At 40.2% G+C, this 144,179-nt stretch overlaps 9 protein-coding genes across 15 annotated transcripts in view; 3 read left to right on the top strand and 6 right to left on the bottom strand.

Moving 5' to 3' along the window:
- Positions 1-41,392: 41,392 nt before the first annotated feature.
- On the bottom strand, positions 41,393-47,050 carry LOC133953524 (zinc finger protein 28 homolog). The gene is made up of 4 exons (XM_062387455.1): positions 46,122-47,050; positions 45,896-46,038; positions 44,628-44,736; positions 41,393-42,865 (listed from the first exon to the last, which is right to left on the bottom strand). Exons 1-4 carry the CDS (start codon positions 46,396-46,398, stop codon positions 41,685-41,687), a joined length of 1,710 nt encoding a protein of 569 aa, XP_062243439.1. The 5' UTR covers positions 46,399-47,050; the 3' UTR covers positions 41,393-41,684.
- A 2,013-nt stretch (positions 47,051-49,063) lies between these two features.
- Positions 49,064-54,020, bottom strand: si:ch73-109d9.2 (uncharacterized protein LOC565042 homolog). 2 transcript variants are annotated; one of them, XM_062387457.1, is made up of 4 exons: positions 53,343-54,020; positions 51,578-51,708; positions 51,261-51,369; positions 49,064-50,557 (listed from the first exon to the last, which is right to left on the bottom strand). In XM_062387457.1, exons 1-4 carry the CDS (start codon positions 53,593-53,595, stop codon positions 49,419-49,421), a joined length of 1,632 nt encoding a protein of 543 aa, XP_062243441.1. In that variant the 5' UTR covers positions 53,596-54,020; the 3' UTR covers positions 49,064-49,418. The 2 variants fall into 2 exon arrangements, with proteins under 2 accessions (XP_062243441.1, XP_062243440.1); XM_062387456.1 differs by having other exon boundaries at positions 49,064-50,563; positions 53,343-54,017.
- Positions 54,021-54,350: 330 nt separating this feature from the next.
- LOC133953522 (uncharacterized) lies at positions 54,351-63,306 on the top strand. Its single transcript, XM_062387452.1, has 5 exons — positions 54,351-54,758; positions 56,321-56,490; positions 56,571-56,658; positions 56,813-58,857; positions 59,229-63,306. Exons 1-5 carry the CDS (start codon positions 54,485-54,487, stop codon positions 61,299-61,301), a joined length of 4,650 nt encoding a protein of 1,549 aa, XP_062243436.1. The 5' UTR covers positions 54,351-54,484; the 3' UTR covers positions 61,302-63,306.
- A 130-nt stretch (positions 63,307-63,436) lies between these two features.
- Positions 63,437-83,047, bottom strand: vwa11 (von Willebrand factor A domain containing 11). Of its 2 annotated transcripts, XM_062387454.1 has the most exons (18): positions 82,862-83,047; positions 72,102-72,294; positions 71,201-71,337; positions 70,961-71,105; positions 70,682-70,775; positions 69,821-69,949; positions 69,051-69,237; positions 68,787-68,956; positions 68,486-68,598; positions 68,238-68,354; positions 67,960-68,133; positions 67,615-67,744; positions 67,331-67,483; positions 66,591-66,683; positions 65,786-66,057; positions 65,455-65,588; positions 64,600-64,759; positions 63,437-64,460 (listed from the first exon to the last, which is right to left on the bottom strand). In XM_062387454.1, the coding sequence occupies exons 2-18, from the start codon at positions 72,285-72,287 to the stop codon at positions 64,080-64,082; spliced, it is 2,775 nt and encodes a 924-aa protein (XP_062243438.1). In that variant the 5' UTR covers positions 72,288-72,294; positions 82,862-83,047; the 3' UTR covers positions 63,437-64,079. The 2 variants fall into 2 exon arrangements, with proteins under 2 accessions (XP_062243438.1, XP_062243437.1); XM_062387453.1 differs by lacking the exon at positions 82,862-83,047 and having other exon boundaries at positions 72,102-72,603.
- On the top strand, positions 79,184-82,496 carry LOC133953349 (prostaglandin D2 receptor 2). Its single transcript, XM_062387233.1, has one exon. It carries the CDS (start codon positions 79,187-79,189, stop codon positions 80,606-80,608), a length of 1,422 nt encoding a protein of 473 aa, XP_062243217.1. The 5' UTR covers positions 79,184-79,186; the 3' UTR covers positions 80,609-82,496.
- A 1,503-nt stretch (positions 83,048-84,550) lies between the features above and the next one.
- On the top strand, positions 84,551-106,842 carry cabp2a (calcium binding protein 2a). 3 transcript variants are annotated; one of them, XM_062388620.1, is made up of 8 exons: positions 97,858-98,226; positions 98,521-98,742; positions 102,051-102,081; positions 103,168-103,302; positions 105,092-105,201; positions 105,291-105,438; positions 105,700-105,768; positions 105,802-106,842. In XM_062388620.1, exons 1-7 carry the CDS (start codon positions 98,179-98,181, stop codon positions 105,723-105,725), a joined length of 720 nt encoding a protein of 239 aa, XP_062244604.1. In that variant the 5' UTR covers positions 97,858-98,178; the 3' UTR covers positions 105,726-105,768; positions 105,802-106,842. The 3 variants fall into 3 exon arrangements, with proteins under 3 accessions (XP_062244605.1, XP_062244604.1, XP_062244603.1); XM_062388621.1 differs by lacking the exons at positions 97,858-98,226; positions 98,521-98,742 and adding exons at positions 84,551-84,724; positions 85,335-85,517 and having other exon boundaries at positions 105,700-106,842; XM_062388619.1 differs by having other exon boundaries at positions 97,859-98,226; positions 105,700-106,842.
- A 7,889-nt stretch (positions 106,843-114,731) lies between these two features.
- LOC133953367 (asialoglycoprotein receptor 1-like) lies at positions 114,732-120,055 on the bottom strand. The gene is made up of 7 exons (XM_062387268.1): positions 119,866-120,055; positions 119,554-119,673; positions 118,496-118,594; positions 117,802-118,401; positions 117,548-117,690; positions 116,300-116,409; positions 114,732-116,179 (listed from the first exon to the last, which is right to left on the bottom strand). The coding sequence occupies exons 2-7, from the start codon at positions 119,657-119,659 to the stop codon at positions 116,041-116,043; spliced, it is 1,197 nt and encodes a 398-aa protein (XP_062243252.1). The 5' UTR covers positions 119,660-119,673; positions 119,866-120,055; the 3' UTR covers positions 114,732-116,040.
- A 7,588-nt stretch (positions 120,056-127,643) lies between these two features.
- LOC133953366 (C-type lectin domain family 4 member M-like) lies at positions 127,644-132,422 on the bottom strand. Of its 3 annotated transcripts, none has more exons than XM_062387265.1 (7): positions 132,344-132,422; positions 132,041-132,181; positions 131,128-131,226; positions 130,241-131,035; positions 129,987-130,129; positions 128,783-128,892; positions 127,644-128,662 (listed from the first exon to the last, which is right to left on the bottom strand). In XM_062387265.1, the coding sequence occupies exons 2-7, from the start codon at positions 132,144-132,146 to the stop codon at positions 128,524-128,526; spliced, it is 1,392 nt and encodes a 463-aa protein (XP_062243249.1). In that variant the 5' UTR covers positions 132,147-132,181; positions 132,344-132,422; the 3' UTR covers positions 127,644-128,523. The 3 variants fall into 3 exon arrangements, with proteins under 3 accessions (XP_062243249.1, XP_062243250.1, XP_062243251.1); XM_062387266.1 differs by having other exon boundaries at positions 132,041-132,161; positions 132,253-132,380; XM_062387267.1 differs by lacking the exon at positions 132,344-132,422 and adding an exon at positions 132,253-132,339.
- An 11,135-nt stretch (positions 132,423-143,557) lies between these two features.
- The window catches only part of LOC133953382 (C-type lectin domain family 10 member A-like), a 4,795-nt gene continuing 4,173 nt past the window's right edge, over positions 143,558-144,179 (bottom strand). Inside the window, exons 5-6 of the mRNA XM_062387287.1 lie at positions 144,037-144,143; positions 143,558-143,916 (exon numbers count right to left, since the gene is read on the bottom strand). Coding sequence (XP_062243271.1) covers positions 143,778-143,916; positions 144,037-144,143 — 246 coding nt within the window. The 3' untranslated portion in view covers positions 143,558-143,777. The remainder of the gene's footprint in view (positions 143,917-144,036; positions 144,144-144,179) is intronic.

Genomic DNA, 144,179 nt, shown 5'->3' with positions numbered 1-144,179 from the left:
AGCTGCCATAAACCCGCTCCGCCTCTGACAGCTGACTGATTGGTGTTATAACAAGGAAGGTATGTGTGTTAAGGTGGTGGCTTGTGTGTGAGTGTATGCACTGAGGTGGACAAAGGACTCATACTGCCAGTGGTGGATATAAAGAGATAGAAGAGTATCTATAAGAAAGTTTCATTGTGCAATTATCTTGGACAAACTGGTGCCCGTGAGCAGTATTTACTTCGTAATTCTTCATCTTAGTTGAACCGTTTCATAGAACCATATATTGTATGATGCCAGGTGTTGGCAATGTCTTTAAGATTTTCCTGCTGGCTTTGGCTGTCACTCATAAATATTTTCCAAAGACCTAGAAATGTCAAAACTTAAGCCTATATCCAGACAATAAGCTTGCAGACAAAGTGTTGCTTACTTCACTTTCCTCCATGATAAATATGCACTTCATCAGTCTTCTATACGAAGACATAGGAAACCATAAAACAACATTTACTAAGATTATGGAACCTGCTTCAGATTTTTGCTCCCATTCAGCCATTAGAGAATTTACTGAGGTTGGACAGTGATGTCAGAAAATATGGCCTGGCTTTGATATGGCATTCCATGTCACAGCATTCATCCCATCTATGATGGATGAATCCTTCCATCCACCCATTCAATTTTCTTCTGCTCATCTGGATTTGAGTCACGGTGGAAGCAGGATTAACAGGATACTCCAGACAGTTAAACCTGGTTTAATTGTATTTCCTCTAATAAAATTATGGCAATACATGCTACTAAATACCAGGACACCACGGTATAGAGCTGTTCATTTTGCAGTCCTACAATAACAATAAAAACAAATGAAAGGATCCAGTCAACAGAAAAGTGAGCATGGTTTATTGGAAATATTAATGCTGTGACACATTCGACATGACGCCATTGGAACTGGGGCGAAAGATAATCTTGTTGATTCCACTTTGAACCGTCTGCAGACAAAATAAGCAAGACCTCGACGCCTTTAAAGAGCAACACGGCTCACAAAGGTGGTGTGGACACGCTAACCTGACCACATGGGCACCGAAGGGAACAGCCATTTGTGAAGGGATCTCACGTAGCTGCTCTGTATGCAAAGACCAAATGCATTGTTTGTTTTTAGCCAGTCTAACTATGACGGAAGGGAAGTTGTTAATGTGTGTGAGTTGGCGATGGAGTGAGCGGAGGGCAAGGAGGGGCTGAGTGAATGAATGCCCTTCGCACAGCTCTACATTTTACTCATTGGAAATAGGGGAAAATCAATATGGGGTGGTAGGTGTTGATATTGTTGTGAGCTACCAGAAATAAATCAAAGCAAGGGAAACTATGAGGAGTGTAGAAATATTTTCGGTTATAAATCTGTCACAGGCCAGGGGACGTCAGTTCTTTCAGAGTGGCCTAGGAGGGATCACTGCTAAAATAAAATGTGGCCCAGACCAAGACCAAATGTGGTCTGAGTCATTGATTTCTCAAATCCGTCTTGCGTCGGATGTGTTGATGATTGTTTCCCCGTCCACTGGTAATCAGATTACCTGAGAGGAATGTTAATACCTGGTCTGACCAGAGCCTGAGGATGCTGCTGTGGCCCTTAATCTCCCAGATCAAAACACAAGCTCCAGCACAAACTTCTGCCAGATAATCTTCACCTAATTAAGCTTTGACATATGGAAAGCTACAACTTTAAATAACTTTAAAATGATTTTATTTTTAATTTTTTTTATTTTCTGGTGATTATTACAATGATAAAAACAATTATTTATAAAAATGTATACTTCTGGAAATGTTGCATATGGGCGGCTCACCTTTTGTTTCTATTAATGATTTCCATGTACAAGCACACACACACTTACAAAGACACACTTTTACATTCATTAAATAACCAAGTGGAACAGTACTTCCTCCAGTATATATATTCTCTTTCCTTTGCTCACATTATAAACTGGTAAAATCATTCTTTCTACCTCCCTCCCACTCTCTCGCTGCCTCACACACACACACACACGCACACACACACACACACATACCCAGTGGCAAGCACTTCCAACGGCCCACAGCACTTGCAGCGTGGACAGCTCCATCCATTGTGTGTGAATAATGTTCAAGGTCACTGTGTACTCAGAGGGTGATCATAAAAACCATACTGCTGCTAACCACAGGCCCAACCACTGAATTAGACAGATGCTGGGTGAGGCAGGGAGAGAGGAAGAGAGAGGAGGAGGAGAGTGCAGTGTGTGTGTGTGTGTGTGTGTGTGTGTGTGTGTGTGTGTGCTAGAAACAGGAGACAAGAGAGAGGGCAGAGGAGCCTGGAGGATGGGGAGGAAAAGCATAGACAGACGAGAATAGGTGAGCAGGGGTGAAGACGCAAGCTGGGGAGCAAAAGGGTTGAGTGAGGGACGTGTGTGAGGTAAAGAAATCTGCAGCTGTTGCTTTCTGTCCCTCTGATCACTCCAGTGACGTAGGTGTTTTTCTGTCATAGGCCACAAGATCTGGTCTTCACATCAGTCAAATGGGGTTCATGAATATAGAGACGTAACCTGATCTGTGTGTGTCCTGCATATGTTTTCACTACACTTTCACTCAGTACAATGTAAGAAAGTTTGTCTTAATTGGGGTTATGGTTTTAGTGTCAGGTTTAGGTTTAATCCTGGCAGTCAGGACAGTATTTGCTGAAGTGTGTGTGCTGGTTTCTAATCCTGTTACCTCCTGCATCCTAAATGCATGCATCACCCCTCACCTGAATGCTGCACGAATTTCTGTGTTGTTGGGAACACATCTGACTGGAGAATCTCCTGCTGCGTTGTTTATGTGATAGAGGCAAATTATGGAGAAAGCCTTGACCCAATTGTGCGGCCCATTTTCTGAAGATCATGCCTAAAAACAGCTTTATACTGAAGAAATGCTAAATATTACCATTTCAAGGCAAGAGTTCTGAGAAGCATTTTTATGGGCAGTTATATAGAAAAATACATATAATCAGATATACTTATGTATTCCTTATACATCAACGCATACAATACTACAACAAGTGAATACTGTCATGTTGAGAACACCTGAAAGCACCTATCTCCACCTCTTTGCTAAACTAAACTGAGCAAAGCAGCTACTGGCTCTAATCTCATATTCACTGGAAAAATTTGAATGGAATCAATTTTATTACCCAATTTTTAGCACGAAACTGAACAAGCAATTTTGAAATAAATTGAATTATTCCTTCAACAAAGCCAGAGTCCCCAATTTACATTATTTTTTTCATCTCCATTGTTGGGACCCATTGTTTGAAATAATAGGCCTAGTTTTGCTGAAAGGTTACAAAAGCACGAGAACTGTATTAAACCAAATGGTGTTGGTTTAAAATGATAAATGGATGTATAAAAAGAAGAAACACCTTGCTCAACGAAAAAACTTTCCTGCTCAACACTGGATCCAGTCATGTAGTTGTGATAAGCAAAACAGGAAATTACTACTACTTTATGATGTGTTTTTTTTGTGAGTTTTTGATATATATATCAGATATATATCAGTAACCTAAATATGCCTTATTTTTTCATCAAGATCCTTTTATTATTACTTGCAAAATCAATGAAAACGTCAAAAGAAATGCTCTCAATGTTGAAGAAAGTCATAAATAACCTCCTGGCTCCTTCCCTTCGTCCGGATCTGACCCATGTGCTATCTTCCCACAAAGTTTCGTGGAAATCTGCTAAGTAGTTTTTGCGCAATCCTGCTGACAACAAAACAAACTAACACATGGAAAAAGAAAAACACAGGCAGGGGTGAAAACAGATCCTCAGTGTCGGTGGTAATTAAGTTTGTGATCAAATTATTTAAGTGATGAGGTGTGACTTTGTGAAAAAGGGTGCTTTTGTGAACATCTGGCAGTCTCTCTGAAGTTCGTTGCCACAAAGCCTGAACTACTATAGTGCACAGTGATTGGTCGATGCCTTTATTCCCGGTGCAAGCTCAGAGGAAAAGCCCACCTTCCAAAGATAATTACAATTTCAAAATATGTGTGAAAGTAGCCATGACAACAACAGTAGTTTACACTGGCGTGCAAATTAATTGCACAGAAAAAGTTTGCCCTCTCGTGTGTAGCTGCTGAAACACCACAGTGTGTGTGCCATCAAACTCAATCAGAGTCCTGGAGTCCGTCTGTCAGAAGTTTGGTATCGATGAATATCTTTACACTGAGCCTACACAGTGGAAACATGACGCTAAACTGCATGCGTTCTAGGAGATAGGTGTGTGTAAAGCGAAGCGAGCTGAGTGAAGACAACCTCATATCTTTAAAACATAAGTGGACTCATAAGTGTTTGTCACTGCATTCGTGTTGTGACGTTGTTGTGTAGATGTCATTGTTTGTGTCCCAGAATTTGTACTTACTCACCTTAAAATAGGTATGTAAAAAGGGTGAGTACATGGTAAGCCTCTTTTTTTATGTGTGTGTGTGTTTGTGTGTGGGTGTGTGTGTTTGTGTGTGTGTGTATGTGTGTGTGTGGCCTGCTTCCCCTCAGTCCCCCATGCACCTACATAATTTGTGTGTTCTTGGTAATGTAGTCTAATGGCTTCACAGGAACACTCTGAAATGCTGATGAACATCTGTTTGGCTGAAAACTCAGCACACACACAAACACACACACACACACAAACACACTGTCTCTCTCTGCTGCTCACGCCCCAACAGAAACACGCAGTTAACGCAGCTGGGCGTCCAATCAACAGTTTCCGTGCGTGAATCTTTGGGAAGAACGTAAAGTGAACCTGAAGAAACAAATCCAGCTCCAAAAATTCTTAAAAATGGTAATTACAGAAATATCTCTGCATCACATTTTTCCTCTCTTAGAGTAGCTTTAATAAGCATTGTAGACATTTCTGTTGCCTTTACACACACACATACACACACTCACACACACTCACACACACAGACTACAGAAAAGAGGAACAGTTCAAAGGATGGAGTTCTGTTTCCGTTTTTCAAACACACACTCACAGACAAATCAACTGGCTGAATTCTTAGGAGGTCAATGACAACATGGAGTACCATTTAGATGAGAGCAGGTGGCTTGTGTGTGTGTGTGTGTGTGTGCTGCTTGTCTGCTTGTTAGGGCTGTACAGTATGTTGCCCCTACCAAGGTCACAGGATGTCTCAGTGCACCCTGGGAGAAAGAGCCTGTGTGTGCTTGTGTGTGTGTGTGTGTGTGTGTGTGTACCCTTGCCAGCTGGCAGGGGCCCAACCTGCTATCAGTGTCACCCCTTCTCCTGGAGACAGATCCACTGACTAGTTAAGAAGGTAAGCAGAGCATCTGACTCCCTCCCTCACTCTCGCCTCGTGTCCTCATCCTCTCGTCTCTCTGTCTCAGGCCCGGCCCGAGGCATAAGCGATACAAGCGGGCGCTTAGGGCCTCCTGACCGCCAGGGGGCCCCCTATCGGGAAAAAAAATTATAATTAAAAATAATTTAAAATAATAATAATATTAAATAACTTAAACAAGTGACCTGATTGAATGAAATAAAGAATACATCTATACAAGAAAATTCTGATTTTACGATCAATATATCTGCCAGCGTACAAGTCATGCATATCAACTGCGTGCTCAATCTGCTGACAGATAATTCGCGGTCATAGACAGACACTGCATAATACTCAAGGTTAAGTTGGAAGGGACATATATAAGCATGTCATCTAAAAGGACGTATCTCTCTGGTGCCCAAAAACGGAAAAAGAAAAGGACAGAAGATGAGAAAAAAGAGCAAGATAAAGGTATGATTGCATGATTATTTAAAATATGTGTTGAACTCATTTGAGGGAGGAGCAGCTCAAGCTATCATAGGAGTTAGCTAGCTAGCTAGCGAGTTAATGTCATCTTATATTTGACATCACATGAGCTATATTCATCAACAGTGTATGTATCTCATTAATATACATTTATCTAGGTGTATATGTCAACGATATTGGCAGTGTTTAGGATGTTCAATCAAACATGTACTGCTAGCTCTTGCCAGGCTTAATCTAACGTTAGCTCGCTGACTGAGGTGGACATTAGCACTAGTAGCTAGCTACATGAAAACAGTACTGTTTTATAAATGTGACATAGTGGTGAGTCTGACAGCGACTAAGTGCAGAGTCTTAGTCCGTGAGATATCGGTTTATATTGGAGGAAACAGCCAAAGGTGAACTTAACCTTCTAGGTGTAAGGGATGCAAGCTAGCATTGCTGTGCTTGTGCACGTTAGTAAAAGTGACATCTCAGCCAAAGATGGAGCACAATGTGCGCTCTGCTCTAAGATCTTTGTTGAGAGATGGCCTATTGGTCTTTATGAGAAAACACCATGTTGAAGTGAGGAGACGTCTGTGATAAAAATATACTTATATTGTATTAATATTATATTTAGGATGTTAAGTGTTCACCACACTGCAATTAGGCTGTGCCTTATTTTGCCTCACTAGAATAGGAATGGTTAGGTGTGGAATTGTTTGTTGATGAGTGTAAGTAATGATGGCAAAATAAACTCATTTTTCATAAACTCACTATCAACTATGCACTTTTGCAATGTTATTTTTTCAGGAACACTGTTGAAGTATTTTGGAGCACAACCAACTGTACCTGCCCCCGATGTGTCATCAAGTGTCAGTGCCTCCACAGCTGATGATACAGCAGGTGAGGTTTTTCTTGATGGCAAATGGCTACATAGTCTTTTAATATGACATGACACATTTAAAAAAAAATAATTACATTTTTTTTATTTGTTGATTTATTTATTTTATCTTTGCAGGTTCACCCCCAGCAGACTTACAGTCACCTGAAAGTGAGGAAGAACTTTTACCCATTGAGGAACAGTTACCAGCATTGACAGTCACTGATACACCGACTTCAACCTCTGCCGGCATAACAGGTCAGTTAATCTAACAGTTTTTGTTTTATGTTGCCTTACTTAACTGTGAAATATCTTGTGTTATGTTATGATTCTATTTTTGTATCTAATGTCCCTACAGGTCCTTCTACAGCATCCACTGCTATGGATGTCCCATCCACTCCCTCAACAAGCACCAGCTATCAAGGTGGATCAACAGCTCCTCCAATTGACCCAGCTGAATGGTCAGCATTCCTGTCTGACTCAGAAAGGACTGATCTGGTAAGAAGAGGGCCAGTGCAAATTAGTGACACCTTCACCTTCCCCAAAAAATCTAATGGTCGAAGCTTTCATTACCATTATACGTGTAGACAATTAGTTAATGGGGTTTAAAAGGTTAATTGAATACTGAGTCACTTTCATTATTTAATCTATGTATCTATGTAACGTTCTATTTTTTATTATATTCATGCTTGTCTATTTTGGTTTTATTTTGTAATTGGAAATTGCTAACTTAATACGCATTTGCACAGTTGCAAATTATTTATTTAATATGTTTGTGATCGTTTGTTTGGAATACAGAGGCACTATCATTATTTATTTTTTATTTTTTAATGTTATTTTTGATAATACTAATGTTTGTGTATTTTGATTTCAGTTTAAGATTGCACATTTACAAATCTGTTGAAAGATCTGTTTTATTAAACTGATACTTTAAAAAAAAATACAAATGCTGTTGTATTTAATTATTTTACAATTTAACTTCAGTAAACCACACTTGATGCTTTACTTTGAATATGAAAGTTTAAAATAAATCTGTGATCTAAGTGCCCTCTAAGGTTAAAAGGTGACTGTTTTGGTGTAAATAATGACTATAATATCAAGGGACAAAAGTCTAGAATATTTTTGGCATGAGAGCAACTGAATGAGCCTTCCAGGCCCAAGAGGTCAAGGGGCACTGAAGCCCAAGCCTAAGTCACCATCTCAATAAGTCAAAAAGCAAAATGCTATGAATATGCTTAAATTTAGGTATTTCCCTTCTCCAGCTGGCCATATACAAAATACAGGAAATCACATCTACGTAATTCAGTATTAATACAATTGATAATGTCAATTAATTCATTGTCAAATCATTGTAGTGTGACATTTTTGTCAATAATCGTCGAGCGCAAATGACTCCGCTAGTGGGAGGGGGGGCCCCAATATCAAATTCTGCTTAGGGCCCCCGAAAGGCTTGGGCCGGCCCTGCTCTGTCTCATAACCATCACTCATTCTCTTCTTGTCCTCCTGTCATTCTCTCAAATGTCAGAGCAAAGTGAAACCAGACTAAACCGTATTCATTTGTAGCCAGTTGTTGGCTCTGCATTCGCTTGTTTACCGTCTTACACCTTAAATCTGACAGTATCCACGACTGTACGCTGAGGGCGCCTCATCAGCTGGACCGAAACGCACGTTAAATGTGAGGCCGCGAGACTGACGTTCATTTATTTCACTTCCTTGCCCTCAGACTGCAGGGTGGACAGATGAAGGGACGCTGGGATGTAGGGATGAAGGAGAAGAGAGCTGCCAGGAGAGCCAACCATGTGACGACAGCCGTTCAAACAAGCTGCCTAATTGGGCACAAGAGGCCTCGCAAGTTTGGTGGCGGAACACTTCAAAAATACTTTTCTAATATAAACACATGCCGGAGAGGCAGATAAAAAGGCCACATATAAATACACATGATTTCAAACAAACACACACACACACACACACACACACAAACACACTTATAAATAAAGAAAAGAGATGATGGAGTCATGGATTTGGACGAAATGAATACTTCAATGACACATGCACATGCGTGTGAGAGACACACACAAAAGCTTAATATAATAGGAGTCCCTCAGATCTCAAAGCAGTTGCATTATTTAACAGCAGGACTAGGATAGCCTCCAGTGTATGTGTGTGTGTGTGTGTGTGTGAGAGTAAGTGTGTGTGTGTGTGTCTGTTTGAGTGTATGTGTTTGAGTGAGAAATAGAGACTCTTTTTCAGCTATAAATACACCTGCATCTGAGAATCCCCCTGTTCTCTCACTGTTTTCCTCTGTCTCTCTCGTCCTTCCATCGCCATCTGCACTGGAACTATTGCACCACATTGATTCATCTAGCATTTGAAATATTTCCTGACTTACATCTAAATGGCACCTGGCATGAAAGCAAAATTCCGCATTACATGATATCACAGGGAGGGAAAAGCCTTGTGTCACCGCCTGCTGCTTTGAGTCAGAAACCTGCCATCATAGTGAAATGTCTGGTTTTCTCACGCATGGAGAGGTGTGATTTCAGCTCCGTTTTTCCTCTGGAGCTGATTGTTATCTCAAAATGAAAAAAGATTGGGCTTTAAGAGGCAATGCTTGAATGTCAGTGTCACGGTTGACTGTAAAATGAACCGTCAGAACTGAAATGTGATCACTGCCGCAGTCATGCTTGAACCATTAGTTTCTGGACAAACCTACCGGAAGTGAATCGGTAATTTCCTTGCTATTTACAGAATACATCTAAAAGCACTTTTGATTTTTCTTCCCTTTCCCCTGTAGGTAAGGATGTAAAGTACAAATTCAGCTCTGATCAAACAGTTTTTACCTCTCCCAGCTGCAAATTAGGTTTCTCATGCGACATGTTTCCACATTGTGTTTAAGTCATGGGAGCTTGTAAAATGATACCACCATGAATACAGAAACTGCATACTATAATAATCAGATGTTTCAACTTAATTTTGAGATAGGTGCAATCAGCTGCTAAATGCTAATACCAGCTAGATTTAACTTTATTCCTTGTGTGACACTTTTGAGGATATTTTGTAGAACAAACTTTTTAATCGATCACATGCAAAGTGTTTTAAAACTTTAAAATTGAGATTTGAACAAAAGCCTTCCAAAGTGCAATTTTTTTTTAAAACGTTGGTATCTGCGTATCTGTGCATACCTGTAAAATGGAGGGTTTGGGAAACAATCATGTCACAGTTTACTTCACACTATCCTGTTGCTTTGTGTAATGACAATGTACCAGCAACAGCAACAACAATGGTGTCAACTGGCAATATACTGGTTTGTCTATATTTGGTTATCACTGTTACTGAGCAAGTTTGCTGCTAAATGTAGTATCACCTCACCACAATACCAGCAATACCATGGTTCTGCCTCACCCTATATTAATTGGACTGGTATTTGACGGGTCATTGATGTAGACATTATTGCCCCCTACTGGTTTGTTTGAGCATATGTAGTCGTTTTTGTGTTCTTGTCTGGACAGATATCTTGCGGAAAGATTAAGATGCATACGATTAAGGTGCATTTATTAGTCCCAAACACACTAATAAGATTGTGTTGACAGAGAAAGTATCAGATCAAAAGTATCAGATCAAAATCATGTGGACAGTAGTGTAGACAAGGCATCATAGTAACCAACCATCACTCTCATAGCGACACATTCAAGTCAGTTGGGGAGCGCTAGAGCTAAAGTGGAAAAAGTTGTATGGAACCTGTAGAGGGCGCTGTGTGAAGTCTGATAAATACTGACTCTTCACTTGAGTATGTTTGTGAGGACTACATTATAAAAGCCTCGTCCTCTGTGGAACACAAATATCTACAACATTTTATAATATTCCATCCAAATTTTGGGGGGATATTTTGACCTAGTCCAGAATGTTGGGCCAACCAACAGACCAATACTATCATCCCTTAATACAAGTGTGGCCTAAAAAGTAATTAGTCTTATTCTGAAAGGGTTTGTGAGCTTGGAACTTCTTTCCAGTTTCCATAGAGTTAATGATCATCCCTCTTGGCCAGTGAAACAAAGACAATCCAGTGCAGTTTGATTAAATTATCCATACCCTTTTGAGAACCAGGAAATAAAAGTGTGAAGTTAACGTTTTCTAAATCCAGGTTCAGTATGTCAAAATTTACTACATTTTTTGTGGGAAGCCTGCATCAGCTTTGGGGGCCATATTGCAATTACAGAACAAGGTCTCAAATGGGACAATGGGAATCTTCCTTACTTACCAAGGCTCTTTTGAGTTTCCCAATCCTCAATTAAAAAAAAAAAATGCTTTCACCGTCCCTCAGAAATGGATTGCATTTTCAGTTCACTTCATCTTTTTTCAGTTTAGTTCAGTGAAACTTCATCACATGGGAGGCAATTAAAATAATGGCAAGCAGCAGACTTTAGACAGACGGACATGCATGAGGCAGACAGGGACCGTACACACAATCAACTTATCACTGAATTGTGGCTCCTTCTCTATGAAGTGTGTAACCAAGGAACTCAGCTCAGCTAATGGACAGAGACACTGGTCATCAATAGACAAGCACACTTTTCTGCACAGCAACTTTTTTCACAGCAAGAATAGAAAGAAATGAATTTGGAGAAGCTCTTCCACCTCAGCCTGAAAATAGAAGGCAAGGTGATTACAGCTGTGAAAGGTCTTGCAGTTCTGGCTCACATTGTTCTGAAGGTTATGAGGCGATAAGAGTGGGAAAAAAGATACACCCAACACCATGGCACAAATCTAAAATCGCAAAAAAGAAATGTCATCCTGTGCTAAGAATGAAATCTTGCCAGGTTAATTCCTTGAATAATTTTGTTGACGACATGTTATGAAAAAGTCTATAAAACAAATATTAAAGATAAACTACACATTCCACTTAAACAGGTCTAATTCCTGGGCTTCATCTGGAATACAGCCCAAACCATTTTGAATGAAAAAATCTTGCGAGCAATGTTAGTAAGCATCATAAAGTAGAAAGCCCATCATCTCATCTTTCCCTGACTCGATATCCATCCATCCCAGCGATTCATTCCTATCCTTTGCTTTCTTGTCTGTTTGCAATTCAATCCTTACCAATTTGGGCCCTTTGGACTTTGGTGTCAGATCTGGCTGCTTGCCTGCTGCTGAACTTTGGTGTTATTACATGATCCAATGCAACTGGTAGTGGTGCTTTTGAGTTTTTGCTTTGTTTTGCTGAAACAGACGTGGTTGCAGTCAACAGAGTTGGGATTGGTCAAATATACAGTGAATACAAAGTAATATTGTATCTGCTCTGCTCAGTTCCTTTGTTTAGGAATGAAAGGAAATTAACAGTGTACATAGCTTACCTAATGAAACCTGTTGGTTGCTCTTATGATGCAGAAAACCCTGGAGACCTGTTGTCATATCTGTTCCCTTTATAGCGCTGTATTTCATTCTTGCTTTTAGTCAGGGCCTCCTCCAGACTCCTTTGCTGATGAAGAGGCAGTTTTGATGAATTATTTTCTCAGTCTCAATGGGGCTCATGCAAGAACAAATCTGATTCTGTAAAATGGTTCTTATTTTTTACTTTGACTGGTGTTCAAATCTTCAAATTCTCAATTCACCAAACTCTCTTAACAGTGTAAACTTTATTGCAGTCTAAAAGGGGATTCACATTTGGGATATTTCTTAATTACTATAATCAACGCCCCAATAAATGCAATATGGGACTGCTTGTTCCACTTTATATCTGAATGGATGGTGGTCACACAAAACACAGGTTTTTGCTAGTGAGATCCTAAATCCTTAGGCTGACATGTCGTTACTTTTGGAAAGAAGTGGACTGGAGGTTCGACATCAGCATGGGAGGACATCATGAACGCCACCAATCTGTACACTCTGTACAAATGGACAGCACTTTGAGACACTCTTCATGACAGTCACAAACAGAATCCCTGAGATAGCACATGACTGTTTGATTGACTAGAGCATTAGCAGATCATTGTGGGTTCGCTGACTGTCAAGTTAATATAGGAAAATTAAGCTAATTGGGCACATCTTGGCTACAGTCGAAATGTCCTGCTGGATAATAAGTCCTGAAGCACATTTAATCACCAAATGGTTCCAGGAAAATGAGAGTCCCATCATCTTACTGTGGCTGTGTGTGACTGTACCCAAATGTGTGTTATTTTGGGAATCGGGAAGATGGGAAGCATGTTTAAAAATCATCAAAATGAGGAACTGTGTGAGTAGCGTTGTCTGCATCTTTTCTTTGAGGATGTCAGGCTGTTCTGGAGGGGAAAAGAAGTTCTGTTAGACGCCGTTAAGCTCTACCTACTGAAGAGGACATTAATGCACATGAATCGATGTGAAAAGTACTGTTCCAGTTGAAACGTCATTAAATCATCTCCTTCAAACCTCATCCAAGAGCGGCTAGACTTTCTAAGACTCACACAGGCCATTAGAACAAAAAAGCATTTAAGGCACTGTCTGGTATTGATTTTTGTTTACTAGTAAAAATGGAATACCTCCCATGTGTGGACCTATTGGCAAACCATTATGTCTACTTTTATAGAACGGTAAAGAAACTACACACTCAAACTAAGAATCTCCTTGTAGATGAAGGTTGTAAATTTCCAGGTATCAATCAAATAATAAAAACAGAAGACAAAAGCAAGTTAGGGGGAGGAGAAAGAGAACGAACTAAAAGGACACAGTGGAGAAAAGGCAGTTTCATCTGGGAGCACAACTGCACTTGCAGGGGGACAAGAAAAAACAGAAGATGACTAAAGGGAGCAGAGCGAAGGGGTGTCTTAGTTTCTTTCATTTTCACATGGACAACAGGAGAGAGCCGAGACATGGTGGGATGTTTTCACATAAATTTTATATATTTTGCTGTCTCCTGACACTAATTTGCCGAGGGAAGGAGTCTTGTCAAAAGGTTGAGACGTGGAGCTCCGGCTCTGACACGGGCAATTGATGGTATTCACTTTTGAGTCCAGCTATAAAAATAAGTGGGCCCAGTGCCCAAGTCTGAGCAAATTGAGAGGGTTAGGTGAGGTGAAAATAACTTTGTATGTTTGTGTCTATGCAGCCATGTGAGAGTTGCTTACCTGTAGGATAAGGTTGATCCTCCTTTAATTGTCACCTGCAGTTGCTCTTGTTGCTGTTCATCGACAGAGCAGTTTCATTTGTCTTGTGTTAAAAAGTTCATCCACTACCGCAGCTGTCCTGCCTGAGCAGACAGATAACTGTGGAGGAGAAAAACAAAAGAGCAGGATCAAATAAAAAGAGTCAGAAAAGCTTTGCCCTTCTTGTATCATTTCTCATATCTGTCTCATTCTTTCACTCTCTTTCACATCCAAGTTTGACTCACTAAAAACGTAGCAGTTGGACACTTTTGCAGTGTCACTATCAAAGAACCGCAAAAAGTTTTTCTTTTTTTTTTTTTTTTTTATCTTTGTCTGTTTTTTTTTCTTACAAAAATATTTACGCAAATTAAACGCTGAGCAAAAAAAACATTATTCAAAACTCTATATTAAAGATGTATGGAATGCAGCACATGCTGCTTGGTGAATTTCAACCCTCCACTGTGCATTTCTCCATCACATGCACAGATAATTGCCAGCATCCTGCACACTACAGCAGGGCTATTGAGGCATGCTGTAGTGTGCAGGACTAGTCAGGTAAGTTTCAATGATATTACTGGGTAAAATTCATCTGTCCATCTAGCCTCTTACTATTCATATATCCATCAATTGTAAAATATTTTGTAAGACGATTCCAATTGTTGGGCCAACTATTTATATCTCTAGCATTGCATTAGTGCTTTTTTACAAGCTTTTTTCACATCTTATTCTACAGAACAATGCCACGTGCACTATCTCATGTGTGGAGACATTTCACCCCAGCGAATGTAGAAGGAAAGGCTGTGTACATTTGCAAATACTGTGCAAAGACCTATGTTAAGAACGACACAGATCCAGAAGCATATAGTCAAGTGCCCAAAGTTTCCTCAGGACTCAAATCAGCCTATGACAAAACAAATGTTTATATTTATGTCTGTATAAGACAAGGTAAATACAGTTAGTATAAATTACCCACACAATTTCCCGTTAAGGGTTAGGGTTGTTAATTCCCATATATTCCCGTATATTCCCGTTAATTCCCATGGAAAGTTTCCAACTTTGAATATTCCCAGAATTTTGCAACCCTAGTGACACCTCTTTTTCACCCTGAGATGTTGGTACTTTTTTCTTTTGTTTTGGGTCTGTCCCATGTTCTAAATGCCATCGATGCACCCACGCACTTGAGGTGAATCTTCTGGACTGGAGGGACTCCTTCCGTATCCTCACGTGGGCTCTTTCGAACATTGTCCAGAGTTCTTAATTGGGTGTTGGCAGGAGAAACTCTGTAGAAAGTCGGCAGCGACTGATTTTGAATATTTGCTTTTTCATATTCAGCCCTGCTGGATGTCTTAGTACATGTGTTACAGCTGCTACATAGTCCATGGTCCAAGCAGGAGAGAGACGTTCAGCACAGGAAAGACAGGCAGCACAAAATCAGACAGAAGAGGCCCTGACTTGGAGGGAGATCGGCTCCTACTGCTCTTAATAATAAGGTATGATGTAGTCCAGTCCTGTTTTCCCACCGTTGTAATAAACAGTTGAATCACACACTCAGAAGATGGTGGGTTTTGTTTGAAGACCTCCATCAGAGCCTGGGTCACAGTATTCTATCAGTAAGAATGACGCCACACAAACACCTTGATAATTGGATGAGACTAACAGTAGCTCAGCACCCTGCTGTCATTGCAGGCACAGTATGGCTTCGTGCTGTGTATGTATGTTTAGAGCGTTCGGGATAATGGATGATAGCAGACATTTTTTCCAGTAGCTTGATGATGTTGAGAAATAAACATGTTGTGCATCACAGGGGAGTGAAAGTGAGCGTGAGGGATATTTGTTGTTTTTATGGGCAGTTTTTACATTACATTACATGCGGAGGCGTGTGCGTCTCTGTACACATTGTTGATGTGCTGCAGCCACTGATCAATGATTCCCTGTCCTTCTGCACCCGACTACATCAGACTCTGTCCGCCAGCTCCGTCGTGTCCCAATAACACCCTTGCCTCCCGCAGATAATTATCTGCATGGCTGCTCCCCCTGACTCCGCTCAGACGCTGCGTCTGATTTCGGAGAGACAAAGAGCAAGTTTGTAAAAGAGCCTGAAAACTTAGTTAGGGAGTAAGAAGGGGGGAAAGAGAGCGCGACGGTCGGGTGGGATGGGGAGCGGGTTCAGGGGAGGGGCAGGCGGCGGAGCAGACAGACGAAAGGAGAGGAAGGAGAAATGATGATGATGATTGTGGATGGGCAGGGAGGATTGAATCTTTTAATCTCCCAAAGTGGGAAGAAAGCCACCTGAGGCATTTGTGATTGGATTTCCTTTAAGTCCACAAGTAGGTCAATAGAGCTAGCATTGCTCATTAGCAAATAGGGAGGAGAGGGAGGAGGCAGAGGCAAAACAAGTTTTTGTGTCGATACAGTGAGCATCATTCATTCGCCCGTCCTTCAGATGAGGGAGGAGGGATGTGATGGAGCTGGGAGAGTGTTATGGGAGGTTTTTTGCTGTGTGGCTTTGTTGACTGTCTGCAAAGGATGGAGGAGAGGCTGGAGCAGGCGGCCAAATAATGAACTAGAGATCACAGAAGGGCATTCAAAGTATGCACTACAAGGCTTGTGGAGAAAATGTCTCACTGTTAAAACTGAGAGGCCTTGTTAAGCTGACTGACAACCATCTGACGGCACCTCCAGCCAAAAAGAGAATAAGGAAATCGAAACCCCAGCACATGCAGCGGCTCATCAGACCTTAAAATGACTTTGAGGTGTGAACGGAGCAATGAATTAGCCACTTGTTCTGGCATTATGTTAAATAATAAACAAGCACTAGAGGGCTCGGGATAATTCCTCCATCCCAGATTTCTCTCTGCACAATTACATGTTGCTCCTAAAGCACAATGTGGTGCCATAGAACAATGGGAGAGAAGAAGGAGAGACGTGGTGGAGCGGGGGTGAGATAAAAAGAAGCCGAAAGGTTACGTACAGTGGAGCACAGTGTGTATGGAAATGTCAGGATGTTTTTAAAACATTTATTGGCCCTGGGTGGGATTCGCTTTCCAGACTGCAAGAGCTTTGTTGTTCTGTCATTCTAATACTTTCTTTAAAATGCATTGTTTACTGCAGCTTAATTATGAAGATGATGGTCACAACAATACTCCTTACTTTACTCAACCAAAATTGCAGCACGCTTTTAATTAAAGAAAGCTTTACAATGCAGGTTTGGTGTCAATCTCATGTTTTCCAATATGTGTGTTTAAGGCAGTGGAATTGGATGCTACAATATATGCATTCCGGGTATTTCAGTGAATTATATATACTTGTTAAGGCTTATCTCAGAGAACCCATTCTATGATTAAATAGAGTTGGGGTTAGCCACCATTAAATAAATGCTAAATACACAGTCACTCACATCCACCTGGTCAACACTTTGTCCTCTCGTTATGGTGGTTGAGTCGTGTTCTCAGACCCATAATGTGCCTATTGGATGCAGTCATCAAAAGCTGATACATTGGGGCACTTTCTACAAGTAGCAGAGCCACTGAGATCGTATTCACCTCTGGCTGCTTCTGTATTTATGTGCTCCATTTTGATATAAGAGCTAATTCAGTATCAGCAGTGACAGTGATCTGAGCAGAAGTGAAGAGGCCACAGACGTTCACAGTCAGATAATCCTTGCACCTGACTAGGTTTCATATAAGCTGATTTAGATTTTTAAATTACCTGACCTCTAGGACTCAAGGCTGGATGTTAAAACATTTCCAGCGAACTACTTTCTTGCTGCTTTAGGTCACATCAACGTCACATTTTCTCATGGTATAACTATAACCATTAACCAGATGAAGGCTTTAAGTCATCAGAGAACCAAGCTGTGAAAACAGTCGACAGAGCAAGTGAAAAAGCTGCAAAGTTTCAAGTTAGCAACATGTAAATGGGTTCCAGGTTGTCCCCATGTGTAATGTAAAAAAAAAGGAGACAGAAAAGTGTGATGATGGACGACTGTAGCTCACATTGCTGAGCAGCAGCAGCAGCAGCTTCTTCTCATTTTGTGAAGCAGCTGGCTACTATTTTCACCCAGCTGGACACTGCATGCACTTGTGGAGATCCCTGTGCATTCTGGGATAAGCTGCGGTTCTCACTGTATGTGTGTGTTTGTGTGCGTGTGTGAGGGTGTGTGTCCCTTTAACACTGAAACTCTTCTCTTTTGCTTGATATAAAATCTTCCTGAAAAAGGGTCCAACATTGACAATAGTTCCTGGTTAAAGACTCTTCTTCTCTTCTATTAAAATTAAGTAATGCCAGAAGGCCTTTATGAACGTGAACTTGGGTTTAGTTTGTGTATACGTATGCAGACTATAGGGCTTTTTGTAATTTCACAAATTCAGTGTAGAGTTTGTTGAGAGGAATATGGACTGCAGACTTGCCCTACTCATACCATTTGCACTGAACTGAAATTGAAGTGCATATGAAATGTGTATGTGCACAATCAATCTTGCACACACCTTTTTTTTACAAACAAATATTCATAAAAGACCCTGGGCATGTGCACGCACACACACACACACACACACACACACACACACACACTCACGCACGTAATGTGCAGGGAGGTAATGCTGATGAAGCAGTGGCAGCCTTTGGGCTGAGACAGATGATGGATGGAAGGGAGTTGATGACTGTGTTGGGTGGCTGCTCACTCCCTTTCTTTTCCCTTCACACACCTCCCCACACAATGTCTCTCCCCCTTTATCTCTCCTCCTATCTCTCTCTCTGTGTCTCGTTCTCCTCACACATACATGTCCGAGTCGCCCCCCCCCCCCCCCCCCCCCCCTTCTCCTCCCTGCTGATGAGTGATGGAGGGAGGATCAGCTCTTCCTCCCTGCCACTCAGGGTGTCAGCATCTCCCGTATCTGTCGTGGACCCCGGATAATTTATCGATGCACTTTGATATGGCCCAGGGTGTGGGAGGAGGGGGAGCCGGGGACGCAAACAGACTTGTGGGGAAGGAGAGCGAGAGACAAATTAAGAGGTACGAAAGTTTTAATTTGAAGAGGAAGCAAGAGACGGCTTAACCGATCAGACCAAACAGCGCTCCACTTAGTCTGTATCAGTGATCAGCAGCTTATGCCATGGTCCTCCATGTTAATGATCTCTAAAGTCACAACCGGAACCTACAAACTTTCATCACGAGCGTGAATCCAACGCTGACCACACGGGAGACTGGATGTCACACAACAGACGTCATGACAACCGATTAAATCGTGAGAGATGGTTATTAGGATTAGCACAGAGCAATTAAATGTTAATGATGTAATGAATAATGAGCCCCCACTCATTCTCATTAGCAAACAGTTGTTAATTGTATACGAGGCTGCTACCCACTGAAGCAGGGAGGGGATTAGGAGGATAGAAGAGAGGATGGAGAATTAGAAGGAAAAAAAAGGAGAGAGAGATCAAGCAAAGCAGCACAGAAAAACACAAAGGGTGCAACATTCCGACTTAATTGCGATTTTTGGATTAGCGCACATGATAGACACCTCAATCCGAGTCCACGGTGAAACGCGCCTGGCTCAGCATACTCCCTGACATTTGGTGGAGACCCAGGCGCAGGTTGAGGAGCTGTGCAGCCGCTCTGGGTGCTAGGGACCCCTCACATTTCCTGAAAACGCCCAGAAATCAGGAGACAGTGCTGATAACAAAAGTAGTGTTCTCAAAAGCAGGATTTTAATAGAGGGTTAGGGCCTGTTTCTTAGAAGCATGTACAATTTTTGGGGTGAATAACCAAGTTATTTTGTTTTTTTCTCTACATTTGTTTGTCCTGAGGTAGTTGGGGTTTCTTCCATATAACAAGAGCGCCCCCATGAGGCGGGAAGCTCGATCCTCCGACTGTCCAGAGGGATGAGCATCACTTCTGGGACCTGGCGGCAGTGCACTGGAGTAGATTAAGAGGGGAAATTATTTATAAATTCCCCTTCAATTATTTATTGAGCAATTCCTCGCAGTGTTTACTCAGGGGATATAAAATATTATGCTGCTAAGCTACTCAAAAGACAGAATCGTCAGAGGACATCCCGGGATACTTTTAATTCCAGCGCTCACAGAAATCACAGAGCTTCCAGAAAAAAGCGTGCTCAATGCAATTAACGGAACGGCTGCTTGACCAGTTTTCTCACCATTTGACTTTTGTCCTCCTCTCCCTCTCCTTTTCATTATGTTTTTCAGAAAGGAAAATCTACTGTCTCTGGCCAAACACTGTTACGTGTGTCTGTGCGTGCCCACATGGACACCCGTGTATGCCTCGCTGAGAGGTAATGGAATAACTGTGGCTCATAGAGCTAATCCGTCTCTCCTTCTCCATCTCCAGACCCTGTCTTGCTTCTCTCTATCTCACTCCCTCAGTACATTGAGAGACAGACCTCTGTCTGCTGGCTCAGAGACCGTCAATAGTTTGCCCAGATAGTGGCAGCAGGCTTAGCCAGGGAGAGGAAATGTAGCCCTGGATTTTTTCCCCGTCTTGGCCTCCACAACAAGCCATCTAATAGGTTTTCGGTCAGAGGCGGAGAGAGAAACTTTAACCCTGATGAATATTTTACAGCTGTAACAGTCTGAATCTGCCTGGAAGACTCTGATCAGGGAAATCATTTATTGTACTGTTGCCTTTTACAAATTGCCATTTGTATATATACACACACAAACACACTCATTCTGCAAAACCGTGAAGAATTCACATCAAATATGAAACGTAGAGAAAAGCTCCCAGGGACGTGTGACATTTTTTCAGCCTCTCTTGCTGCTTGTTGCCCCTTGTAGGGACTCATTCCATCTGCTCGGGTCCCTCATGAGCAAGAAAGGAAAAAGACTGAGGCGTGTGTGTGTGTGTGTGTGTGTTAGTTTGTGTTTTGCACAGGGTGGCTCACTTTACCGAGACAAAAAAAGGGGGAAAATACACACCATAGCTATCATCCTTCTACACTGTCACCCACTCTCAGTCTGTCCCCCCCCAGTCTCCCTTGCTTTGCTCTCCTATCCTGTCTATGTTTCTTACAGTGTGTGTGTGTGTCTGTGGGTGTGTTTGTGAAGCGCACATGTGTGCGGCCAGAGAACACTTCAAAAAGCAGACAAAACAGGATAATACCAATAAATCGGAAAGTAGCAAAGCGAGAGGAAGCAGTGACTGTAAAGAATAATGTGTCATCTGCTTGATGTAGAAAAGAGAGCAAGAGACGAAACCAATGGTAACTTTTTAGAATATGTGTGTGAGTCTGTCCGTGTGTGAGTTTGTCCGTGTGTGATTAAGTAAGTTGTGCTCCGAATGACACCGTGCACTCATACACATCCCCCAAAAATGTGTTCACCTTAAAATGTACAATTTACATGACTTGATGTAAGTCCCCACGATGTCCCTATATAAAGAGATTTAGTTCCTCAAAACAAGAGTACTTCATAGACACACACTCACACACACACACACACACACAGCTCAATCAGTACACGCTGGTGGTTTCCAGCATATCCACGGTGCAACACTGACCCCTACTGAACGCAGCCCTTTTCTAAATGTACTTGAAATATACTGTACATACTGTGTATCTGCAGGATTCTCCTAATCACAGCATTTCATACCAATCCTGTGAAAGCAGAGGCTCAAGGAATAATAGGTTTTGAAGAACAAAGCTTTGAGTGCTGCTAGAAACACAGACTAACAGCGAGGTCTGGCTCTGAAAAGCAGATGTGTGATGTAGAGTGTTTTCATGCGCAAAAAATCTCCACTTTCTCCCCTTCTATCAGAACGAGCCAGTATAATTACACTGGCAGCTGATGCTGTAATCTTACAAATGCACCACAATGACTCCACAATAAAGGAGCGGGTTTTAATGAACAACCACAGGGAATGTGAGTGATTGTGTTTGCAGATTGAACTCTCCTGTCTCCCTCTCTTTTGTTCTCTGCTCTGTTCAGTTTCACCAACACTGAGAGAAGGCCACGTTTATCATGTTTGGTTTCAGCAGCATAAACTTTTAATGACCTCCGCTCCTACTCTCTTCAAAAGTAATGATTGTTCACGAGCGTGAGCTGGTGTATTTCTCACGTCGCGTTTAAAGAGCATTGACGACATTTTCAAATGGCAGTTTGAGGACTCAGCAGCAATCTCTCGGCTGATTGAACCTCTAATGCTTCTTTTTGTGTGTGTGTGTGTGTGTGTGTGTGTGTGTGTGTGTGTGTGTGTGTGTGTGTGTGTGTGTGTGTGTGTCTGTCCACTTATGCATGAGAGAGACTTGTTTTCTGATAAACCAGTACAAATGAAAAGTGGACAAGCCACAACTGCTTAAATTCTCAGTCTTTTAATGCAGCTATAATAATGGTTATAAAATATGGATATCTTTCATCTTTTCCACAAAGACCACTGTACTTTGCTGACTCTATTGATGCTAATCTCTTGCGTAAATCACACCTAATATTAAATTCTTTGCGTTTGATATGATTAGTTTGGGTTTTATATTGCGTTTTTAGGAAGTACACTAACTTGAGCGTGTGTTTTGATGATGCCACGTTGTGAATTTGGTGAGCAGTAGTAGACTGAATGAAGAAAATACATGATCGATTCATTTCATTTATTTCATTGCCACTATAATATCATTATGGTATTACTAGTTTAAATGCGCCAATTGATCGTCTTCATCGATCGAATACATGATATTATTAGAGGGGAAAACAGCAAGCAGTCCTTCAAGCCGCTTCTGCTTCTTTTTCTTTTTCAATTTTTTGATGTTGTCACAACTTCCTGCATTAGGGCCGAAAGTCCAAACTCTGAACTCAAAATGTTGTTCCAAAGCGTGGTCCAAAACACCTTTCACACCTGTTAATGTTGTTTGGACAAAACAGACAGGTCAGAAGGTTCAGACCAAACTAGGTCGGTGCTTATGTGCCTCAACCCCAGGATGGAAATGTCTACAGTCACTCATCTACTAAGTAAAAGTGACTCAGATTAATATTTTCATCAGCTCTTCTCCTCCCTCATCTGGACTTTGGCAGGTCAAAATTTAGAAAGACAATATTTAGAATTTGGTTCAAAAAGCAGCAAGAGATGTGAGTGGAACAAAGGTGGGATTTTGAAAAGCAGGGTGACACCCTTGTGACATCTCTTTAATAATTAAATTCTGAATTCAAGCTGACATCTTCACTTGGCTGAAGTATGTTGCGACATAAACAGAATCCTGTAAATGAATTAGAATTCCCAAATATCTCATGTCTTTTTTAATAATTTACTGGTGGGTCCTTTAAGGGATGGCAAAATTGAACTCCACTCCACTAAACTCTGGTCCATACTGAAATAATTCAACGACTACAACATTTTATACCTTAGTGGTACCCAGATGAAGAATGCTAGTGATTTTTGTTGATTCTGGGATTTGCTATCTAAAGCCACAAACTAAATCTATTTGATTGATCGCTATAAAAGTTTGTACAGACATTTGTGATGTACAGCAGATAAACCTAAAAGAATTTAATGAGCGCCTGACTTTCCCTCTCCACCAGCAGTTGAGTCAAATCACAAATAACATGTTTGCCTTAAAGGGCTTAAATTTTGGAGTATTTACCTGTTATATAAAATACTGTGGCTACAACATCCCCTTCACCTTTTGTCTTTGTTTTTTGTTGTTTTGTATATTATATTTGTACAAAACGGATATAAGGATTACACTTTTGACCATTAATCATCACAAGGAAGACATAATGACAAAATGGTAAAGGTTTTTAAAAATCTAAAACTGAAATCCCTCATTTATAAATGTATTTAGAACCTTAATTCATAATTTTGTTACAGCCCCTTTGGAAGAGTCAGTCTCTTTAAGATTGGTGACCAGATTTGAACAGTTTATCTCACTCTTCACTGGCAAATCCTCTCAAGCTGCATCAGACAGGAGGGGAGACATCTTCTAGTCTCTCTACAGATGGTCTCTAGGGTTCAAGTCTGGGCTTCAGCTACTTGTAAACCATCAGAGACTCGTCCCAAAGCCACTCCAGTGTCGCTCAAGATGTGAGCTTCAGCTCATTGTCACGAAATGGCCTTTGATATGCAAAAGTTTCCTCAAGCCTGGTCGAACCATCACCTGATTTGATTAGTCTGCAAAACTAATCAGCCTCTCTTATACTTAGGTGTATGATGTAACTAAGTAAACATTAAGTAAGAAAGCAGATTATGGAAAGTGTACATTTATCATAAATTGACATCTCACTATGTGGTCATTTTTAAAAAGTATTGTTGTCAGTTCTGAAGGGACTAAAAGAAATACAAAGAGAAACTTTTCTATTTAAATGGTTAAATTACAAAAAAACTTTGAGAGATGCATAAATATAGTGTAGTTATACACAAACTTAAAGCATGTAAAGAGCAAGACTTAAATGAGCTCCTTACAAAGTGCAAATATATTAAAAATCACAAAGTGATCTGTTAATACAGAAACACAGAAGTGGCATTTCAGCTTCCTGACAGGGAGACAGAGCCGCTAGTTAAACAGACTAATAAAAGTGCAGCCTGATGACGACGGTGACAGGAGCCAGTGTGTGTTGGGAGTGTGGGTGGGTATGTGCCTACAGCTATACGAGGGGAAAAGACTAGCGGAATTGGCACTTTTCAATGTTCTACCAGGGCAACATGAGTAACAGTATATGCTACGCTGCTGAAATTGCACCACAGCAAACGGCCACTATTGCAACCCAGGGACAATACATGCAGTGATCTACATGCTCAGCTCTTTAACACCCACACTAAGAAAGGAGAGGTCAGGGAGGTGAAGCTCAGAAAACAGGAAGTACAAAGGAGGTGGACAGGAGAGGAGGCGTGGGGGGGAGAGAACTGTACAGATGAACACAGAGAGAAAGACCGAGAGATGAAATGGGCGAACAACAAAACACAACGTGAAACATAGACTCACATTTACTAAGGCACTGACACAGTCAAATTATAAGAGGTTGAACAGTGATGAGCATTAGTTCACCATAACATTCTCAACAGCAATATCAGAAAATGAATAGAGTAATGTTCAATGTTCACTTGTTACCATTGATGTTTAGTGAAGAAGAACTGTTCGGACTTTTTAAAATTCACAAATACTGTGTAAATGATAACATAAAGTTTCACATTTAAAAAAAAAAAGACACTCACAAACCCTTCCTGATTGAGTCTTTTCGGTTGAAACGCAGCCTTTTGCTGATTCTTCAGGCTCCCGTCACATGACCACCTTTGAGAGGATAACAACCAGCATCAGCCTCAGTTATCAATCTATGATACAATCGCTTACATCTATAGGAGACAAGCTACTCTTTGAGCAATCAGTGACAATCGTCATGACCAGCGGAACTCGCGTGTCCGTGTACAGTTGGTGTTTTAAAACCAAAACATAGTTGTATGGATGTAGCACAAGCCAAATTGAATATTTTCTTGCATGTTACTCATGCATGACATTATCTACTCACCAGAACGCCGATGGAGGGTGGGTGAAGTGTTTGAGTCCTCAAAACACTTTAGGAGTCTCAGTGCTGCAGCCAAATTTACCCCTTCTTCAGACGTAAAAAAATAACAGAATATAAAACATGCCTCCATACTGCTTGTGTGGTGTCATCCAAGTGTCCACAAGCCCCGAAATTCATATTCTACTCGAAACTGCATCATATACCCCAAGTCTCAAGCCTTAAAGTCTGCAACCGGAAGTGCAGATACTAGCAGATGCAGCGATTCGCACGGACACCCTGTGCGTGCCCTTGGGCGAGAGTGTGTGCGGTTTTCCGGTGTGTCCGTGCATGGGTTAACGCCCCTCCGGGGAAGACATCAGAGGAACTTTAGAGTAAAAACATGGTGTAAATTACCTTATCTGGGATTTTGCTGCTGCACTGTTTGCTCCTGAGACTCCTAAAGTGCTTTGTGGACTCAAACATTTCACCCACCCCTCCATCGGCATAGTGATGAGGGAATTTTAGTTTTTTCAGTGAACTAACCCTTTAAATATAAATGTGACCACTTTGACTAAATCCTTTAGTTTTTATCGGCTTTCTTTCATGACATATGTGCATAGCGATGTTGGGATCTTCAAACACTAAATGTGAATTTCCATTTAAGTGTTGACCTGAAACTATTCTGTTTCCTCACTTGGAGAAAACATTGGCAGAGTGTTGTTGTGGCGTGCACCAGCAGCACTACGGTCCTGCATGATTTATTATCAAATCCTCTGGCCCTCTCTTGCCATGTGTCAAAATCTAGTTTTACCACATGGAGACTGTCACAAATAATCAGCTCGTAATATTTGTGAGTGTGTTAGTGAACAATCTGAACATCCAATAATCATAGTGCAACATTATCATACATTTGGAGTCATGTCTCTGGCCACCTGACACAAGCATCCATCCTTTTAGATCTGTTTTGGTCTTCATACCTATACACATTGTGTTCCTCAGCTAGTCGAAAGTTTGTGGGCCTGCTCTTCGGTGCTGAGCAGGTTGTGTACAATCATCAGAGCTTTGGCTGGAAACAAGAGTTGATGAGGAGAGTGAGACTGAACCATAAAAACAGTAACAGTGTGGGCAAGAGAGACAAAACACAGAGCTGAAAGATGATGGAACACTGGAGTAGTGAAGGGCACTGCAGAGTCTGTTCTCTGTGGGGTCATCGCTGTAAGTAACATAAACATATTGATTAGTGCAGCTTCATAAAATAAGAAAATATTGTCAACAAATGCTATGAAAATACCAAAACCAACAATATGTTAATGTTTCTAAGTACTTCGCTGACCCGACCAACTGAAAATATTAATCCTCAAAACATGTCACAAATTCAGTTTCATTAAAAATGTTACTCTTGCTCTCAAACATAAGCAAATAGCACATTTGTTATCTGTGGATTTATACAGACTTGGTGCACTATTAAGCATTAGTGACAGCAGGACTGTGTATGTGGGAATGTCTCAAACTAAAGTGATGATATTCATCATAATGAAGGAATATGTCTCTCAGTGAATCTGTGTGGTTCGTTTATGTGTTTTTCAATAGGTCATGTCCAACGGAAGAGCTCTAGAGGAATAAGCCATATCAGGGTATAGGATTTGTTGACAGTAATATCAAATATAAAGTACCAACCTTCTCTGTAGCCTCTGTTTTTTGTTGCGTTTAATTAAAATATCTCAGACTAGTCCACAGAGGAAAACATAGGGAGAGTTGATATTCCAGCAGTCTGCTTGTGAGTTCCTGGTTGTATGTTTCTGGGCAAATATTTTAATCTGCCGTGCGCTGGACACAGTGTGACGACACCAGGTTATACACATAATGCAGAGAGATGATCGAACAGTAAGCGAGTCATTTGCCCCAGGGCCCTCATAACACATCAAAGTGGCCATGTACCCAATGATATATTAACATTCATACAATTGACTAAATAGAAATTTTAACTGGACTAATATATCCAAGGACAAAATTGAATCAGTTAGAGAAAACACTCCAGACTCTCAGATTCATTTCAAAGGCCTTGTTAACAAGGATCTGGCCTGACCCTGTGCTGCTCTGCTCCACGCCAGGAGGCTCTCTGTGGACGAGTGTATTATAAATCAGACATGTAATTAATACTGCTAGAATAAACTCTTAGTGTGTGAGCAGACTAGGAATATTCCGGGTTTTAGTCAGCCATGGTCTTTTAAATTTTAAGAAATAAATCTGCATCTGCTTTCAGGGAGAACACTGATAGTGATGTTGACAATTTTCCATGTGATATTAAAATGGATGAGGCTCGCCGGGTGGTTATAACTTAACTTAACATACTCACATACGTACGTCCTTCTACCAAGTTTTGTGGAAAACCATTCAGTCATTATTGCGTCATCCTTCTTATAAACAAACAAACAAACAAATAAACAAACAAAAGGGGGTGAAAACAAACCTTTCTCACAGAGGTTACAACACTGGACCTTTGTCCTCTACATCAGCACCATACAGGCCAAAATAGTTATCAAAAGAAAACTGTAGATCTGCAGTTATTTATTATTTATTACCTATATCAAGATCACATGTAATCTTTAAACATCCACATCTCTCTAACAGATCAAACTTTGTTGTTTTTTCAACTGTCCAATCAGAACATCTAAGTCAGCAGCCAACTTATGGAATCAGAATCAACTCCAGCCCCTCTGTGATCCACGCCCACAAGTTTCATGAAGCAGAAAGTCTGAGTGAGGAGCTCTCTGAGAGCTTCTCTGAATGTTTGTGAAGACCACCCTTGCTCATAATATCTGAGGAGAAACAAAGGAAGTAGTGTGAACTTCATAGCTTTGCTTATTCTTTGATACACAATAAGAAGAAGGTGAAGCTCCAGGACTTAAGTCCCCATCTTAATGGATTTAGTGGACTTATACAAAAAATGGGAATAGGAGTTAGAATGGAGAACACATCAAAGTTCAATTTCTACTGCCTGAGCTGCTTTTATGAAATATGAAGGTGTTATGAATAAGGCACACTACCCTTGCAACACTTGGCATAAATCATCCACGATGCACTCCGTAGCCTGTTAAGCACTGAATTTAATAATGGAATTATTTGACATAGAGGAGAATACAAGAAGTTTCTTTTAAAGAACAGCAATCAATTCAAGCAGGTGGAGCCATTCATTTCCAAGTCTAGCCCGGCTCTGCCAATAACACAGATTGCCTCGTAAATTTGAAAAAAAAAAAACAGGAAGAAAAGAGTGACAATAACGTGACAACATCAGGGGTTCAAGATAAAACTGAGGTGTACCTCTGTCTTCTTGGTCAAAGCAGCGGTATCTTCTTCTTCTTCTACTTCTTCTTCTTCTTCTTAGTTTAATTTCCTCTCGTCAACATGTTTTCTTCTTTGCTTCTATCTCTCCCTGCTCAGGGAGACGTTAACGCTCACTGTAATGAAAGGCAGCAAAAAAAAGTTCTTAGCTAAACATGTTGCAATGTTGAAGATATTAAAAAACATTAAAAACAATGAAGGCAAAGCAAAAACAAGCATTTATGGATGAAGGAATACGCAAGAGGTTTATGTGTGAGGCATAGAATGTATAAAAATGGACATTAACCCCTGGTCTGGAAAGTAAAGCCAATGCGGAAACCCGGATTCTCTCAAATGAATAAAGAGGTCCTCTTCAGTTCGGGAGGCCATATTTTATACTCTATTTTTAAGAGTATCCTTAAAAATGTCCTCTTTGATAAGGCTTATAGTAAGAGCTGGCTCAGGTTGGACCAGCTCTTAGTTAAGTTGCTCTAAGCCTAGATTGTTGGGGGATCATGAAGCTTCTCTTTCTCATCACATTTAGGTCTCATCAATCCATGTCACTAACTTGACTTTGTCCCTGCAGAGTGCATGATCGTTTGCAGACCCAGGATCGCTGCAGCGGCCAAATCGTGTTGATGTGCTCTGTTGCACACAGCGTCTGTTGCACTTCTGTCCGTCCTGGGAGAGGATCCCTCACTTACAACCCTCTCTGAGGTTTCTACAGTTGTTTCCCTGTTAATAAGTTTTTTTCTGGTTAGTTTTTTGAGTTGAGTTTCCTAGTTGAGGTCAGAGAATGTTGCACCTATTCAAATAAATTCAAATAGATTAATTGATTGACGCTATATGAATCTATAGAAAATGATCCATCTTCTCGTAAATTCATAATACTAAAACCAGTAAACATTTTCATACAGAGTTTCTGGTCTCCCTTGCTAGATTCAAGCCTTTTCCAATTGTCTCCTGTCCTGTTGTCGGTACAGGCTTCTCTTTAATATTTTTTTTCCTGCACCTTAAGCTTGGCGTCTAACTGCAAACTGAGGCGCCCTCTAACCTCGCTGTAAGGCCAAAGTAATGCGTTCGCCAGGGGTCAAGTTTCCATCACTTCTGACCGGAGCCGATTAAAACCTGTGTCTACTGCTGAGTCATTTGACCCGGGAGAGAAAGCTGATTGTATCCATTCCCTTTGCAGACAAAAGGCTTGTGGCTGTTCTTGTTTTTTGGACGAGTTGAAAAGGAGCCTAATTCAGGCTCCCCCTCCCTGCTCCTCAAAATACATCTCTGGTTTCCAAAAACAAACGTGCTGAGCAAAATGCCAGATTCCAGTCCTTAAAAACAGCAGTCAACAAACCAATGAGTGACATCTCAGTGGGTTTCAATTTGATGGTTAACATATTTTTCTCATTTAGAGACCATACAATAATAAAATTAGATCAAATAGTTCCATCTAAAATATATACGCAGAGTACACTGGGGTAAAACTACTGCAGAACACAAGGCCTTCAGTACAGAGCTGTTGCCTCCACTCACTGACGGTCGTTTATTTAGCAGCTGGAGAAGAATTTCCCTCAACTCCTTCCAATTAAATGACAAATAAAAGAGTGCTGCATGGTTGGCATTGTTTTGTAGACCAACGTGCAAGTTAGCGTCCCAGTTCCCTGGACAAAACGCAATGGGATTTTTGTATTTGCTTATAGATGTCTGCTGAAACCACCTTGAAGTCAATTGGATTTGATGAGCATACTTTCTTTAAAAGGTCTTTCCTGTGAACAGAGACTGTTAGTGTAAAAACAATGAGGCAGTAAAAGCCGACTTTATACTCTCATGTCTGGCACGATGACGTTTAAGCCCCCGACATCTCCGAAGTCTCATTTACACACTTGTTAGCTGCTTCCTTTTTTTAAATGACTCAAAATCTTCACCCGCTGCTTCATTGTATTTCTGTCATCAGACAAGTGCAAGTGCAGATGTACAAATGTGCAGTTTAGAAAAAAAGAGGACAAAAATTAAGGTAGATAACTTAAGTCACTTATATAAAACTCATACTCATACTCATACTCATTGGAGTATCATTGAGGAGAATGCTAATGGCCCCTAGAGAGAGAAATCATTGCACATTCAAAAACAAGACCTTTATCAGAAAAAAGATGAAAGACTCGACCCCCGATTCAGGCTGGATGTTAAGGGTTTATAAGAAGGCTGGCAGTTCACAGACGTGTCAGATATCATATTTTTTTTAATCCTCATCCCTCCGGAGGCTTCTTCAAAACATAGGTGACCTAATGTCTCCTGAAGGGAAACCCGGGCAAAGCCTGAACAACACTCACACGTCGAGCAGCCGAGTGAATATTTAACAGCGCTCCTCACACCAGCTCAAAGATAAGATAAGATCTAACTTTAATGAGCATTGTGGTGAAATTGGGCCAGTGCAGCAAAGTCATAATAATAAATACAGATAATATGTTTTAAGATGTTGACAGGAGGAGTTCAGATTAATGTACAGCTCAAACGACTGACGTTGCAGCTAAATTTGTTTGTGATTCAGCTTTCCTTGTTTTTTTCAGGCTGTAACTGAAAATGTTTGGACAATAAACTGAAAATCGGTGTTCTTGGACAAGCCCTTATTTGTTGATTCAAAAAGTATACAAGAAAGTCAATACATTTTATATCATAGAGTATTGAGTTCATAATGATTGATTTTTTTATTTTTTTAAATGGGGATATCAAGATTATATTTATATTATTAGAACAAAAAAATCGTAATTTAATGCAAAAACAGTTCCACTCCTTCTCGATCCAAATTCTTAGTGATCAATCTCATCATTTTTTGAGAAACTATTAGACACATTTTAATATCACATTGATTTGACCAACAATAACCTTCAGTCGACCACAACCAAACATTTCCTCCTCCACTAAATCATCTTCCAAGTCAGAGTGGGTCTAAGTTAACAAGATGTTCTATATTCTTCATTTTAACAATGGCGACAGGCTGCTCTTCTGATGGCCATCCATAAATTAGCTTAAATTATCACTTTCTCGTAATATTATGACTTTATCCTCAAAACTTCTCAAATCAAAATATATTTTCCCCCTTTAGAAAGTGACCCCAATATTGTGACACTGAATTTAACAACATCACCAAACATATCTGATCTTGAGTTAAAAACAAAGACGAGACTTAAAACGCGACTAAGGCATAAAAGGCATATATAAGTAATGATCCGGAAGTGAATATTAGCAGGTCGTCCTCGTCTTTGAGGACCATGTGACTGTATGCTGGCATATACAGTACGACTGTCTGACTCAGAGAGAGTGGGAGGGTGAGACATGGGGAGGGGGAGTGACGCTGGCAGCTGTGGGGGTGAGGATCAAGTAGCAAAGGAGGAGCAGAGTGGAGCCCAGCTGGCCAACAGTTGGAAAAATTCTTCCTTGTCTGATTATGTATCTGCAGATTGCGCGGGATCTGCAGAGTCAGTCAAGTTCAATGAGAGGTGCAGAACACGAGAGGACTGAATAGGAGGGAGAGAGCTGTGGTCACTTGTCCAAGAAACAAATACACAGAGGGAGAAAAGGAAACCTGCCACCCTGAGTAGAAGATATTTAATTTTTTAATGATACAATTTTTAAATGTATAATTTTTTGAAAAACAAAAGAGCCCTGGCGAAATTGTGACACCATTTCACATAATCATACCAATTTGACAAGACCTTGAAGGACTCATTAAAGTTTTGTTCACTCTAAAAAAGAAACGCAAATTAATCTATAATTTATTATAAAATTAATTGTAATTAAATAATTGTTAAAATATTTAAGTTAAACAATAACAGAGCGAGAACTCCACACAAAAATCTAATACAAATTAAAACAACCTTTGAAACAACGCAGGAAACTAAGACTTTTAAATGTGTTCTTTTAAACATTAGATCACTGTCAACTAAGACTATTTTAGTTAATGAACTAGTCTCGATTACAACATAGATTAATTATCCCTCACTGAGACGTGGCTGCATCCTGATGAATATGTCAGTCTAAATGAAACTACTTCCCCCAGTCATATAAATTCACAGGTTCCCAGAGAATTTGGGCGAGGAGGTGGAGTTGCTGCAATTTTTAACTCCAGTCTATCAATTAATCCTAAACCTAAACTCAGCTACAAATCATTTGAATGTCTTGTTCTTAATCTTCCACACCAATAAGTATTATCTGTCGATATAAAGAACAAATTCTTTAAAAACCTGAGCTCCATTGAGATCGACCACCTCGTTGATAGCTCTGCAGACTCATTACGATTAACATTAGACTCAATAGCGCCTCTAAAAAAGAAAAATGTCAAACATAGTGAATTAGCTCCGTGGTATAAAACTATACATAAAACTAAATATATAAAACAAGTATCTAGAAAACTAGAAAGCAAGTGGCACTCCAGCAACAGTGTTGAAAATCTCCTAGATTGGAGGAGTAGTGTTAAAGTTTAAGAGCTGCCTACTATTCAAAACTAATAGAAGAGAATAAAAACAACCCCAGGTTTCTCTTCAGCACTGTAGCCAGGCTGACAGAGGGTCACACCTCCACTGAACCCAGTATTCCTGGATCCCTTAATAGCAATATTGTTATGGCCTTTTTTTGTGATCAAATTCTAACTATTAGAAATAAAATCAACCATCTCCTGCCCTCAATTGGCACTAATACCCTCCCAACAACAGAGATCTCAGAAACGGCTGAGAATCCTACCCATTACTTAGACAGCTTCTCTCTGATCACCCGTGATCAGTTTACCACAATAATCTCAGGTTCTAAACCAACAACCTGGATCTTAGATCCCATTCCTACAAAATTACGTAAAAAAATGCTGCCCCTAATAGATAGTTCGTTACTTAATACAATCGATCTGTCATTATCATCAGGTTATGTACCACAGTCTTTTAAAATAGCTGTAACCAACCCCCTACTCATAAAACCCACCCTAGACCCAGAGGTTTTAGCCAATTACAGACCAATATCTAATTTCCCCTAAAATCTTAGAAACAGTTGTTGCCAATCAGCTGTGTGAGTTTCTCCAGGAAAATAATATATATGAAGACTTTCAGTTGGGGTTTAGAGCCAATCACAGCACAGAGACAGCCTTGGCAAAAGTCACTAATGACCTTCTAATAGCTTCAGATCAGGGATGTGAGTCTGTCCTCGTTCTGTTAGATCTCAGTCGAGTAATCAACACAATTGACCATCAAATTTTATTAAAGAGACTAAAACAGTTAATTAACATTTAAGGAACCGCCCCAACTGGTTTGAATCTTATTTTTCTGATTGCTCCAAATTCGTGCAAATTAATGATGAGTCATTTGTGCGCACCAAAGTTAACCATGGTGTTCCACAGGGCTCTGTGCTCGGCCCAATTTTATTCTCATTATAGATGCTTCCAGTAGGAAACATTATCAGGACACACTCTGTAAATTTCCACTGTTATGCGGATGACACCCAGCTATACTTAATCTAAACTTCTAGCATATCTCAAGGACATAAAAACCTGGATGACCCACAATTTTCCCTCATTAAACTCAGATAAAACAGAGGTTATAATACTTGGCCCTAAACACCTTAGAGATACATTATCTCATGATATAGCTGCGCTAGACGACATTGTTCTTGCTTTCAATGAAACAGTCAGGAACTTGTGATCTTTGATCCTGATTTATCCTTTAATAGTCACTTAAAACAAATTTCTAGGACCGCCTTCTTCAACTTGCGTAATATCAAAAAAATCAGACATGGCCTTTCGCATAAAGATGCAGAAAAACTAGTCCACGCCTTCGTTACATCGAGACTGGACCATTGTAATTCATTATTATCAGGCTCCAGCAGTAAGTCCGCTTCCAGAATTCAGGCTTACTTGTCGTCCCTAAAGTCTCTAAAGGTAGAGTAGGAGCCAGAGCTTCAAGCTCCTCTCCTGTGGAATAATCTACCACTTTCAGATCGGGAAGCAGACACCATCTGTTCGTTTAAGAGTAGGCTCAAAACCTTCCTTTTTGATAAAGCTTATAGTTAGAGCTAATTAGTGCAGCAGAACGTTACTTTTCCTATGTTCTAAAATAGGAAGCTTTTTCTTTTAAAAAGGCATAAAGGTATGGCTGATCTACTGAGTGCGCCACATGGTTTTCATCGTACTACCATACAAACCAGTAGCCAGTCAGATTTACCTTGAGCCTCAGTGTAGCCCCAAGTTCGGCCTGTATAATTGTATCATTGATTACAAGGCAAAAACCCCTGATGACGCTAAGACGCAAAGGGAATTTATGACACACGGAGCTTCTCTTTTCAGCTTCTCCTTCCTCTTCTCCATCCCAACACATTGAAGTAAGTCATATCTCATTAGTACATGTTACTGACTTGAGCGCTTCCCTGAGTCCCTTTGCTTTATCGCCCGCAGATCCGGGCCCGCTGTGGCCGCACCATGGATTACGATTTGTGGATCGCGCATCAGAGGTCGCAATGGTGGATCCAGTATGGCGGATTCTATATCGTGCGGGCTGATCGTAGTGGGAATGGCGGATCCTGTGTCGCGTTGGCATCAGATAATGGTGGTTGACCACGACCGAGGCGGCGGCTGATGATGGATCCTAATAAACGGCTGTGGACAATGACTGTGGACTATAATGGATCCGATCTGGATGGTGGATCATGATCTTGCTGGCTGCTGACCATAGACTATGATTGCAGCTGGACTGCTTGATATATAGTATTGAAGTTATCCTTCAAGATGTTTACCTCGTCAATGCTGCAAAAACTTTAATCTTGATGATGTTTTCCTACACCTGACATCTATTGAACTTCTGTCCGTCCTGGGAGAGGGATCCCTCACATGTGGCTCTCTCTGAGGTTTCTATGTATTTTTACCCTGTAAAAGGGTTTTTAGTAGTTTTTCCTTACTCTTGCTGAGGGTTAAGGACAGTCTGAACCCTATCTTCAGACTTGGCTTTTACTGTAGTCAGCCTGTTCACCGTCTTCTTCAGAGCAGCGTTTTCCTCGTGGAGAACCTCCAGCCCCTTTCTTCAGGCCTCTTTCACATGACTCATCTCCCGGTGGTGACCTGCCTGTAATGCATCACACTGGGCGTACAGCTCTTCAGCTCTTTCTCCTTCACAGTGAGGGTGCCCAGGCATGCTATGTAGGCGTTGAATCGAGCTCGCGTTTTCTCTGTCTCCCTCTGTATGAGTTTGTCCCTATTTTGGACCTCATCTTCAGACTTGGCTTTTAGAGTAGTAAGCCTGTTCACTGTCTCGTTCAAAGCAGCGTTTTCCTCGTGGAGAACCTCCAGCTTCTTTCTGCAGGTCTCTTTCATATAACTCAGCTCCAGTTGGTGACATGCCTGCAGTGCACCACATTTGGCTTCACAGATGTTCAGCTCATTCTCCTTCAAAGTGAAGGCGCGAAGGCAGTCGACGTAAGCCTTGGATTTATCTTGCTTTTTCTTCAACACCCTCTGTATGAGTTTGTCCTTCTGTTGGACCTCATCTTCAGACTTGGCTTTTAGAGTAGTCAGCCTGTTCACCGTCTCATTCAGAGCAGCGTTTTCCTCATGGAGAACCTCCAGCTTCTTTCTGCAGGTCTCTTCCACCTGGCTCAGCTCATGGTGGTGACCTGCCTGCAGGGCATCACACTGGGCCTTACAGCTCTTCAGCTCCTTCTCCTTCACGATGAGGTTGCCCCGGCATGCTATGTAGGCGTAGGTCCGAACTTGGGTTTTGTCTTTCTCCATCTGTATGACTTTGTCCTTCTGTTGGACCTCATGTTCAAGCCTGTTTTTTTCGGTGGTCAGCCCATTCCACATCTCCTTCAAAGCAGCATTTCCCTCTTTGAGAACATCCACCTTCTCTTTGCAGATATTCATCTCCTTCTCCGTCTCTGTAATGGCCCTCAGGCAGTCAAGGTAAGCGTTGGTTCGAGCATGGTTTTTCTCTCTCTCCATCTCTATGAGCCATTCCTTTTTCCTGAGCTCTTCTTTAAGAGTCTTGATCTCTGCTTCAGCGCTCAGGAGTTCATTCTTAAGGCTTTTGACAATGTCCTCGTGCTTCATTTCCATTTCAAGGAAGTTGTCGTTGCGTTCGATTGATGATCCTGGAAGCAACTGAAGAATCTCCTGCAGATTGTTGAGATTAACTAGACCGAAGGAGGAGAACACAGCACAACCTTCTAGAACTCAAAGGGCCACAACAAAGGAATCGCTCTGATGTGTTTCTTTAAACTTTCACATGTTTAATATACAAAGAATTTAACAAACATTAAAGAAATAGGTCTTTCCTTTACTGGTATAAAACAGAGTAGAGATGACACAGTGTCTCTTTGGGAATTTGTAAATAATATGCATAAATACAATACATAAGATAATATCTTGTTGAGTTGTTAATATTTGTTGAGATTGTTCATGTGTGCAAAACGTAGTAGGAAAAAGAAAAAATAAGAAACGGGAAACTTAAACTACAAAATGAACTTAAGAATTTAAATTTCATCTTTTGTTGTGTCTCCGTGGAGTCGAACCAGAGACGAATCAGAGACCTTCTCTGCCCATAGTCCAAGTTCCTACCACTAGACCACCGCCTTCCATCCATTTGTCATGAATGGAGCGTCGGGCTGAACAGTTGAACTTGAAGTGAGAAGAGGGAATAAGAATTTCACAGAAGAAATCAAAACATTTGTGTCAGAGGTGGAAGACACAAAAGGAACACTTCTCTGTATGATAGACGTTATGATGTTTTGGACCTTGCATGAGGAAATTCTCTCTAACTGGACCACAACGTATTGTATTTCTTCCGTTTTGAGCAGGTTTGACTTGTGTAGTGTCGAATGTGAGGTCGACCCCGAACTGTCAGAAATGATCTACAGCTGATTCAGAGCTCTGCAGCCTGATTGTTACCAGAACCAGGGAAAGAGTTCACACCAGCCCTGAACTCTGCAGGGTCTCTGCACTGGTCCCTGCTGGTTTTAAGTTTCTTTTAATTGTTTTTGAAGCTCTTCATGGACCATGCAGACATGTTTCATACGCTCATAGAACCAATACGGCTCCTCGTCTCCTTTGGTACTGGTCAGTGAACTGTTCCAAAACACAAAAACTTTTGTTTTGGTGAGGCAGCTTTTGACTCTGATCCACTGGAACACTCCGCCCGAGGACCTGAGAGCTGCTGGAGGTGTGGAAATCATACATATGACTTTAAAACACATCTCTTTAATCTGGCTTTTGATAATAGACATTATTCTATTGCATCCAAGTTGTAAATTTGACTCAACGTAGTCCTAGTTTATTATATAGCTACAGAATTGCTTGAAATATTTTAATATATAAATATACATTGAAATCACTGGGCGAGCCCTAGCACATGCATTTGTGGCGTTGCATTCGTTTTGAGGCAACTAAAATACAAAAAGTCAGGCTTCCTGTAGTGTTTTTCCAACTTTTTTGTTTGTCTGGTCATGACACACCTATGTATCGATTTTTGTGACGATCGGTCAATACGAACATGTTCCGGGGCTCTCGGAAAGCAACGTTGAGCCATTATCGAAGCCCATTGAAAATTCCTCAAAAATACGTCAATTTTCACCACTTTCTAACTTTCTGCAGATTTGGGTACGAATTTGAGCATGTTTAAGCCCTCAAAAAGCCAATTAATTTGCCTGAATAATAATAATTACAATTACAATAGGACCTTGCGTCTGTCAGTGCCTGTCAGTGCTCGGCCCTAACCAGGCCCCTGAGTATTGGGCTCTATAGGCTGCCTGCGGGCCCTGATTACAGTTACCCCACCCCCCCGGACTAGCCTACATGTGGTCCAGAGGTGGTGCAACAAATAGTGTGAACATAGCACATGACAGGTAACAAAAATTTTCCTAGAGGGAATAAATTAGAACTGTATGCCCCTTGTTTGTGTGTGTCAAGTGTTTGCAAGCTTACATATTACAGGGCATGAGGTAACCCCATGACATCCCTCTTGAGAGATCCGATCACAAGTAAATGGTCTGCATTTATATAGCATGTTTCTAGTCTTGATGACCACTCAAAGCTTTTACAGGACAGCTTTACTTCATATAGTACATCTACAGTACGTGCAGCACTTTCTCTATCACACATCATTCATTCAGGGTTCAGTCTTGCCTAAGGACACTTCGGCACGCAAAATGGGGGAGATGGGGATCAAACCGCCAACTTCCTGGTTAGAGGACAACCCGTTCTACCGCCACAGCTCAGTGGTCCCCATGTGGGCTGCTCCAAGTTCGTCTATTCACAGCTGGTGTTAACATGTGTCCCGAATGTGTCTCCTGTGGCCACCTGTCATCGGATCTCACTTACCTCATTTCCTATGCAGATAAACATCAGATATACATCATTTACATTTGCAAAACCCAAATTATGTGATTAAGCCAGTTTGAGTTTATGGATGTGTCTGTGGATGTGGTAGTCAGGTTTCATTTTGTGCTGGTGGCCACAAGTAACTCATTGAATCCACATATTATTCTTATTCTTATTCTTATTATTGTTATTGTTATTGTAAGTATTATTATTATTATTGCCATCCTCATCATGTAGTAATAATGATAATAATAATAATCATAAAAAAAAATACACTTCAACATTAAACATGTGCTGCTTTGTTGTTGTTTGGGGAACTTGGTGAAAAAACTATTTCTGTCCTACATTTTCTCATGTTTACCTTACAGAAATATATATCCAACTTTATATATGGGGGAGGTTATTGAAGCTTTTAAATAATTGATAAATTTAGCGAAAACAATTATATTCTGCACCCTTACCTATGCCAATCATTTTCTTACAGCCCCTTAGTTGATGTAATGTGCAGCATGACACAGAGGAAGCAGGCTGGGGTTCACTTTCTTGCTCAGGGATACTTCAATAGGAGTTGCCAATTTGTACAAGTGTGTGGCCTATTTTATTTTTTCTAACCAAATCCAATTTAACAGCAGCTCAGCGCACAGCTTTCAGATATGGCCAAAAGGAGAGCCAAACAGACCAACCCTTCACATAGAAACACAAACTCATGTTCATCACCATTCTGCCGCCTCAGGGCAAACTGGCTGCCCTCTGAAGAGAGTGTATGTACAGAGAACAGAAAACGTGTCGGAATGTGAAGGCTAAGGACACAGAGAGGAAACAGGAAATAAAAGCGCTTGTGGGTAGTTTCTTTAAAGTAATTAAACATCATCAAAAGAAATGCTTACATCACAGTGGTCCAATTAAAGGATACGCTGAGGAGTCAAATGAGCTTAATGTATTATAGATTACAGCTCATGTTGTAGCTCACAGGTTAGAAACACTCGGCCAACATACAGGGATGTGTTCACGTGTATATACAGCATATCTGTGCACTGCATCCCTTCGGACTGAGAACCAAGAGGCTGCTTCTTTTACAATTCAGCTCACACGGCAGCCTCCACTATCTGTAATGCTCCCTGCAGATTCGGCTAAGTAGGTATGACTCCATCGCTCTTCAACTTCTTGTTATTGGGTTCAAACATCAAGAAGAAAAGATATGATCTAGAACCGGAGCACTGCTTTAATCCACATTCTGTTTGTGTGTGTGTGTGTGTGTGTGATAGAGACAGAGAGGACATTCTTTTTCTCACCTTGAAAATAAGATTAAAATGTTATCAGTTGTTCCCCCTGCGCCGTCCTGCTCTGACTCAAACTAGATACAACACATGGCGCTAAGCTGAAGATGAGATATATAACATACACAGGCTCAGACACACATGTACGCCCTTAAACAGTGTCTACTGAATTACTGTTACTCTAACAGACTGGTTTTCTTCATGATTACTCTTCTGTTCATTGATAGTCACTGCTTAGAAATCATCTAGCGAAGGCCCTTGTAATTGCAGTGTGGTGAAAGGGTGACACCAAGTGGTCATTCTAGATACTATAACATAATGTTGAACTTGACAGGTGTTGTTTTTTTCTTTGCTAAAAATTAAGTATTTAAATAATTATCAGTGATATATAAATCCGTGTTGTCTAAGATTTAGTATTTTCAGTTGATCAGAATGTGAAGACAAACAAATCATACTCATGGACCCTCGATTGCGATGACTCTTTTAAGTGTAAGAGTTCTCAAGATTAATTGTACATGCTCAGGGCAGGAATAATCTGTAGTTTGTAGTGGTTTGTTATTTTGCTTCATCCATCGTTCATGCTTAAAAATTAAATCTAAATATTTTAGTTTAATATTTGTTTTTATCCTGAAGGTCTAGAATAGCTTTTATTGTATAAAATGTTTTGTATGTATAAATTATAAATATACAAATAAGTATAACATAGAAATTGTCAGCTTGCACAATTAAAAACAAATGTACAGAATAAGAATATTATCAAAATAAAATGCAATTAGACTCAATTTACACTATTCTGAACTAGAAGGAAGCTCATCCGAGGGCATACCTCTGACAAGGTCAAACAGTCCCATTATAAAAGCACATATTTATTAATAAGATCTGGATTTCAATGGAGATCTGAACCAAATTCTGGTAAGAATCAATATCCGGGAATTATTATCTGAGAATGTAGAAAAATGCCCTGTTGTTAAATGGTAAAGAAAGTGAAAATGCATGACCCAAAACTGCACCAAAATTTAATGGATTCTTTCTGACCGATATATATTGTCCTTCCACCTTGTTTCGTGGTAATCCATCGGTTGTGTGTAATCCTGCTGACTAATAGACAAACAGATGAAAACATATTCTACTTGGCTGAGGTGATATGATATAAATCGTGAGCGAGTTATTAAGTTAAACAGGGATTGTCCATGGTTAATTGGTGTGTTTGTCACTTGCTCACAGGCATTGTACAATTGATATCATGAAAGAATATTAGTGTTCACAGAATAAATAGTATTTTATTGACCAAAAGTGACAATTGACCTATTTTAGTGCACAATACATTTCACAGCACAATGCCTTTAAGTCATTTAAATAACATTAACACATCTCCAGAAGGTCCTATATGAGTCTTTCTGGATTTCGTAGAAGAACTTGGGACGATCACTTCAAGGGACAAGTACACATAAAGGACTTTCGCAATGCATCATAGTACCACTGCAAAAGAAACACTGTAGCATTTTAAAGAAACACACAGCAATTGTGTATTTTTGTCACTTTCTGTCCACCCTCATACATCCAAGTGGATCCTCTGGTGCCGTTTGAGGTTACATTTCTGGGTGAAGCGTTTGCCACAAGCCATACAGCAGTATGGCCTCTCCCCAGTGTGGACCCGGCGGTGGGCTTTGAGGTTGCTCAGCTTGGTGAAGCTGCGACCGCAGAGCGAGCAGCAGAAAGGCCGCTCACCTGTGTGAGTCTGCAGATGAGCCTTCAGGTTGCTGGGGTGTGGAAAGCACTTTCCGCACTGGCTGCAGCGCAGGATGTTCCTGGGGCCAGTGTGAGAGTCTGTGTTGGGTACAGGGCTGGTGTGATGTGCGATGGCAGACTGGGATCTGACGCTAACCCACTGGGCTGCGGTTCGGCTGAGCGGCGCTGCCTGTTTGTCTACCAGGTGAACCCGCTGTGCCGAGAGAGGAGGGGGTGGGGCGGCTTTGGATGTGGAAGGGATTCTGTTGAGGGGATTTGAGTTCACAACCTGAGAATGAGCTAGAGACAATGCTGCTGTGCTGCTGTTCGAGAGCGTGTGAGGGTTCCTTTTCAATGGTCTGTGGAGGTGATGTATAGCTGCTTGCAATTTGAGACCTGTACAACCTTTGGAATGCAGCTTCACAACCTCCTGCACAGTGGCTTTATGGTAAATGTGGTTCCGTTTGTGTGCTTCTGAACTCAGTCTTTGCTGTTTATAAGAGCACGAGAAAGACTTCCTTCCAGAATTTGGAATTTCTTTCTTTTCCGGATGCTCACTTTCCTCACAGCCATCAGAATCAATAGTTATTTCCTGTTTTATCTTCACACCCAATGTTTTGCTGTTTTGTAGTCTAGCTTCACAGGATCCTGACGTTGCATTCTGGGCAGCCTGAGAGTAAACGTCTGCTGTTACAGATTCAGACAGCTCGTGTTCTGCAGGCTTTAAAGAAACTCTTGTTTTGGCTGAATCATGATCATTCTCAGCCCCAAGTTTGTGATTCAGCAGAAGCCCAGTCCAACTAGAGTCCATTTCCAAAGCTGGGAGATGTGATGGATCGTTAGCCTTGCACGTTTCTTCTAGTTCTTCAGGGAAAAAAAATGCTGCAGATATCTGTGAGCCTTGCGTCATGATCTCCCTCAACAGCTCCTCACTGTTCTCTGGAGTCGGTTTTGGTTGTGCCTCAGTCCTCTCAGATATGCTATGTGATCCCAGTCCTGCTTTTCCTGGATAATGAATAGAAGTGGGGGTTATATTTATGACTTCAAAGGTAGAAGCTTACCAAAAAAGTAAGTCTGTAGTTGTCATGCTTACGAGGTCAGTATAATAAATATGTGACTACATGATATGTCCTCCACTGAAATTGTTTTGGACTAAATAAGCCTAACTATATAAGAGGATTGATGATCTAATTCTGTTTATTACAGAAGCTAAGTGCATTGGTGCAACATAAATTTGAGAAACTGCCTGCATGTGACGATATTAACCTTTCTATCCACGAGCCACAGCAGAAGATGTATTCTGAAATCCACCAGCTACAGAGAAAAAGTGAAAATGTTCCCACATGGACAGATTAATAGGAACAATGAAAATTTTATACAAGGAATAAATAAGAAATTGCTCCAAAATTAGTTCCTATTTGTACAAATTACTGAGAAAATGGGGTTGATGAAGCCAAGATGTTTAGCCCTTATTCAAGTGCACGGACTCTCATCAACTGCTCAAGGCCTGTTGTTATCAGTTTCCTATTCCTATTTAAAATCCAGAGGTGATTGTGAGGCTGTTCCACCTAAACTTTGGAATAGGCTTCCTCTTTCTATCAGATCTTTTGAATGTGTTGTTTGCTTTATAAAAGCTCCAAAAAAACTAATTTCTATGGATTAGCCTTTTTTTTAAGCGTTCTACGTTACCTTCAGTTATTGGAAATTTTGCTTAAATGCTTAATTGATGCATATGTGTATTGGAGAATGCTTGACTGTGTGTAGTTATACTTTTCTGTATGTATTCCTGTATTTAGGCTTTTTGAACCTACATGTGAAGCACTTTATAGCTATGTTTTAAAGAGCGACATAATTATATTATTATTTATTGGTATAGCTCTTTTAGAAACTAAGAAATAGATATACGCTTTGAGAATAGATGTAGTTAATGGATACTGAGTGAAAAAAGGTTTATTTTTATTAGTATTATTCGTATGTAATTATGTCCATGTTACCTTGAGGCAAGTCAAAGGTTCTTTTGTATTCAAAGCCCATTAAAGAATATTATTATCATCATTAAACTACATTATCCCATTTTGAATGATTATTTGCTAGTTTTACTAGTAGTACCCTTCTCCACATTTAAACAGTACTAGATATATACATAGATGGTGAGGGAGGTCACTATCATAAGAGATTATGATTTTACTACTGGAGATTACAAATAAAAATGTTTGTTGGTTAAAAACTTGCCCTGCTTGTCTGTGGCATCTCCTCCTCTGGTGCTAACATGTGAGCCCATATTTGTAAAGCGAAAGCCCCACTCTGTTACTGCACAACTAAACCATATAATTTTTCCATATATAGGGCCATAAAATAAAAGTATCATAGAGCTAGGGTGATAAATCTACTAAGCATTAGTTTACCGTAGGTATATCCATGTGTTGACTGATAAGGAACAAAAAAGTGCAGCTCAGACACTGAGCATGTGCAGTCTCCTCAAGACCCTCAAAACATCCTAAATCTTGCTGACCTTGTCCCCCGACCCAATAAGGTCACTGTATTTTGTGGTTGGTGTTGTCACAGCTGAATCAAACACTGATATAGTGGAATTGTAGCTGGCTGTTTGGCTCCACTTGTGCATCTGTAAAAGTTACCGCACCCCACTGATCTACATCTCTAATTATAAATGTTAATGGAGTGTTTCAACTACCAAATACCTCAAATCTAAGGTCAAAATAGAATGTCTTATGTACAACATAGTGGACTCAAATGACACCACACTCACCATCAAGAGTATCGCTCCACTCTCCCAAATGCACAGATGAGCAAGAAGGCTTAGTACCTTCTTCTTCCTTCACATCCACAGCAGGCACCACTTCCTCTTCTTCTGCTGCCTGAACAGTAACCAGAATAAAAGAGCACAGGAGGATAAGGACATACAATTTATTGATTTCACTCGATTTCCAGAGTTGATATCACATGCACAATCGCAACACTTGCATCATTTATTATGTTTAAAAAATCCAATGTATGAATACGTGAGAGCAAATCTGATCTTATACCTGCCGGCCATACAGGCCCTGTTAAGACCTGGAGTTAACATCTGTCCAGAGAGATCTGTTCACAAGGCATCAGCACTAAGTTTGTCTGTTCACAGCTGGCACTCAAGTGCATCCTGGATGCGTCTCCTGTCACCACTTGAGATCTTCACTTCATTTTATATGAAAATAAACATGTATGTCCTTCGTGTTGGCGGAGAATCACAACAAGTTATGTTGTTATTTTTTTAGGAGCAATTGAGTGTTCAGAAATCATTCTTTGATTATCAGTGTTGATATGTGGTAACAAGGGGAGAGCGTGGCCTAGGGGATAGAGCGGGTGCTCTGCAACAAGAAGTTTGCCGGTTCGAATCCCACTCTATCCCATCTGCATGCCTAAGTGTCCTTGGCAAGATACTGAACCCCTAGATGGCCCCTCATAAAATGATGAGTGTTCTAAAAATGTAAGTCACTTTGGATAAAAGCGTCTGCTAAATGACATGTAATGTAATGTAATGTAACACAAAGACTGATCACACATACCACATTCAGAAGTGGACTGGGACCATGTGGCTACATTCTTTTCACTGTGTGAACACAAGTGCTTCCTGGAACACACATGAGGGACTGCCCACTCAGCTGAAGTCTCTGACAAGCTACAGTTAGGGTACAAATACTTTTATTAAATGGGTAAAATCTTACTACAAAGCAGCACAAGCTTCAATCAGACTGGCATTCCTTTCTCTACCTCTTCCTCTCTAGCTCGCTCGTTCAGACACATAGACGCTAACACTGCAACATCGGACGCATCTGTAAACTGGGTAAAAACCATATAATTTGGTCCTCTTGAACAAAAATGACGCACAATGTTATTTACATGTAGAGAAGGGGAAGCATGATCACAAGTGGTCACAGGAGTAGTGGTTCAAACCTGTAACAGAGGCTGTCCGCTTGTGATCAGATCACAGACACCACATGTTAATACCAGGTGTCATAGTCACATGAAGCAGCCCACCTGAGATTCCCTCTCTGGGCTGGGGGCAGCTGAAGCGTTGTCTGCCTCCTGGGGCAACTCTGATACGACTCCTAGTCTGTGGCCTTGTGTCCATCTTTCCACAGGACTCCCCTCTTTCTTCACAGCACAAACCCTCAGCCCATCTGGAGAAAAGAACCACTGCGGTATTACAAACACATCAGACACCCATTGAGATACATCTGGACCCGTTTGTTCCTGCTCTTACCGTCCTGCTGCTGGTGGTCGCACCCATCTCCTGCTGCGTCTGTGGACAGCTCCACGTCCTTCTTGGCGCAGTCCACACACCTCCCTCTCTTCTCTCCCTCTCTGTCACTTAACTTCTTCTCAGTCCACTGCAGCTGCATCCTCAGGGTCTCCACCTCCTTCAGAAACCCGTCCTCCACCAGCCTGGTCACCTCGTACATAGCCGTCTTCACCACAGACTCCATCACATCCGAGAGCTGCGTCTGAAAGGTAACTATGAGAGAGTCCAGGTCCGACATGACGGACTCGGTGCCGGCTCCCTGTTGCACGACGCGTCTGAGTTGGTAAATAAACGAGACAGACAGAGTTGTCTTGTTGGGAGATTCTACCACATGTTGTTTAGGTTTTTCTCGCCATTGTCGCAGACCTGCCTCTGTTCAGCGATACATGATGTTGTTGTTGTTGTTGTTGACTGCCTTCATGACAGCTAGCAAGCTAATGTCACTCCTTAGCTTAGCTGTAGCATTCGTATGCTAACCACCGTTCGCGGCATCAAACGGTGAACAAAACGAACACAACTACGAATGACACAAACCATAGTGTAAACGAACGTGTTTAACTACGTCGATGCGCGTGAGTAGTTTCCACAGCTGACCGCTATTTAGCAAAACAAATTCACGTGTACCTGACTTGTCATTTAGCCGAGCTAGCTCGATTTGTATAAAGAACCGCTAGTGCTCGTTGTTTTTACTCGTTACTACGTCATGTACATGACGTGGTACGGTGGCCTTCCATGACATCTCAGAATGAGACAACGCGTTTTAAAAAGAGAAACCCATAGGTTGCACCACCTAGATAAAGATTTGTGGGTATTCCAACGACATCTGCTAAAGGGGGCAAAACAAGAGGGTTGCATTTTGTTAAACCTGTGCCTAGGATTAACACACAGACATATAAGGGTGCCTAGGATTAACACATATTATATTATATTGCATTACATTGCATATTGCAAATTGTCATTGCTCTCCTGTTTTAAATTTTGCATCATCTTTATCTTTTAGATATTTTTATTTTAATGATTGTTTTTTTTTCTTATGTGTGTTGTATTTATTGTGTTTTTATGTGTTTATGTTCATTGTATGCACCAACAACCAGAGCAAATTCCAGGTAGGTTTAAACCTACTTGGCAATAAATACATTCTGATTCTGATTCTGACTGTATGGATTCACATGAGCTGTTTTCAGGGGATACTGGTTACGGACTTTGCTTTTAGACTACCTAATATAGTATATATAATGTTAAATTCATACTTTATTATCCTCCTTAGAGAAATGTATCAGATGCTTTTAGATGACCGGTATATATATATATATATATGCTATGACAAGAGATCGTAGCTAATGTATACTAAGTGAAAAAGGTTAGCACTATGTTTATGTAATTATTTTTATTTTACCTGGAGGCAAAGTGAAGGGTTCTTTTTGTATTTAAATCTCAATAAATCACATTATTATATCATTAAACACAATTAATCCCATTTTAAATAAGTCTTTACTTTCATCATAAGGAACTGACATTTAAGGATAACTGTTCTATTTACAGGGCAGAAGATCCATTTTTCATTGAGGTGGAACAGCTGATGTGAACCATGATCTCAGAAGAGGGTCAAGAAACGTTTATTTGAGTAAAGCTGTAAAGTTACCTCAGAGTTATTCATCATTCCAAAGTGACACAAATTTGAAATGGAGACAATCTACTCATGTGAATACTTTCAAAAGTGGGCATCAAGCTAATGCGTCTCAAAAGAAGCAACAGACCGATCCAAGTTGTAAAAGTATCAACCCCAGAGTAGCAGTAATAGCCTTAACAGAATCATTATAGCTAGTTAATCTCTCCGTTAATGAGTCTTGAAAATCAAATCACTGCACAATGCTGCATGGAGTATGGTGTGTAAGGAAAGACACCACAGAGGAAGAAAAATAAATAAAAGCAACTTCACATTCCTTACAGTTAAAGAGTGGCTGACCACGAGCTGAAGCTCATTAGAAGTTGGCTGTTGTAGCAGGACAATGTATTTCAACATCAGAGTAAATGTACTGCACATATGCTTCAGTAAAGACATTAAAGGATGACCTCAAAAGGGCGGTTCACACCAGACAATAACATTATAGCCGAGCTAAAGCAGGTATTCAAAGATCCTTCTGAACATTGTGCACGTCTAATTGAATTATGTCCATCTAAAGGAGGCTCTGATGTTGGCGATATAGACATGAAATTGAACTGTGGAATATTGTGGACTCTGAGCTTGAGCACACTGTTTTACTCAATAAATGTGACTTACTAATAAAGAAACAAATGATTTGAATTTTTTGTCCTGCCAAGTACTTTGTTATAATGAATGTTGTTTGGTGAATTATGCTCTTTAATATGCATCAATCCTCCTTTTACCGTTCAGAAATCCCAAGGTTTCTGACTTCAGAGATGTTCTCCTGAACCACCCTCCATCTTCCTTCAAGGAGAAGGTGGATTTCATAGCAACCGTCTATTGAGAGAGAGCCTATAACCTTGAGAACAAATTATTTCATAGAACCCTCCAACTTTTTTTAATTCTCCCAACACTTGATCATGACATTTTCACCACCATCACTTCCTTCTTAAAATTAAGGTCCCCTAAAATGTACAAAATCTGATTTGCTGCTCAAAATAACAATATGCATAATGTATGAATTCTGCAAAAATATTCCAGCTTAATGGATTAAAATATGTACCACTAGATTCAGTACTTGAGTTACTATACTAGCTTGTTATTGGTGATCTACGAGAACCACTGCCTGTCCTTCTGCCACACAAGCTTCACTTTGTAGAACTTTTTTCATTATTCTAAAATATCAAGACTATGGTTTAATTATCACTACTCAGATAAAGACCTTGATTTAAAAAACATAACAGTTTGAGCAACGATGTGATAGAAATGAGATTATGGATTTTATTTACAGAAAACATATACAGACAGAGAAAACGAACTAATGATAAAAGAATGAGGGGAAAAATATAATTAACTTCCTATTCATCTGTAAACTAGTAACAAGTAGGATTTTCCTCAGTCTTATGTATTTTTTTCTTTAACAAAATATACAGCAAAAAAATAGGTATTGGATGTTAATTTAGTTTATGTTTCTCTCAGCCATTTTTGGATGAAAAGAAGAACATCCCAACAGAAAATACGATTAAATTTTTGATATGTTCATGAAAATCAACCATGACTTACAAAAAACCTCTTAAATTATCTGATGCTTTCTCCCCAAAACGCCCATTGTTTCATAAGTCTGGCATGTGTTTGCGCTGATGTGACTTCAGATGGTCGAGGCGTTTGAAGCTGAGGCCGCACACAGCGCAGCAGTATGGTCTTTCCCCCGTGTGGGTGCGATGGTGAACCTTCAATATATCCGCCCGTGTGAAGCTCTTATCACACATGGTGCACCGGTGAGGTTTTTCCTGTGTGTGAATCCTCCGATGCAGCTTCAGATTCCAGAGTCGACTGAACTTGTTCCCACACACAGTGCAGCAGTACGGTTTGTCGCCTGTTTGGCCACACTTATGTGTCTTTAGTTCAGAGAAAGAAGGGAAACCTTTTCCACAATGGCTGCAGAGGTGGAGCCCCTGACCAGCATGAATCCTCTGGTGGACTTTGAGGTTACAGGCTTGAGTGAAAGTCTTTCCGCACTGGGTGCAGGAGTATGGTGGCCCTGGTCCTGTGCCTTTATGTGTCTGCTTGTGAGCTTTGAGAGAGGCAGAATCAGGGAATGACATGGAGCACAGGTTACAAACGTGTCTCCTCCCTCCTCGCCCTGCTGCCTGATGCTGCAGCCTCTCTCCCAGGTTTAAGGTGTCACTGTATGAATCTGAGGCCCCATACATATCTTCTGTGCTGTCTAAAGTGGGGTCAGTTCGGAATCTGCCACCTGAATCCCCTGACACATGGTCAGGGTACAGGATACCCGGTTCCTGTAGATATCCTTCCTCATTAATTAATAAACAGCTGAATCCTCCACCTACATTAATGTTAGTCCTCGAGGGTGAGCCTGCAGGTGAACTGATCCTTTTGTTCCGTGGGACTCCTGCTTGGTACGCTTGATGCTCATTGTCCTCAGGTGCTTCCACATTCCCCTCATAGTGCCCCATGTAATTCAGATCCTTACCTAGATGGGATGGTGATACTTGTAACTCATCTAAGTTGCCCATTTCAATCATGCTGGCATCGCCGTAGCCCGTCTTGTCAAAGCCAGCCAAGTCTTCCATGTCATACCTGTTTGGGAAAAGTGGTCCAGACGGGTCGCCCGAGTGTCCATGTTGGCCAGAGTCTGGCCTCTGGTCAAAGCCAGCCTCCCAGGTCACATGACACTTTGGGATCTTCTGGTCACTGAAGCGTTTACTTGGCCCTGGCAAACCTGATGTATCTGTTTCTGTCCAATGAAAGGCGGAAAATAAACATTATAGGTGTACAGGAACAAACATGATAAATCCTGCATTGAAAATTTGAATGATATCATTTATATTTTTCTAATACACCAGTAGGTGTAATGATGATATATCTCCGTACTTCTCTAGTGTGTATGTTGTTATGAACAGGACATTTTAGGTCAAGCTATTTTAGGTAAATTATTCAACCCTGTCTAGATTGGAGTAGACTTTTATTTTGAATGTTATAATAGCCATTTTCAAAATTTGTAAATGTTTCTATGAATTGAGTAAAACAGTTTTAAAATTATCTTTAAAAAAAGAATTTTGTTTTCCATTTAATCTCCATGCTTTGTATAGATGTATATGGGAAGTTACTTTAACCTAACATTAAGTGAAAGCATTTGTATTTTTACATTTCAGTGCTTCTTCTTCATGAAAGATCCTGTGAAGATTTAGTGTGTGTTTAATGCATAATTGTATTATTGTAGTATTTTTCTGAAAGACTAAAATGAAAGACATAATCAATATTATTGGCTATTTGTCTCTCATTTGTCCTAGTTTTTCCTGGATAATGTTGTATTTCTGTCCCGGGAAGAGTGTTTGAGCCACAACACCTCCACGTGACTCAATTTGATACTATTACAGATGCCTTTAAAATAAAAATTGCTTGTTAGACTCTTTAGGTATCTGCACACTGACCATCCAGATTGACTCCCCATCTCTCTTGGGACTCGTTGGTTTCTGGCGGCATGTGAAGGTCTTCCTCCTTGAGCAGTCTTTCCAGCTTTTCACCTTGTACACCTGGTGACTGGCAGATAAGCAAAATTACAAGATTAATACAGGAAGTGTAACTCTGCACTCCTCAAGAGAAACTCTAAGCTTTGCATTTAATCGACAGAAGGATTCGATTTTGTAGCATAGCTTTAAAAGAAGAAATTAACGGCAACTTTACTAAATATAGTAACACTTTAACCTAAATTAGTAAAGCTCAGTTAGTGTAATAAATTGCCCTCTACCTGTGTTGCACTCATAGCGCAGTGGTTCCCTGGTTTTGTGTCTTCCACTTCATGGTCATGTGTTGCTACATCAGCGCCCTGGGAGCAATTTATCTCTTCTTGCAGCATACTCTCTTGTTTCAAACTTTTCTCTGTAACAGAAAAAGGAGATGTTTTTAAATCGACAATATGAATGATCTGCTCTGTATCTGGAGGATTTCGGAAAGGGAGCGATGAGGCATTCCCCCAAAATATCAAAACATTCAAAGAAAAAAAAATTATCCAGCAAGCCTGCACAACTGGTGGACTGTCTGGTAAGTTGCCAATATATACAATGCTTTCACTTTGGTGTGTGAATGTTAGAGCTCTTAGCTACAAGAGGGGAGTATTCCATGGCCAATATGGGGGATATGAAGATATTTAAAGAAACGCTGATTAGTTTCTGGTCGCTTGGGGCTAGCAGGAAGAACTGTAATTGTGTGCCAAACATTTTTATTTTTCATTTTCAAGCTGTAGGGAGTGAGAGGCAGTTTGTGGCTAAGTAATGCCTTTGGGTGGTTTAATAATACATGTGACACCCTTACCTTTACTACAGTTGATGCGGGTGGGGTGAACTCTACATGGAAGTAACTTTTTTCCCCCCCAACACTCTTATCAACTTATCGGGTTAAATTTTAACCCAGTGTTGAATCAATATAGCATGCATTACTGCTTTAACTTGGTTCTAGCATCACTGGGTTGTTGTGACCCAGTGTTGGTGTTATTTATGTACTGGGTCCTGTACTACAAAACCAGATTTTTGCTAACTTGCTTCTGGGCAGGTAAAGTTGCAGAGAAGAGATCAACCTGTATAAAAGGAAAGGATAGCCTACTGGCCAATCAATTCCTTTGAGACATAACATCAGCATTCTTAGAGGATCCCATGGAGCTGGTGTGGATTGTTAGAGTCAGAGAAGGATAACCACACATAGTTTAATACATTAACCTTTAAGTAGATTCATCCTATGAAATTCAATATTGACATGGGAGATTAATAGTTTACAGATTCTCTCTCTCTCTCTCTCTCTCTCTCTCTCTCTCTCTCTCTCTCTCTCTCTCTCTCTCTCTCTCTCTCTCTCTCTCTGAGTTGAAACTGTAAAACATAACTTTTTTTACTGTCCAAACATATATGAACAGACCCCAAACGATCACTGCAGGCGGGCTTAGCGGAGCAGGCTTGGTGTACTCAGGGACCCAGACAGCTCCACTGGCCAGGGTCCCAGCATCTGTGCCCCGGGTCCGTGCGCTCTGCCTGGGTGTCTGGCTTGGTACAGCTGTTTTATTATGGCTTTTTTTTTTAGTCGACATGATTAGACTAAACCAAACCCTGAAGCAGTAACAATTAAAGCAATGAGCCTATTCGCTTTGTCACTCTTAGCAACACCTAGTGTTATGTAAAACAATTTGATCAATTAATATAGAAAATATTGATTTGTGCAACTTTTCAGCCAGCCCTTGGATCTTGGTCTAATTCCTAAAGATGATTTGTATGTCGTTGTGTTTATACTGTATGTTTACTCATTGATACTTTTACTGATGTTTATTTTTGACTGTCCTCTTTGCTGCGGCAACAAAGCAAACCTTGGACTAATAAGTATGATCTCATCTCATGTTGTGCACCCCTCACCAATGATATACCAATGCTCCTACTCAAAAAAACTTTCATCAAGGTCTGCTACGGATGCATTTAGAGTCATGTATGATCAGGTGAGTGGTGGCTGAATATGGATGAGAAACACAGGCTCACCTGTAGCTCTGGGTCTCCCCTCGACTCTCCCGCAGTCCTCACACCTCCCTATCTTGTCCCCCTCTCTCTCCTTGCGACGACTCTCGGACCACCGGAGTCTCCTCTTCAGGGACTCCACCTGCTCCCTGCTCCGGGTCACCTCCTCCAGGAAGCTGTCCTCCACCAGCCGGGTGATCTCGTACATGGCAGCCTTGAACACGGTCTCCATCACACCGGACAGCTGGGACTGAAACGTTACTATGGTCTCAGCCATCGTGACGAACAGTGTGTGACAAACTCAGCCGATAACTTCCAGTAAAGTGGGTAGAGGCGCGTTAAAGGCTCCCGTTGAGTGAGTGACGTGTGTTGACCACATCCACGGACAGTCTCTTAAAACTGACGTTACTTAACGCAAACCTGTCAGTGTTTAAAACGTTTTAAACATTTATTCGACTGTCTGCATTTACCCTATGGAGGTCTTTAGCGAATCTTACCAAACGGCTGAGTCGTTGGAGATGACCATATTAGCTAACTAGCCTGCTGTGCTAGATTAGATTCGAACACCTCCTGAAACGCACTACATGGAAACATTAACTTGCCATATTTGGCACGAGTAGAGTCTGTGTCCGCTGTAGCGTTTGTCTTTTAGCACAAATATCCCGGATGGTTTCGCTTTGATCTATCGTCGCACACTGATGAGCTTTCACGTTTCCTCTTGATTCCGTAAACAATGGCACTTCCGGGATTTAAAAGTACGGGTCGGGAAGTGGGACAATCTTGACATGTTAGCAAAGTGGGTCCCTGTTAATAAAGTATGTATTCTGCTTGAGCGCGATACGTGGGGCGTTAATGGTGAAGATGAACTAGCATATAAAATTAGAATTGTATCGTATTTTCTTGCCACTGGAAAAAGTGTGAAAACCATAGACCGTATATGGGCGAAAACACAGATTAGGATTGAAGTGTACCAACCGGATGTAGCGCCGGACTCTCTTCCGCCTCGGAGTCTGTGTTCCTCCTCTATGTGTCCGTCACACAAAGCGGTGAGCGCGGCCCACAACGAGAAGGAGCCATATTGAAGCAACTAATGGCCTTGAGTGCTTTACAAAGCAAATCCTCTGTCTGAAGAGGAAACTCAGGGGGACGACACACCAAACCCAACGATGTCCACGGATGATTTCCAAACCCGGTACGCCTCCGTCATGGAGAGCATGCTAAAGAGTTCCATCGCGGAGACCACCACACTTTTCGAGACTATCGTCAACGAGCTGAAGGCAGAGATATCCGGAATCAAGAAGGAGAACGAGGACCTCCGGGCAAGATGCAGCCAGTTTGAGGAGAGACCGTCGACCGTCGACCGGGCTCTCTCAGCAGTCAGAGAAAGCCCGGCTCCTCCGCAGCCATGCACTGAGAAACGTGACACAGCTGTACAGTGTGGTGAGTTAGGGTGTGGGACAGAGAAAAGTTAACAAAGGGCAGCTTGGACTATCATATTGACTGCTGCTGATGCCACGTGATGTTTTAAGGCTAAATACTGAGTGAATATGCTCTATAATTATAGCACCTCCTGTCTATTTGAGTATGTGGAGCTCAGCATACAGTCTTAAAGTGTGGGATCCAGGAGGGAAACCATACTGTGCTATCTTGGCTAGCAGAAGGGTTAGATCCCTACAGTGATGCTGTCAGGATGTGAGCATTTCCATCCAGTGAATTGGAAGCTATAGGCTGTGCATGTCCACTACCTATACCGAAATACCTTTTTACTTCCCATAATTACTACAAATTAAAACAGCAAGAGCAAACCTTTCTCCAAATTACTCACCATAATCCCAGATTCCTTTTTAAAACCATCAATTGACTTATAAACCCTGCTTCTTTCTCAAGCTGACTGTGAAAGGTGTTTATCTTTCTTTTAGCAAAACAATCCATGACATCAGAAAAAACATCACATACCGCAGAGCATCCTGCCCGTCCCATTCTAATTAGTCATATTAGCAAGTTTCACTTCCTGATTTCATCGACACTGTGTCGCACATGCATTCGTCGTCAAGCCTTCTCTGCATCCTACCCACATAACTCCTCAAAGAAATAATCAGTACTAATGGCCCTAACCTTCTTAGAATTATTAATTGCTCCCTTTCTTCTGGTTTAGTCTCTTTTTATTTTAAGAAAGTCACCATTCAGCCTTTATTGAAAATGCAGAATCTTGACCAATCACTTCCACAGAATTAAAAGCCCATTTCAAAAACCCCATTCATGTCCAAAATTCTTGAAAAGGCGGTTCTGATCCAACTGTTAGATGTGTGTGAGAAAGATTTTTGACAAATTCCAGTCAGGATTCTGCAAACATTATAATACAGAAACCGCTCTACTTAAAGTTACTAATGTGTTATTAATATATGCAGTTGGTGGTGATCTGTAACTGCCCTTAGATGGTTCAAGTCACATCTCGCAGATAGACAGATCTCCATTTCCATTGGAAATAACACCTCATCTTGGTTCCACTGATGTGCGGAGTTCCACAAGTTTCCATTCTTGGTCCTATCCTATTTTTGCTCTACATTCTCCAATTAGAAAATGTCATCAGCCATTTTAATGGAATATATATCCTTCCTTTGCCGATGACACCTAAATATACTTGTCCTTCAAGCCAGGCAACGTAAGTCACGTGAGTGTCCTAGCAGAGTGCCTTTCCCTCGTTAAGGAATGGATATCTCTTAAGCGGCCCGACCAGCTAGCAGACAGACCCCATTTCTCGATCCCCTGGCAGCCAATATTGTTACATCTAAAAATCTAGGTGTCACATTGATTCTCATCTGAACTTCAAAACACATGTTAATCAAATAATGACCTATATTTAAATCACTTTTTTTTATAGGAAAGCATTTCTAACATGCAACTTGTAGCTATATTATTTCAACCATCAGTCTTACAAAGTTCAAGTGTGATGTTCCTGATCTCTTTTAAAAACCACTAATCATATTTGTTTATGTTTACAGACCTTGTTCCTTTACGCACCATGCTGGTGGAACAGTCTCAATCATTGGAATATTCATCATCGCAAATCGAACAGCAACGATGCTGTCAGTGGGAGATGGAGAACAGTTTACAGGATCACAACTATGGGAATGCTGATTCACAAATGACACTTACACTTGTCAAAGAGGAGGTATGAGTGTATCATAGCAGATGTAATTTATCTTTTGTATATGCCATCTCAAAACTGACATTTGTTTAACTCCTCCACAGGAATCTTATGATGACTCGTCTTTGCTGCCTATCATAAAGCAAGAGGACGATGAGCCCAACGCATCTTGCTGCAAAGTCACAAATGAAGGTTCGAGAAAATTACCTTTTTTCCCCCCAATTACAGTTGAATAAATTGTAGAATTTGATTCACCTTCAGAATTTGGTAAAATTTGGTTAAAATATAACTTCTTATTTCTTTTTTTATTTATCCTCAATGGTATCCTCCTCACTGCTTTACTTAGGTTCAGAACGGACCACTGCTTGTGGAAATGAAAACGAAGGGCCTCATATTGACCACACGTGTTCAACTGGAGAGATGTTTGAAAATGATGAAGAGACTAGAGTCACCTTGGAACAACCCAGTCATGGAATGGATAATGATTTAGAAAGAGCCCAGAACCAACCATCTGAACCAGAGTCTCCAGTAGTTTTCACAATAAAATGTGACATGGGGGACAAGACAGAGGGACAACTTGTAACGTCTGAAGAACAAACATTTGTGACTGCTCAGCAACAATCCATGGTTGAACTTCAAAAGGAGCAACTATCAGGGGTTCCACAACAATGTCACAGAGAGGGTGAAATGTCAATAAGTGAACAGACTGATGCTACTGTGCAGCAGTATGCAAATGTGCAGTGTACAGAGGAACATGTTACCCCTGAATCTGCAGCTCCAGTAACCCCAAATAAACTGAGCATTATCAATCCATCAGCTCTGCAGAGAACTATGGAGTCTGCTGTAGGAAACTTGGAGAACAGTGAATTAGGTTCCTTACCTTTTACAGTGGAATCTTTGACTAGAGGATGTTCCACTGACAGGGAAAAAACGTCTGAATCTCAACAATGTCCCATGGAAATGGAAGCTCCACCCACTAAAAATTCATCTGCAACTGAAACATTAAATTCTCCGCCAGCAGAGTCACCACAAGCATCACCAGTTGAGCGCAGAGGACGTTGCTCCTCTGTTACGCTTCAGGATGCAATGTTACTTGTTGAAGCCATGAATCGGTCAGCAGGGGAACATTTGTTATCCTCTTTCAAAGGAATGAGGGAATCACCCCAAACCCAGGATGTTCCTCACATGGATACATTACAAACTGTGGACAAGGTCCCAGCAGAGTCACAGACACTGCCACTTTCTTCTGAAACTTGTGACGCTGCAGGCAGTCCCGCCATAACATTGCTGTCCACAACACAATCGACAGTACAGACACTTAGCACCATTCCTCAGGTTACAGATTCCCATTCAACCAATAATCCCAAGCCCCAAATTAAGATTGTCATTCAAAATCCTTTGGTCACAGCATCCAATATTGCCACACAGCAACTGTCCTCATCAACCTGTGAAACTCAAACAGGTGAGCAGTCACAGCAGCAATTTCCTCGTCCTGTGATAAGATGGGTAATAACAAGTAAACCGAGTAAGGCCAATCCTAACAATATAATTGTGGTGCAGAGACCAGAAAGCTTATTGATGCCTTATCAATTTGCTGCACTGCCCCAAACCCAGCCTCCTACTCTTGTGTCAATTGTTGCTAGACAGAATAATAGTTTACTTTCATCTTCTACAAGAACTACCTTTTCCTCACTCCCTGAGAAAACAGTATCTAATGCCTCCAGGAAATCAGTTCCCGTTGTCCCTTTGCATTTGACAGCCACCTCAACAGACACACAGTCAGGCTTTCTACCTCCCACACAAATTCCAAGACAGGTGTCAGATGTGGCATCAGGGACACATCAATCTCCACTGGAACAAAAACTCTCTGCAGTGGTCAGATTATTCAGGCTGCCAATTGATGTATCAACTAAAGAATCTGTGTTGGTCTCAAGACTACTCTCATATGGATTTCATGAACGGCCATTAGAGATGCATGTGACATCCCCGAACATTTGTCCCAGTTTAAAAGAAACTGCAAATTCTGTGTCTTTCAATACCTCACAGTTTACAAAAGAGAAAAATAACAATCAAGATATGTACCACAGCGAGTATGTGCCGCCCCCTACACCACCCAAGGTGTCAGCATCACTCTTTGACATATCAACAGAAGCCATCAGCAAACCTTCTGCTGTTGAACCTATTTCTAACTTGGAGAAGGAAATATTCAGCAATGCAATGCAAGGCTGTGCACCTTCTAACGACGCACCAATAGCGGAGAAAGGATCTGCTAACCTGATACAGCTAATCTCCATCCCGTCCAAGGACGGATCTCACCCTCATTTGCAAATGAGCCAAACCCAATTCTTGGCGCAGCTGGCAGTGTTACCTGTGGTTCAAGCCCCCCAAAAGGTAAACACTCAATCACAATTTAAGTAAAATGATTGTTCCGGTCAAAAAATAATATTTGCACTGATAACCACAGATTCATGCAGCCTTAATTAGGCATCGTGAAATTATTGTCACTATTACCTTTTAATTTACTTGTTTAAAAAACAGATACAAATGCCATACATCTTCCCACAGCCCAATGTGGTGGTACACAGAAGTCTTGTGTTTGCAATAATGAATGACAAAGAGAAACAGTGTAAATCTTCCAGTTTTACAAGCTACAACCATTGAATTTATCAGTTCAAATCCTTGATAAAGGATGAAAACAATTTGCATCAAGAGTTGCTGAATAGTTTTCTGTTCATTGGCTAATGAAACCTTTTTTCTTGTAGGCCTCCTCCAATGATGTTGCAGATACAGCAGCTTCTAGTGCAGAAACCAGCACCAAAGGCAGGAAAAAGTTGGAGAAAAACACCCTGATGGCCCGGCTCCGAAGGCACCTGAAAACTCACTTGCCTACTAGAAGAAGCGAAACAAAGCCATATCCATGCACAGAAACAGAAGTCACTACAGTGAGTCCTAAGAAACATAGATTACAGAATGACAATCCAGATAATACAAACACAACCACTGAACATATTCCTGTGAAAACTAAAGAGTCAGGTTTCGTTGAAGACGTTGCCTCTCGAAACAAGGCTGCTAAAGACTCCATTCCTAATAGTCCAAGGACTGGATTATGTAGAGACCCAAGAGCCAAGAGGAGTGTAAGTGAACCCACCAGAAGGTCAGAGCCTAATAGCGAAACCACTGCTAAACGTGTTAGATCTAGCTCACGTAAAGTTAGTGTATGTTCTAACAATGTTAAAGGCAGTTCTGTTACTCATGGAAGGCCTAGTTCAACTAAAGATGGGGCTAACCCTAGACAGGCAGAAGGCGGTGTTACCCTTAAAAATACAAAACCCACCCCAAGGAGGATCAGTTCTAGTAAATGTGGTGCTACCCTTAAACAGACTGAAAGGACTGGATTATGTAGAGACCCAAGACCCAAGAGGTGTGTAAGTGAACCCACCAGAAGGTCAGAGCCTTATGGTGAAACCACTCCTAAACGTGTTAGGAGATCTAGCTCACGTAAAGTTAGTGTATGTTCTAACAATGTTAAATGCAGTTCTGTTACTCATGGAAGGCCTAGTTCAACTAAAGAAGGGACTAACCCTAGACAGACAGAAGGCGGTGTTACCCTTAAAAATACAAAACTCACCCCCAGGAGGATCATTTCAGGTAAAGGTGGTGCTACCCTTAAACAGACTAAATCCTCTTCTGTTGTGGCTAAAAGGTCTCCTTCAACAAGACAACAGTCAAGTCTTAAAAAGACTGAATCCTCTGCTGCCTCTCCCCAGAAATCTGATTTAAGTGATAGTGTTACAAAAGTTAAAATGTCTACAAGTGAAATGATTGCTGTCACCCAACACAGTTTGAGCACGAGACAGTTTAAAAGGGAATCCAGTCCTTTAATTCTTTGGAGGAAAACCACAGATATTGCTAGACCAAAGACTCAATCTGGCTCCTCAAGTGTTTGTTGCCCTAAATTGGCTAAAGATGGTGTCAGTCCTGGAAAAACTGTAGAAACCACTCCTGCTAAGAAAGCCAGATTGATTCAGAAAGTTACAAAGCCTGACAAGAATTTAAGAGGTTTGAATGCAAACAATTTGGCTAAAGCAGCAAAAGCAACAAGATCAGCTAAAATAAAAAATTCAAATCAATCCAAACTTCAGAATCCAGCTAAAACAAGCCCGGTAACAGATAAAGCATATAAGACCCCACCTGTGTGGACTCCTCCCACAATACTAGCCAGTGAAACACCTGTCATTAACAATCAGTGTGGGGAGTGTGGCCGCATCCTCAGCTCCAGTGCTGCACTTGAGAGCCATGTCAGTCTTCATAGAGGAAGCAGACCTTTCTCTTGCACGCTTTGTGAGAAAACTTTCCCGGACGCCAAGGGTCTTAGCAGGCATAGCCAGGTGCACAGCAATGGTAAGATCCACATCTGCAAGATTTGTGGGAAGGGTTTTGACTACAGTTTTACGCTCACCAAACACGTTCAGATGGTGCACGAGAAAATTAAACCCTTTGTCTGCCAGCTCTGCAACAAAAGCTTCTTCATAAAGCAACATGTGGAAGACCACATACGAAAAACCCACACTGGAGAGAAACCATTCCAATGCGACCTCTGTGAAAAAAGATTCCCTCGAAAAGTAGAACTAGATGTACATCTGAGGTGGCACAGAGGCGAGAAGAGACACTGTTGCTCGTACTGTGGGAAAGGGTTTTTAGATCAAAATAACCTGAAAAGGCACAAGTTCATCCACACAGGAGAGAAACCACATTCCTGCCCTCACTGCCCCAAACACTTCACACAGTCAGGGCACCTGAAAAAGCACGTGAAAAATATACATAAAATCACCTGATAGAGAGACGTAGAAGATGATGTGACTGTAACTGGTGTTGAAAATATTTTTGTTTGTTTTATTTCTTCGACAAACATCATTTGCAAAACGGATATAATTGGAGAGACGCAATCTTTTTTCGCCTGTTTATCGGAGAATATTGCATTATTGTGTTTTAAAAATTGCTTCTAGGAATTGTTCAGCAAGATGTGTTTGTCTTCCTGCCAAATTAACCATGGTTATCTCCCAGTTCTAGCTCCATTTTTCATTTACTTATTTCATTTAATTTAACTTAGCAAAGGTCTATTTCCTAAAATGTCAAATTAAGCTTTTAAAGTAAAATGGAAAACTTATTTCCAGGAATATTTGTGAAAACACACCACTCATTTGTCTTTCTTTGATTTTTTGGAACTCATATTGCTTTTTTTTATTTGTGTGATAGCTGATATCAAAAGAACTGTGAGGTTTTCTAAAACAGAGTTTTGAAATATTGTATCTCTTTCTTGATGGCTTGTTTGGGTTAATGTGATAGAAAAGTGCTGAGGCTAATCCGACCTCTCGTGGCCCTAAATACCCTAATGTACATAGGCTCTCTTGGACACTTCTTTAGAGTCACTTCTTTAGAGTCCTAAGTATTGGAGCCCTCTAAAATGTTTGAACATGTATTGTTTTTTTCTACGGGTACTAAACAAAACTATTGTCTTAACAATTTACAGATCCATTGATAATGAAACATGTTTTATTATTATTTGCATTTATTAATTTGTTTATTTTCCAATTTTTCTACCAAACCATTTCCTTCACTAGCACAGCCCCAAACAAACCTTGTAAGTAGTTGTTAAAATGTAATAATGTTCATAGTTTGAATTGTTTTAATGATTTTGAATCTGTTGATTACATAAGTATTCTACTTTAATTCCTGTTGTTGCAAAAAACCCTTATAAGGGTGAATTGCTTCTACTAATTTATAACCTGAAAAAAGATCATGAGTGTCTTCACACTTGCCATGAACAATTTCATCACAATTTAAGAAAGAATTTGTTTTATTTAATGCCAACAAATGTGACAGAGTCTTCATGTCTAGTAGTCTGATTTACATTCTTTACAATAATGACAAGGAAGTATATATTTCATATTGCGATATTTTTTACTTTGAGCAGGTGCACATTGGTTTTCAGTTCACGTTGGCTTGAACAAATGCTCTGGTTCAGTTGAAAGACACCTTAATAGAAGGGGATATTGTGCCCTGCTGAGTATGGGAGCAGTGAGGCAGAGCTTCAACAGTCAGCAAATTCAAAATCTGACTAGTTTGAATTAAAAAGTTTATTTTTGTAGTTATGAAAGTGTAGGTGTGATTGCTCAGTCTTGGTTTTATCTGAAGATGTTTAAACCTTGTCACCCATTTCTCAACTATGACTTCAATGAAGATTGTTGGACCCCTTTTTTTTTTTTTTCAACCCTAAATTGTAAATATTCTGTTGATGTTGTTTTGAATTGATAAGGAAATGTATATTTATTGTTTCCCGCAAAATGGGTTATAAATGGATAGTTGTCCTACTAATCCCTTCTTTGCCCTTTTTTATCTCAAACATTTGATTTCGTTTTTATGAAAGTTGGTTGACCTCCATTTGCCATTTTGATTTCAGATCATTTGCATTTAAAAAGTTATGAAGTGAGTAGTTCTATTTCTGCAAGTCATTGTTCAAGATATGTTTATTAAGATGTTTATATTTAATATATATTTAATTGTTTATATATAACAATTTTAAAAGCCGATTTTAATGAAACATGCCAAACTTAGATGAGTGTAGAATATTGTATTGCGTCCAATGTGTCAGAATCGGAACAGCTGATACGAGCCCTTTTTTGTGTGTAATTGTAGTTACAGAAGGTTTTCTGATGGCTGTTAGTACAATACTTTGAACCCCCCCACCCCCTTTGATTGTCCAAATGGAGAATCACCTGCTGTGTTCACACATCATCTTCTCCTGGATTTTCTGCAGACTTAATAGTTCAGGCGGATAAAGTCCATAGAAACTGAAGAGCGTCTTCCTTGGACATTTGTGTTCACACATGCACCTCAAAGATGTCGAGGAACTGTGGAGTCCAGTGCATGTCTGAAAGCAGCTTACCATACCTGCTGGTAGCAGTCTCTGTCATTCTTGGCAATGAGATCCCAATTTTATTTAAAGGAAAGAAAGTCTTACAACAGCACTCCAACTTTATGATGTGCATTAAACAGCTTCCCCTTGAAAAACTTTATTGCCTTTGGGCAATGAATACAATTTTTATTACATTCAATTGTGTCCATAGAAAATTATTTGCTGTACGTCCATGTCTCGTGATAAATTCGGCTATAATGATGCTTATACTAACTCAGATTATCAACAGAATTTTTTCCTAATTCCCCTATATGATATCTATTTGAGCAATTTGCAAGATATGTTACAAGAAAGCAATTTAAACATTTTAATGGGTAAATCTTAGGTGCTTGGCTTCACTACACCGACCACACTGCAACCGAACACTTGCCAGAAACATTTTATTGCAAAAACATTATTATTATTTGCAGTACAACTAAGTGTTTCTCAAAGTAAACATTTTATAAGAAGTGGTTGATAAATACTTCCTTTATCAGTTGTCGTGTTTTATTTAAGTATTTTACGATGACCATCACCAGCCGAAAGTTTCCCACTATGACAGGCACCTTGTTGTAACTTATTTGGGATAATGATAACCACTGCATCCGATACCTGCAGCGAACAAACACAAAACACTGAGCCACCTGTACTGAAGCCTTTAGGTTCTCACAATAAAGGCAGACACTAGCAGGCAAAACCACAGTGACAGTGAGAAAGTTGCAGCAGGCGGGCCACCAGAACGAGCAATTGAGTGATAGCACTTCCCCACATTGCCAACATCATCTACAGCTATGAACTCAACGATCTGTGAGCAGCAGGAGGCTATGTATTTTGCTTGGATGATGGTATTCTCCAGGGGGGTATGTGTTAGGGTTCCATTACCCTTTCGCAGGGATATGCTATCTATCCCAGTGCCATTTCCGTCAGTAATGTTGGCAGAGTACTCCCATTGGAAAGGTCCACAGTCAGACACATCTTCAGGGCAGTCTTTAGCCAGCACCTCAACCACTTCACACACAGGCGGAACAAAATCTGTAATCTGGAAAGGGAAGAGAAAAATACATTTATGCATGGAAGGCAGCTAAGGGGAGAGATCTATTGATATTTTAACTTTTGACTATGTGCATCTCATATGAATATTTTCACAAACACATGGAATGCAGGATGTATCTGGTTACCTTGTTAACGACAGACAATCTGAGAATAACATAATTGGAGTCGACACCATTGGATGATCTGGCCTCTATAGTCAGAGTGACATCAGTGCCTGATGGTGTGCGGGCTGGTGGCGTAATGGTTAACGTATCATTGATGTTTCCTCCGGTTGTCAAGCTGAGGCTGTCAAGAGAAGAAAGAGAAAAATAACCCTCCTTGGTTACAGGAACTGTAATTGTGTGCAATACATTTTTTCATTTTCATGCTTTAGGGAGTGAGAGGCAGTTTGTGGCTAAGTAATGCCTTTGGGTGGTGTAATAATTCATGACTCACCCTTACCTTTACTACAGCTGATGCAGGTGGGGTGAAACTACACAGAAGTAACTTTTTTTCCCAACACTCTACAACATATTGGATTAAATTTTAACGCAGTGTTGAATCCATATAGTATGCAGTACTGCTAAACTAGGTTCTAGCATCACTGGGTTGTTTTGACCCAATGTTGGTGTTATTTATGTACTGGGCCCTGTACTACAAAACCAGATTTGTGCTAACTTGCTCGGGGGCAGGTTAAGTTGGAGAGAAGAGCTCAACCTGTATAAAAGGGAAGGACAGCCCACTGTCTTTGAGACATAATATCAGCATTCTTAGAGGATCCCATGGAGCTGGTGTGGATTGTTACAGTTAGAGCAGGACAACCACACATAGTTTAATACTTGAACCTTTAAGTAGAATTGTCCTATGACTTAGCTGATGTCTAAAATAGTCTTGTACATAACTGTACTTTCAATAAAAGTAAAGTGTCTGAAACTTTTGCTATCGCTGTTGACAGGACATTTTTTACGATGGATTTTTTTTTTTTAATTGCTTCCCCTCACCTTTTTGGGTAGGTCATGGGGAAGTCTCTGTCATTCTTGGCAATGATGGAGAAGATACCTCCAGCGCCCTGGGTCATTATATTGAATGGAAGCTCTAACGGTTTTCCTGGCTCCACGTTGCTGGACGCCACAGCCTAGAGAGAGAAAAAGGAAGGAAAGAACAAGGGAAAGAAAAAAAGATGAAGACAAGTGATGCAATTCTCGATGCATGTTGGACTTGTTTTTCAGTACTTAGACACAGTATGTTTTGGATAGCCCATAAGGTTGCTGCGATCTATCAAACAAAAGCTGCACGATGAATGGTTACACTGGTTGCCCGGAAGAGACCGACCTGGATGTTTACTTTGGACACGGACATCGCGGTGGTGGACTGCCTCATGAATTCACTTTTTGACTCTGTGTCTTTTCCGGTCAGAACGACCAAAAACTCCCCCTCCGGGACCTCATCAACAGTCACCAGGATGTTTCCATTGCCCATGTCTTTCATTTTGCTGATGTTTACAGCCTCAAGTCCAGACAAAGTTACCAGGCCAATGTTTCCCACAGTCAAGGAGGAAGGTCCTTTCTTTCCCACTACTGAAAGCAGCAGGGTGGAAGGCTGGCCTGGATTCCCAGAGAAAACAGGAAGAGAAAGCAGGTAGGTAGAATAGTTAGAAAATTTATTTTTATGGTTAAATGTGGTTGATTGTTTCACCATAAACATGATCATTTTAATCACAGGTGTTGAAAGGAAGCCTTGAATTTCATATCTCGATCAGGAATGTGATGTCAGGTTAACTAAATTTTTGCCGGTCCTTTGCACTAAAATATTATTGTGTAACATGCAATTTAGTATAACAAACATGACTTCTTTGGTCCCTTATGAGCAGGCTGTATTCACGTTGTATTACTGCTTTTCACAACTCGATGGTGCTGTTGCAGGACAATGGGGGCTCTGTCCACAGATGACACCTTTTCCACTCTTAAATACACTGAAACTTGTTTTCACTGATAACCATCACGTTTTAACTTACAAGATACAAATTTGCATATTTCATATTCTTTAAACATCAAAACCTGTTTTGTGATTAAAAAATACGTGTAGATGGTGTACAACTGTAAGCTGACGTTAAACAATCTGATTAATTGCATCTTACCTGCTTGTGGACGCCCACTCAGCACTGCATAACCTGGGTGAGGTCCCTTGAACATCTCCACAAAGTCATAGATAAACGTGATGATACTCTGACCTGGAAACATATGTTTCAGACTTTTATTCCACCCCCACACCTTAAGGATGTATTAAATTAACACAATATATTATATTATATTATACTGCATTACATTGCATGTTGCAATTTGACACTGTTCACTGTTTTGAATTTTGCATTTCACTTTTTATATCTTTTATCTTATTTATATATTTTTATTTAGATATGTTTATGTCTAAATAAATGTTATTTTGTATAAATATTAGAAAAAGTGAGTAAATAAGTAAATAGTGAATATATATATACAAATATTTTTTTTTTATTGCTTTTCTTATGTGTGTTGTATTTATTGTGTTTTTATGTTTCTATGTTTCTATGTTCATTGTATGCACCAATAACCAGAGCAAATTCCTGGTAGTTGTAAACAAACGTGGCAATAAATACCTTCTGATTCTTATCTGATTCTAAACAGCATAGTACATACAGACACACAAACAAGAAATCAGTGAATCTACCAACTGTGACTTTCAGATTCTGGAAGAAACATCATTCTTTATCAAACTTTGCATTGACCGATAGCAGAGGGAATAAATAGGCTACTGATGGGGGAAAAAAAGTGTGCAAGAGGTCACAAAAGAGCTTTTGTACTGAAAGTGCATGTGTATAGCAGAGTTGCAGTATCTGACCTGTGATTTTAACTGTGTATGGTTCCAGGCTGTTTATTAGGACCTTCCAGGTTCCTGCGCTGTGGTCATCATTGAGACGAATCCTCCTCAGGTTGCCAACTGTCTGAATGTTCCCCAGTTTACCACTGGCCTCCGAGTTGGACTGGCTCACACCTGCATTTGTTTAGCATGTCTAGTTGGTCACAGAGATCTATTCCAACAGCATTCTCAATGAGGCACAAACAACACGCTTCAAAACCGAGACTCTGACTGATGCAAACATGGCATTGAGGCAGGTGAGCTACCTGCAGGGTTGGTCAGGGAGAAAACGATAGCTTCTGTGATGTAGATGGTGACGTTTTTAATAGATTCGTCCACCATGAAGAGGAAGGTCTCCTTCTTGCCAGGGTTCACTGCTCTCTGAAGAATAGTCACCTAAGACCAGAAGACAAAAATTCATGATCTCCACTATATACCTACATACTTCTGAATCGGAAGTTTCACTGCGACTTTTCTCTCACAATTAAAGGATACACATTGCTTAAAAAATCCTTTAATCAGCATAGGAATATTCAAGCGAATATCTCAAGCCAAAATGAGCATCATATCAAGATTGTTCAGGATGAAACAGTAGAACAGCAGAGTCCTACCAGAGCTGAAGTAGATGTATCACGGATGATGCTTGTGGCCTGGGGCAGCTGATTCTTAGACACCAGGATGGCTTGGCCTCCAGAGGCCAGAGACAGGTTCTTGTATTGTTCGAAGGCTTCAGTTGCGGTGGAGCGACGGCGCCTTCGACCTAAGCTAGTCATGAAGAATGTCACCTGTAGAGATTGATGTAGAGATCAAACCTGCTGTCTTTTAAAGTTCAGTTTGTGTAAACCCACTATGTGACTGTTTGTCATGACCGGGGTTCGTCAGAGTTTACCGTTGACTTGGTGTGCCTGATGAGGGCAGTAATTGTGTCCTTGAGTTCGATGTCTTTGGCTTCAGCATCAGTGAAAACATAGATGTGGGAGCCGGATGGAGCGCCAGTCAGAGCCAACTGTAGAAAATAAATGGACCTACTCAGTGTATTCTGAATCACTACAGTCTTTTGGGCATGCATGCAATTACATTTCACCCCTAATCTATGACAATCCATGTTGCAGTATGACAAAAGCATAGCTTTAGTACCTGAATTCCTGACAGACACATCTCAGGGACATCGCCCCCTCCCTGTGGTTTGAGTTTCGCGATTTCTTCTTTCATCTTTTCAGGGTCTGTTGTTCTAATCATGGGTCCAAAATCTATAAGAAAACACAGAAGACATATAATTAAACTTAATTCTACACAAACACTGTGACTGCTAATTAATCACCAAATATAACTATTATCATAGCTATACAGTCATGCCACATAAAACAAGCAATGGAAAAGGGCTCTGATACAACTAATAGGAGACTAAACATTATCAGTGGAGAATCCGAAATTTTACCAGGGTCATTGAAGGGCACCAGGATGTACTCGGAGGGTTCATCCTGCGTTCCTTTTTTGCTGTCAATCAATTCGTTGACAACCGCCCTGGCTTCAATGATATCATCAGACATACTGCCGGTGGTGTCAACAACAAAGCATAAAACAGCTGAGCGGGCAATGCCCATCAATCTGTGAGAGAGAAAATATATTATAAAAATTTACAACCGTTTTCTTCTTATTAATGTACAACAAGTAGATATCTTTTCATATCTCATCAATATACCTAAGGAATTCTTTATCCCCGACAGCTAAGCGGAGGTTCTCCAGTAGCTGGACACTTGCAGATGTGGCTATATTCACAGCAGTATTGTGGAGGCCCACGTTGTCAAAGCGTCGCTCACATTTGTTGATGCCACCGCGGGGAACTATATTGCTGGTCAGGTCACTTGCACCTCCATGACTACATTTACCTGGCACAGGACAGAAGGGACAGTTAGAACTTGTGGGCCTGTGCAGGGAGCTTTTACTACTTTGTACATTTAATTAGTCTGTCTTGTTCTCTCAGTAGGACAAATCAGATTTTAAATAATGAGTAAACATTGGGGCAACTTAAATTCCAGGAGTACACATCAAATGTTGGTGTATAGGTTAACCATGTTATCTTAATTATCTACAGAGGGTAAAGGAATAGTTAAACATTATAGGAAATACACGTATTTAACAAGCCTGGATGCCAGACGAACTTAGCCCCGCCCACAACTGAGTATGACAACGTCAGGCTAGTCTTTAACAAGAGTTAGACCAAAACAGTAAAATCACTCCTACTCTCTGCATAATTAAATATGAAACTTGTACAATCCCACTTCGATGGAAATAATCACTCCAGTGTATGGATTTTTGTTTTAAATGGTATAATTTTATTAATCAAATCACTCTAAAAGAAAACTAAACCAGCAAATGTGCTTAAAACGTACCCTATAGAACTATCACTTGTGTTTCTTATTATTAGTAATGTATTTGAATATGGTTCAGACATATGATGGTCACTGTTACCTTGAGGCTTGGATGCATAGAAGACTCCCAAGTAGCCTGATGTGAGTTTCATTTCTCGTTGGATGCTGGGGAGGATGGAGTTGGGGCAATTTCCCTTTTCACAGTCACTGCAGGTCGCGGTGTACAAATCTACACAAGCAAAGTGCAAATAAGATCAGGGATAAAAAGGAATTAAGTTCCGACCAAGGGAAATAGACATTGCCTCATTTAATAACTCGCTGCCTTCATTTGCACAGTGAAATGATTGTAATTCCTTTTGTTTGTCAAGCGTTACCTAATTTTTTCAATTGAAATAATTCATACATCCAGGTAGCAATACAATAATTACCCGGCTAATAATTGACTGATACCTATTACTTCCACGATTGTCTTTCTGTATGTGGAATGCATATATATATAATGCGAACATGTCATTGCCTTCACAATTGATATGGGTTTTATCAATGGCCCAGGGAAATTTGGTGCGATTTGAAGTCATGATAAATGTTATATTAATAAATAGGTATCAGTGCCCTGTAGCAGTCAGTGGGAGGGGCAGTGTGCCGAGCTGATGATTTTAGATTTTTTTTATTTCACCATATCAGACTGCAATAGACAGACATGGCTGTTACAGGTGCTGATCTCCGTCATGGCAGCAACATTAACAGAATAAGCTATAATAACAGCAAAACATTTGTCTTGTAACTGTGTCACTGCTTATCAAAAAAATAAAAACACAAACACTTAAGTCTATTGATATGCTTTCAGATGGAGTTCACCCAGTTTTTCCATTAAATGACTATTACCTACTTCACAAGCTCATATTGAGCATAGACACAGTTCCCCTGTGAGTATAATAAGTTCACAAGCTTGTACACAGACCTGCCAGGTTTTCAAGTGGCAGATCTGGACGTATGAGGTTGATGTACGGCTCGCTGTGTCCCAGCTCCACCCAGTTACTGTGGCTGTAAAAGTCCTGGAAAATACATGAAAATACACACATTAACCCATTTGTACATATAGGCAGGTTTCATATTCAGTATTTATACACACAGTCAAATTAACAGTAAGATCTTTTCTTTTTTCTTGTAGTTTCTATATTCTCTTTTTTCTGCCTCCCATTTTGTCTCTCAACTTCTTTATGCGTCATTACTCTCCCACCTGTAGTGTGTGAAGGATGCTTCCCAGTGTTTCTCTGGCAGCCTGGAAGTTCTCCTTGCGAATGTTCGCCTTAATGGCCACCATGCCCTCTGTGATAAGGCCACGACCCTCTAGGAATGCCTCTGAGTTGAAGTGGTGTGGAGCACTGGAAATATTGTTTTTTACAAGAAATAACACATTGGAAGCTTTGTCACACACGCTTTTGCATTATTTTATCATTCTTATTAACTGTTTATTTACCTGTTGACAAAGTCACGGTCTACCAGTCCATTCTGGGTGTAGATTTCTTGAAGTGCAGAGCGAAACTTGGCTCCTGACACTTGTCCTGTCGCTGTGGGTCCGAGACAGGCCTGAACCAGCTCTTCAGGAGAGGAACCCTGGAGGCAGAAAAGACCATTCGTTCCATCAATGCAGCCACGCAGAGGGTATGGTAAAATTGTTTGAAAATTGGCCAATCACTTGTGCAAAATATGAAGCCCATAAGCCTGAGCTACATTCCATGCTTTCATGACTTTTGTGAGAAGCTACAACCAGCAGCTATTATCCTGCCTTTCTCCATAGGTCACAAGATCTTCATGCTTTGTCTAGCTACACTGTTGATTGGTTCCTTCCGAAATATGATATGGGACAAACCACCACATAAAATATGTCCAGTGCCATATTCCCCTGTGGTAGTGGGGGATGGTCAGCGTCGGCTGCATGAGGGAGGGAGTGGGGATGGGGTTCTGGGATCGGTGCCAGGGAGTGAGTCTTATTGTACACAGGTGTTCCAGTTCAACTACTGACTCTTTCCTCTTTATCAGCAGAAGCAGGCTGGGGCGATCACCAGGAGCCAGATCCCTCCTGGACTCCGTTAACACTAGGCTGAAAGCTAGTCGCTGTATGTTTGTGATGAGTTTATGTTTGTTGAGATGCAGGTGTGAGCGAATAAACAACGCTATTGAAAGACACCTACCTGCTTCCCCTGTTTCCCTGACGAGGAACTCACGGTAACACAGAGAAATTGTTACATCCCCTTTTTGCTTTATACGGTTAATTTGACATAGCAAACAAGTATATTAAAATGTGGATAATGTCTATATGTGTATGTCTGAGAGTTCATGGTTGTGCAGGTTGTGACTAGGTATATCTTCAATCCTACCGTGGGTTTGAACTGGTGTCCGGCTTCCTCGATTACTATCCGACAAGCCTTGGTCACTTCTTGCAACAGAGCCGTTCCAGTAATGTTGACATGAGAGGAGATTCCACTCCCGCCGGAGAGAAAGGCCACAGTGGAACTTGCTAACAGGGCCAAGCCGAGCAGTGCTACTCGAAGCACTGACCTCATGATTAATCTGTAATCAGAGAAGGTCATAATCAGGCTTGATCAGTCAATGGGAAATGCTGTTATTGTCGTTTTGTTAAATTAAGCCATGTATAAACTAGAATTACCACATTGCGGGTGTATAACTCTGCCAAGCAGTGCCCACTCTAATGTAATCAATTTATTTTTCAGTCCAAGTGACAACTGATGAAAAGATGTATTTTGAATCCACCGTGAACTTTGACTATCGAAATCAAATCAGTTAATCAGCGGATCATAGAGATTTGTGCCAGATTATATGAAATTCAGGCAGTCCTAATTTATCTCATTCACAGTTACATGAGGTCACTGTGACCTTGACATTTGACCTCCAGTCACCAAAATCAATTCTATTCATCAAAATCATCAAAATTTGAAGACATTCCCTCAAGCTGATCATGTTAAAAAAAAATACTGTGTGAGGCCACCATGACCTTTATCATTCATTTTTGTACCGAAATCAAGGGATTTAATCCTTGAGTTCAAGTAAGTATTTTTGCTAACTCTGAAAGTATTTGTGGTTTGCGTTCCACGTGTGTGTCAATGGATGAATGGCAAAACTGAACTGTAAAGCGCTTTGAGTGATCATCAAGACTAGAAAAGCGCTATATACATGCAGACCGTTTACCAAATTCTAATCAGATCCAAATGAACATTTGCACCAATTTTGAAGAAATTCGCTCCAGGATGCTTAAGATATTGCGTTCACGAGAATGGGATGGACAAACAACCTGAAAAAGATATTATGTCCCCGGCTACTTGCTCTCACTGGTGCAGAGGCATAAAAAACACAACGTTTAGATCCTGCAACAGTCTGGTTTACGGGAAATATAACATCACGATGATGAAAATACTCAGTAAAAAAATCTTTTAGTTGTTAGCCACAATAAAAAATTTGTAAGGGAGGTGAGAAACCAGTTTATACATACAGCATACTGGTAATGGTGACTTGGATGAGCTATGTCTGTCTGCATTCTTCCAACAACCTGGTGCTTTTCACTGAATAATTACATTTTCTATTTGAGCCACTATGAGATTATTTCTTAACCCGACACTATGTGCAGAGATTCCAGAAATATATTGTAAATATCATAATATTTGATTCTTTAACTGGATTTTTTTAAATATTGGAAGATGTTGACTGGAATGAACAAATATCAAGTTTGAAATACAATTATAACTTGATTTATTTTTGTAATGATATCTTCAGAGAAAGGCAGCCTCACCATCTGTCTACAGCTGCATATGTACAGTATCACTATATTTGTCATTATTTGTAAACTTACTGTATATGAATTTAATAAATATGTGATAAACTGTGTTTCCTATAAAGGAACCTTGCAGTTTATTCTTGTCACTACACTGCCTCCACAGCATTACACATGAGTGTTCATATAAAAGTGCCCTCATCTCAATGTGATAGTCGTTGACTAATACTCTGGAACAAGCATGACTTCAACCAGTTGAGATTACAGTACATTCTAGAAAGTGCATACCTCCCCAAGACCTTACATTCCTTTTAAACTCAATCAATCTGCTAAAATGTTCACACACTCATCAAGGGTCATTAATTATTTTTTAGACCAAAATCTCACAATATCAAGGAAAGAGATACAAATTCTGGATCTGCACCCTGATCCAGATACATACCAACATTTAATTGTATTCTTCCCGGACACAAACCACATCCTTCCACCAAGTTTCGTGGTGATTCTTCCTGTAGGTTTTTCTGTAATCTTGCTCAAGCACAAACAAACCACGTTTGCTTGTGTTGTTCCACATTGCGTCATATTCCAAAATCCAGTTAATTATAATGATATGAGTCTGAGTGGTGGTGTTTAAGAAAGATGGCGTCACCTCCGGTTTATAGTCTTTAGATGCGGAACCAAAATTCTCCCACAAAAATGTCTCCAGAAGTCATTGTAGGTCGAATTTCAATATATATATATATAAAAAAAAAAAATCCCACAAACTGTTCCACTATTATCTAAAACATGCACGTTTCCTTTAAAGCCAGGGACTATTATATTAAGATCGATGACACGTCTCCACTTCTTGCCACTATCTAGAGATTAGACTAAAGAATCCCGGATATAAGAGCATTGCCATCTTGCATATTTGGAGCCAGAGTGTGTGCAGTAGTGATCAGGGGATTGAGATATGGTATAGAGGGGGTGCCAATACACACACTTAACCAATCCAGAGCCAGTCTCAGCTGTCAATCATAATGTTTCACCCCATTTTATAGCAATAGAAAGTGGGATAAGAATGACTTAAATGACCGAAACCATCTTTGAGATATAAATGTTTTTGACATGAACTTTGCTACTGTTTGTTTGTTTTTTGGGGAGCTGTCATGTTGTCCAGGTTTATACCCAGACTATGGTTTTAGCATGCAATCAGGTATATTAATCGGTCAATTGTTTTAAGTGAAGTCAACCGGATGGTGACAGAGAATTTTTTTTTAACCAAGAAACCAAACCCATCCTCTTTTTTTAGCTTTGCTCTGAGATACAATGTCTGTACAGTGTGTCATTGTGGATATTACAACACAGTCTGAAAAGTCACGGGAACTAGTTCACACAAGTCCATCCTTGGTATGTTGATGTAGAGCAGACAAGGTTGTTTCACACATATCATATTTCAGTCTCTTCGACTTCCTTATCTCTTTCTTTTGCTTATGAGATTTTGCTGTGTCTCGCTCTGTTTCCTGTACCTGTCTGAACTGATACATCTGCGAACACTGCATCCATCTTCACGCTCATCCACTCGTAAGAAATCTAATCAGTTGGCGGGGTGGAGCAACAAGGAGGTGTGTATGTGAACAGGAATCATTTGTAAGATTCTCACTTTTCCCCCTCCACTGTGAGTGTCACCACATCTAGGTGAGTGTAATCTAAACCTCTAATTTAATGAAGTTTACAGGAGCGTGATGATTGAATGTGGTTGTGATGACAAAAGCTATTTATTATCCTACAGTGGTGTTTTCTTACCAAGCCAGAAATGTACACAGTCTAAATAACATTGTGTAATTGAGACATATTCCTGACTTCCTTGTTACAATTGCTACATACTATAACACATTTTTGGGGGTTGTTAATGCGAGTTATCATATTATAACTTGTAATGTTTCAGCGTTAAACAAGATAAATAACAGGAAAAGGTTCTTGTTTTATCATTAGTGACATATTTTATAATTTAATGACAAACCCAACGCGATACCAATCGATTTTTCTGGCATGGCAGCAATATGCTTCCTCAGCATTGCTATTGCATCTAATAGGGATGCTGACTTTTCTTGGTTTTGATCCAATTCTTCAAGTGTTTTGTTTCGGTTGTTGGCTTTTAATGACACTCTATATCAGTGGTCACCAACTTTTTTGAGCCCAAGTTCACTTTTTCATTCCAAACGTAAACCGAGATCTACCACCCTGATATATTCCAAGAAACACACTTAGGAGGGTCATATTTATTCTTTTTTTTCAATTGCTGTTAAAAGCTGAATGTACGAGCATAAATAAATACAAAGAAGGGCAGTTATGCAACTTTGGATCGACAGTGAAGACTGCAAGATCGACCTGTAGATCGAGCTCTACCAGTCAAGTGGTTGACTGGTCACACAAGTCTGACCAACCCGTCGATCATGATATACGGGTTGGCGACCGCTTCTTTATATTTTATTTGTATTATGTTTCATTATGCATTTACATTTCTTATTGTTAATATTTGTTTTTTTGTTGTTGTTATTGTAGGACTCTTTTTCCATGATGCACCAATACTCCAACAGGTTTATTTGGTTTATTTAGTTATATGTTCATTTTAATTTTACATTTGACTGACATACAGCATTCTTCTTTTGATTTTAATAGTAGAAGTTCAGCTTTTAACTTCATATTGTGTATGCACTCAGTTGCCAATTTATTTTGTATATCTGGACAAAAGAAATTTTGGATCGGTTTATGGACCTCATAAAACCTGTATTTGAAGGTGCTGTTAAAATTGTATTACACTCCACTCTCAGCTTCTAATATTTTATAAACAACATTTATATAACTGAAAATGATAAAAAGTTGCTAGGTGTTCTGAATAAACTGGCAACTTACTCAAAAGTGAGTTGCCAGCACCTAAAATAGCAAAGTTAAACACAAATAGAAAGAGCCAAATGTCCTTATAATGATAATTCCAACAATAGGGGTTCTTCTGTCAATGTGAACATATGCACAGGTAAATCCACACAACTCTCTATTCATGAAATTGAAAGTATTAATTAATTGATTCAACAGCGTAGAGCATCGGTTGAGCTGCTGAGTGTCTAACTTTGACCTTCATTATTCCTCTGTACTGCTCAGTACTTCCCACATCTGCCTCTCATACTGTGGTTATTCGAAATATTAGTGTTTTATTTTAAAGGCAACTTTCACGCCAAGATGGTAGAAATGCATTTATTTTCCAGGTACAACTATTCACTGCAGTGAACAGTTGAGTCATGTCAGCATTGTGTCATGGATATCTTTACTCACATGTCTGTATTCATGTGCATACACGGTGCAGTGTTGACCTCATCCAGACAGTATGTGTGGGGATGTGACTTAGTTACCAAGGCGATGGCTGTGTACTATCAGCATTTAATGATAACATTCAATTTGAGAGTCAAATTTTTGTCAGCTCTACTTAGTGATAACTAGATGGTTTTTCTTTCATTTGATTCTGAAGTAGAAAACTGAACTAATAGAGCACAACTTGTTTTTAATGCTATTGTATCATAAAGTAGTCTCTGTGTGTCAGTTAAGAACCACATGCATGTAACACCTTATCCAATCTGCTAATGTTACTGTTAATGCCACTGTCAGAAAAATACCAACATATCCTCAAACCCAAACAATCATCTGAGGGCATATATACCCTTAGATATGACCAATGGGAGTATAGCAGTGACGCGCACTTGTTGTGATGTTAACACAACCGACGAGGCAGCTGAGGTTGTGGAACAGTCACCGTTTGGATACCTTACGATACTACGTAACTATGGGTTATAATGGGAGGACAGTCTCACATACACACTTTTAACTTCTAAACTAGCTCTGTCACTCAAGTTCACTTGTACATATTAGCCCCTTTAGCATAGAAACTGGTTCTCCGCTTTGACATCTTTTTCCCAGTTAGAATTTTCTCAGTTAACAGTGTCACATACATTTAAAACTAAGAATCTCAGTAGGTCAGGCCTCACAGTTATGCTTGTTTCAAAGCTAATGCCCATTATGTTAATCGACTTATATAAAGATGGACGACATGCTCCCCCAAAGTGAAGCCAAAGCATCTTAATCGCCACCTGGTGGATTGATGCAGTATAGGTCATGAATCCTGCTGTCTCCATGTAGGTGGATGGGAAGTAGACAGATTAAGGTTTCTGCAATTTTACATAGTTGTCACACTGATGTATGTCCCTGTTCAACTATGTTTGATTTGAAGTAGTTATTAAATGGGTGAAACGTCTTGATTGACAGCTGCGACTGACCTATGATTGGTCGAGTGTGTCTATCAATAGACCTCGTCACTGTGCATTTCCTTGCCCCCATTTGCCACTGCACAGATTGTCTTCAAATATGCAAGATGGCAGCCTTCATATCCTGGATATTTTTGGCTGTTTACTTTGTATCAGTTTATTGTTTTATTTCTGACTTATTATTTTCTTGGTGACAGACAGAGTTCAGTTACATCCCCTAAGCTGTGGGAACACTCTGAGGGGCTTTCCAGTGGGTGATAGGGCAATTCTATTTCTATGTTTACTCTGAACAGACCTAAGTGTTAATATCCAAAAATATTATTATGATGAAATATGTTACATATGTCAATGACCTTTTTTAACATGTCTAAGAGGAGACGATAATGAGAAGGCGCTGACGTCTTTAAACACTGGGACTTTATCAACATTCGATGTTGTTCACAAGAATAATATAATTTGAAATAAAAAAACCTTACCATCAGGCCACAATAAGTACCGACACTCACTTACTAGAACTTAACAATGAAAGCAATAGGGATTTAGAGAAAGAAACAAGCTGAAGTTTGGAGCTATTCTCTTCCCTGAGAGCCTGAGAAAAAAAATTGATGCTTTACCAGAGGCGAAGCAATGTTATCATTAAATAGCTGGTTAAAAAAACAGACCACAAACTTGGGCAACTTTAGTGATTTCAAAACTTTCTGTTTTCGGGAAGTATCAAATCCCATGTTCTTGATTGGTTTAAGATACTTTTTCAAATCCGAAAATCATTTTCATTCCATGCCTGAATGTGTTCATTGAATGATACCATCAAACCTCCGGACCACGGTCATCTGCAAAGCTGCATTCTCTTTCATCCAGCCTGCAGTGGGTTTCATCAGTTAAAGTATAGTTTAAAAATATATCAAAAGTTGACTTAAGTAGTTATGTTTTCGTTTTCTTTGACTGCTATACTATTATTCCCGGGCTTGCAGTCAACTAAAACGTGACGAAATTTGCAGGGTGACTGATAACAAACAACAATCATATTTGTTAAATATAAATACCTGACAAAAGTGTTAGATTGAGAAATCTTACCACAGATAATACTTAAATGCTCACAACAGCCAGCTGATATCTAAGCTATGAGATTGAATGGCTCGCCTAAGTATGTGTAGTTACTCAGGAGCTGGTATGTGGTTGGTGGCAACAGGCGTCAGCATGCTCTTTTCCCAAATAGAAGATAGTTTTTCATTTGCCATCCTCTTAGTGCAGTTTTCCCTACAGTTTCCTCGGCAGCAAAGTGCATTTATAAACATGATCTTCTAATTTAACCATAGTCTGGAAAAAAGGAGTGGTTGTTTATCTGACTTATGAGCACCAGCTTTGGATCAGTTCTCCATAAATGGGTCTCCTTGTCTCTGTTTTTTCTTTCAGAGCACAGATGTCAAACGCAACAAGCGGAGGGCTCTTCTGCCCCCTGCTGCAAGACATGCGGAATCACAGCCTCAACAACAACAGCATGGCCAATATGGTGGTGGTTTGCTTCCACGGTCTGGTCTCCTGCCTCGGGCTTCTGGAGAACGCTCTGATCCTCTGGGTGCTTGGCTTCCGCCTTCAGCACCGCACCGTCACCTCCGTCTGGGTGCTCAACCTAGCCCTGTCTGACTTCCTAGCCACCCTGAGCCTCCCCCTCTTCGCTTCTTACTACTACCACCTCCACAGCTGGGAGCTCGGCCACGCACTCTGCAAGACACAGGCTTCCATCTTCTTCATGAACATGTTTGTGTCAGCCTTCCTGCTGGCCGCAATTTCACTCGACCGCTTGCTTCTCGTAGTCAAGCCAGTGTGGAGCCAGAATCATCGGGCAGTGTCAGGAGCATGGAAGGTGTGTGGATTAGGTTGGTTATGGGCTGCACTGAACACAATACCTTATACGGTGTTTCGCTCAGTAATTCAGAAACAGGGTGAGGGGAATTTGTGCTATCATAACTTTGCTCTGATTTCGTCCTCTCAAGCCACTTTGGAGAGAGACTGCGAAGTGAGACAGGCGGCAACAGCCATCTCCAAGTTGCTGCTGGCATTCCTCTTTCCCTTGGTGGTGATTGCAGGGAGTTATGTCCAAATAGGTCTCAGCCTGAGGAGCAGGAGCAGGATGAGGAAGCAGAGCACCACCAGACTAACTGATGCCCTGATCATGTCAAGCAAAGGCCGAGCATCAGGAGCTACAGACACAACAACTAACATCATCCTCAAGCCTCCGTCCTCCAGTCCAACTTTAGCTTCGACGCCAGCTACCATGTCCGCCACCGTCTCTAATCAGACCAATTGGGGCCAGCTGTCCCAGAGCTTCATCAAAATGGTGACATTTGTGATCACTGCATTTGTACTGTGCTGGGCTCCCTATCACATCGTCTGCATCATTGAGCTTACGGCACATTACTGGAGGAAGAATCTCAAAGTGGTGGAGTTGGGGCTTCCCCTCGCTACAACCCTCGCATTTTTGAATCCGGTGTTGAACCCCATTCTGTACGCCTTCAGCTGTCCACACTTCTGCGTGAAGATACGACAGAGTCTGGGAGCAGTGTTTGACGGACTGGTAGAAGAGGACGGAGGGTTCTTAGTCGCTCAAGGGAAGAGCATAAGAGCTCAGATAAGGCGGAGAAGCAGTCGAGATGTGAGCCCTGCAACACCAGGGTCATCATCACCCTGTAAATCATCTGTCATCCGACCTGCCTTCCCTCAGCCTTTGGACTCTGAAAACCTTGAAGATCATCAAATGGATAAAACAGGACAAGATTCAAAAATAATGATGGAGCAAAGCTGAGGTCCCATTTGCTTTTTGGTTTATATTTGTGTTAATTTCATGATGTATCTTAATTCATCTATAATCTTTGTAAAATCCTGTGAAGTAGGTACAAGCATTCCAAAGAAATCATGTTTATTTAAAAGTAATTTTCTGATATTTTTTTAATGCAAATTCTTATGTAGTTTAACCTCTTCGGGCCCCTTTAGAGTTCTCAATTGAAATGAGAAAAAAAAAATCGATGGTAAGGTTGTAAACTCTGGGGACACCAGTACTTATGGAAAATCTGCTGTTGTAGATTGAGTGCCCATGCTATGCCCCTTCTGGCCATCAGAGAGCAGTATAGCCCTGATTGCTTACACAGACATGAAATTATACGGTAGGATTATGCTTTTCAGGTCCTGTAATCCAGGAGCTTTTAAATCTGAACAGCCTAACGTCAGGCCACCTTTCTGAGTGATTGGATTTCATCATGTCTGATATTCATTTTGATTGACTGTCTCACTGCCGCCGCCACAATCGTCTGGTTCCATCAGACTCAATTTGAAACACGTGGCCACACAGGCCGAGGTGTAATTTAGGCCAGAGCAACAACAGGATTGCCATGGAGGTAGTTGTAATTTGGTGAGAATATCGGAGGGAAGAATATAAAAACAGTGCAGGATTAAACCTTAACAGGTCAGACTGAGAAAGTTCAACTTCCCTCTCAATCATTCAGTTCCAGCAGATTATCTTTCTCTGTCTCTCTCTCTGTCTTTTCATACGTTGAAATGTGTTAGATGTGAAACCTGTTCATTGCAGAACAAGAGTATACTGAAAATGTTGTTTGTTTTTTTGTACATTTCTATGCCACGTGGAGGACCTAAGGTAGAATATTATTAAAGCTGGAGAGGGTCATGCTTTTGTAAAAAAGACAAACACAAGATCAAGCTCCCCCCTGACTACCCCAACAATTATCATACAGGGGGTCAGAGGAATCAGGGGATATGTATCTGAGACAAAACCAACAAACCAGTGCCAGTTAACTAAATTAAATAAATCTTAAAATGTCATGGTGTCATTCAGAAAACTTCTCCATGTATGTAAAGATACAAGTAAACCGAGGTTATTTCTGAGAAAAGTGAGATCACAAACGATGGAGCCACAGAGATTAAATACAGCGCTGCGGAAAAACAGTTTGTACAGATGAGAGATAAGGAAGGAATAGGTGGAGGGGGGGGTGGTGTGGAGTATTGCTTGGTTTAATGCACTGCCACAGTACTTATAGCTGACAGATGCTAGCTGGAGATTTAAGAAGACCACTTGTTGTTGATAAAAAGTTTTCTTCTGCATAACAGAGGTAGAGAGTGACTCATTTTCATCATCACAGTTCAGGTTCTTCCAAATTATTATAAAAATTTAAAGAAACAAAAAACACATTGTTGCGCAATGAACGATGTGGGTTTTAAACTTTTGGACTTTGTGACTCCTTAATCTTTCAATATAAACAGCGAAGAGATGGTGAACGGCTGTGGCTGCAGGAGGTGGAGTGAATTCTCCACCAACCAGAAGGTCTGAGTTCAATCCCCTTGCAGGTTTTGAAGTGGTGAAGTGACCTGAGGAGAAACACTGAACCCCAAATGTCCCATGATGGCTGTGCCAGCAGTGTGTGTGTGTGTGTGTGTGTGTGTGAGAGTGGTGTTTGATGGAGAAAGGGTTGCACATAGTTGAACTGTATGAATGTGTGTGTGTGAATAGGCTGAATAGCAAAACTGTACTTCAAAGCACTTTGAGTGATGACTTTGATGACTTCTTCAACAGCAGCTGTGTTTGTTATGTCAATGCAAACTGAGTGAAACACAACGGTTAACCGTTGACATGATGACACGCTACTACCCATGAGTACTCTGTAGTCATTACTGCAATATGACACGAGTAGTCTGTCATCATTAATATGTTATTGTATGGGAACTTAGTTTACAGCAAAGTATGTAAATAATTTGCTCATATAAAACAGTTATTTCTCTTGTTTATGACAGAAGTATTTTCTTGTTTTGCATTTGTGACTTAAGGTCCAATATTTAACAAACAGGTTAATACTTTATACTTTACATATAAAGCTAGATTTAACATTACACCATCAACACTCAGAGAGTTTCATAATTCCTGATTCTGTTAAAAGGAGATAACTTAGCTGAAGAAAATAACCGTCTTCGTATGAAATTAACAGATACTATTTTAGTTAAAGCAACAGAAATGAATAAGTCAACTTGTGAATCTCAGTGTTCTACTCACCCCAGAGCTCTCAGGTCCTGTTCTTGATTCAGGTTTGTGAAGAAATTTCGATAAAAAATATGTTGTTTGCTGTCAGATTGTAAAAAGTTGGGATATCTTAGATGATGACCTCAACTGCTTATTGGTTTCTGTGTCAGTGCAGGCAGAGACCGTAACTCTTCTTAGTTACAGCACATGCAACTGTTTGTGAACTTTCTGTGCTGCTGTGCAAGTAAATACTTGGTGCAAAGGAAGTGGGAGTGAATGTGGTAATTTTTTCGGGACAGTGAACCAGTAGCGTTGTCAGACATATTCATTTGGGTGGTTTCAATGTGGGCATGATCCAAAGGAGAAAGTGATCTGTGGCTTAGCCACCACTGTTTTTACTCTCATTAAAGCATTAGACGCGCTATAACGTTGCTTGGCAGCATTTAATAGAAATTATTATAATCAAATTATTGCCTCATTTCATGCCACAATGACCGATAACAAGACAACACAACTATGGCATTTAAAAAGGTCTTGTTAGTAAAGTTTATTTGCACTTGAACATAGTGAAAGCATGCCACTTATAAAAACGAATTAAACATCACTTAATCAATAAAACTGCACCAGTGTGAGACATACCACAGACTTGAACCCGTCTCACACTTCACATTCCTTAGACCTACCTGTTGACTCTTGTTCGGCTCCTCATTTAACCCTCCTTAGCTATTAATGTACTGCTACATTTCCTGCCCTACATGTTCTCATTTAGGAAAAAGCATGTCAGACGCATATGTCCCATCAGACCTAAGCAGGAGTATTATCCTACACCTCATACATCATGCTGTACGTGCAGCGATGTGTGCTAAGTCTTTGTGTTAGTACGCGCACTGCACAAGGGCCATATGGTGGATGTAATAAACAATGGGGAACACTATAAAGTGCAGAGGATTGAGGCCGAGAGTACATAAGCATCAGAATAGACGAGAGAGAGAGAGAGAGAGAGAGAGAGAGAGAGAGAGAGAGAGAGAGAGAGAGAGAGAGAGAGAGAGAGAGAGAGAGAGAGAGAGAGAGAGAGAGAAATGAATAGAGGATTACGGGAGATGTCGTATACATAGACAGAAAATAGTGTCAAGCTCAAAAAGAAACAGTGTGTGTGCACAACTGTCATCATTTTCAACGCTTGACCTGACTTTTCATCAATTGGAGGATTTTTCAATGGTGAACGCTGAAATGTGCACACACACATTTGTTTTTCCATAACTTAAGCGGACATCACATTGACTCATATTGATTTCCTGGAGACTTAACTGTAACCCAAACATTTACCTAATCCTAAACCTAACCTTAAAACATGTCTTCACCTTAAAATGTAATGATTGACATTATGGAGAGCTGCTTTTGGTTCCCATAAGGACGAAAAGTCCCAATACTGTGACTGTGAGAAGAGATTTAGGTCAACACGACATGACTGATAGCTAGAAAACACACACAGCCACACACACACACATGTGCTGCTATATTAATGCAAACCAAGATGTTAAAAAGACCGAATCAAGATCGATTCCCAGGTGTGTCTTCATGGAGTCAAGAGAAGGCAACAAGCCGGGAGATGAAAAAAGTGAATGATGGATTCAGATGCAGGAGGAGGGATGAAAGAGATAGAGTCAGATGAGGAGGAGCAACAACAGTGGGAGATATGCCTCAGATTATCAACCAGTGTCAGATGCTCTAGGGACAGAGAAAGAGGACGAGTGGACCAGAGTGTGACAGGAGGGAGAGAGCGAGAAAGAGAGAGAGCGTGAGAGAGAGGACGTGCGTGCAAGCTGGGCTGCAAAGATGACTGATGTGAAAAGCGTATCGTCCGTGGAGCCGCAAGATGGGAAGTTAATGAAGAAGGTCAGTCGACGTGTACCACAAAAATTAACTGAATTGTGTTAAATCCTGCCACTGTTCCAGTTACATACTCAACATGTTGTTGTGTAGCAACACAGGGTTTATCATTTGAGGCCTGACTGGTATGGACCTCTTCAAAAAGAAATTGTTGTGTTAAGTTGTTTATTTTAACACAGTGTCAATTTTAGTGGATTATTCGGGTGCAAGAACATTTACATCAGTTACAATCTTTTTCTGAAACTGTCAACTTGTTACAACCACAATGCAGAATCCTGTCTAAGTTGTTACATTATGATACTTAGATGAAATGTTAAATATTGCTTGTGTCAATGCTATTTGAACACAAGACGTCTTTATCTTACCTGTGTTGCAGCAGCTTCTTCAACTCAACTGTTTTTACAAAATCCTTGCTTTCAAATTATGTTGGAGAGTGCAGTGAGTGAAATACATTTCTGTTCATCATAAAACCTGCTGCATGAATAAATCATCTGTCACTTAGTTTCCTTTCTTTTTTCTTTTCTTTGATTATTCTGTCCAACCACTATTTTGTGTGAAATAACTTTTCTCCACCTGCATTTCAACCTCTGCCGAATCTTCATCCTGCTTGTTCCAGGGCTCCATCAAGAAGAAGATCGATTCGTTCCGGCGATGGAGTTCAGCCAGTATAAAGAGGCCTCCGAAGCAAAAGGCCAAGACCATGAGTCTGTCCTCCCCCGTGGGAAATCCTGACGACCTCTGGCTGCAAGAGGGAGACAGGAGTAGGCTGCGACCCATCGTGGACTCTGTCTTTGGGCAGGTAGGCTACTGAGCACGGCATCACAGCCCAGGGAGGTTTGTGTAAGTGCACTTAAAATGACATGTATGCCATCTTTAGCATGTACTAATTGGCTAAGACACACAGACAGACAGACAGACAGACAGACAGACACAGACACAGACACAGACACAGACACACACACACACACACACACACACACACACACACACACACCTGAAGATGGCATCAACCTTTTGGACACTGTTTGACAAACGTACTTCTAGCAAACTCCACCACATCAAGTGCTTATGAAGGAATGACAGATTGAGAGAGTCTCACTGTGAGAGTGAACTTATCAGCACATTTGAGTGTTTGCCTGTGAACATAAGTCTGATCCTTGCTTGATTTAATGTGGAGTTGTTGACAACTACAGTGGTAGTTTCAAACTGAAAGCCCACACTCTTGAATAAAGGGAAGGGGGAATCGCTTAAACTCTATTATTATTTTCATTATTATTATTTTTATGAGCTGTTAATGCAATTCAAATTTGATCAAATCAATGAAAAAGGTTTAACTTATTAGAAGGGCCTTTTCGAGAGATCAACTCTCTCTATTCATTGCATGGCTCAGTCTTGCGTAGATACACTGAATCATGCTGCTTGCTTTGCAGTAAATGAGCGACTTAGTACAGGTAGATTTGACATGTTGCCTGTGCGCGGTCATGGACAGTGAAAATGATCTTTTAGCACAGTTTCTATGTTTATCTGATAAATATATATTAACAAACATTAATGTTTGCAATACCCTCGGTTCCCATTTCTCAAAGCTTTTTTTTATTGTGAAATATTTTCAGGAGCGGAAGATGCACGTCTTCACAACTTCTTTATTTACTCCTATTTTAGTACATAGGACTATTACAAGGAAATACAGCTCATCTGGTGTAAAGGGGTGTTGCCACTTTTTATGATTTGTTATATTTTCCAATCAACCACTGCTACTGATGAAGTAGACCAGCTCATTCCAGGCAGCAGATTGTAACTGTATTATGATAACTTTATTATTATGTCACTACTATTAAAGGACAGATTTAGCTTTTGTACCTTATGGATACCTAAGAGCCACAGCCCTCTTCAAGCCATGCAGCCAGATAGAGACAAGCAGAGTTGAAAAAAAAGGGTATGATGAGGTCTGTGTCTTTTACAGAGGTGTTTAGAGCCAGCAGGGCATTACTGGTGTTTGATAGACTTTAGAAACATATTGACCAAAATTTTGATTAGAACTGATAAAATTATGTTAGTAGTTTAGTAGTAGTAGTATTAGGAAACTAGCACTACCCAATTTATAGTCTATAAATTATTATACTACGAGTCATCAAATGGATTTTATATTCTTTCATCCGGCCAACATGTCTAGCAGTGCCCCTGACTGGACCTGTGTCATCATGGTTACTGTAATAAATATGCAGATGGTGTTGTGAATTAAAGAAATCTCATCGATTATCGGTTTCATATGTGAAATTAATAAATAAAATTGTGAGATAAAGGAGTGTTTGCTAAAAAGAAATCTCCGCAGGGCACCTTTAAACATGACAAAATCTTTTTTACAATTTTGTTTATTTAACTTTTTTCTTAGGTCTTCTTAAGAACTATGCTTATACGATACAACAAAATATGAGAATATAATAGCATTGCAAAGAACAAAATAAATTATGACAACATTCTGTGCCCGTGTTTGCAAACATGTGAACATTTTAGAATTTCATTACAAATCAAGATCACATGAAACACATGAAGATGAACATGTCGTTCGATTTTCAAAAGCCAACCTTTCTCTGAGGTCTCTGCCTCAATCACCTGAGACACCTCAGGCCAGAGAAGCACATTTAGACCACAAGTCACAGTGTAGTCCAAAAGCTGGCGAACGGCCGAAAGAGCAGAACGGGGGAAGTTCATTTTGAATGAGTCAGAGTGAAACATGCATAAAGAATAATCACTCTGTGAGTAGATCATCAGAGCAGCAGCCTCTCAAACTCTAATCTGTGACCTTCTATATGACACATAAGCTTTACACAGTCTGTCTCTGTCTGTAGGAACATGTTGAGTGTGCTCAAAATGCAAACCAGAGCCAACAGATGGGATAAGTGTGGAAGGATGCTGTTTTTTTCTCTTTCAAAGAACATACGTTTGGATGAGGAGTCAATATTATCTATAGTATAAGTGGATTTGAATCAGTATTGTGTGGACGACAGGCTTCAGATTGTGTTGAGTATAGAGTGACAGTGAGTGCCCACTTTCAGAACGCCACTGATTCCAGGAGTAAATTTTACTTTCTCCATTGATGTTTAATAAAATCCTTATAAAAGAGTTTTAAGCCAGGAACCAAGCTAACACGCTACGAGAATCATGGTCATAAACATTAGATATCGAGAAACTTAATATTGAACAATAGAAAAAAGGCAAAGGAACAAGACTGTGTAAAGAATAATTTTTTAAGGGCCCATAAACCCTCATGATTGATCCCTGTCCAGCGACTGCCAGTGCTGGTTATGTAGTGAATTTCACCTTTTGTTATCTTTTCCTCATCTCCAAAAAAACATGTTAGATAGTGAAATCATGTTTGTTTTGTGGTAAACGTAATGTAACACTAGATTAACTGATAAAAGCCAATCAGTTTTTCGCTGGTGTGGAAAATATTTCCCTACGAACAGTAGTGATCAACCTTGATATCGCCCATTGAAAATGTTTTCCTTCGGACACAGTTGATATCATACGGACTTGTGGCTTCTACAGGAGAATTAAATATCGTTTCACAATCTTGTAGCTTGTGTTTAAGTCTATCATGGATGGTTAAAATATTATGGCTGATGATCAAAATCTCTGTTCAGATAATGGGATTTTTACCTCCGGAACCGTACTGTTGAGCTGTATAACCGGTCTCTGTGTGCCTAACTGTAAAGGTGTGTAACTATGAAGTAGTGTAAAAGGTTTGATTGAGGGTTGCGTATGGTCCCTATCAGAACTTGATCTGTGGTCCCGGTTGGCATGCAGCAGCTTGAAGGAAACATGAGTGGTGCCCCAAAAATGTCCTGCCTCACTGTTTATCAATCTATCTGAAATATTTAAAAGTTTCACAAGAGCAGCTGTCCCTGATTCATCCCAAAGGTGTTTGTAGGAAATTTGCCCTCAAGCGGTTCACAGTCACTTTTCGCAAAAGGCAAAGGTACTCTCTTAAATTTCTTATCACACACACACACGCACGCACGCACACACACACACAAACACTTTATTTCAATATTGTTGTCAACATGTGTAGGACCACATTTTTGCTCTCTAGACATTGTAGTCCTGGTGCAGAGAGATGTGTGCCTGGTGTTCTGTAATGCACATAACTGAGCCAGGGCATATAGGGACCTGTACCCTCACACGTGTGTATGTGTGTTTTCCTGTACCATTTTGAGCAGAGACCCTACAGAGTGAAGACATCTTTGGAAAGGGAGAACACTTTGATCTGTCCTCATTTTTTCAATGTTTGAGGGTTAAGACTTGGTTTTTGGGTTCGGGTAAGATAAGTTTAGGTTAGGCTTAGGCATTTAGTTTGGTTGATTAAGATTATGGTAAGGGGTGGGGGAATGTATTATGTCAATGAGTGTCCTCACTATGAGTAGAAACATGTGTGTTTATGAGAAAAGGACAGAGAGGTGCACTAATCACAGCCTACTGCACATGAAAGTTATTCATAGGGTAGTTTTTATGCTGCTGTTTTGACACGACATGCCTGAGCCTGTGATATCTCATTTAAATAAAACTGTTGTAGGCCAAAGCAGTTTGAGAATTAGAGTGGTAAACCTGACTTTGTTATCATTACCTCTGCTAAAGAGGTTATGTTTTCCCCATTTGTTTGTTAGTTAGCAGGATTACGCAAAAACTACTCAACCAATTCCCATGCCATTTTGGGGTGCAGCTTGGGGTCAGGGGGATGTGCAAGGATTTTTCTTTCTCATTTTCTTCAATTGCATAATATTTTGTTGATGTCTCTGAGAATCATTCGTGGATCTTGATGAAGAAATGAGTGTGTGCATTTTGGTGCAGATCTAGTAAATGTTAAATGTGGTTTCATAAAGGGACTGTGCCATTCTCGTTATAAACTGCAATAACTGCCATACAAGCTGAAAAGCCTGACAAAGAGAGCAAATACGTGTTGAAAGCACATGTGTTATATTTAAGAAGTTTGTCCACAGTTACGCTGGATTCATAAAGTGTCCACTGAAAAGAAAAAGAGGCCCCACTCTGTTGTCTTTTTTTTTTTTTTCTAACCTCCTGTTGTCATTGCCCAGATGAGTCATCCACACAGTGAGCAGCAGATGGAGAGAATGATGAGAAACTGAAGGAGGGAGGGCTGGGATGAGGGCAGCGTAGCAGTGGACGGCTGGATATCATCAAGAAATAGAGAAGAGGTTGATTGTGGCGTAAGAGGAGATTACAGCTCAAGAGGACCAAACTCATCATTTGTCCTGCAGAAGAAACTTGACGGACTTTTAAAATGCTCTCAATCTTAACTGGGAAAAACATGATTATATTTCCAATATTAAAAAAAACATCACAGTGTTAATGAATGATTCAGTGTCAGTGAGAGATTTATTCTGTTTTTAAGTAAAGACTCATGTAGCACAGTGACCTGCAGGCTAATCCACGATTGGAATTACTCCGACGTTTTTCTTCCTTTTATATACAAAACATGGCTTAATAGTCAGTTTATACACAGCAACAAGCTAGTTGCTATTAAGCGGGTAAACAACTTGAACAAACTTCCTTTTTTATTGCAAACGTGAGGCACATAGGTGGTAGGACAAGCTTCATTGTTGGATGATACCAAAGGATACTGTCCCTGTGAAACATGCATATTTTGAGTGTTTTCACCTGTTCCACCATCTTCTCCTCTCTCCTCTTCTGTCTGGGATTCTCTCTCCTACTTGCATGTTTGGTTAATGGGCGTTTTAAGGGTGATCTACTCAAAATGATTGCTTAAATGATAATAGGTGCAAACATGGTAGAGGCAGTAGTATGTAAATTTGTGTTTTGTGTGCGATACTGTTTTCCACCATGGAGCAAAATTGAGAGGAGAGTGACCACAGGCGCGTAGCGGAATTTAATGCTATGGAATTGGAGGTGTTAGTGGAAGAGGCAAACAAACATGTTTTTGAGCTCCAGCAAAGAAATATCAATATAATTCAAAGAAGCGCGATGTGGGAGAGTATCTGCAAGAGAGTTAATACTGTGGGTAAAACAAGAAGTGCAACCAATGAATTAAGAGAAGATCGCAGGACATGAGAAGAAGGACAAAAGGAAAATATTGCAAATAAAACAGGTGAGGGGCCGATGGAAGAGAGGCCTCTGACCAATATTGCGCCAGAGGTGAGAGCTGTGTCATCTACGCCACGAGCGCTCAGGCTCGACACTCAGGCCGCGGGTCAGCACTGTATCTGGTGTGACGATATACGCTCTCACCGTCTTCTTTCTGCCGTCTCCTCCTCGCCACAATAACTGCAGCAGTACATGCAAAACTAGATAATATTTTTACAAATGTGGTGGGAAACATATGTTTGCGTCCATGCTTGCCTGCAGTATATGCTGGTGAATTTAGTAACCGGAGCGGTTCTTTGTAATTAACCAGGTCAAGAAATGACATGTTGTATCATGTTGGACACAATAACAAATATGTCTGTTGTTCTTAGTCATCAGTGCCAAACAAATACAAATATGCCTTTAAATCATCCTGCCAGATTTGTATGTAAAAAAAATCTGTCCCAACATATTTCATGAGTGAATATTGTGAAATCTCTTGATAATAGTAAGGTGTGGTAATTCAAAGTTTTTACAAGAACTGTGTATAAAATTGTGTATCATCATTACTAATTACCTATAATAGACACAACTAACCCAAGCTGACTGAATTATATTATTAAATATAGTCTCTCTCTCTCTCTCTCTCTCTCTCTCTCTCTCTCTCTCTCTCTCTCTCTCTCTCTCTCTCTCTTTTCATTTCAATGCCTTGAGCCTCAGGCACTTGCATGTCACAGCACACACAGGCAACTAAATGTCACCTCAAAATCAAGTTCAAACGACTTCGATAACACAATAGTCTGAATACCTGCCCATTCATGTCACAGCCTCGCATGACTGTGGTTGCTCCTCAACTGCCTCAGTTGGCTCGATAACGAAAACAGGTGAGCCCGTCGAGTGATGCGGTGGATGGTGGTCTAGTGGCAGAAACTTGTACTATGGGCAGAAAAGGTCTCTGGTTCGTCTCTGGTTCGACTCCACGGAGAAACAACAAAAAGACGAACCTGGATTAATCTGTCCAAAAATCCAAGAGGATTCTCCCTACCCTGTCTAGCGCCCCTGAGCAAGGCACCTTACTCCCCCAACATCTGCTCCCCAGGGGCCGTACATGGTCGCTCACTGCTCTGTGTGTCCTGCACCAGATGGGTCAAAAGCAGAGGCTAAATTTCCCTACCTGCATGAGTGTGCCTGTGCATGTCTGTGCAGCAACAGTTCAACCGTCCCATTAATTCTTTGCTGTTTATGGTGGTTCTCCGATCATGTCAAGATTGTCAGCTCGGGACGGCTTATCTTGCTTCCTCCATTTTCATACCAAAACAACGTAACATTACTGACTTACTTTAATAATAGGTCAAGAGGGCATGCAATAGGTCAAGCTCTCAATGAACGCCCTCTGCTGGATCCAATGTCAAACTACTTCGGACAGCCTGATGGAGTTCTAGGCTGTATAATTTTATAAGTTTCAATACCACACCAAATATAAACACATACACACACACACAAACCCACTAACACACACACACACACACACAAACATTGGAGCGAATTTTTGAATTTAAAATGTACCTACATTTTTATGTTTCATTTTATCTAGCATAAGCAAATGAATGAGAATGGTCCCCAATATTTTACCTTTTAAATTATGAATACGTTCATTAAAATATTTGATGCAATGATGCAGTCACGAGAAAGTAACAGTGCCATGATCAGAATTATTATTGTTAAACCTCAGTGTTTGGAGACAATGCACACAGGGCAACATTAAAAAAACAGGAGCAGATTTAGTGGACAGATTAAAAAGTGGGTTTGTTGATGGACTATTACCACTGGGGCCGTCGGAGCACGAACAGTTGTGTCCCATTGTCATGCATGAAAATAGAGAACACGCAGTCCAAACATTTCTGTGACTTTCTATCCCTTCATCCTACTTATCACAGAGAATCTCTAATCCACAGGACCTCCAGGACCTCAGAGGAAACTCAAATCTAACGTTTAGGTCACATGAAAATGCATGAACAAAATCTGGACAGGTGCAAAAGGCATTATCGTCCTTTTGGGACTGGGTAAGTGGACGAGAATGAGAGCAGGGAATGTGGGACAGTCCAGACGGCCAAATGTGGTCACGTGTTCAACGATTTCACATTAAACTGACTGTTTCTGTCCTTTTTCTTCATTTTACCTCTTGGCCAACACAGTTAGTTTGGGAATTTGAATCAAAGTTCAGGTCTGATCCAGGTTTCATTAAATAATATCACATACATGATTATACAGATTCTTTTTTTCTGGCTCATGCTCACACGTCTGTTTTCTAAAGTGATGCTAAATAGTGCATTGAACTCTCAAATAGAAAATGTGCCAGATTTTGCTCTAAACTGAGTTGAGATCTGCTTCTGTTTTTAAAGCACATGTGGCTCTTTAGCTGCTAAATGCATTCCTACTACTACCAGCGGTATTAGAGTTGATTTGGAGCTGATTTCTAATTGCTCTCCTATTTCTACTTTCTAATGTGTTTGTGTGTTGCCCTAACCCTGGAAAATATATAGAGTGAAAAGAAATCTTTCAAAGTTGTGGACGAGAAATCAATATAACTGGCTGAAAGACGCAAAGATGCTCCATTAAATCAAAAAATGTCCACTATAAGTACAATGAGTGAATTGTGAGTCTTTAAGGAAGGGTATATTTGTCATTGTGACATCTTTAAAACTTAAAGATGCAACTCATTTTTTTTCATTGCATTACCATTGAGTCATTCTGTTTCGAAATGTTGTACTTTTGTCAGTGGAGGATCACACACATGTTTGTGCTCGTATAAATTCCAATGTAGCACATAGGAAAGGAATATGCAAATAGCTTACATTGAGAGTGGATCATGTGCTTGTTTTTTATTTGATTTCCAGTCAATGTTAGAGAGAGTGGCTTTGTGGTTACTCCTCCTGTGACCTTCAGATGATAAGTGGCACAGATAATAAACGGATGGCACCGTCAGTGACCTTTGTGGGAAGCGTTTTGACATATATGTGTGGCTCTGGCGGGGGGATTTCCGCTGTGTGCGGTGGGCCGTGGTCGGGTCACAACTCCTCTCTGCTGGGTTCATCTTCATTCACCTTGACTTGATCCACTTACCTACAGAGGATCTTACAGAAATGTCTTAGCAGATAGGACCTATAGAGTCCAGAGATCAGCTGACATTTAAGGTCAGAAGGCATTGTTCGATGTATGGATCCTTAATGAAGGGCTGAGCATGTTATATTTTTGTGTGATGTCAGATAGGCTTCATATACTACACATGACAGTGTCATTACCGATCTAATGCACTGGGATTATGGTACTAATATTGCCCACAGTCTGATGACACTGATACTTTGCAGCTCACTAGTGTGTAGTCACAGTATAAGAATATAGATTACAAACATGCTCTCAGTTTTTAGATGGAGGGAATGTCTGCGTACTGTCATTTGTAGGCCAGCCCATCTACCTCATATCAACTGATTTACAGTTTATGCAATATATATTTGTATGTCAGCACGCTCATGTGAGCATGAAAGTACACATGTACACACCCCCATCACATCCAAAATATTTGACGTGACCGGACAGAGCTGTAAGTGTGCTATGGCACGCAATAATCCTGATTTTTGGACAGAGTCCATGGGGTTGTTTACTGGCGCGGGATTTTCTGTTGGCCTCTCCTCCATCCTTGTCTTTCAGGCATCTGGTGTGCTTGTTGTTGTCAATGGACGGAGCATGAATTCGCGCCCAAATGTATTTGGTTTCATAGTCACAAAGCTTTGAGTTCACACCAGGCTGTTTATCAAGGCAGGGCGTTAACGCTCTGCTCCGCTTTTCTCTCTCTCTCTCTCTGTTGAGTACCCTCTCTATTTGCAACTCTGTTTTACGAGTAACTATGTATTTGTGCAGGAGGTCTCCAGTTAATACCACCTGAAGCCATCTGTAGTAGCATCTGTATGTGCATGATATATATCATAGGGAGCAGGGAGAGGGAGAAAAAAATCCAGGACTGAAGCTTCCACTCGCTAATCTGTACGTGTCCAGCTGGGATAGTGGGATAAGGCACATACCATTATATAACTGAGACACTGTGGAATTCAAATCCTTTGTCGCAAGTCATATAATCACTCTCTATCCCCTCTACTTAACCGATTCTCCATGGAACTTCTTTTCTTTTTTTATTTTCAAGTGCGTAGAGGGTTCAGGCTGCAGGGTCAGGTGGAGAGTTGTGTCTTAAAATCAGGGTTTTCTACTTCAACATCGTCAGACTCACTGCTGCACATCTTTGATCTATTCTGCTTTGCTTGATGAAATATTTAATATGAAAATGCAATGAGGGGCGGTAGTCTATAACACTAAAGCATTAGGATGACATCTGTTGGTTGATCGTGGATATTACAGCTAAGCACAAGCGGTCATTTTTACCAGCAGTAATTTGAATTTGACTCCCCTCTGCTGGTGATATAGTCACAGAGTAAAGCAGAGCGAGGCATGTGAGTGTGTAACAGCCTAACCCTTTATGAAACCAGAAGAAAGAAATCAGAATAAGAGCAGCAATGTGGAAAGATCTGCAATACAAATGAGGTTGTAACATCAACTGAGAAATAGTAATATGCATGAAACAATAAAAGCAGATAAACTCATTGAAAACAGATGAATGTTCACACGCACACATGTGAAGAAATGAAGAGGGAGAAAACATGATAGTTTTGTAAACTGTCTGTGGAGGATTAGGGCTGCAGGCGCTCAGAGCACTGGCCTTACACATACTGCAATAATCTCTGACACACACACACACACACACACACACACACACACACACACACACACACACACACACACACACATACACACGCTGTACCACACGACCAGCAACATACAACAGGCAGCAACACACACACAAGCATTTAGAAGGGGCATGTTTGATGTGTTGTATTAAATTGTGCAGACAGCTGTGGAAATTATCCTAAACTATGTGATCAAGGACTAATCCAATCAATATCAAAAGGTTACCACTGGAATTTTATTTTTTGTGTTTAAAAAAAAAATAGCTAGACAAATGATATACAATTGTCCTTTATTAGTTCTATACTTCCTATAATATAGACATTAGTAGGAATAGCACTAAGTAAATATACAATACAAACATGAGCAAAATATGAAATAGCAATCATTTATACAGTGTAAATGGGTATACACAACATAAACTGGACGACACTGCTGGGGTCATATACAAACGTTTTTTGTTGGATCTACATGGAATTGCAAACTCATAGATGTTTATTTAATCAAGATCCTTGAAATGTTCTCTGAGAAATTGGACAAAATCTTAAAGAAAAACATTTACAATGTTTCAAACATTGATCAAATAATTTCAGTTTGTCCAGAATCCACAGCAAAATTAAATGGGTTCTCTTCTTGGCCTCTGTCCCATCTTCCCACCAAGATTTGTGGAAATCTCTTTAGCAGTTTTCTTAATCCTGCTGACAAACATACAAACAAGCAACAGATGCAATGAAAACATAACCTCATTGGCAGAAGTAACGGATATAATGCAGCTCCCTTATTGTGGCAAGTGATAACCAGCCTTCAGTTTATTAGACACAGACACTGTGGTGGACAGAAATGTGAATGTGGACCCATCAAAAACAATATTTCCTGCTAACACAGAGGGACATTTATATATATCATATATATTATGTTACATACTGTGCTGAATTTGACCAGATACAAAGATAAATAAATTATACCTTACATTATACTATTACACATATATTAAACGTGTTCAGTTTTGAATGCTAAGTCGAAAAATTTTGTATAATTATTTCTGCAAGGAGAAGAGACCAAGATTATTGTAACAGGATACATGACTGAAGAGATGAATTACTAAAGAAAATGTTTTTTATTTGTGATTTTTATTAAATTGAAATAAATTGAAAGTTAGATGCGTATGAGATTGATATGAATTGTAACTGCTCATAGAAAATAATAAAATGATTTTATATTTTAGGAATCAAATACCTTTGCACCATATTATACTATAGAGATGGAATAATATATAAATAAACAGATTGATAAAAGCAATAAATACGTTTAAATACTCTAGTACAAGAGTTTGGTTTCTTGGGATACTAAAAAAGTTTCTTTGAAACTTATTTTAAGTTATGATGTTAGTATTTCTGAAACCATGTCCTGTAGCTGGAATTAAGTAAATTTTTTTTTTTTTATATATATTATATTTACTTTATTTTTAGTTGAGTACCCTCTCTATTTGCAACTTGTTTCCAGTGTCACCAGTTCCTTTCTTTAACAGTCTAATGTGATCTAATTGAAATGTCCTTTGTCGACTTCTCCTGCTTCAAGCGCACATTGCCATGGCCTGACAGCATAACTCTCTCTAATCTGAAATGCCAGGGATTAAACAGGCAGCCAACTCTCCATCCATAAATCTACCATCGCCTACTCTTCTCTCGCTCTCTCTCTGTCACGCACACAAACACATATTTTCTGTTTATGTTACTCCCCTCTCACCACGAGTGATCCCTTGAATTTGGACCAACTTTATCTAATCCATCCCACCTACCATCTCCTCTCCGCCTCTCTGACATCGTGCTTAAGGTCTCCAAATGACTAGCCTGCCAGAACTGCGTGTGTGCGTGTGTGTATGCACTTGTGCTAACAGCTTTGTGAGGACCTGCTTGACTATTTGAACTTACAGATTGAGGACAGTTTGGCAAAGGTAGGACATTTTGGCCAGTTGTCACTTTCCGGCATGATTTCAAATGGACATTTTTCACTGGAGACACAACTGTGTGTGTGTGTGTGTGTGTGTGTGCATGCGTGTGTGTAGTATGCGTTTTTTCATAAGTGAGAGAGAGGCAGCAGGAGAGAAATAGGGAGAGAAAAAATGGTTGAGTCATGCAATCAGATTCTGGCAGCAGCAGGTTGGGGCAGTGCAAATATGAACCACCCCACTCGCCCCGCCAATCCCCTGCACCCTGCCGCTGTTTTCCCTAATATCCCACTACACATCTCAAAGCTCATCATGACAGCCTCCGGCGACCTAGAGCAGTTCAGGATTGGATGCGACATCATAGGCCCATACCTTGTCTGTCACTGGACCAATAGGACCTTGGATTGTAGCATGCGCACCGAGAGGAGACGCTTTTCGTGGTAGTGGTGTCAAGTGGAGTCGTTTTCATCTGCCTCCCGGGGTGTGAAAGGCCGATGAGATGCAAAGGATGTAGAGTGGAGTTTGGACTTTTATGTGAGCTTTCAACGTGAAGAGAAGTGTGGGGACAAACAAGGAGCAAGGGGAGGGGGGGAGTCATTGAGAGAGAGAAGGCAGGGTGATGGGAAACATCAACAAGGCGTCTAAAAAGAACAGTAAAAGGAAGAAGGTAAGACATAATTCAGCTGATTTTAGCTGGGCAAATTGTTCCAGTTTGTTTGAATTGATTAAGATATTGATGTTGTGTTCTGTTGATGTCAGCTTATAAACTCCAAACATCTTATTTGAAAGTTAGTCATATAACAGCCTGTCAAATGGATCTGGTTGATTATATAGATTATACAGTAAATAACTCGATACTTACATCTGGCTGCTTTAACTGTAAGAAATTGAGGTTTGAATTATAAACTTTATAACTGTCAGTGGATTAAGTAGTAACTTTATCTGGTTCCCCTCCTCTAAGGGGGTGTCACCCTTAGAAAGAAGCAGCTCCCCATTGGCTGCCGCCATGTTGGGGGACCTGGATGCTGCCGATGAGGTGGACTCAGACGATGAGGATGAAGAAGGCAGCGAGCGGGAGTTTAATGAGCCCCTGTGCGCTCTGGTTAAGAACTGCAACGTGCTGCACAACATAGTGGGGCCTGCTTGTATCTTCCTTAGACAGGGCTTCTCACAGAGCCAGCTTGTATGTATGACACACACACACAGACACACACATACACACACACACCCCACGGAGAAATTATATCTCAAATCTCCCATAAACCAGTTTAACTCGTCTAATGTGATCATGCCCTGACTGTCCTAAGCAAGGTGAAGGCTCAATATCACTTAATCACCCTTCCCCTCCAATCTCCACCAATCAGAGTTTCCCTCTGGTAATACCAACCACCTCATCCTCTTCCACCTCCAACGACCACCCTCGACCCCTTTCATTCCAGCACATCACCACATTCACCATCCACAAAGGCAGTCTAAGATCATTGCTTTATAGTCATTTTTAAAAGAAGGAATGAAGAAAGAAAGAAGAGAGAAAGAAAGAAGGATAACCTACTTATACGATTCATCCTACATGAGTCCTGAGCTGTGAGAAAAATATTGGTATTTATAAGATTTCTCTATAATGACTGAGGGACTGACCTCAGTTTTATAAAATATAGATCATAAATCCAATCTTCCAAGGGTGATTGAGATATCACGTGCGCCTCTTATTCCACATGAATGCGTCATGCAGAGAAGGTAGAGATGTCGGAGAGCGATAACAGAGTGATTTCCTGACTGAGATGCACACAGGGCTAATTGAAGACAGCCATTAAGGTGGTGGTGTAGTCACTGATCACAGGTCACTTACTGAGCTATAGGCTCCTGAGGGTTAAGAAGTCCTTGAGCTGAGTCCAGAGGAGAATGGTGAAAACAATTTTTGACATAACTATGATAGATCTTTTTAAAATAAATCTAATTCTAATGAAAAAAAAGTGTATCAGTATTTTGGCCTTTGTCAGTGTATTTTTTTCCTGATGCTATTTTCGTAGGTGAGAAATTTCTCAAATGATTTGAGAAATTTTGCTTTTGTTTTCTTCAGAGAGGTTTCATGTCTGTACGATAAATATGAGTCTAAAAGTTAGCCTCACCTTGCAGCAAATTTCAGAATTCTGTCAAAAAGTCAGAATGATATTTTTTCCCAAATATAATTTCCATATGGCCTTAACCCCTTTCAATAGATTTTAGCGAAGAAGATATAATTATAAATGAAATTTAGAGGTACTGGTAAAATTGACTTTTTTCTAGAAACTATTCTTAATCTCTGAAGCCGACACGCAGATCACCTGCGTGGTCAGAGCAATGATTTAAGGCAGTCAGGCTGGAAAAGCCAACGCTTAGGTGGAAGAAGAGGAAACAGGAAGCGGGGGAAGCGAGCCAGGCGACGTGCTAGGCCAAAGGCTTGACTCAAGGCTCGGCTAAAGGCTAACCTGTACAGACCGGCAATCGCGAGCCTTTTCCTCGCAAACTTCCCGCTCTTACAAACAAGATGGATGAGATCAGAATGACAATCGAGATACATTATCACATTGAGTGACTTGGTATTGTTGACAATAAGCTCACACATTTTCAATGCTACATAATTGGACACACTGGCATCAAAAGTGCTTAACACAAAAGCAGCACCTGAGAAACTTAATTCATCTATACTATGGTACGTAGTAAGAGGCTAACCAACCATGATTACAATTTCTCACAAAGCTATACAGGTCTTCGGGTTGGTAAATTATTATTATAAACAAATAGCCATAGCCTGACTAGAGTTGTGAAAAAAAAGTCTGAAAAACAGGTCTGTGTCCCTCACAGGACTGTTTTAAACACAGCAATTAATTAAATTCTGACTGACTGAAATGATTGGTCAGCCATTAGTCATTAGCTGCCTGCCTGTGCGCACACTGCACATGACCAGAGTCCTCACAAGCCAGAGTGACAAACACCACTGAAGTAGAGTCGATGACCAGAAGCTAGGGAGCGAGTCAGTCAGTGCCCGGTGATTCACAATGCCCTGTGAATCACCGGCAAGCTGGGAGAGAGACCCACAAATGTAGTATTTTCTCCAATATAAGGATTAAAAAATGATGATGATGATTTTAATATCTTAATATCATTTCAATGTATTATGATATTTTTTTCACAACAACCTTAAAAGAAAGATTGCGATCGCGCTAGTGTTAGCATGCTAGCATTAGCATGATGGCATTAGCGATGTTTTTCTGCCTGATAATCCTGTTTTTTTTTACATCGACTACTGATGACCTGTCTGGTTTTTGCGATGACCACTGATGATGTAACAGCTTCTTGAATGGCCGTTTCAGCGGGCAAGATGACCCTCGAAAACAAGGGGTAGGGCCAAAATGTGAAATGGATTTTCCAGGATTTCCAAGCCCTACTTTAAGAAGCTAGAAGGAAGCACTGTGCATTCATGGATGGTTTTTACGTTACAAGAAGGGAGGGTCAATTGAGATTGACAGTTGTAAATAGTAGCAAAAGTGAGATCCAGCAAAAAATGGCCGATGTGTGTTTGCTGCATGTTCAGCAGGTGCAGGTGTTGTTTCAACAAGAGCAGGTCAGACTGTATTTGTAGTTGCAGGTGCAGATGAAAAAAAGTCGGCAGTAGATAGGGAAATTAAATAGTGATGAGCCTCAGTGATTTATAATACAATTTTTTACCGCTGTAATCTCCCTGCCACTGTTCTCTCCCTCACATCCCTTAATCCAGGCATGTATTTTTTCTGCTGATGATGTTACAGCCCTGCAGAACATGCTGTGAACTTACTTAGCCTGGTATCACCTTTTGTTGATGCCAACACATTATGAAGCAGATTCAACTTCAACCATAAACAGGGGCTGCGGGTGAAAAGTGTTTATCTTTTAACTCCCTTTGTACAATTTGATTTAATGAATGTACTGATTTTAAGTGGTGGTGGCTTTCTTTGGTTTCTCAGCAATTTGCCAACATATAAATCATTTCACCAGCTTTGTTCCACGCATGCATTCGTGTGCCTTATTTCTGTGGTTGAAAAGGAGAGAAAGAAGAAAAAAGGAAGCTCTTTGTATTGTCATCATGCATCTGCAAGATTTTGTGTAACACATATCGTATGCTCAGCAGACTCTTAAAGCTTCTCCAAAATGAGATTGAACAACCAGACTGTGTAGCAGGTCTAAAATGATATTAGGGTCAGTCAGATCAAAAACCATATAATCCTGTAATAGAATCTCCGCTTGGGCAGATGAACATGGAACGACAAATGCTTCACGGAAAAGGAGTGAAGGAAACACTTTAAGCTGATGTTCCAAAAATGTGTCCTGCCCTCTATGGTCCTGCCTGATTTGTTATTGTGGCTGAATATATGAAATATTCAGGGTGAGATCAAACTGTTTGTTTGTAACCTGCCTGACTGGATGTCCATTTCTCTCCATTTATGTTGTGTCTTCTATCCGCACCTATCGCAGGACAGAGATCTGAGACCAGAGGAAATGGAAGGTAAAGAAAATGCCAAATCTTAATCCAAATCCCCACTTCATCATCTCTCCCCTGCTTTCTTCATGAACTGCTTTTCTCCCAACCCGTGGTTTCGACTGTGACAAATTGTTGAGCTGCACATGGCAGAAAAAAAACATCTTTATTCATCCTCTTCCTGAATGTCAGTGTGCACCAAGTTATTTTATCCCACTTGAATTCACTAAAATCAAAGTTAAGGATTATTTTTTTCACACTTTCACATTCAGAGCACACAACAGAATAAGTTGCTACCGTCATATGTAATTTTAACTCCCCTACAAGGAGTTTTGAATTATACAATGAAGGGTTCATAAATGATATGGTTTATTGAAGGTATATTGTTTACCAATGCTTTATAGATTTGGGGTCTCCTGATTAATAGATTAACAAATGTACTTTAAAAGTGCTGCAACAATTTAATATTAATGTCAATTTGTCACCCAGAGATCTGTCCTTCCCTATCTAGTTTCTGTTTTTCAACTACCTAGAGCGGATAAAGCATAATGAGATATTAAAATCAGTTCTTTTATCCATGACAGTTAGAAGTAGATAACAGATAAGGAGCTGATGATAAAATCCCTAATAAAACAGGTTGACACTGCATCAGTAACAGATATGTTAGTGAGACATTTGTTATTGCAGAGTCCAAGACACATTTTCTACTAAAATACCAACAACATGCTTTGAGTTGTCCTATTTTAATGAATCCCGCACCTTTGCACCTCTCTTCACACCTCTGAATCTCTGAACATAACTCAAGACGAATACATGTCAGAGCATTGCTTGGGATCATGGTGGCAGACCCCTACTCCCCCTCCAGACTCACATTCGCGGATCCAGTTCAGAGGCACTGAATAAAACACATAAGACCCATTTTCACCTGGACTGCATGTCCCATGTTTCTACAAACTGAATTTGTTTATATTCACATAAAAAGGCGACAGTATGGGTGAGTTGTATAAAATGTGTACAGTTTACATTTAGACCATCAATACTGCCCTTGTTTTCTCACTTATTCACTCTTATTTACACACACACACACACACACACACACACATACATCCGCAGAGCTGCGTGAAGCCTTCAGGGAGTTTGACAAAGACAAGGATGGCTTCATCAGCTGTAAGGACCTTGGGGAGTGCATGAGGACAATGGGATACATGCCGACAGAGATGGAACTGATCGAACTCAGCCAGCAGATCTGTAAGTCCTGCATGAACACATGCACATGTGCACAATCCCAGATATCGATTGTTTGGAAGTTGTAATTGAGTTGTTGATACAGGGCCCAAAATATCTGCTTGTCCCTGTACCTGCTGTTATATTTACATTATTAGCATTAGTAATGATATTAACAGGATTACTGCTATTGATTTTACTTATGTGTATACTTATTACTATGTAGAGATTGTAAGTATGCTGTTACACATTATGTATAAAGCCATACATTCACAAACGGGACTGTCAGAGGGACAATAAAATAACTCACTGATCAAGGACCTTGACGAAAGCGCAACTGGAAAAAAAAGTTTTTATTTCAATATATTAAATAAACTTTTAGTGAATCTATGACTCTAAAAACTTTTATCACAACTTAAAATGTTACCAGGTATCATTGGTCTCATCGGAATATGGAATCCTATCATTGAATAAGAATTTGAATGAATTTAGCCAATGTCACCAAGTTTTATCCAAGAATCTGGCTCTCCACAGGCAGTAACTTGGAGGTTAAGCTTGTTTGTGCAGGACAGCCTGGTGCTATTTAATTGGTGTTGATGATGTTAAATGCTCGCACTATTACCATAATGCAGAGTTCGTAGAGCTGTGGCATCAACGCCCACATTATAACCCCCATAGACACCCACTGTATGTTACAAATTGTGTCATCAAATTTAATTTATTTAGCCCATATTCACAAATTACAATTCGTCTCATGGGGCTTTAACAGGGTGTGACATCCTTTGTCCTTAACCCTCAGCAAGAGTAAGGAAAAACTACTTAAAACCCTTTTAACAGGTTAAAAATACGTAGAAACCTCAGAGAGAGCCACATGTGAGGGATCCCTCTCCCTGGACGGACAGAAGTGTAATAGATGCCACGTGTTGGAAAACATCATCATGATTAAAGGTTTTAGCATCATTGATGAGGGTAAACGTCCCGAAGGACAACCCCAACATGACATGCCAAGCAGTCCTGCTGCAAGCACAGTCCATGGTCAGCAACCAGTAGGACCACCATCCAGACCAGACTCCACTCCAGACCTCAGTCACCGTCCACCGCCGCCCATCAGGACCCACCACGAGCCACCACCGCGGTCCTGGATCACCGCCCGTACCAAATGCCAACGGGACACAGGGTCCGCCACCAGCACCAAGATCAGCCCACATGACACAGAATCCGCCACACTGGATCCACCACCGCGACCCCCGGTGCGCGATCCACAAACCGCAATCCATGGTGAGGCCACAGAGGCCCTGGATCTGCGGGTGATAAAGCAAAGGGATTCCGGGGAAGGGGGATAGGGATGGAGAAGAGGAAGGAGAATCTGGAAAAAGAAGCTCTGTGTGTCATAAAATAGAACAAGTCACGTTCTGCCGCACTAATTAGCTCTAACTATAAGCTTTATCAAAAAGGAAGGTTTTGAGCCTACTCTTAAACGAACAGATGGTGTCTGCTTCCCGAACTGAAAGTGGTAGATTATTCCAAAGAAGAGGAGCTTGATGGCTCAAAGCTCTGGCTCCTACTCTACTTTTAGAGACTTTAGGGATGATAAGTAGGCCTGAATTCTTGGAGCGGAGTGCTCTAGTGGGTTTATAAGGTACTAACAGCTCTTTAAGGTAAAAGGGGCTATATTATTAAGGGCCTTGAAGGTGAGGAGGATAATTTTATTAAATTCTATTCTAGATTTAACTGGAAGCCAGTGTAGCGATGCTAATACTGGAGAAATGTGAAAATATGTCTGTCATTGTGTATTTATGTTATTGCCCTGCAGGTGGTGGCAGAGTGGACTTTGAGGACTTTGTGGAACTGATGGGTCCAAAGATGCTGGCAGAGACCGCTGATATGATTGGAGTCAAGGAGCTGAGGGACGCCTTCAAAGAGGTCTGCAATATAACTGTGTTATGCATTACAGTTCCGTGGATATCCTCCACTTCAATGCATTCAGCTTTTTATTTATTACACTTTCTTAGTTTGACTCCGATGGTGATGGACAGATCAGCCTTGGGGAGCTCAGAGAAGCCATGAAGAAGCTGATGGGGGAGCAGCTCAACCACCGAGAGATCGACGAGATCCTGCGAGATGTGGACCTCAATGGGGACGGACAGGTGGACTTCGAAGGTGAGTTATAAACTTTGGGCAAGAAAGCAACAAGAACCAAAATATAGAGGGAATAAAGTAAAGGAAAGGGGGGAAATGTCCTCAAAGACAGGAACCAGATATGGATTTGAGGTCAAATGTCTTGCATTATACAGCGGTGGTAGAGATTTTAAAAGAATGTTGATGCAAAGCAAAGGAAGAAGAGGGACCAATACAGGTTAAGGTCAAATCCTCCTTCTCTTTTCCATCTCTGAAGACAGCCACATATGTTTTTCTTCACAGAGTTTGTGCGGATGATGTCTCGCTGACTCTTCCGCAAACATCACTCTGCTGCACTGAAGTCAACATGGACCGGCCTGCACACTTTATGTTCTAGTAATTCTAAAAACTTCTTGATGTCTGTATTTTTATCAGTTACCTCCATCATCTCTCAAATATAAGAGAATCCCTTCAATGTGTTAACTGTTTTATGATAGTAATATGTATTTTAATATGTAATGAGAGATTATAGAGTGTTGAGTCAGCAAGGAGATGGTTTAACCAAAGCTGTGGGGTTTATTTACATTTGAATATATTGCATTTCAACTGAGAATCCCATGCAGCAACACTATTTCTATTTGTTAGATTACATAAGGAACTTAGTGCATCAGTTCACACAATATTTAAAAAATATATCACCTTCCCCAACTTGCTGCTAGTTGTCCTTTACCATATCCCTAGCTTGAGCTTTAGTTGCCATGTCTGAGATTTCTGTCTCCACTGTTGGAAACAGAGGGAATTTAGTTTGTTGTGTTTATAACATGGAAAAATATATAACTTTAAAAACCCATTTAAATATGACAAATAATATGTAGAGTAAGATTTATCTATTTATTTATTTTTGTAATTTAAATAAATATGCAATTTATGACACTTGAATCCGAAATAAGAAATAAGGATGTGGGTTTATTATCAGAATTTGAATAATACCATATTAAAGTCTTTAATTCAAACTTTAATCTAACTGTTTGACTGTGACTTTGATACATCATTGTAGTAAAGATAGTGACAATCAATTTTGGCTTTTAATACAGCAAAATACATTATATATCTATAAACTTGTATTTCCACTATACAATTACTTTCGGTACTATGCTAGACTTTGATTTTTGGTATAATTAAACCGATAAAGAAATAAGATTATGCTAACAGAATCATTTTCAGTGTCTGCTACACATTTGTGCACATCAGGTTCATGTCCATATTCCTGTTTTCTTATTCAGGTGGGAATCATTGACAGAGGCTGTCTCCAAGTACACGTAACTTTATGCAAACACATGTACATTTAATATTTGATCTATACAGTGTTCTACAGGTCAGATCTTTAAAATGCACTGTAAATATAAAAGGTGAATAACAGTGTTAATAAATTACTTTTATTGTCTAGATACCCTGTCTTTATTTCTTTTTTCAGATTAACTGGATTCCATTTGGTGAATGAAGCAGCTCCTATAAAGTCGTTCCCATTAGTTGTTCTTACATTTCTCATACAGCCTTCCAAAAGTTGTCTTCCCTCAAGAAGTGGTTGGTTGGTTGGTAGGTAGGTAGGTAGGTAGGTAGGTGTCCTTTATCGATCCAAATTTGGGAAATTGTTGTATCACACGGTTGTATCTCAAGGGCATTTCACATTTCACAGAAAAAAGACTAAATAAAATAGATGACAAAAGAGACAAAATTTCAGTATTTTCTTTTTAAACATCACACTTTCTTTTAAATATCACTAAAATATATGGATGCAAAAATGTGAAAAAATAATTGGAATATTATATGTTCAAAAAATTCAACATCAAAAGTCTCAGCAAAAAGGCCTATGAGAGTGACTTTGCCTTTTAGGTTTATTTTCTAAAGCATCATTTCTTATATATTCTAGGACAGTGCTAACTGCGAGCTTGTTTCTATATTGGTCCTCAAGTCTAATCATGACAGCAACTCCCTGAGACATGGCTCTGTGAATCAACCAGAGACCAATTAATGGACAGGATGCTGCACGGAATACTGATCCGCCCATCAAAACTTACACTGTAGTATTTGTTACTCTACAATATAATGTTTTCTGTGGAATTGAGAAGCTCTTGTCAATACTGGGATGATCCTTAATAATAACATGAAAGTTATCTTGCCTTAGGATTTTTTATTTTGAATCTTTTGCACTGAGCACCTGTAGAAAAACTGAGTGGACATTTCTTTGTATTGTGGTTTTATTTATTTCAAATCATAGCTATTCTGTTGGTTGATTCAAGATGCAATGGCAACTCAGAAAACATCTACAACAACGTTCTCATGTATTGACATACACACACTTTAACGTGTGGTCAGATAAACATACCATCAAACTCTGAAGCACAGTCATCACTTTGTAACACACAATCGCGCCCTTTTTTTTTTAGTTTCACTTCACACACACACACACATAAGGCAGAGGACCAACAGCAAGGGGAGGTGAGGCTGTGTCCGTCCGCTGTAGCAAACGCCCTGTTTGCCAAGGCCACAGTAGTAGGACACCTAGTCGGTTGAATTTTCCCAATGGCGTGCACGTACAGTATCCTCATCACGCGACATTCCAAGAGGATGAGGCACTGCCCCGCGTAAGATACAGCAGCTTCCGTCTAGTCTCGACCAATCCAAGAACCTCTGTCACGCCCGGTATATCGATATATAAACAATGGGCGCACTTTGTATAAGCGCCATTTTTCCTGTGCAGCTTCCTGTCAAGGATCAGTGGTCCATGCATGATCATTTGCTGGACACCGCAGTTTCCTGACCTGTGACCTCTGAATAAACCTGCTTAATTTTAACTTGAGAACGACGACTCCTGCCTTTGATTTCCACCCGCAACACATGTTAATGATTCTAAATTTGAGGTTTTGGCTGAAATGTCTTGACAGCTTTACCTCATGATATTTGCTAAAGACGTCTCTTTACACCTCAGGATGAAATAATGCAAAGAGATGAATGCACTAGTATCTACCTACAAAGTCAACAACATTAGTCTCAGCGGTGCATCGTGTTGAGTGCTCGTTTAGCACGCAAACACTAATCTGAAAAGGTCATCACAGTAAACAGTGTGAAAAAGTGGAGCCACACATGAAGAAGACACTGACGAACATGTCAAGAGATTTTGTGGTGATAAGAGCTGACAAAAGTGTCTGTCTTGATGGTCATATCTGAAAAAGGTTTATGTCTCAACTTGTCTGAGTACTAATTAGGGCCCGAGCACTGACAGTGGGAGGCCCTATTGAAATTGTAATGATTATTATTATTGTTATTATTATTCAGGCAATGAATTGGCTTTTTGAGGGCTTTAACATGCTCAAATTCTTAACAAAATTTGCAGAGAGTTAGAAAGTGGTGAAAATGTACGTATTCTGGAGGAATTTTCAATGGGCGTTGCAAAATGTCTCAATGGTGCCCTCCGAGATCCTCGTTATTATTTTTATTTTTTCTCCGCTTAAACAAATTGGCTTTTTGAGGGCTTTAACATGCTCAAAAAGTTTCTAAAGTTTGCAGTAAATTATAAATGTGTGAACATTTACGTATTCTGGAGAATTTGGAAATGGGCGCGGCACAATAGCTCAACAGCGCCACCTACGGAAAAGCCCCTCATTTCACATTCACCGATCCTCACAAAAAGGAGGACAGTTGTGTATCATGACCAGATACACAAAAAAGTCTCTCGTTATTATTATTTTTACTCTCATTTAGATTCGATCTAAAACAGTTCAGTATTGTACTATTGTCTGCGATGCGAAAGTCATGCTGGTTGTAATAGTCCATCACCTCCTTTGACGTCACCACCTCTAGGTCCTGCTGGCTCAGCTGGAAGAGCTGACAGAGGCCCTCAAGAGGCGGCCCGTCTTCTTTTTGTAACAGCCTCCTAATGAAGCAGTGCATGGCTTTCTCAGACAGTACCTTGGAGAGGAACAGCTCCCCAATAAACCTGAGCGTATTGAGGAACTGATCAGAACGTTTGGCGTTCTTTTGCTCTTCCCTCAGCCGGTCGATTACCCTTACGTCCTTGACTGGCTCCAGGCAGGACCCACTCTTTTGATAAATGCCCTCACTGTCACAGTTCTTCCTGAACTCTGCCTGGCAGTGTTTGACCAGCAGAGACCTGAAGGAGACGCTTGCTGACAAGTCGGTCAAGGATTAAACTTCCAGCTGAAGAGGAGAAAACCATAGAGAAATATTAACACAAATGCAAATCACATACTTAGGAAAACATTGTGATTATTTATGTACAAATAATCATTTTATACAGCAAACACCAAATGCAGGCAACTCTAAATTAACTTATTATTTGATTAAACAAAGCGACGATTCATTCGGTATTTCAGGTACTCCTAAGTTTACCTTGTTTTTGATCATCTCAAATCGTTATTTAAATTTTTCCTTTCTTACCATTTGAAAAAATATACTTTTTGTATCGCTACCCTTCTAGTTCACAAAAAAGATAAACTTCTCAACTAAGTAAGAAACAGGATAAAGTAGCTTCCGGTCATGAGGCATCACTTACTGTTGAGGTGTTGACACAGCTCGGCGAAGACTGCAACAGAGTGTGATTTCTGCACGGCCCTCTTGAAAACGATCTCAACCATTTCCTGCAGGCTCTCCTCACCGTCCAACTCCTCGTGACTCAGATCTGTCATGAAAGCTTGAACGTTTTCAGTGACACAGCTGATGGGCTCCTCCATCCGGACCTGCTCCTTCCTCACAGCTTCGAGAAGCTGGCTTGGAAGTTAATTCCACGCTTTTCTTATGGGATCAGGTTGATTCAAATAAATCGTAGTTGTCTTCAAGGCAAATCCAAAGAAAGGAGTTCAGGTGCAACCAGCCACGTAGTCAGAAGAGAACTGCGTGAAACTGAGTGAAAACTGACGCTTAAGAAACGACAGACTTCAAAGGGCCGTTGTATCCTTCGATATGAGATTGCTCATGTAACCCTCATGAAATTAAGGCTGCAAACCTCAGGTGTAGTAAAACTCCCCACCAAAAGGGGGCGCACTATGCGTTTTGTTCAATGTACTCCCCACCAATAAGAAACCCTTTTTTTTCTCCTGAGATGTTCTCATTATACCAGTAGAGAGAGAAGCTTCCGGATAAGACGTACAACTTGAGATTGATATACAAAGTGATTACATACAGTAATCTAATACTGGAAACTCCGGTGAGTCAGCACAGTTGGCTAATGCTAATAGCATCATGCTAGCAAACTGAAGAAAGAAATAATATGGCTGTTAAGTTGCTATTTGAAAGATTAACTGTTTAAAACCAATCGGAGTAATAATATAGTGATTATTAATGTTTCCAATGAACTTTAGCAGCCTGTTAAAATAGTTGACACCATGTTTTAATGTTATAGAAATGAAAGAGTAAATGTTAACCCTTGACTGACTGGCACGGCTATGCAGCATTGTGATTTAGAATGTGATAGGATGTGTAGCACTAAGTGTTTACAGTTCAGCCACGCAGCCTATGTTAGTAGTGAATAATCAATGTATATATTAAATGAAATTCAAGTTACACTGTATATTATTTTCATGTTTAAGTTAAGTATAAGTTAAATGATATAGTAATGATGTTATCATATAACATATTACTGAAAAAGATGTGTAAAGCAGATAAACCCTTTGCTTAATGATGTGAAATCACTTTATTGTTTTGATTTGTATATTATTATTTAATGAAACACATTGAAAATAGAACCAGGTAATGGTTACATGTATAGAAAATAAGTAAATGAGATCTTATGTTAGAAATATTAATAGAAAACAGACACTGATTATTCTGCACTCTGTGTAGATTGTTTTTTTATGAACACCAGATGAATCCGAATGCTGAGATGGCGAGCTAACCCAGATCTTGGATGCAGTGTGGTCAACTGAATGATCCAGATCGAACCTGATCGTTTATCGAGAGACATAAAGACCCGGACCAGAACGGAATCGTTGAATCTGCAAGCACCCACTATCCTGTGAACTGTATATATACACACACACACTGAAAGGACAGATATTTCATAAGAATCATATATTATATTCATTTTTTATGTTATACTGTTTTATATTGTGATTGTTCTTTGACTGAATCTGAATCAATAAACTGTTCATTAGTTCAACTTGTTCCTTAGCATAAGCCTACCTCTCTTAAGAATCTAGGTAGATATTTAGTGTTTTTTTTCCTAATACTAGCCCAGACAAGTGCTACACTCAGATTAAAGGAAAAGCAGCACGTTGAAGTCAGTCGTCACTTAACCGTCAGTTTTCCTCTGATATATATACATACATACATAAATACATATATATGCAAACTGTAAAAAATATAAAACAATAAGAACATACTAAATTACATAAAATATAAGGAATACAAAATATGTATAATATAATAAAATTGAATATATATTTATTAATTTGTTCATATAAATCATAATTTGCATAGAATAAAACAAATTCAAACTTCACAATGCTGTGATTCTTTTTATTAGAGTTTTAACACATGTTAATGAACTGCACTCGTCTGATCTGTAAAGTGTTTACATTACAGGTCATCATTCAAACATACATGTACATTCATATTATATAGTGCATTGTGTAACACTTGCTCAGCAACTTGGGGCTCGGCATCATGCATAAGGTCATTGTTATTGCTTTTCTACAACACCCCGCAAAATAAGGTGTAGTCGCATTTTTCAAAACAAAGTTATATGTTTCTTTAGAAACAATGAAATATCAAAAAATGTAATTTATGTCCTTTCAGTAAAAATGTCCTTGAATTGGAACCGATCAATGAAAGCCCAGACCAGTATCATTATTTGGAACATATTGTTGCCTGTGAGTGTGAATATTGTCCTGACAAGGTGCTAGACCCGCTTCACAGCTTGTTCCTGCTCACAACGCTTGACAGGAGCATCTGTTGCCATGTGAAGTATTGTTTCATTGGACATCTGACAGTGATAAGAGATTGATGTAGCGCTCCCTCCATGTTGTCTCCTTTGGTCCATTTAAGGGACAGGGCTGTGGCCTCTGAATGTCCTTCTGTTGAGTGTCGAGGGGACGGCACGGCTGCAAGACTGCAATCACAGTGATCCATTCTAATTAAATTGCCCACCTCATCCTCCGGGGCCACACAAGGTTTTATATTAAAATGTTTTTCAATTCATCAAAATAATTGATGACCAAGCGACCTTCCACCTTCGCACAGGAGCTCCACTGCAGCTGGAAGCTCGCCTCTCCAGTCCTTTTGGGCAACCCAGTTTAGGACCACAGTTTGGATTCACTGACAGGAACTCAATCTCACCAAGAGGGGGCACCACTGGCAAACATAAGACACCAGAAAAAATCCTTTGTGCCACATGAGCAGTCAGTTTAGACCCAATGACCAAACATGGTCAAGGTAAGAAACACATTTATTTATTGTACGAACTCTCATATCTCTGGCTCCACTCCCAATGAAGTCAGCAATTTCCCAAACAATCTGTGTGGGTACATTCAAACTTGAGTTAAGTTCATTTCTTAGAATTATTGTTTTATTATCCTAGTATGAGTTTCTCATTTTGAGAACGAAAGATCCTTTAGAAACAGTTTTGTAAATAGTTGATTAGCAAATCAATCAATCAATCAAATTGTATTTATATAGCCCATATTCACAAATCACAATTTGTTTCATAGGGCTTTAACATGGTGTGACATCATCTGTCCTTAACCCTCAGCAAGAGTAGTTTAAAAAACTACTAAAAACCCGTTTACAGGGTTAAAAATAAGTAGAAACCTCAGAGAGAGCCACATGTGAGGGATCCCTCTCCCAGGACGGACAGAAGTGCAGTAGATGCCACGTGTAGGAAAACATAATCAAGAGTGAAGTTTTTAGCATCATTGATGAGGGTTAACATTTTGAAGGATAACTTCAATACGATATGTCAAGTAGTCCAGCTGCAATCATAGTCTATGGTCAGCAGCCAGCAGGATCATGATCCACCATCCAGTCCAGATGCCACTTTAGTCCACAGCCGTTTATTAGGATTCATCATGAGCTGCTGCCGCGGTCCTGGTCCACCACCTGTATCTGATGCCAACGCGACACAGGGTCCGCCATTACCACTACGATCAGCCCACGTGATATAGAATCTGCCATACTGGATCCACCATTGATACCTCTGATGCGCGATCCACAAATCGTAATCCATGGTGCGGCCACAGAGGCCCTGGATCTGCAGGCGATGAAGTAAAGGGATCCAGCAGATTTGATCATGATCTACATTAAGAGTGTACGAGCATCAATAAAACGCTTCTGTAGACACCTGGGTCTCTTGAACGTTCTTCCAGCTGCTGACAACATTTTTCAAGATCAATAATAGGATCAGTTATTGGACAAAATCTGTGGTTTTGCAATATTTCCATTAACATTTAACAAGATTGACTAGAACTTGTAGAGCACACGAATGGTGTTCCCTTTGGGGAAAAAAATTCTCTATGGAACAATTTGAACTGGGAAAATGTTTTGGACTGGGAAACTTTAATTGTGGCCCATGTACAGCATATAAAGACAACCTGTATTGTTTGGCTGGTATTAAGTATCAGTCTAATAAACTGTATGAAGAATTGATTCAAAATTGTCAGGGCTCAGAGAGAAATAGGAAAATGTCATGATAATAAAAGATTTCTGGCCTGGAGGATTTACCTTGTGAATGAACGTTAGTAGAGCTCAAATTTGAGAGGGTCATTTGAGAGGTTCATCCACTGATCAGCCATTAACTGTATATAAAAAATGGGCAACATAACTGCTCCCCAAAACTGAAGCCAAATCATCTGGATCACCCCCTGGTGGCTGGTATAGGTCATAAACCCCACCTCCTCTACGTTAGTGGCCGGGACATGGGCCAGGCTTAAAGGACAAAGTGCACATGCAATTAATTGATCAAAAAGATGTATCTGTATTGTCGGGCGCCTTTCATTTGTGAAGTGTGAGTTGCTCCCTGGCGGCTGTGGGCCAAACTAACATCTCTCAACCTACCTGTAGTTGTACTTGTATGTGTGCATGCATGCATATGTGCATGTATGTGTGTGTGTGTGTGTGTGTGTGTGTGTGTGCGATAGACTCCCTCTTCCAGGCGGTCGATTCATCCTGTACAGGTCACTAGTGTATCGCAAGGCTGACATACATAGACAAATAACCATTCACACTCAAATTGATACCTATCGTCAATTTAAGTCTTGAATTTACCTCACCCCAATCTGCAAGTCTTGCTGCTGTGGGGGGAAGCCAGAGGAAACCCTCCAAGAAACAAGTACACATTTTTTTTATTTGGAATGCAAAATGGTTTACTAAAGGAATCTAAAGCACAGCACAGACTTTTTTTCACATGTACTTCTCAATAGTAAAAGCACCAATTCAATGGATATGAATGATGCTGTAGTAATAGAGTATAGTATAAATTTATGACTAAGGCTGTTGTCCCTGAATCTGTGTTATCCACATGTGCAGTTTGTGCTAGTGGTCACACAAGAAGCAACAAAAACGGAGTACAAAATAGCCAACATTAGTAAAGTATCACTTTAAGAGTACAGCACATGGGAAATGCATTCATAAGTCATAGAGTCAAATAAGTGCAGTATGTCATCAAATCAACTTGACATAATCTGAAGTTTATTTTTCTATAAATGGATAACTGTAAACTATCAATCATCATGGATTGAATTATTTTAGTAAATATATATCGAATCATCACAGATAAAAAATGACTTGTTACTAGTGGTGAAACGGTGCCTCGTTTACTGCCATCTGAGCATCGGTAATAAACTAAAGATTTTTTCATGAATCTCATTGAATTTGTGCTCATTAAAAGATAAGAGTGATGAAGGGCTGAAATAGTCAACATTTCCGCCTCTCCCAACCTAATAATACATAACTTACTTCGCATCACTCCATTTCAAGATTTAGCTGTGAGTAATGCTGTTTACCTTTGTGTAAGATGGTCACACAATATAGATTTCTAGGCAAACACTGACTTTGTTTACATGGGCATCAATATTCCAACATTAACCTGTTTAAGACAGCAGTCAAACTCAAACAATGCTGTGTAAATAACCTTTTCTGATTACTCAGCTGGAATAAAGTCGTTCAAAAGGACATAGCATCAATCAAATTCAGAGTGGATTCCAACCTTAGTCACATCATGTAGACATGAATAGGAGTTTCCCAGCATTTTGTGAAATTAACATACAACAGTTATCAGGTGCTTGAATATGCATGTCCTGTTAACAGGATGGCTGCCACTACGAAGAGGGAGGGAGAAAGTAGTATGCTATGCATTTTAAGCGGAACGGATATTATGACGGGTTTGAAATGCAATTACCCATCTAAACACCACAATCAAATGATTGTCTTATTCTGAATAAATTCAATATTTGGAATATTGGTGTCCATGTAAATTTAGTCACTGTGATTAATATTGTCATTATTTACAATGTACTGACAGCAGGCCCCAATGTTCGGTCTCTCTACACTAAACAGAGTGATTATCACGATATAGTTATTGCTGTCAGGCACGTAACCTACAGTAACCAATGCACTGCCCATACTGGAAAAACACTACATTTCACAGATCCATTTTTGTTCTACAGTACAGGTCTCGTCATTCCATTCGCCTTTCCCTGATGCACGGTGCAGGAATTCCCCACAGTCCTGGTCCGTCCCTTGATAGCTGTTAGGCTGGTCTGCAGCCCAGAACCTGTAGGACAAGGAGAGACAGCCACAAAAAGAATTAATGCTGCACTGTCGTTAGCTACAAGAAGTCAACATTACCTACTTTGAGTTTTGTATATGAAGAGATGTGCGTTGACTTTCTTACGCTAAGGTCAGTGGTGTACCGTCCACCCATTTCCACACGCCCTCTACTCCTTCATCAGTCAATCCAATCCAGGTATTAGTGTCATGTCCAAACAAGCCATTGATGAAGTTCTATGTGGGAAGCAGCGTGCAATTACATTTTATTGAGGTCTTTATGTTTTCCACAAAGAAGATACACCAATATAACTTAAAAAGTTTATTATCATGTCAGTCATTAAGTTATGAAGAGCAACCCCGAGTTTTTCTCTTATCCCATTGCTATCAGCGGATCAAATCAAATCTATTAAGGAAGTTATTAAGTAAACAAGTTATTTTCTATCAAATATAAAGAATAGATTATACCGTACTCTTGTGTGGAAAATAGTGTCAAGAGTCAAATGTTCAATTATTATAGTATTCAAATGAAGAATTCACATTAAGGGAACTGATAACTACAATAGTTTGAAATGTGGTTGTATTTTGGTACTCTGCAGGTATATGCTATTTGTGGATTCATCATATGAGCAAACTCTTTCACATACTCCGATATGAAAATGTTAATTATTTGAGCTGTCACAATGTAAAATACTCTCAAATTAATATGGAGACATTTTAGCAAGTGGCAGTGTAGATTATCCACACCATGGATTATGATAACAACTGCTAAGACATACAATATGCCATTTTATATATTACTGTCAATGTAATATGACAATCCCTCTATCATTATAATTGTCATTGCTGTTCCCCTAATCTGTGTCAGATATATGATGTAAAGAAACTTTTTTTTTTCCCTGTTGAGTGGGTCGTTTTGTCGTCTCTCCTAACTTTGTCAGAAATTGACTGAAAATGAATCCTAGTCATGTTTTATTAGTGTGTTTCATCTAAATTGTAGGAATTGTTGTTTTCCTTACCTTAGAATTGTATATTTCATTACTTTTTCTTTACATAGGTAGCAGCTCCTCTCTATGGAGGCCGCCATTTTTTTTCAGTAGCCCAAACTAGACAAACTAAACACCTTTTGAGTTTTTATGACAACTGAATTCTACGATAGGTTCTCTTTCATGTTTGGAAGGGGAGGGTGAGGGGAGGGGTATTCAGCTGCAACATGAAACTTCACCAGTAGATGTCACTAAATTCGACACGCTGAAACTTTAAGGGAAGATGATGTCGCATCGTATCAAATCCTATGAGGCAAACAGATTTGTGAATATGGACTATACAAGGGAAACTTGATTGGTTAATCGCTGATGCTAACGGAAAAACGCACCATCTCATTTTGGCTTGTGATGATTGCCAGGTCTGCTCCTTTGCTATGACAGTATTCTCTGCTTTTCTGCCAGGTTCTGTTGCCATAAGAAGTGTAGTAGCAGCTGCACTCGAACTTCTGCCAGCCATTTACACACTTCTTATCTGTACATGTGAGATATTGATTCAACAATAATCAAGCAGTGAGACAAAAGTGTACAAGCCCTGAGATGAAACCTTAACATATAGGATTTTTGGTCAGTTCTTTCTACGTACCTTGCATTGTCTTTTTCATTTTGTCAACTAGGCCCTGGAGATTATCTCTCTCGGCAGTCACATTATTTAAGCTGCTTTCAAGCTCTTTTTTTTCCCGAGCCAACGACACGTAATTAGCCCGCAATATATCTGCTTCTTTTTTAAGAGAGATGAAAGTTTCTTGAAGAGCGTCTCTTTCTGTCGTTAGCCTTTGGTGACTTTTTGCTAGTGTGTCCTTTTCACCGGTAGATGCGTTGTATCTCTCCTTCAAATGTTTTATGTCTTTAATCAAGTCATTGTAACTCATCTGCAGTTTCTCTTTGGATCTGGTGACATTATTTAATTGGTTTCGTAAATTGTCCCTCTCCCTGGTCGCCGAGTCATGACTGCCCTGTAACTCATCTTTAGGTTTGACCACTGTGTCATATTGTTTTTGTAACAGCTCTGTGGCTGCAGACAAGACATTGTAATTGGTATCCAATCGGCTTTTACTGGCTCTCAGCTGTTCAATGTTTTTGTTCAAATCACTGATAATGGTCTCTAACTGGCTTTGGCTGAGCTGCAGGTTCTCTTTGTCGATGACTTTTACATTGTCTTGGTTTTCTTTTTCGACTTTTTGATCTGCCAGAGAGGAGAGATTGTACGTTGTCATTCAACAGATTCAGCAACACATTTTGGCAACTTTTTAAACACACACACAAAGATGTGTACTCACAGTGGATGCTCTGACCTATGATACCGGCCAGCATGAGAACACAGAGGAGCCCGAGGCAAATTGTGGCAGCCCTGTAGGAACTGTTCTTCAACACTATGTCTGAGTGAGAGCGGAAACAGAAACTTGAATTTCATGAAGCGATCTAGGTAACATTTGGTTTAGCCTTTCTTCTGGTTTGAATCTGACTGGGGTTGCAAAATACTGTTTATAAAATATATTTCCAGCAAAATTCGTAAACAAAAATCGTGGTAAGGATTAGAGGGATGTAAAAAAGGGTTGTAAAATTGTATTTTTGAAATATACATCATCATAATATGTCATTATTGATAATTGATCGAATTAATCTAAAAAGACAATATTATATTGACATAAATCTTTATACTGTATAATTTGTACAACATGAAGACAAACTACATGATCTGTCAAGAGAATAATGGCTATAACTTGAGTTGGGTGACAAAATAATTTATATTATTTAGATTTTGAAATGATTTGGAAATTGAATCAGTAAATAAGTAGACAGGAGTGGTTAGTCCTGGAAGTTAAATATCAGAAAACACAATACACTCAATTCCATGAATGAAACTATTCTATAAATGCTGCTCTGTGATTTGTAATACTGCCCAGACCAAATACAACAAAAGATATATAATAAAATATAAAAACATATATATGAATGTTACAGAACCATACCTGATAATGTTTGTATATATATATATATATATATATATATATATATATATATATATATCTCATTACAAATCAATGAGCAGTGTTTAATTGCATTAATGGGATGAAGATATCCATGCACATATATAAATCGTTTTGATAAGTTTCTGGTGATCTGAGAGATTTGTATTCCAATTTTCACTTGACTCTGTTTTTTAACCAGTGATTCCTGAGCGAAATGCTTCTTTAGGTGTTAAATGCTCTGTATGACTTTCTATTATGCAAATTTAGCACAGGTTTGAAAAGATTTAAAAAAAAATACATTCAATTTGACTCTATCGTGGTATACATCATCATCTTCATAAAAAAAAAAGCTCTTATTTCATTACCTGCATTGCGCCGGCTGCTGCCATCCCAGAAACACTGCTTAGAGAGAATTTTACTTTCTTCAATGTCCATGTTTGTACCAGTCGAGGCATGCTGCTGGACAGTCATCCTTGCAATGGAGTCTTACCAGAAAAAATAAAGAGTTGCGTTAGATTCTGAAATAGCTCAGTTTTCAGTATAATTCCTATAAAAGAAGCGTCCCTTCATTTATTTTCTTTATTGTGGCCTCCAGTGAGTTTACACTTCAATTTCTTGATTCTAGGATAATATTTAAATGACACTTCAAGACTATAAGACAAACAAATAAACCTCACCTGTGTTTGGAGAGATGAGAACAGTCGAAGAATTGTAAAGTTGAGTAATTTGGTTTTGAGCAGTCTCAAAAACTCAAACCAAACCTTCTGTCTTCATGTTACTTCGCACTGCACTTTATAAATCTGCATGTGTTCCCCTTCACAGAAATTAAGGGCTTGTCAAAAGGCGGAGCGAGATCCTCGCAACTTAATTAATGCTGATTTTGCGAAATCTGATTTCTCTGTTTGATTAATTGGAATAAACACAGGCCACTTTTAAGGCCACTTTTAAGGCCACAGTGGCACATAGGTTATTGGGCAACATTTTCTTTGAGATCATGGGTATTTAAGGAATGACACTCACTTGTAATGAAAGCTCGACACAAAAGCAGCAGCAGCACCTATTTGCCGATTCCACAAAATGATGAACATACAAATGTTTTGAGGAAGAACAGATTTGAGATATGCAAATATGCTGAATAGGCAGTTTTCATTGCCCTCACTTAGATCACTCCAAGTTTCGCTGCAGCATCCATTTCATGTTTAGTTCCAGTAACTGGTATGATAAAAACAAGAGGTTCACTATTGGTTATAGCAGTAAATTAATGTTGTCGATGTCTCAATATGCAAATGTGGCAGTTGACCTTGCCACAGGGCTCTCACCACAGCAGCCAGAGATGAACCAATCAGATTTTAACATTTTATTATCTCAAACACACTTCAACAAACATAAATTAACTTCAACTTAAAGCTTCTAGCTATACAGCTCCGTCCTTTCTCAGTCTTGCGTGCCTCTGTATGTCTGAGTTATTTTGTCTAAGTGTCCCCTGAGGCAGCTCAGTTGCTGCCTTTTAAGCGTGAGGACCAATCAGCTAACAGCTCTCACCTGTTCTGACTGATCCTCTGTGAAGCAGGTGAAAGTCACAGCCCCCTCTCACCTCCACAGCAAACATTCCTGTTTAGTTTTTGTATCATCAAAATGCAGTCCTCACCCCACAAGTGTCAATCCACATAAACTTGCGCCTAGCAGATTAGAAGCTATGTGTTGAATATCATCGCGCATTATCTGTGTTAATCATCATCTTGATAAAATGAAAAGTACAGTGTAACAAGACAGAGGATGACACTTTCCCACTACTGCTGAGAGCAACAACTCTTGGTAACCTCTGAGCAAGTCAACTTATGACAGTAATAATAAGTTAGTAATAGGAAGTGAGGAATCCTGACAGAGCTGATTATCCCTTACACTGTTCCCTTATCTCATTCCAGCACTTGTTTCTCACAGTCAGTTCAGATCTGAAGAAGAGCCACACAAGGAATATAAGCCGCTCATTACAAAGTTTGCAAAAAAACAACAAAAAAAACTGCAGGGCTTTTGAATATGGGTAAAACATTGCAAGTGAGATTCGTTTTCAAATAATTTACTTCTTTGAAGTTATACTGGTTAACACCAGAGCAGGTTTTTTGCCCTTGAGTGCACTTTTCACAGAAACTTTTGACAGGGTTAATGTACCACCATGAGCTGAAGGGTTTAAAGAATGTGAGCAGTCAGGAGGAAGGTGAGGCTTCATTTGGAGTGAAGTTATAATATTGTACTCTGTGTTGGTTTTGCTTTTATCTGTCTCCGGGGAATTTCTCCTCTTTATAAAATGTAAAATTATATTTACATGGTATTAATTCAATCAGTTTTACCATTGAGCTAGAAGGTATGTGTTTAATAGCATCTGTGTTAATCATCATCTTGATAAAATGAAAAGTACAGTGTAACAAGACAGAGGATGACACTTTCCCACTACTGCTGAGAGCAACAACTCTTGGTAACCTCTGAGCAAGTCAACTTATGACAGTAATAATAAGTTAGTAATAGGAAGTGAGGAATCCTGACAGAGCTGATTATCCCTTACACTGTTCCCTTATCTCATTCCAGCACTTGTTTCTCACAGTCAGTTCAGATCTGAAGAAGAGCCACACAAGGAATATAAGCCGCTCATTACAAAGTTTGCAAAAAAACAACAAAAAAAACTGCAGGGCTTTTGAATATGGGTAAAACATTGCAAGTGAGATTCGTTTTCAAATAATTTACTTCTTTGAAGTTATACTGGTTAACACCAGAGCAGGTTTTTTGCCCTTGAGTGCACTTTTCACAGAAACTTTTGACAGGGTTAATGTACCACCATGAGCTGAAGGGTTTAAAGAATGTGAGCAGTCAGGAGGAAGGTGAGGCTTCATTTGGAGTGAAGTTATAATATTGTACTCTGTGTTGGTTTTGCTTTTATCTGTCTCCGGGGAATTTCTCCTCTTTATAAAATGTAAAATTATATTTACATGGTATTAATTTAATCAGTTTTACCATTGAGCTAGAAGGTATGTGTTTAATAGCATCTGTGTTAATCATCATCTTGATAAAATACAAACTACAATGCAAAAAGACAGATGACACTTTCCCACTACTGCTGACAGCAACAAGTCTTAGTTTCCACTGAGCAAGTCAACTTAACGCAGAGTAATAGGAACTGAGGAGTCCTGACAGAGCTGGCCATCCCTTACAATGTTCATCCCAGCACTTGTTTATCACAGTCAGTACAGATCTGAAAAAGAGCCACACACTGATGACTGTTTTAACACCAAATACCACCCGCAAAATAAAAAAAGGTTATTCAGTTCATTGGGAAGTTTGCAAAAACATCAACAAAAAAAACTGGAGGTCTTTGTGAATATGGAAATAACTATGCAAGTGAGATTGAAATTATTTACTTATTTGAAGTGACACTGTTTACACCAGATAAGGTTTTTTGACCTTGAGTGCACTTTTTCACAGAAACAAGGACAAGGGCAGATTGCAGCGGATCATCCGGTCAGCTGAGAAGGTCATCGGCTGTGACCTGCCGGCTCTCATAGACCTGTTCCACTCCAGGACCAGTAAGAGAGCAGGCAAGATCATCGGTGATCCTTCCCATCCCGCTCACTACCTGTTCCAGAGACTCCCGTCCGGAAAAAGGTTCCGGGCCATCAGGACTATTTCCTGTATGTGCAAATATACATGGCAATAAAAAGAATTCTGATTCTGATTCTGATGAGCTGTAGAGTTTAAAGGGGACATATTATGCCCATTTTACCACAGTTGATATGGCTCCTTGGGGTCCTAATGAAATGTCTGTAACATATTTTGGTAAAATTTTCCACAAGGATCATTTAAAACAGCACCTTTTTACCCTGTCTAAAACAGCCATCCTCAGATTGACCTGTTTTGAGTGCCCAGCCCCCCTCACCCCCGGTGAGCCTGGCTGTGAGAGCCCCAGCTTCCCAGCGCAGCCGCCCAGTGGGAGCATTGGGAGCAGTGGGAGCAGTGGGAACTTGAGCTGGCACAGCAGCAGCATCCTTCCACACTGTTGAGTCAACGTTTAGATGTGTCCCGGGGTCTCTTGTTTATGCGGCCACTTAAATGTCTGACGTGTAGCAGCAGCGAGCTGTCAGTTTCAGAAAGTTTCACTTCCTCTTCACGTCGGTTGATGCCGTGACCTCGACAGGACTCACGGTGGAAACCAATTGGTCAGCAGCATAATTTGATATTCATCCCGTGCTTTGCATCGACCATTTATGGTTGAAAGTGGACGTGTGGAGGGCCGATTTGGAGGCAGATCCACGTACGAATGTCTCCAGGTGGACTGTGATTTATAAAGCGAACATTGCGTACATGTGTGCTTGCGCATGGTTTTATAAATCAGAATTATCTTTTGCGTACGCCATTTCCGGCTTTGATACGTACGTACACTTTTAGTATGAATCCTACGCACTTAGAGAAGCCTACCTCATGACGTCTTTGTATGTAGAAGAGGTTCACGATTGTTTAGTTACCTCCTCCCGGATTTCCTCAAACTTAGTGAACACTGGCAACTAACAGACAAAGGATGTTGATGGAGCTGGAGCTGCTTGACATGGAAGAGGACTTGCCTGTAAAGTATTTTATGAGACGAGAACAACACCAGAAGAGGAGACAGAGGGAATGAAACAGGAAGAGTAATGTGAGATTCCGGAAATTATGTCGTTAGCGGACCAATCACAGCCAAGGGCTATCCCTAGGCTCCCTGACATGCCGACGGATAGTTACAAAAAGGTACACAAAGAGCTCTCTGAGGTGCTCGGAGAGGACGTTCCACGTCGGCGAAGCCGTTCCCATGTGTCCGTGTCTGTCTGTCAAAACGGAGTAGCCTATATCGACCTTAAGGTACCAACTAAAATATCTGGCCTAAGTACACCAGACTTAAAATAAATATAAAATCTGAATTAGTAGCTTATATGGATTTCCCTTACGTATTTAAGTGTGCTATAATGAATTACATTGTAAACCATGAGCAAAGGTCAATTCTAGAAAAAAAAATTGAAACTTATTTATTTATTTCAACATTTGCCTGTTAAGCTCATATAAGATAATATGTTGGAATAGAGAGGTTGGGGCCACTGTACAGTTTTTTAAGAGAAGTCTTTTTTCTGATATCAAAACACTGAGCTTCACATAAAGCATATCAGTTGTGTCATTGCGTATCAAGTCTGAACCGGAGCGAGGGTAAGATTAAAGAAGAGACATGCTGTACTGTTTAAAATACATTCTCCAGGTTTACTTTATCTGATCCATTTCATCATTGTGTTTTCACACCCTGATTCTTGCACACAGCGAGGCAGTCACTGCACATTAGGCTAAGACTCTAGCTGCCAGTCCGGATTTGCAATGTGGAAAATGACACAATTGTATGTAAATAACTGTTTTCGTGTAGTTGTGTTTTTTTGCTGTGGATCTTCCAAAGGTGATGTAGCAAGGCTATTTCCGTTTATTAATAATATACTCATGTTGCTCATGTTGTTTTCCATCTGCCTGTACTATGATGTACTAAGACACACTATGAGCCAGTATGAAGGAGCCTCCAGTACATCCAACCGGACCTTGCAGCTCTTGCAGCAGCATTGAGAAGTTCAGAAGTTTTAGAGAAGAAAAAGGGTAAGGCTAGATTCATTAGATCATTTTTCAGTTATATGTATAGGTGTATGTTGTCATTGAACTGTGCTTATTGTACTAATTGTGTTTACAGCTGATTGAAGCGGGACAGATGACATGGATCCATCCTTCCACAGCCAGGAGCTCACCGACCTGCCAAACTTCAGATAAGACTAGAAGCTACACTGGATCTCACAGCTACACACCACAGGCGTGTACACACTTGACAAGATTCGGACAGAGTCCAACAAAGAACGTATGACCCAGAGGCTGCAAAGAGACATTTCAAGCTTCACCTGATTAGCTTTTCACTGGCTAGGCCAGTTGTGTTTGGACAATACTTGTGCTGTATGTAAATAAAGCTTTGTTCAACATATAACACTAAGCATCACATGAATGAATGTATAATATTCATTAACTGCAATGCTTTTGGTAAAGGCTTAATAAATAATAATATATATGAATATTTAAATTATTAGAAACAACAACATATTAATTATTATTGTTTATATTGTGTGGGAGGGGTTTACCCACGTGTGTTTTATAATGACCCTGGGTGACCAATAGCAGCAGATCTAACAGCCAATCACAAGTGACTCATCGTTTCAAAGGTCTGTGGTTTCATCCAATGGTGAATCGAGAGAAGTTCTCACAAGCGGCTTTACTCCAATACATATGCTAAATAAATCGCACCTTCGCTCCGCGGCTCCCCAGCTGCACTCCCCCTTCTCCAAAATCTATGATGACCGAGTCGGATGGATGGATCTGACGGACACTTTTTGATTTTACAGTTCACCGTCACTGAAAACAATTATCTGCTCCCGGCTTTTCACACACACAGTGTACGATGGCAACTAAATAAAACAAAGTGACACCCAGCCAGTCAAAATGCTTATATCATCGTTTCTTAGCGCAGCGGTTCCCCGGTCTTGTTTCCAAACTGCTAATTCCACAGCTTGAAGCTACACAATGACCAAACATGGTCATGGTCAGAAACACATTTCTTTATTATATGAACTCTTATATATCTGGCTCCACTGCCAATGAAGTCAGCAATTTCCCAAACAATCAAGGTGGGTACATTGTTTTATTGTGCTAGTATGTGTTTCTCATTTTGAGAACCAAATATTCTTTTAGAAACAGTTTTGTAAATAGTTAGCGAATAAATCTCCAGTAAATCTCCAGTCATAAGTAATTACTGGTTTGGCAGTGTTTGGATCTAAAGCCAGGTAAAGAAAACAATGGAGGGGCCTACAAGTAAATCCAGAAGCCCAAGCTAGAGTTTTCAGCATCTTATTAAGAAGGTGCCCGAATTCCTTCAGGGAAACAGACAAAGTCATAAACCGCTGCTTGAATTAAACTCTGGCCTCTCATTGGCTGAGAGCCAACAGACACCCATGGCCCCCCTTAAAGCAGAATTATAGTCCTGCGACTGCAACCGCGGAAGGCCACGCAGTTGCATCGACAGACTCGTTTTACTTTATGCTTCTCTAACGTGTTGCACGTGTTGCAACGCAATTCACCGCCAGAACACTGGACACTTTCCATTGGCATTTAAGCTTGGGAATTTGGGGAATTAAAAAAAAATTGAAAAAAAATACACAAATTAAATGCTGAGCAATAAAAACATCATTCAATACTCTATTTTAAAGATGTATGGAATTCAGCAAACGCTGCACGTTGAAATTTCAACCCTCCACTGTGCATTTCTCCATCACATGCACAGATAATTCCCAGCATTCTGCACACTACAGCAAATGCTATTTAGGCCTGCTGTAGTGTGCACTAGTCAGGTAAGTTTCGATAATATTACTGGCGAAAATATATTAGCATTTTGATTGAGGATTGTTCATCTGTTCATCTAGCATTTCTATTCATTTATCCATCAATTGTAAAATACTGTATTGTATGTTGTAAAATACAAATGTTTGGCTAACTATCGATATCTCTGGTATTACATTAGTTTTTTTTTACAAGCTTTTTTCTCATCTTATTCTACAGAACAATTCCACGTGCACTATCTCATGTGTGGAGACATTTCAAAGTCAATGTGGAAGGAAAGGCTGTGTACATTTACAAATACTATGCAAAGACCTATGTTAAGAATGACACAAAGATGGAGAAGCATATAGTCAAGTGCCATAAGTTTCCTCAAGGCTTAAATCAGCCTATGACAAAACTAAATGTTTATATTTATGTCTTTATATGACAAGGTAAATACAGTTAGTATAATTCCCGTTTATTCCCTATCCAGGTTACTCTGTGGGACGGGTCACTGAAAGGCAGCAAACAGGCAGACGTTTGTTTTTCTTAAGGTTCGTTGGTAACTGCCTTTTTTGCTTTTTTTAAACTTGCATCTTCTTTTTACTATCGTATTTTTAAAAGACCTAGGCCACAAATCTTTAACTCGTTGGATGAGTTCACTTTATCCGATCCACAGCCAACTGCACACAGCTGTTTTACCTGCAGAAGGACGAAATACTTTGTAGTGCAAGATCATAGCCTGGTTCTGAACCAGAATAATTGGACTAATTGTCACACAATGCAGTTCTCTAGAGAAGGCTGTGTGCTGAAGTATTCATAACATAGACACCGTCTCTTTACTTTGATGCTGAGTAATAAACTAACAACCCCATTAGTAACCTGTTATTGTCAATAATAACAATGATCATATCAATATTATTCCAAATTCATTTATTTCATGATTATATTCTGATTTATCCAATATTGAACACTGTGAGCTCCATATCTATTATTTCACAAATTGTAGAAAGTGAATTATTTAATCAGCATTCAGTTGATTGGATGCTTGAAAATAAAAAATGTGTTTATTTAGAATGCAGAATGTTTTTTAAAAGGCATTGAAAGCACAGCACTTTTTTTAACATGTACACTCAATAGTAAAAGCACCAATTCATTAGATATAAATGATGCTGTAGTAATAGAGTATAGTCTACATTTATGACTAAGGCTGTTGTCCCTGAATCTGTGTTATCCACATGTGCAGTTTGTGCTAGTGGTCACACAAGAAGCAACAACAACAACTGAGAACAAATAGCCAACATCAGTAAAGTAACACTTTAAGAGTACAGCACATGGGAAATGCATTCATTATTCATAGAGTCCGGTGATTACAATAAGTGCAGTATGTCAATCAAATCATGATGGATAATTGTAAACTATATAGGAATCATTATGCATTGAATTATTTTAGTAAATATGGAATCATCACAGATATAAATTACTTGTTACCCTTCATTACCATGAAACAGTTTCCACAGTGTGTACAGATATCTGTGGAAACCTCAGTCCCACTTTAACCAAGCTGTTCCAAACAAGTTAAGTCAACCTGTCTGCTCCACTTTGATCAGCTGGGTCTGCTGCTATATCATACTTAATAATACATTACTCACTTCGCATCACTCCATTTCAAGGTTTAGCTGTGAGTAATGCTGTTTACCTTTGTGTAAGATGGTCACACGATATAGATTTCTAAGCAAACACTGACTTTGTTTACATGGGCATCAATATTCGAACATTAACCTGATTAAGACAGCAGTCTAATTCAAACAATGCTGTGTAAACAACTTATTCTCTCTATATTAAACACAGTGATTATCAAGATTATAGTTATTACTGTCAGGCACGTAGCCAACAGTAACCAAGGCACTGCCCATACAGGAAAAGCACTATGTTTCACAGATCCAGTTTTGTTCTAAACTACAGTTCTCGTCATTCCATTCGCCTTTCCCTGGCGCACGGTGCCAGAACTCCACACAGTCCTGGTCCGTCCCTTTATGGCTGTTAGGCTGGCCTGCACCCCAGAACCTGTAGGGCAAGAAGAGACATCCACAAAAATAATTAATGCTGCACTGTCATTGGCTACAAGAAGTCAACATTACTTGCTTTTTGTTTTGTATATGAAGAGATGTGCATTCACTTCCTTACGCTAAGGTCAGTGGTGTACCGTCCACCCATTTCCACACGCCCTCTACTCCTTCATCAGCCAATCCAATCCAGACTTCTCTGTCATTTCCAAACAAGCCATTGATGAAGTTCTATGTGGGAAGCATGGTGCAATTAAATGTTATTAAGGTGTTTTTGTTTTCCACAAATGAAGATTCACCAATATTAGAAAAACTGACTTAATATTATATATTTTACATTAATTTTGACAGATCAGCCCGAAGTTTGTCTCGTATTCCATTGCTATCAGCTGATCAAATTAAGTTATTTTCTATCAAATATAAAGCTTAGATAATCTTGTGTGGAAAATAGTGTCAAATGTTCAAAATCTATAGAATTCAAATGATGACTTCGCATTAAGGGAACTGACCACAATTGTGTGAAATGTGGTTGGACTGGTGTACTCCATAGGTATATGCTATTTGTGGATTAATCGTATGAGCAAACTCTTTCACATACTTTCATATGATAATGAGCTGTCACAATATAAAATACTCTCAAATGAATATGGTGACATTTTAGAACGTGGCAGTGCAGATTATCCAGGTGTGGATTATGATTTTATGATTAACAACTAGATTGCTTAGACATACAATATGCCAATTTATATGTTACTGTCAATGTAATATGACAATCCCTCCATCCTTATAATTGTCATTGCTGTTCCCCTCATCTGTGTCAGATATATGATGTAAAGAAACATGTTTTTTTCCCTGTTGAATGGGTCGTTTTTTGTAGTCTCTCCTAACTTTGTCAGAAATTTACTGTAAAATAATCCTAGTGATGTTTTGCTAGTGTGTTTCATCTAAATTGTAAGAATTGTTGCTGTCCTTACCCTATAATTGTATATTTCATTACTTTATATTTGGAGCAAGTCGTCTCCACCGTAGGCCGCCATATTTTTTACAGTAGCCCAAACTGGACAAACTAAACACCTTTTGAGTTTTTATGACAACAGAATTTTTCATAGGTTTTCTTTCATGTTTGGAAGGGGAGGGTGAGGGGAGGAGTATTCAGCTGCAACATGAAACTTCACCAGTAGATGTCATTAAATTATACACGCCAAACCTTTAAGGGAAGATGATGTCGCATCTTGTTAAATCCTATGAGGCAAACAGATTTGTGAATATGGACTATACAAATGAAATTTGATTTGTTGATCGATGATCCTCACAGAAAAACGTACCATTTCATTTTGGCTTGTGATGATTGCCAGGTCTGCTCCTTTGTCTTGACAGTATTCTCTGCTTTTCTGCCAGGTTTTCTTGCCATTAGAGGTGTAATAGCAGCTGTTCTCGAACTTCTGCCAGCCATTGACACACTTCCTATCTGTACATGTGAGATATTGATTCAACAATAATCAAGCAGTGAGACAAAAGTATAAAAGCGCTGAGATGAAACCTTAACATATAGGATTTTTGGTCAGTTCTTTCTACGTACCTTGCATTGTCTTGTTCATTTTGTCAACTAGGCCCTTGAGAGTATCTCTCTCGGCAGTCAGGTTGCTGATATTCACCATCAGCCGTGCTCCCTCTGCAGTCACATTATTTAAGCTGCTTTCAAGCTCTTTTTTTTCCTGAACCAACGACGCGTAATTAGCCCGCAATATGTCTGCTGCTTTTTTAAGAGAGTTGAAATTTTCCTGAAGAGTTTTTATTTCTGTCGTTAGGTTTTGGTGAGTGTTTGCTAGTGTGTCCTTTTCACCAGTAGATGCGTTGTATCTCTCCTGTAAATGTTCTATGTCTTTAATCAAGTCATTGTAACTCATCTGCAGTTTCTCTTTAGATCTGGTGACATTATTGAATTTGTTATGTAAATTATCCCTTTCCCTGGTCACTGAGTCATGACTGCCCTGTAACTCATCTTTACGTTTGACCACTGTGTCATATTGTATTTGTAACAGCTCTTTGGCTGCAGACAAGACATTGTAATTGGTATCCAATCGGCTTTTACTGGCTCTCAGCTGTTCAATGTTTTTGTTCAAAGCCTTGTTATTGGTCTCTAACTGGCTTTGGCTGAGCTTTAGTTTGTTTGTTTCTTCGCTCAGCAAATTGTTGTTTGTCTGTATTTGGTCTCTCTTTTGAGATAAAACATTGTTATCTCTCTGTAACTGAATATGTTTGGCTTCAATATCCTCTTTCTCTTTTTGCACTGACTTCAGGCTGTCCTTCAAGTACTCTTTCTCTTTGTCGATGACTTTTACATTGTCTTGGTTTTCTTTTTCGACTTTTTGATCTGCCAGAGAAAAGAGATTGTATGTTGTCAATCAATAGATTCAACAACACATTTCGGCAACTTCTTAAACACACACAAAGATGTGTACTCACAGTGGATGCTCTGACCTATGATACCGGCCAGCATGAGAACACAGAGGAGCCCGAGGCAAACTGTGGCAACCCTGTAGGAACTGTTCCTCAACACAAACTCTGTTTAAGAGCGGAAACAGAAACTTGAATTTCATGAAGTGATCTAAGGAACTTGTGGTTTCGTGCTTCATCTGGTTTGAATCTGACTGGGATTGCAAAATTCTCTCCAGAAGACACATTTCCAGCAAAATTCATAAACAAAAATCGTTGTTAGTAAAATGTTATTTTAGAAATAGACATATCATAATATGTTATTATTGTTAATTGATATACAAACAAAATGTTGCATTTAAACATTAATATCTTTATACTGTATAATTTTGTACAATATAAAGACAAACCAAATGATCTGTCAAGAGAATAATGGCTTTACCAATGATTTGGAAATCAAATCAGTAACTACGTAGACAGGAGTGGTTAGTACTGGAAGATAAACATCAGAAAAATCGATTCACTTAATTTCATGAATGCAACTATTCTATAAATGCTGCTCTGTTATTTGCAATACTGCCTATATTCAGCTAATACAACAAAATATATATAATAAAATAAAAAAAATATGTATACATGTTACCGAACCATATCTAATTATGTTTATATATATATATGTTTGATGTGTTTCTGGTGATCAGAGAGATTTGAATTCCAATTGTCACTTTACTCTGTGTGTTCCAGTGACTTCTGAGCTAAATGCTTCTTAATGTGTGCAAAGCTCTGTATTGACTTTTTATTATGACTCCAAATGAATGCTGATGTTGCAAATTTAACACAGGTTTGAAAAGATTAAAAAATTCCAAAAGAAACTACATTCAATTTGACTCTCTCGTGGTATTCATCATCATCTTGACAATAAAAAAGCTCTTATTTTCATTACCTGAATAGCGGCGGCTGGTGCCAACCCCGAGAAACTGCTTATAGCCAATTTTACTTTCTTCAATCTCCATGTTTGTACCAGTCGAAGCATGGTATTGGATACTCATCTTTGCAATGGAGTCCTACCACAAAAATGTTGATTCTAGTAAAAGTGCAAAAGAGGATAATATTTAATTACACTTCAATAATATAAGAGAAACAAATAAACCTTACCTGTGTTTGGAGAGATGATAACAATCAAAGAATTGTAAAATGGAGAAAACCCTTTCTTTAAAATCATGGGTGATAAAGGAATGACACTCACTTGTAATGAAAGCTCGAAACAAAGAAGCAGAAGCACCTATTTGCCAAGTCCACAGAATGAAGAACATACAAAGGTTTTGAGGAAGAACAGATTCCAGATGCAACAAATATGCTTAATGGGCAGTTTTCATCAAGTTTCGCTGCAGCATCAATTTCCTGATTCAGTGACACATAATAGTTCCAATTTGAGTTACTTTCCAGAAACAGGAATGAAAAAAACGAGGGTTACTATTGGTTTCAGCAGTAAGTTAATGTTGTAGTTGTCAGAATATTATAACCTTTGAACATTTCTTTAATAAGAACTTAAATGTGAGCCAATGATTATGGCGCCGCGTGCCAATAGGTTGCTGACCCCTGTCTTACACTGTTCTCTTATTTCATCCCAGCACCTGTGTTTCTCACAGTCAGTTCAGATCTGAGGAAGAGCCACACACAGATGACTGTTTTCACACCAAAATACAAGACAAAAAAATAAAAAGATAAGTTTATTTTGTTCATTAAAGTTTTCAAAAACAGCAAGAAAAACAGAAAAATGCTGGAGTTTGTGAATATGGGCAAAACTATGCAAGTTATATTTGTTTTCAAATAATTTACTTCTTTTAAGTGACATTATTTTACACCAGATCAGGTTTTTCAACCTTGAGTGCACTTTTCAAAGAAACTTTTAACAGGGTTAATGTGCAACCATGAGCTGAAGGGTTTAAAGAATGCTAGCATTTAGGAGGAAGGAGAGTCTAAGGAAAGTTAGGAAATAGAATTTGGAGTTAAGATAGAATATTGTAGTCTGCGGCTTTGACTTTTATCTGTCTCTGGGGAGTTTCTCCTCTTTATTAAAATGTAATTATATTTACATATAACTAATCTAATCAGTTATACCTTTGAGCTCAAATTTTATTATGTAAGACAAATGCACATACATGGACAATATACTGTGTATTTAGAAAAAATATTTAATAATTCATGCAAATAGGGTTATGTGAAGGGATATAAATGAGTCATCTCAAATAATAATTGAAACAAAAGGTCAAATGTATTTTATATACACATTGCACATCTGTCAACACATAAGATTTTGAACATTTAGCAATTCCCCTTAATCGCCAAATGTATACATCATATTAAAGGTTTTCACACTGAGACAATTTTAGCTCTGAATCAGTCACCCAAAACAAAGAAAATAGGCATTAAGTTGAAGTGAGCTTCTTTATTTCTACTAGAGCAGGGATTCCCAGAGTGTGGTGAGCCTGTGCATGTGTCCTCGCCATCCTCTTTGCTCTTTAAAGGTGGCGGCTTGTGTAACTTTGTTGCAGTTGTTGTGCAATAGTAGGAGTAGAATTGACGTTGGCTAATTATTAATAATCATGAAATATGATTATTAAAATAACAATTATTTCTTAAAAATAATCAAAAATGATAAAGCTATTAATTAAGAATAGTAACACATTTAATTAGAAATGATACGGTTATCCATTAATAATAGTTAAAATAATTAATGAAAACAATAAAATTATCAATTAAAAATAATACAAATCTGTAATCATTGCTTATTGTCGCGGGGCACCACCCTGGTTACAGGGACCAACAATTCAATCTTTAAATATCAGTCTCAATGATATAGGTTATATTAATAATCTCAATATTTAGTATTAATGATTATATAATAAACAATGAAGGGTTTTAAGTTCGAACACAGGCTATAGTAATCCAGCTGTATACACATACATATGCACAAATAATCACAGAAATACAAATACTTTAATTACAAAAGTATTTATTAAAAAGGGGAAATAAAGTTAATGTTATTTCAATGATTCTTCATTTAACAAACTCCAATATTTCAAAGATGGTAACAACAGCAGCAGCACTTATCACAATTGTCACACATGTAATACGGAGTATCTATGTGTGTGTGTGGTCGTGTGTGTCTGTCTGTGTGTGTGTGTGTGTGTGTGTGTGTGTGTGTGTGTGTGAGAAAGAGAAAGGGGAGTGGCTATGGCGTAATGACGTGGTGACGTCCTCTGGCCGAATTCAAGGTGATGTTACATTCACGTACTTTCAAGATGGATGTTACCTTAGTGAAGCCACGTTGCGAAAAGCAAAATGGCTGCCGGTCACTGACCTTAACAAAGGGGATCTTTAAGACAAAGAGATTTCTTATCTTGTGGTTTTGGCGCCGAATGGCGTCGAGATGTATAAATGCTCGTTAAATCTAGATTTCTCCATGTAACATGAAATGTATAAATGTAGGTCGGGACGTCTGTAAAAACAGGTTTAGGAGAAGAGAGAGAGAGAGAGAGAGAAAGAGAGAGAGAGATCAGGAAAGCTCTCAAAACATCGTCAGAGACAAACTTCCAGCGAAGCAGACCAGTTACGTGAGATTTATCTTTTAACAGATGTGAATCTCCGCACAATATCTCTGACGGTAACACGCAAAAAGGAAGCACCGGCTCTGTACCGCGCTCTTCTCAAAAACACAGTAAACAAAGGAACCGGATGTGTCGTCTCGGCCCGCCGTGTAGCACGGCTAAAAACAGATCAGCGATCTACAAACAAACATACAATCAAACAAATGACACGCTAAGTATTTAAACTAGTCTCTGCCCAGACAATAAAGCCTCTTACTGTGACCTCCGCGGTGTTGCTTGCGCGTGGGGCGCGGATTTCCCGGAAGTCCAGTGAATCTGTCGTTAAACCTCAGGATGCGTGCGAACGGGCGGATTCCTGGAAAACAAATCAGTGTCCTGGCCTCTTAAGCGGTGCTCCGGTGGGTCTCGTGGTTGCAACGGAGGTCAGCGCTGGGCCGAAATAGAGCGAATTCTCCTGCTCTTAGAACGGAATTCGGCTTTGTCTCTTCTGCAGGGATGAGCAGCGGTAACGCCGCTGTGGATTTGGAAAGAAAGTCTCTGAGCTCGGCCAGCGAGCGAGTGAGTTCCTGTGCACGGCCTTTTCAAGTTAAAAAAAAAAAATAGTCTCTATCAAAGTAAGATCAAACTTAAGATAAAAGAAAATGAAAGAAATGAAAGAAAATAACTCTGGTTGCCCCCTTTAGCAACTAAATCATCTGGAAAGACCCGGAGGGGTCTGTTGACGTCTTCAGAGCAGGGAAAATGGCAGCGATTATTGATGTCTCAGTGATTTTATTCTACCTGAGAGGTTCTGCCTCCTTGAGGTGCTGGTCATAGGATGATGCTGGCTTTAAGCCATTGAGTGTCAGAGTTGGACCTCAGTGGGCGGGGCTTGGAACTCAGCTGGGGTCCTGAAGGCGCTTCAGGACATTTTCCAACCACCAGGGGGAGATTCTCAGGCCTGCTGGAGAATGTTTTCCCTCCAAAAGTTTTACAATCCTTTGTCCTCACCGTCGGCTCCAGTGTCTGGTGTTCAGCCTCTGGACTGTGGCCCAACACAGTGTTTCAATTGCATTCGAATGTGAGAGCGCATTGATGTGATCTCTTGATTATTTTGTTACGTGTGTTCTGATCATGTGTGTTCATGATTAAATAGGATGCATTGAATGCGGCTATAAAATGGATTTGTTGCGTTTCTTTTTTTCATAACATAGACACTGTCTCTTTACTTTGATGGTGAGTAATAAGCTAACAACCCCATTTAACCTGTTATTGTCAATAATAACAATGATCATATTAATATTATTCCGAATTCATTTATTTCATGATTATATTCTGATTTATCCAATATTGAACACTATGGACTCAATATATATTAGATATGTCATCAACATCATCACAGCTTGGGCTACGAAATATTAATAAAAACTGAATGAAAGATCACGTGGGAATAGACAAAACAATGACAAATTCCAATGAGGGGAAAATGAAAGATCCAAGGTATTCCAATATTTGAGCACTTTGTATTTTAGTCATTATTAATAGTCTGTAAGGAAGGAAGTATGTTAAGAAATAAAGATAAGTCATATTAAACTAAAAAATCATAGGTTTTGCAATATTTTCCATTAACATGTAACAAGTTGATTAGAAGTTGTAGAGCACACGAATGGTGTTCCTTTTGAAAAAAAAATTCTAACAATTGTTTGGCTGCTATTAAGAATCAGTCTAATAAACTGTATAAAGTATTGATTCAAAATTCTCTGGGATCAGAGAGAAATGGGAAAGTGTCATGATAAAAAAAATATTTCTGACCTGAAAGAATTACGTGGTGAATAATTGTTTGTAGAGCTCAAATTTGACAGGGTCATCCACTGATCAGCCATTAACTGTATATAAAAGATGGGCAACATAACTGGTGTACGCAAAAGAAAGTTCAGAATTATAAAACCGTGCGCACGCACACCTGAACGCAATGTTAACTTTATAAATCACAGTCCACCTGGTAACGTTCTTACGTGAATCTCCCTCCAAATCCGCCCTCCACACGCCATCTTTCAACCATAAATGGTCTATACAAAGCACGGCATGAATATCGAATCATGCTGCTGACCAATAGGTTTCCATTGTGAGCCCTAACGGAGTCACGTCATCAAGAGATGTGAAGAGGAAGTGAAACTTTCTGAAACTGACATCGAGGTGTTTGTTATTGAGGCGGAGAACGATTTTCTCGCTTCCTCCTCATCCTTCCATTCGCATGCACACATCAAACAGAACCCTGCACCCCTGTCACGGCAGTGAATCCTCACCTCCACTGGGATATTATTTGGAAAGTGTCTTCATTTCTTGAAAGTGATCTCCTGTGCGCTCTGTGCGCCTGATGGCGCAGTCACGTTCACTGTAGCGATTTGATGATACATTCTGAGTATTAGAAGATATCATTAAATACTATTAATGACTTGGCTCTGTCACTCCGCTGTTGAAACGAATCTGAATGTAATTTGCTGTAAGTGGTTTTATATATTTTTAAATCAAAACTAAGCTGTTGATTTTAATGTAAATTATGAATTGGATCAATAATCTGCTTCGGTTCGTCACCTCTCGTCCGTGTCGCTTCTTTCCCGTCTCCAAAACGTTTGTACGCAAAGGGTCAGAGTTTGCTTCGAAATACGCACATGTTACGTTAGTGGATGGGACACAGGTGATATGCTCCCTGATGGCTGTAGGCCAAACTAAGATCTCTCCAACTACCTGTTTGATTGGGTAGGGTACTGAAGATTGTAGATTGAAAGACAGTACCTGTATGGGTGCTTGGATGCATAAGTGCACATGTTTGTGTGTGTGTGTGATAGACTCCATCTTCCAGGTGGTCTGTGAAGGTAGTCTGGAGAGGAATGAGTGGGATGTCTGTGGGAGTGCCAGGTCATATGGTGGGGGAGATTTAGGTGATAAAGAGATCAGACTCCTCTTCTTTCAACACTGTATACTGTTAATCAATTTAGGTGTTTATGTTATCAGGCAGAGTGGGTTTAGCTTTGGTGCTGTGGTACCATGACGATAAATATAGGTCAGAGTAGCTTTCTCAGTATTATGACCGAACATTACAATCCTTAAAAATGCATATATATTCATTGCCACTAGATGTCAGACTAGAGCACCAGCATCTAAGAACAAAATCTCAACCTCACTGGTGAGATGTGTAAATTGGTAGTGCAAAATAATGCATGTTCATTTATGACCAGAAAGGCCTGTAATATAAATAATCTTTATCTATTTATGCTCACACAATCTTTTAAAGATGATTCTGAACATTTATTTTAATCCTGACATTGGTCGGGGCAGGGTTCATCCTGGACAGGTTACTAGTGTATTGCAAGGCTGACATACATAGACAAATAACCATTCACACTCATACTGACACCTATCATCAATTTATTGTCTTCAATTTACCTCACCCCAATCTGCATGTCTTGATACTCTGGGTGGAATCCAGAGGAAACCCTCCCAGAAACAACATTTAAACATTAGAACATTTAAAGACCCCAGTCATTCCGGAAGATAAGCTATCAAGGTTAGACCACTGACCACTGTAACACTTTGCTGCTGCTCCTTGAGAACAACGCCCATAATTAATAACGTCTAAAGATTTGGTGTATAATATATATACACAATGTACCTACATGTGTGCATTTTGACTTCTGGGGCCTGCATTTTGACTTCTGGGGCCTTCATACTACTGGCCTTCTTAGATTCAGTTAATTATATTCTTTATTAAGCTTCTCTATTAAATTGCTATTGTATCTGCTGTCTTAGGTTAACTAGATTGATAGTTTCAACTGTTTGGTCTCACCTGGAATTGTATGAGACGGGTGCTTCTCATCTCATCTCATCTCATCTCATTTTCATCCGCTTATCCGGGGTCGGGTCGCGGGGGGAGCAGCTCAAGCAGGGGGCCCCAGACTTCCCTTTCCCGGGCCACATTGACCAACTCTGACGGGGGGATCCCGAGGCGTTCCCAGGCCAGTGTTGAGATATAATCTCTCCACCTAGTCCTGGGTCTTCCCCGAGGTCTCCTCCCCACTGGACGTGCCTGAAACACCTCCCAAGGAAGGCGCCCAGTGGGCATCCTTACCAGATGCCCGAACCACCTCAGCTGACTCCTTTCTAAGTGAAGGAGCAGCGGCTCTAATCCGAGTTCCTCACGGATGGCTGAGCTTCTCACCCTATCCCTAAGGGAGACGCCAGCCACCCTTCTGAGAAAACTCATCTCGGCCGCTTGTACCCGTGATCTCGTCCTTTCGGTCATCACCCAGCCCTCATGACCATAGGTGAGGATAGGAACGAAGATCGACCGGTAGATCGAGAGCTTTGCCTTGCGGCTCAGCTCTCTTTTCGTTACAACGGTGCGGTAAAGCGAACGCAATACCGCCCCCGCTGCTCCGATTCTCCGGCCAATCTCACGCTCCATAGTACCCTCACTCGCGAACAAGACCCCAAGGTACTTGAACTCCTTCACTTGGGCTAAGGACTCATTTCCTACCCGGAGTAAGCAATCCATCGGTTTCCTGCTAAGAGTCATGGCCTCAGATTTAGAGGTGCTGATCCTCATCCCAGCCGCTTCACACTCGGCCACCAGCCGATCCAGTGAGTGCTGAAGGTCACAGGCCGATGATCCAATGAGGACCACGTCATCTGCAAAAAGCAGTGACGAGATCCTCAGACCACCGAACTGCAACCCCTCCCCACCCCGACTACGCCTCGATATCCTGTCCATGTATATCACAAACAGGATTGGTGACAAGGCGCAGCCCTGGCGGAGACCAGCATCCACTGAGAACGAAACTGACTGGCTGCCGAGGACGCGAACACAGCTCTCGCTTTGGGAGTACAGGGATTGGATGGCCCTGAGGATAGACCCCCTTACCCCATACTCCCGCAGCACCTCCCACAGTTTCTCCCGGGGGACCCGGTCATACGCCTTCTCCAGATCCACAAAACACATGTAGACCGGATGGGCATACTCCCAGGCCCCCTCCAGGATCCTTGCGAGAGTGAAGAGCTGGTCTGTAGTTCCACGTCCGGGGCGAAAACCGCATTGTTCCTCTTCAATCTGAGGTTCGACGATCGGCCGAACCCTCCTTTCCAGCACCTTGGAGTAGACTTTACCAGGGAGGCTGAGAAGTGTGATGCCCCGGTAATTGGCACACACTCTCTGGTCCCCCTTTTTGAACAGGGGAACCACCACCCCAGTTTGCAACTCCTTTGGCACTGTACCCGACTCCCACGCGATGTTGAATAGGCGTGTCAACCATGACAGCCCCTCAACACCCAGAGCCTTTAGCATTTCTGGCCGGATCTCATCAATCCCTGGGGCCTTGCCACTGTGGAGATGTTTGACCACCTCAGTGACCTCCACCAGGGAAATTGACGATGAAACACCATCAACCTCGAGCTCTGCCTCCAACATAGAGGGCGTGTTATTCGGATTCAGGAGTTCCTCAAAGTGTTCCTTCCAACGTCCGACAACCTCCTCAGTTGAGGTCAACAGAGTCCCATCCTTACTGTACACAGCTTGGATGGTTCCCCGTTTCCCCCTCCTGAGGTGCCGGATAGTCTTCCAGAAACACTTTGGTGCCGACCGAAAGTCCTTCTCCATGACCTCTCCGAACTTCTCCCACACCCGCTGCTTAGCCTCCGACACGGCAGCAGCTGCAGCCCTTCGGGCCTGTCGGTACCCTGCAACCGAGTCAGGAGTCCTCCAGGATATCATATCCCGGAAGGCCTCCTTCTTCAATCGGACGGCTTCCCTGACCACCGGTGTCCACCACGGTGTCCGAGGGTTACCGCCCCTTGAGGAGCCTAAGACCCTGAGGCCACAGCTAGCCGCCGCAGCTTCAGCAATGGAGGCTTTGAACACCGCCCACTCCGGCTCAATGCCCCCAACCTCCACAGGAATGCCAGAAAAACTCCGCCGGAGGTGTGAGTTGAAGATACCTAGGACGGGGGCCTCCTCCAGACGTTCCCAGTTCACCCGCACTACTCGTTTGGGCTTACCAGGTCTATCCGGAAATTTCCCCCACTCCCTGATCCAACTCACAACCAGATGGTGGTCGGTTGACAGTTCCGCCCCTCTCTTTACCCGAGTGTCCAAAACATGCGGCCTCAGATCAGATGACACGATCACAAAATCGATCATTGATCTTCGGCCTAGGGTACTCTGGTACCAGGTACACTTATGAGCACCCTTATGTTCGAACATGGTGTTTGTTATGGACAATCCATGGCTAGCACAGAAGTCCAATAACAAACGACCGCTCGGGTTCAGATCAGGGAGGCCGTTCCTCCCCACCACGCCTCTCCAGGTGTCTCCATCGTTGCCCACGTGGGCGTTGAAGTCACCCAGCAGAACTACGGAGTCCCCTACTGGAGCCCCATACAGGACTCCATTCAGGGTCTCCAAGAAGGCTGAGTACTCTGAACTGCTGTTTGGTGCATACGCACAAACAACAGTCAGAGTTTTCCCCCCTACAACCCTTAGACGGGTGCTTCTTTGTTTTTGAATTCTGTCTACTGCTTGTAGTTTCACTCAGGTGACTGAGAGTTAAATAGGAACCAGCTAAAAGTTAAATTGCTTTGTTGTTATTCCAATTCTGTTAAAAAGCATAATTCTATTTTACTTTCTACCTGCTGAGGTAAATAGTCTTTGTCCAGTAACAGTTTCTGTCCAGATAGGACACTTAGCTGAGTCCCTGATTAAAGGGACAAGTCTCTCTTGTAATTTTAACTGTGTTGATGATCTGCTGCTGGGCCATTAACACCACGTGGTGCCTGATTGGCCCATGAGCAGGGGGAGTGGTCAGCACAGCTGAGATAGTTATTTAAACCTGGTTCATAATTTGAAAAGTTAGTGTGCATAACTTTGACAACTCTGTGTTAACCCCCACTCCGACAGCTAGGAACCTGGGCGTAACACTCGACAGCCAACTCTCCCTTACTGCCAACATTTCTGCAACAACACGGTCCTGTAGATTCATGCTGTACAACATCAGGAGAATACGCCCCCTTCTCACTCAGAAGGCGGTGCAGGTTCTGGTCCAGGCTTTGATCATCTCACGTCTAGATTACTGTAACTCGCTCCTGGCAGGTCTACCTGCTACTGCCATCCGACCTTTGCAGCTCATCCAGAATGCAGCAGCTCGACTGGTTTTTAACCAACCTAAATTCACTCACACTACTCCTCTCCTCCGCTCCCTTCACTGGTTACCAGTGGCTGCTCGCATCCGGTTCAAAACACTAGTACTTGCGTACCATGCTGTGAACGGATCCGGTCCAGTCTACATCCAGGACATGGTCAAACGTTACACCCCACCCCGTTCACTCCGCTCTGCTTCGGCCAATCAGCTCGTTGCTCCCTCACTGCGAGCTAAACAATCATCAAAAACACGACTGTTTTCTGTCCTGGCTCCTAAATGGTGGAATGAGCTCCCCATTGACATCCGGACATCAGAAAGTCTACACATCTTCCGCCGAAAACTAAAAACATACCTCTTCCGACTTTACCTTGAATAAATAAAAAAAAAAAAAAAAAAAAAACACTAACAACTTTTTGAAACTAACACTTTAGTAGCACTTAAATGGCACTTACTTATAGCACTTTGTAGTTTTGCTTTATTTGAAGAAATTGTATTTTCTTGATTCTTGTCGTCCTTGGTATGTACCCTCAGGTTTGAATGCACTTATTGTAAGTCGCTTTGGATAAAAGCGTCAGCTAAATGAAATGTAATGTAATGTAATGTAACATACTGATGAACTCTCAGAGTGACTTATTTTACAAATTGTAGAAAGTGAATTATTAAATCAGCAATCAGTTGATTGTATGCTTGAAAATGTAAAAATTGTTTATTTAGAATGCAAAATCGAATTGAATCATAAGCACAGCACAGACTTTTTTTCACATGTACACTCAATAGTAAAAGCACCAATTCAATGGATATGAATGATGCAGTAGTAATAGAGTATAGTCTACATTTATGACCAAGGCTGTTGTCCCTGATCTGTGTTATCCACATGTGCAGTTTGTGTTAGTGGTCACACAAGAAGCAACAACATCTGAGTACAAAATAGCCAACATCAGTAAAGTAACACTTTAAGAGTACAGCACATGGGGAATGCATTCATTAGTCATTGAGTCAGGTGATACAATAAGTGCATTATGTCAATCAAATCAACTTAACATAATCTGAAAGTGTATTTTTCTATTAATGGATAACTATAAACTATATATCAATCATCATGCATTGAATTATTTTAGTAAATATCAAATCATCACAGATGTAAATTACTTTTAAACAGTTTCCACAGTGTGTACAGATATCTGGCTAACCCATATTTTATATGATATAAATGGTCAAATATGCATCCCATTCTTTGGATTTCCCTTCTGTTGTCCTGGAGTTTCAATTTCCCATACCATCATTTACCCCCGAACTCCTACATTGAATGGGTTACAAACAACAACAAGCGGAGAAAGCACAGTAGCGGGCTGACCAGCAAGGAGAAATGCGCGTCTGGTGTGAACAGCCAGGCGGCTTCCACTTGAGAATGGCGCTGCACGTCCGGTTGAGTCTTTCACAGCATTTTGGGAAATTGACATTCAACAGTTACCAGCTGCTTGAAGATACATGTCCTGTTAACAGGATGGCTGCCACTATGAAGAAGGAGGGAGAAAGTAGTATCCTATCCCATTTTAAGAGGAATGGATATTATGACGGGTTTGGATGGGCGAAAATATTCCAATGGGGATTCTTTCAAAAAGGTTGTGGAAAAGTCAGATTTATGACGCAGATTTTAATATTCTTAACGCAACTCATCTAAACACCATAATCAAATAATTGTCTTATTCTGAATAAATTCAATATTTGGAATATTGGTGCCCATGTAAATTTAGTCACTGTGATTAATATTGTCATTTTTTACAATGTACTGACAGCAGTCCTCTCTACACTAAACAGACTGATTATCAAGATTATAGTTATTAGTGTCAGGTGGCACGTAACCTACAGTAACCAAGGCACTGCCCATACAGGAAAAACACTACATTTCACAGATAAAGTTTTGTTTTATTCTACAGTTCTCATCATTCCATTCCGCTTTCCCTGACTCACGGTGCCAGAACTCCACACAGTCCTGGTCCGTCCCTTTATAGCTGTTGGGCTGGCCTGCACCCCAGAACCTGTAGGACAAGAAGAGACAGCCACAAAAATAATTAATGCTGCACTGTCATTGGCTACAAGAAGTCAACATTACTTGCTTTTTGTTTTGTATATGAAGAGATGTGCATTGACTTTCTTACTCTAAGGTCAGTGGTGTACCGTCCACCCATTTCCACACGCCCTCTACTCCTTCATCAGCCAATCCAATCCAGACTCTATTATTTCCACACAAGCCATCGATGAAGTGCTATGTGGGAAGCATCATGCAATTAAATCTTATTGA

The sequence above is a fragment of the Platichthys flesus genome, chromosome 5 (genome assembly GCF_949316205.1).
Source record: "Platichthys flesus chromosome 5, fPlaFle2.1, whole genome shotgun sequence".
NCBI classification, from domain to species: Eukaryota; Metazoa; Chordata; class Actinopteri; order Pleuronectiformes; family Pleuronectidae; genus Platichthys; species Platichthys flesus.
Note: the sequence above shows the minus strand (reverse complement) of the source record. Positions and strands in the feature narration are given on the sequence as shown.

Bases quoted from the DNA above. Each gene is read 5' to 3' on its own strand.
- LOC133953524 (XM_062387455.1), bottom strand. From the start codon at position 46,398: ATGTCGGACCTGGACTCTCTCATAGTTACCTTTCAGACGCAGCTCTCG. The intron at 46,039-46,121 runs GTAAGAGCAGGA...TCTTTTCTCCAG, and splicing joins CGACCACCAGCAGCAGGACG to ATGGGCTGAGGGTTTGTGCT. The intron at 44,737-45,895 runs GTGGGCTGCTTC...GTTACTGTTCAG, and splicing joins GCCCAGAGAGGGAATCTCAG to GCAGCAGAAGAAGAGGAAGT.
- si:ch73-109d9.2 (XM_062387456.1), bottom strand. From the start codon at position 53,595: ATGGCTGAGACCATAGTAACGTTTCAGTCCCAGCTGTCCGGTGTGATG. The intron at 51,709-53,342 runs GTGAGCCTGTGT...TTTCTGTTACAG, and splicing joins GGGGAGACCCAGAGCTACAG to AGAAAAGTTTGAAACAAGAG. The intron at 51,370-51,577 runs GTAGAGGGCAAT...CTTATCTGCCAG, and splicing joins GCGCTATGAGTGCAACACAG to TCACCAGGTGTACAAGGTGA.
- LOC133953522 (XM_062387452.1), top strand. From the start codon at position 54,485: ATGTCCACGGATGATTTCCAAACCCGGTACGCCTCCGTCATGGAGAGC. The intron at 56,491-56,570 runs GTATGAGTGTAT...ACTCCTCCACAG, and splicing joins TTACACTTGTCAAAGAGGAG to GAATCTTATGATGACTCGTC. The intron at 56,659-56,812 runs GTTCGAGAAAAT...TGCTTTACTTAG, and splicing joins CTGCAAAGTCACAAATGAAG to GTTCAGAACGGACCACTGCT.
- vwa11 (XM_062387453.1), bottom strand. From the start codon at position 72,314: ATGACCTTCTCTGATTACAGATTAATCATGAGGTCAGTGCTTCGAGTA. The intron at 70,776-70,960 runs GTGGGAGAGTAA...TGTATTTTCCAG, and splicing joins GCATCCTTCACACACTACAG to GACTTTTACAGCCACAGTAA. The intron at 64,461-64,599 runs GTAACCAGATAC...TTCCCTTTCCAG, and splicing joins GATTGTCTGTCGTTAACAAG to ATTACAGATTTTGTTCCGCC.
- LOC133953349 (XM_062387233.1), top strand. From the start codon at position 79,187: ATGGGTCTCCTTGTCTCTGTTTTTTCTTTCAGAGCACAGATGTCAAAC.
- cabp2a (XM_062388620.1), top strand. From the start codon at position 98,179: ATGGGAAACATCAACAAGGCGTCTAAAAAGAACAGTAAAAGGAAGAAG. The intron at 98,227-98,520 runs GTAAGACATAAT...CCCTCCTCTAAG, and splicing joins AGAACAGTAAAAGGAAGAAG to GGGGTGTCACCCTTAGAAAG. The intron at 98,743-102,050 runs GTATGTATGACA...CACCTATCGCAG, and splicing joins GCTTCTCACAGAGCCAGCTT to GACAGAGATCTGAGACCAGA.
- LOC133953367 (XM_062387268.1), bottom strand. From the start codon at position 119,659: ATGACTGTCCAGCAGCATGCCTCGACTGGTACAAACATGGACATTGAA. The intron at 117,691-117,801 runs GTACGTAGAAAG...TCACATGTACAG, and splicing joins AATGAAAAAGACAATGCAAG to ATAAGAAGTGTGTAAATGGC. The intron at 116,180-116,299 runs GTAAGAAAGTCA...CTTGTCCTACAG, and splicing joins GGTACACCACTGACCTTAGC to GTTCTGGGCTGCAGACCAGC.
- LOC133953366 (XM_062387265.1), bottom strand. From the start codon at position 132,146: ATGAGTATCCAATACCATGCTTCGACTGGTACAAACATGGAGATTGAA. The intron at 128,893-129,986 runs GTACGTTTTTCT...CTTCCCACATAG, and splicing joins TCACAAGCCAAAATGAAATG to AACTTCATCAATGGCTTGTT. The intron at 128,663-128,782 runs GTAAGGAAGTGA...CTTGCCCTACAG, and splicing joins GGTACACCACTGACCTTAGC to GTTCTGGGGTGCAGGCCAGC.